Source organism: Dipodomys spectabilis, unplaced genomic scaffold, assembly GCF_019054845.1.
Source record: "Dipodomys spectabilis isolate Male_0828 unplaced genomic scaffold, ASM1905484v1 ptg000042l, whole genome shotgun sequence".
Taxonomy (NCBI): domain Eukaryota; kingdom Metazoa; phylum Chordata; class Mammalia; order Rodentia; family Heteromyidae; genus Dipodomys; species Dipodomys spectabilis.
The window spans coordinates 16,414,188-16,558,366 of NW_024870719.1; the positions used below are offsets into that span (position 1 = coordinate 16,414,188).

At 42.6% G+C, this 144,179-nt stretch overlaps 2 protein-coding genes across 4 annotated transcripts; one reads left to right on the top strand and one right to left on the bottom strand.

Annotated features, from left to right (window-relative positions):
- The first annotated feature begins 231 nt into the window (after positions 1–231).
- On the top strand, positions 232–16,440 carry Rtraf (RNA transcription, translation and transport factor). The gene is made up of 8 exons (XM_042677841.1): positions 232–397; positions 2,063–2,187; positions 5,215–5,314; positions 10,379–10,465; positions 11,308–11,396; positions 12,662–12,730; positions 15,957–16,005; positions 16,109–16,440. The coding sequence occupies exons 1-8, from the start codon at positions 337–339 to the stop codon at positions 16,261–16,263; spliced, it is 735 nt and encodes a 244-aa protein (XP_042533775.1). The 5' UTR covers positions 232–336; the 3' UTR covers positions 16,264–16,440.
- A 126-nt stretch (positions 16,441–16,566) lies between these two features.
- Nid2 (nidogen 2) lies at positions 16,567–86,759 on the bottom strand. Of its 3 annotated transcripts, XR_006147189.1 has the most exons (22): positions 86,489–86,759; positions 85,594–85,902; positions 74,954–75,186; positions 69,731–70,434; positions 57,490–57,639; positions 56,479–56,724; positions 54,653–54,853; positions 53,290–53,520; positions 42,656–42,799; positions 41,218–41,346; positions 40,052–40,189; positions 32,838–32,957; positions 31,668–31,901; positions 27,343–27,564; positions 26,437–26,606; positions 23,554–23,683; positions 22,722–22,893; positions 20,819–20,976; positions 18,448–18,571; positions 17,424–17,536; positions 16,833–17,230; positions 16,567–16,777 (listed from the first exon to the last, which is right to left on the bottom strand). XR_006147189.1 is itself a non-coding variant. In XM_042677840.1 (21 exons), the coding sequence occupies exons 1-21, from the start codon at positions 86,711–86,713 to the stop codon at positions 17,220–17,222; spliced, it is 4,161 nt and encodes a 1,386-aa protein (XP_042533774.1). In that variant the 5' UTR covers positions 86,714–86,759; the 3' UTR covers positions 16,567–17,219. The 3 variants fall into 3 exon arrangements, 2 of the variants coding, with proteins under 2 accessions (XP_042533774.1, XP_042533773.1); XM_042677840.1 differs by having other exon boundaries at positions 16,567–17,230; positions 42,656–42,796; XM_042677839.1 differs by having other exon boundaries at positions 16,567–17,230.
- Between the last annotated feature and the right edge of the window lie 57,420 nt (positions 86,760–144,179).

Sequence of the window (144,179 nt, forward strand, 5' to 3'; positions counted from 1 at the left end):
AATTCTGCACCAAGAAGTGAGAAAAGACCAGTCCAAACTACCTGCCCACAACAGGATTCCTGCCTATTGTACAACTAGGAAGCTGACAATAAAGTTTATTTGAGCGTCGACGTGCGGCGACGTGACCCCGCCTTCCCAGAAGGAGCTGTGATTGGTGAATATTTACCGAGGGCCAACAACTTTGCGATACGATTGGCGCAGGCTCCTGTCACTCCGAAGCGTCTCCGGCGCCAGCCCGCCCTCTCGCCGCGTCGCCGGTGCCTGAGCCGCTCGCTCCACCTCGCTTCTCCTCTCCCGGCGGAGGCCCGGGGGGACCCCCAGCGAGAAGCGGGGACCATGTTCCGACGTAAGCTGACAGCTCTTGATTACCACAACCCCGCCGGCTTCAACTGCAAAGGTGAGTCGGTGGCCCGGGCCGGCCGCGTGGCCCTGACCCGAGCGGCGGTCCCCCTCCCTTCGCGCCCGCCCCACCACACCTCCCCGCCCGGACCCCAGCGGCCTTATTCTCTCCGCGGGACTGCGGCCCTCCGGGGGGCCATCGCCCCGAGCCCCCTTCACCCCGTCCCGCCCCGGCAGCGCCACTTTCTTCTGCACTTGGCAAACTCCCAGCTCCCATCTCCACCCCCAGGCCCCTCCGCGCCCCGAAAGCCATCGCCCTCCTGCGGGTTGTTCTCTGGGGTCCCCCAGAATGGAGCACCCGCGCCCCCCCCCCAGCCCCCGCGTGCTCTTTGGGGGGGATGGGGCTGAATCACTTGCTGGCTAAGTGCACGACGGGCCCGGAGCCGAAGCCAGCAGGTCTCCAGAGCCAGAGCGTGGACAGCCACGCGTGAAGAAAGCCACCAGAGCCGTGCAAAACAAAACAAAAAACACCCACAAGGTAGAGGGGCTTAAAAAGTTCACAGTAGATGCCCGGGGAGGTGTTTGGCATTGTACTGCGTTAACTTTTTTTTAAGTAATACCCCCCACTACTTAGCGATCACACTCTACTGCTCCTTGCTGCTCTTTCTGTAGTTGTAGACTAGAAAGTTTTGACAGTGCAACTTGATGAGAGTACGCCTACCAGTGTGTAAGACTCACAAATAGAAAACAATCTCAGAGCAGGCTAAATCCGCCCGTAGAAGCATATTTACGTTTTAGCAAAATCTTGTTTTGTCTTGTGCCTTGTCTAAGAACAAAAGCAGGATCCATGGCCTAGAGCTTTAGATTTGAATTGGAATCTTTTGAGTTTCTCTTTCCTGACTTGTAACACGAGGCTATTGTGTATATCCAAAGGGGCCGGGAAGATTAGATAACACACACTTAATATTCAGATAACATTCATGACCACAGTCGTGCCGTCTCCAGTTTTTGTGAGTTTGTATCATATGGTCTTGTACTTAGTTTTTTTTTATTGTTTTATTTAGTTCATTATTACTTGGTGTACCTATGAACTTGCCCAGACTCCCTCAAAAAAAATAACTGGAATGTTAATAACACTTAGATAGCGAAACTACATGCCATGTACTGTTTAGGCATTTTTCACGTACCACTGGAAACTGAGAAAAGGCCTGGTATTATCCTCTTAATGCCCCAGAAATACCTGAAACACAGAAAATGTGAGTAAGTTCATGTTTACACAACTAGTGTCAATATCCAGAATTTAATTCATTCATGATTTGAATAGACTAAATCTCTGCCTCTGGGGGGGGCTGTACCTTCAATTCCTAATTCTGTTGGCTGTGGTTGGAGGGAGTCCTTGTTTTGTAGGGTTTTTTTTGTGTGTGTGGTTTTTGTGCCTGTACTGGGGCTTGAACTTGAGGCCTCACACTTGTGTGACTCAAGGCTGGTGCTCTACCACTTGACCCACACCTCCACTTCCAGCTCTGGCAAATTGGAGATGAGAGTCTTATGTACTTTCCTGCTCTGGCTTGGCTCAGCCTTCTGAGTACTTGGGATTATGGGTGTGAGCCACTGGTGATAGGCTCAGTTAGAGGTTAAGAAAATTTCACAAGACCATCTGTGGAAAAAGAAGTATTTCATTGTAATACTTGTAGTGATTTTTTTTTTTATGTTTTTGTTGCAGATGAAGCTGAATTTAGAAACTTTATTGTCTGGCTTGAAGATCAGAAAATAAGGCACTACAAGATTGAAGACAGAGGAAATTTAAGAAACATCCACAGCAGTGACTGGCCCAAATTCTTTGAAAAGGTAATGCATTAGAAAGTAAAAATAAGCACAGAGAGCTTTTCTAAAAACTACTTGAAGGTGAGTTTAAAATTCCTTTTATTGTTACTGTTAATAAAGCTGATTTGAGGCATTAGGATTTTTAGAGAAAATTACTCTGTCTGCCAGCCTTTCAGTATTTAGGTAGAAATGGTCTCCTTTAAAAACATTGTGAAGTTTCTTAAATAGTGGTATACTATAAATGGAAAATAGTTTTTGTTCAGCTAGCAGCCCAAATCAGAAATCTTACATTGGACAAGAAAATGCTGCAATAATTCATTTTAGTATTATCTTTTATATTGAAAGATATTACTGATATGCTTGAGTTTTTTTTAACTTTTCATGTTGTTTTTTGTCGGTTTTGGGGTTTGAACTCAGGGCCTAGGTGCTATCCCTGAGCTTTTTCAGTCAAGGGACTCTACTCCTTTGAGCCACAGCACCACTTCCTGTGCTTGAAAATGAAGTCGTTTGCCATATTTAATGCACACAGGTGTCCACATTTATGATAGTGCTAAAACAGCCTGCGTGTACTATTTTTGTGACTAGAATAAGTTTTCCATAGGTTTAATTTTAGTAATAAAAATTTACAGAAAGAATCGTCTTCAGCTTAGCCAGTGGCTCACACCTATAATCCCAGCTACTCAGCATGCTGAGATCCAAAGATCATGGTTCAAAGTCAGACTTAGCAGGAAAGCCCATGAGACTCTTACCTCCAATTTATCACAGAAAAAGCTGGAAGTAGCACATTGGCTCAAGTGGTAGAGTGCTAGCCTAGAGCCAAAGGACCTCAGGGACAGCACCCAGGCCCACAGTTCAAATCCCAGGACTGGCAAAAAAAAAAAAAAAAGACTACCCCTACACATTTTCTTCATATTCCTCCGAGGGGTAAAAGCAAAGCAATTCTGAGCCTAACTTTCTCTTTAAAGTTGGTGATTTTTATGTTTCAAGTTGTTCTGTGGTTAAACAGAACAGTTGACCCTGGGCAACTTGATGAGCCTTTCTGTCTCCATTATCTCAATAAATAGGTGTAGCTGTGGTACTCATAGAAGTGACTTTGTTAATGAGTGATATACCATTGCTTACAGAAGTTACCCGCCCACAGCAGGTTTTACTTGCTTATGATTGCCACTGTTTCTGCTTCTTTCTTTTTGCCCTTAAAAATATTTCTGAAATATGCCAGGCGCCAGTGGCTCACACCTGTAATCCTAGCTACTCAGGAGGCTGGATTCTGAGGATCAGGGTTCAAAGCCAGCCTGGGCAAGAAAGTCCTTGAGACTCCTATCTCCAGTAAACTACCAGAAAACCAGAAGTAGCGCTGTGGCTCAAATGGTAGAGCGCTTGCCTTGACCTGAAAAGCACAGGGACAGTGCCCAAGCCCACAATTCAAGCGCCATGACTGACAAAAAAATAATAATAATTCTGAAATGTTGAGTGTCCTTAAGACTTTGAAGTATATTATATTGAGATTTTGTAACCACTCGTGTGTAAGGTAATACACATGCATTAGGATATTTGAAAAATATAAAAATGAAGTTTCATATGTAGAAGGCAGTTTGAAGAATATTAAAATTTGGGGGACTGGTGATGTAGCCAGTAGAGGGTTTGCCTACTATGTGTGAGATCCTGGATTCATTCCCAGCACCACAAAAATAAAAACAAATAACTTTAAAAATTGTTTTCTGACATAAAACACCCACAGGTAACTATAAAGTAAAATAACTTAGCAAAGAGGTATTATCAATTTGCTCTGTCTTGAATGGTAGTCCCATTGCTTAAAGCATGTTTGAAAACATCTCTTGTAATTCCTGTTAGAACATGAGTTACATCTTTAAAAACGAAGGGTACCACTTTCTTGGAAACAGCTTCGAGTACTTATAGGCTATATTTGTTACATGGGTTACTCTATTTAGTGACATGTGCAAAATATGAAAGTAGACATTTATTTATATTATATGACTTATTTATATGTCTTTTTCTAAAAACTGACTTTTGTGTTGATTGGTGCTGTGTGTATTGAGACCTGGAATCAAGGTTTAGATTCTAAATTTTATGTAATATAACCACTGGCAAGTATTAAATCTCTCCATGCTCAGTTTTCTCATCTGTAAAATGGGATAATTTTAGATCCCAGATGTTCTGATACAGAAGTTAAGAAAAAAAAAATTAAGCATGATACATTCCAGCACTGGTGGCTCACAATTGTAATTCTAGCTTCTTGAGAGGCTGAAAGCAGTAAGATTGTGCCAGCCTGTGTAGAAAAGTTCATGGGAGACCCCTTATGACCCTGTAAACTGGATTTGGGGCACACATTTGTAATCCTAGCAAGGAACGGAGGCCTAAAAGTAATCAAGGTTGTGCCTTGTGTGCTTGTGGGCAGGAAGTGAGACCCTATCCTAAAAATAACCAGTGAATTCAGGACTAGAAACATGCTTTATTTGTAGTATGACACCAGAGTACTAAGCATGAGGCCCTGGGTTCAAATCCCACTACTGCTGAACAAAAGAAAGAAAAAAAAGCATGATGGAAGTATTTTGCTTATTAAGAGGTTACGCTGAAGTATTTCCTTTTAATAGTTGCATCAACAATTTAGTAACAGAACTGTGAAAGGAAGAGTCACTGATAGCAGCTCAATCATAGCAGCACCTCTAGAGGCTGAGATCCAGAGGATCTAGGTTCTAAGCCAGCCCAGGCAGGAAAGTCTATTAGAATCATTTCCCACTAACTTACCAAAAGGTTGGGTATAGCTCAACTGGTAGAGTACCAGCTGAGTAAGCTCAAAGCCCTGACTTTATACCTCTGTACTGAATTCTTGCTTTGCTTCCTTCCTTCCTTCCTTCCTTTCTTTCTTTTTTTCTTTCTTTCTTTCTTTCTTTTCTCTCTGTCTCTCTCTCTCTCTCCCTCTGTCTCACTCTCTCAGAGATCTCTGTAAGGTCTCTTAAGTTCTCTAAGGTACCATTCATTTATTTGTTGTAATGAAATTAAGTTGTGCTTTGCTTTTTTTTCTTTTCACAGTATCTCAGAGATGTTAACTGTCCTTTCAAGATTCAGGATCGACAAGAAGCAATTGACTGGCTTCTTGGGTTAGCTGTTCGGCTTGAATATGGAGATAATGGTATGTTTTGTGGGAATGTGTTATTTTGAAGAGAGCAAAGGTAGGAAAGCAGTGTGAAAATGTAAATTGTTTCTTTGTCCTACAGTGTTTAACCTTTGGCTCATTTTTATCACAAGAAATAAAAACACTTTATTGTCTTTCATTGACATTTATATTTTTCTTTTAGAATTTGGAAATGATGTTTTATGGAGATGGCTAATTGACTACCTTCTCAACAAAGTAACATTGTGTTCCTAAATTTGCTTCTTTCTCAGGCTGAACCTTAACCTCTTTAGTTCCATGATTGCTATTGTCCTGAGTTGACAGGGTTTTGGAAATTAGGTTGTAGCAGTTATTGGAAAGGAGAGTGCAGTGTGGCAGATGCCAGTGTGTAGTTTCATGTTTGTCTCACCACACATTCTTTTGTCATTGGGAGCTTTTGAATACTAGTCCTTGTAGAAAGGATAAGTTTTCAGTAAATGCGTTTCCTCTCATTAGACTTTCAGTTTTGAAAGGCCTGCCCACATCTAAGGTTAAGATTGGATCATATTATATCTATCCTTTTGGGGCTGTGTTTTTCACTTTTATGGTATCATCATCTAGTCCTTCAGTCATTAGCTTTGAAACCTCTTTGGCTTCTCTTTCTCTCCCCTCCTGCCACCATTGGCCTTTCTTTATGCCTAATGTATCTTCTCTGATCTCATTGCAGTCTCAAGCTGATTCTGCTATCTTCCAGTCTATTGCTGGAGTCACCCTCTGTGCTCATCAGCAGAGCCCACTAACTGACTTGCTGAAATGGGAGTCTGTGTCAGACCACGATTGGGTGTTTTTAGAGAGGGATAGCCATGGACACGAATCTGTTTTAGAATGTTACTTCTTGTTTCCAAAGAACAGCTTCAGTTACATATTTAAAAGCAAAAGGAACCTTAAGCTCTTTAGCCTGGTATTTCAGTCTACCTAGACAACTAAATTTTATATCCAGCTTTTAAAGATACAGCTCAAATGCTGCCTTAGCAACAGTAATAGTTCCCTCTGAGCTGTCAGTGTTTAATTCTATGCCTACAAAGTCATTTTCCACTTTCCATTTTGTTTCTGTGTCTGAGGTTCCCCAGGAAATTTTGTAAGCCTTTGTTTCTTGCATGCAATCTTAGTTATAAATGACTACAAACTCAGTGACTTAAATCCTAATTTACTATCTTTTTTTGGAATCTGAATACCAACATCTGTCTCGCTAGGCTCAAGGCAACTTGGTCAGCAGAGCTGATTTCTTTTGGAGGCCATAAGCCTTATACTGTAGGGAAAATCTTTTTATGTGGGGTTTTTTTGTTGGTTTTTTAGTAAGTTTTGTGAAAATATCGTACAGAGGGGTTACAATTACATGAGCAAGGTAATGAATACGTTTCTTACCAAGCATTGTTGCCTCCTCCTTTGTTTTTTCCCCTCTCATCCTCCCATCTCCATGCCTACTCTGCCCCCCGCCCCCCCAACCCAGCTAGAGTTGTACAGTTCGTTTTTCAACATAGCATCTTGTACATCTCATTGTTGTAATGGGTCCACCTGTATCCCTGTTTAAACAATTTGTTTTTTCCCTTCCCCTCCACAAATTATACCAACATTAAATACAGTGAAAACAGGGGTTATACCATGGGGGAGATATGTGTTTTCCAACTTCTTGGGCCTCTCTGCCTTGACTCCAGCCCCTTCTTCCATCTTCAAATGTAGCAGCATAGCATCTTCCAGGTGTTCTCTGCCTTTCTCAATGGTCCTTTTTTTTTTTCTTACGATACTCTTTTTATTAACATTTTTCATTGTAAAGATACTCTAGAGAGGGTTACAGTTACATGAGTAATGAGTACATTTCCTATCGAGTACTGTTACCCTCACCTTTGTTTTTCCCCTACCATTCCTTCCCTTCCCACTTCCCCAACGCCCCCCCCCCCCCATTGTCCCACCCCCAAGTTGTAAAGTTCGTTTTCAACATAGTGTCTGGTACATCTCATTGATACAGTGGGTCAACCTGTGTCCTTATTTCAGCATTTTGTTATTTCCCTTCCCCTCCCCAAATTAGAAAAAAGTATATACAAGATATAGGGCACCAGAATCAAGTACAGTGAAAACAGGGGTTATATAATGGGGGTAGAACATACAAAAGAAACAAAAAAATCACATAGCACATTATAAGTACATTAAAAACAACAGCAAGGAGGTGGTGCTGTGACTCAAGTGGTAGAGCATTAGCCTTGAGTTGAAGAGCTCAGGGACAGCGCCCAGACCCAGAGTTCAAGCCCCATGACTGACAAAAAATAAAAACAGCAGCAAGAAAGATAAAAACTCCTGTACTCAACAGTCCTTTTCTCTGACTGGTTCCTCTGCCTCCCTCCTATAAGGATAGATGAGAATGGGCCTTCCTAGATGATCTTTCTGTCTTAGGATCCTTCTTTTATCAAATGTACAAGTCCTTTTTGGTAAGTAAGGTAACAGAAACAGGTTCCAGGTGTTGAGGTAGACATGGTTGGGGCAGGGAACAGACAGACTTCTTGATTGCCCACTGTCCTGATGTAGTGTCTTGTATATAATGGTTCCTGATCAACTTCAGCAATTTCAAGAAAAACTAATTGGGAGGGTGTTTTCTTTCAGTTTGAGTTTACAAAGAAGATACCTGTGTTTTCTGTTCCAGCAAAAAATAAATACAAGCCTGTGGTCTAGGTAGCGTTACTTGGTGCTTAGGACCTTTAAAAAGGTATTTTTAACCTATCCTGCTATGGATTGATTAAAAACTATCTGTGAGTTAATTTGCAATAAAGTATTCTCTACCAGATTTTTCATCTATTCCCAAATAAATTTGTAGTCACTTGTTGGTATATTTGTTTTTCATTTGTTCATTCATTTGCTCCACTTTTATAATTCCTCAACCTTCTGTGGTTGGTGCCATCTGGTTGTGTGCCCAAAAACTACACAAACATTTATTTCTCAGTAATAGCACCATCTTTTTAGTGAATTAAAGAATCATGTATGTAAAATAGAGTAATTGTTTTAGATTGAAAAAGGAAATCAGTATATAGTTAAAGGGCAAATGGTATCAAAAGTGAATTTAAAAGCTAAAGGAGAAAGCAAGTTTTAAAAACAGATTTCAAGACTTGGAAATGATTTAAAGTTGTAATGCTGTTTCTTATCAGTAGGAGGCACTAGTGTTCTTTTAAAGCTTTACATTGATGCTGCTATCTTCTTACAGTTCCTTAAATTTGCTGCAACTATTGTGAATTTTTATTGTGTCCTGTCATTATTTAAAGCTTTTTTCTAGTTTGTCCATTAATATAATTAGACTCTGAAGTTTCTCTCACTTTAATTTATAGGAAAATTATACTATAAAGAACTTTCATTTTCCCAAATTCTGCAACTTTAGCATGTTATTTCCTTTACTTTTTTTTCCTTTCTGTATACATATACAAATATATAGATAGGCTTTTCTGAACTGTTGGATAGTAAATTAAAAATAATTCCCTTTGACCCTTATGTATTTCAACATGTAATACCTAAAAATGACTTTGTCACACAGTATAATGATTGGGAAATTAACTCTGATAAAATGCAGCATTTTCACTAATTGTCCTAATAATGTTGTTTGTAAACACCCTTCCCTACATCTCTCAATATTTCTTTTTTTTACAAAAAAAAAATGTAATGCAATATTGTATGATGTATTGCATTCAGTTTGTCTTTGGTTTCTAATCTGGAACATTTCCCCAGTGTTGACTTAGGCTTCATGACACTGAAATTTATTTTGAGAATGTCCATGTTGGGTTTGTGTGATACTTTCTCATGATTAGACTCAAGGTTTATGCTTTATTTAGAAGTAACACAGAGGTGATGTGTTCTTTGAAGTGCAGGAGGATTATGATATTACTAGTCATCTTAACTTTTGATCACTTGATTATCTGTGAGAGATAACTTTAAGACGGTTGGAGTTGCTTTTGCTCCTCAAACTTCTCCTATTTTATAACTCATTCAGTGATTATTGCCTGAATTTGTTAGGATAGTTCCTAGAAGGTGTTTTCCCAGAACCATCATTCCTTCAACATTTATTTGTTGGCTTTCTACCCTGAGGAGCTTTCTCTACTTCCATTTATTTAAATCAGTTGTAGATACAGATTTTTATTTTACTTAGTAGTTGTGATCCTTTTCTGTGACCATCTGTCCTAATTTTATACCATTCCAGATTGGGCCCCTGTAGCCTAATGCTTGTGTGACTTAAATTTTAAAACTACGTTTTCATTGTTTCATCAGCAAATCATAAACAGCCAAAGATGCGCCAGTTTTGTCATTAACTTTATTTCTAAATATTTTTCAAATGATAGTGACCTACCTTTTAAATTTTGAGTTTCCATGAAACAAGTTTTAGATTTATATATAATACTACATTTGATAACTTTTTTTTATAAGCCAAGATTTTAGGTTCCCTATATAGTATTCGGAAGATTTTTTGGGGGAAAACTTACATAAAACATCTGTAACCTGTGCTTTCCCTCTTTCATTCTTCTGACTCAAGTTATAGTGAGAACTGTAAAACAGGGTTTTTTTTTCCCTCCTACAGTGTAGATGCTTGCACGTGGAGGTGTGGTTCAGGTGTCAATCTGGAGCAAAGAAGAAGAACTAAGCAAGAGTGTGAAGCTCTGAGTTCAAGCCCCAGTACTGGCATGTGTCAACACTAAAATGAGATATTTAATTTCTCTTTTTTTTTTGGCAAGTCCTGGGGCTTGAACCTCGGCATGGGCACTGTCCCTGAGCTCTTTTTGTTCAAAGCTAGCGCTCTACCACTTGAACCACAGCGCCCCCTCTGGCCTTTTCTGTTTATGTGGTACTGAGGAATCGAACTCAGGGCCTCATGAATTTTAGGCAGACACTTAATTACAAAACTACAATCACGTCTTCTGTAAGGGTTAAAAAGTTTTAACTGAAAAAGTAATTTTGACTAGATGAGATATCTTACACTTATAATTATTAGTTTAGCTTAATTAAATTCTATGAGCACTCTGTTTTTGCCTTAAGTTACAGGTCTACAAATTGTCTTTTTGCTTGTGTTTTTAGCTGAAAAGTACAAGGACTTAGTAGCTGATAATGCAAAAAATACTGACAATGCAACTAAAAATGCAGAGCCATTAGCCAATTTGGATGGTGAGTATATAAATGTATAAAACAGATTGCCTTTGCTTTAACTTGATAAGAGTGAAGTCCAAGTTTAAGTTGGCTCTTGTAAGTTAAGAATGCTTCCTGTAGACAGCAGTGATGTTTATTTACATTTTATTCTCCATAATGTTGTAGTATCAGATACAGAGTGCTTCTCATCTTCCAATTGAATACTTGTTAGTGTGCTCTTTGATATGCTTCAAGTAATTTGGGGTTTGATTTATATCTAATCATGCGAGTCATTGTTTGTCTTCCTGGGTGTATAAATTCTTTTTAATCCCTTGACAGTATGAGACAAGTGAAAAAATTACTCATTATTCTAAATCCCATGTCTTTTAGTAATTTTTCCTTTTTAAACCAAGAAGATTCTAATTATATGGATTATGATATGTTAAATATGCTTTTACTGGCTAATTCATTAAGACCTATAATTTATGAGTTATCTTTATAAATGAGTACGCTTCTAGGGCAATCCAGAGCCACTGCTTAGAGAAAAGGTTTGGGGAAAACTGTCCGCTAAAGGGATCTATGTATGAAAATTAATAGCTTTGGGAAGAGATGTTAATTAAAAGGGCCATGTAAATGGATTTTTTTTTCCTAGACAGTTACAGGACAATGCTTATGTGAGTTAAATTTAAATTAATCCTTCACCAAGTTCCTCAACTTTAGCTGATGAAAGTGTTTTAACAGGGAAACCATTTGTCTTACCTAATCACTGAACTTGTAACTAGAAATTTTAAAAATGTTTTCTGTAAGTTCTTAGTTTCACAAATATGCAGTTATATTTTTGCAGAAGTTCAGTTTTTTTGTTTATTTTTCATCTTTCCCAGTAAATAATCCTGATTTTAAGGCTGGTGTGATGGCTTTGGCTAACCTTCTTCAGATTCAGCGTCATGATGATTACCTGGTAATGCTTAAGGTGAGCTTCATATTTTTGAGTCTTAACAAAAACTGTATATAGAGAAAAATCTTTAAAATATTGATGTTTAAAATTAGACTATTAACTATATGCCTACCATTTGTGTTGAATCATTTCAAAGGTAATCTCCAACCATTCCAGTAAGCATAGATGGAAGTAATAATGTCTAAAAAAAAAAAAAAAGATGGGCTGGGAAGGTGGTTCAGTGGTAGAGCGCTTGCCTTGCATGCATGAGGCCCTGGGTTCGATTCCTCAGCACCACATAAGCCAAAAAGAATAAAAAAGCCGGAAGTGGCGCTGTGGCTCAAGTGGTAGAGCACTAGCCTTGAGCTGAAGAGCTGAGGGACAGTGCCCAGGCCCAGAGTTCAGGCCCCACGACCGGACCAAAAAAAAAAAAACCGAAAAGCATATGAAGATACTGAGACTTTAGAAGAGGGGATGCAGGAAATGAATCTAGGTACTCTGACCTTACAGTCTGTCTTATTTTGTACATTACCTTACCTCAATTTCATCAATCCTCACTAACACACACCTAAATCTCTTTAGGAAATGAATGCTTCTGCCTTTAGTACCCCTTCCTAAATGCATTACTTGACTTTGGGAAAGCTCTCTTAGTTCTGGAAGATAGAAAAATAGAAAGAAAAATAGGAATAAGAAAAGGTATTCCTAATATTTCTCCAAGTACAGTGGTAGAGCAAGATGGGGAATACTTAAGAACTAGCTTGGAAGTTATCCTAGAAATTATTGATTTTATAAGAGAGTAAAGCTTTTGTCTAGACCTTTGCATGAAAATTATTGTAAACTATTTCACAATGAATTAGCTACAATTTCACTCTATCCAGAAGAGAGTAAAGTATAACTTATGCTACATTTTAGAATTCTCTGTGTTAAATGGCAGTTCTAACAAGGGAAATACTGTTCTATTCTTGGCTCATTACAATTCTCTATACTGAATCTGAATGTTAACTTGGATCTTCTCAGCCCAGATTGGATGCCAAAAGACAAAAAGTTGTTTTTATTTGAAATACTGCTATTTCAGAGACTTGTTCTTTATTCAAATAAGTATGTAAATTTCCTTGGAATAGTTATACAATGGTCCTGTTAGATTAGTCATAAACTAAATGAGAGGAGGAACAAATGCATAGCATATTTGGAATGCTTTTCTTAGACTTCAAAAAACGAGTAGGAAAAAGTGTCAGCTCTAACAAAAAGCTTTATAACATTCTAATGCTAGATACAATTTTGTCCCCTTTTGGGTTCCTTAGGCAATTCGCATTTTGGTTCAGGAGCGCCTAACACAGGATGCAGTTGCTAAAGCAAATCAAACAAAAGAGGTATGTATGTTATAAATGCATTACTTCAATGAAGTGACCTCTGGTGTTGCCATGATTTTAAACTTCATGAGAATCTGCCTAAGAACCGCCTGTTCAAACAGCCCAGTTATCATGATAACTTACTTAATCAGATCTGGGTAAGCAAGTTGACTGTCCAGTCAGCAGGGAGAGGTCATTTGAATATACATGAACTTCGTGTTTATCCCATGGTGTCCTATGGAAGCTACCAACAGCTCACTCATAGTGTACAAACAGAGTTGAAATTTATTATATAAAGAATTTACTCTTGTAAAATTTGGACTATTCTCACAGTGAAAATGGACACACCTAGTTACTAATTTTTTTAAATCTAAATCCTGCCCTTACTCATTTGATTTTTAAGAGAAAATCATCTCATTTTGTTCAGGACACCTTGATCCACCTTTCCTTTAAGTAAAGACTAGTGGGGCTGGGAAGGTGGCTCAGTGGTAGAGCGCTTGCCTTGCATGCTTGAGGCCCTGGGTTTGATTCCTCAGCACCACATAAGCAAAAAGAAAAAGAAAAAAAAACCAGAAATGGCACTGTGGCTCAAGTGGTAGAGCGCTAGCCTTGAGCTGAAGAGCTGAGGGACAGCGCCCAGGCCCAGAGTTCAGGCCCCACAACCAACCTCCCCCTCCTTCCCCCAAATAAAGACTAGTGGAATATTTTGATTTGATTGAAGGACTGGGCTGTGGCTGAACTGGTAGAGCACCTGCCTAACAAGCACAAGGGCCCGAGTTCAAACCCTAGTACTGCTAAAAATAAAGAATTCAAATATCCCTAAAGCCTCATTGACATAAGAATACAGTGTCGGGGCTGGGAAGGTGGCTCAGTGGTAGAGCGCTTGCCTTGCATGCCTGAGGCCCTGGGTTCGATTCCCCAGCACCACATAAGCAAAAAGAAAAAAAAAAGCTGGAAGTGGAGCTATGGCTCAAGTGGTAGAGCGCTAGCCTTGAGCTGAAGAGCTAGGGACAGCGCCCAGGCCCAGAGTTCAGGCCCCACGACCGGACCCCAAAAAAAAAAAAAAAAATACAGTGTCAACAGGGATTAGAGCAAGCAGTTGCTGCAGGTATCTAATAATGACCCCTTTTCTGGGTAGATGTATCAGTGAATGCCTTCTGCACAATTGCCATTCTTGATTATTTTTGTTCCCTTTCCCTCAGGTCCTCCAGTGTCTTTTGCCCTGTGACCTCTTTAAATGAGTACAGCAGTGTTACAAGGTTACTAATGCCACACGGTGTAGTCCCCTCTGACAGTCACCCAATTTTCTTCTGAAGGTTCTTAATTATGTATGAATCAGCCCTGGAAAATGAAATAAAGAGCAGCCTAATTCACTCACAGTATAGAACAGATGGTAGATTGTTCTGGCATAATAAACTGATGTGGTTCTTTCAGCAAAATTATGTCTTAGTTTGAAATGCAATACAAAAAGAGGCATAGCCAAATCCCTTTGCTCTTGTTTGCTGTTATTTCCAGTGCTCTAAATCTTCATTTCAGTGCCATCTTTAAAACATACCAGCCTATAATAATGTAGTGACGAAATTCTTACCTTAGTGTTCTTTGTAAGCATGTGTGTGTGTGCACGTGTACACGCGCCAGTTCTGGGACTGAGCTCTAGCCTGAGTGCTGTTCCTGAGGGTTTTTTTTTTTTTTAATATTCTTATTAGAGGAGTTACCATTTCACAATTCAGGAAATATGTACATTTTTCTCTTGGACAATGTAACCTAGTCCTAGAGCTTTTTTTGCTCAACGCTAGTGTTCTCCCACTTGAGCCACACTCCAGGCTTTTTTGTTACTTATTAGGGATTAGAGTCATACAGACTTTGCTGCCCAGGCTGGCTTCAAACTGCAATCCTCAGATCTCAGTCTCCTGAGTAGCTAGGATTAAAGATGTGCACCACTGGATGTAACTAGTATTTGAAGCATGCAATTTTCAGGGGTAGTTCCTTAGTGGTCTGTTGGTCTCCAGTTGACATGGAGCCACTCAGTACAAATCCATCTTTATTTTGTCCACTGTATTTTCATATCCTTTGCTTTCTTAAACACTATTTAGATTAGGTGAAAACTGAGTAGTGACAAAAGCATTTGTATAGTGACAGTCTATAACACTGAAAGCATAAGGGTCTTTTTTTTTCCATTTGGTTTTTTGGTGTGTTTTGGAGGGATGGGGGGTGTTTTTTGTTTTTTTTGCTGGTTATGGGGCTTGAGTTCAGGCCTGATGCTACTTCTGAGTTTTGCTTATGGCTAGCACTCTTTCACTTCTGAGTTTTTGGTGGTTAATTGGAGCTGTCCATGCTGGGCACGATCTTCTATCTTGGCCTCCTGGTGTGAGCCACGGGCATCTAGCTGGTTGGTTTTGATTAGTGTATTTTACACAGTATAATCAGTCTGTGTCCATAGGCTGACATCATTTTTACTTGATAGTCATTGAAAAGTTAGTTTGGTGCTACCCTTGAGGTATATCTGGACATAGGTACTAACTAGCTAAATGGTTTAATTTCTCCTTACTTCCCCAAACTATTTTCAAATTAATATCTGTAGATAATCTGGTAAACAAGCTTAGTTGAACAAAATAGCTGTGTATATTTTAGATAGGTTTGTATATTTTTTAAACCTGTGTTCATAGATAACCTCTGCTCAGCTCTTTCCATAGCAGTAGTGACAGAGTACTGCTGGATTACATGCATAGGTTGTCTAGGATTTAAGTTATTGGCCTGACTAAAGGACTAGGTGGCCTACAGAGCTTCTAAGTATATTTAAAGGCCACTCTCTCCTAGCTTCTTGTCATAAGAAAAACAGGCAAATTTAAATTCAAAAAATCTTGGGCTGGGAAGGTGGCTCAGTGGTACAGCGCTTGCCTTGCATGCATGAGGCCCTGGGTTCGATTCCTCAGCACCACAAAAGCAAAAAGAAAAAAGCCGGAAGTGGCGTTGTGGCTCAAGTGGTAAAGCGCTAGCCTTGAGCTGAAGAGCTGAGGGACAGCGCCCAGGCCCAGAGTTCAGGCCCCATGACCGGACCTCCCCCCCCCCCCCCCCAAAAAAATAAAAATAAAATAAAAAATCTTAAGTCCCCAACCAATGTAGCTAAAAGTTAACAAAAAACTAAGTTTGGGTTTTGTTTTTTTGGGGGAGGGAAGGGAGGGGGTTAGTTTTCAGATAACAAAAAGTTATTATGAACTAGTCTCATTTTGTACCCATTTTTTTTAAGGGACTGCCTGTTGCTTTAGACAAACATATTCTTGGTTTTGACACAGGAGGTAAGTGATTTAAACTCTCTTGAGAGGCTTGAGAAATTGTTGATATGAGTAGATGGTCTTAAATGTAAAAACCATATATTAACACAGTGTTCTTATGAAACAGATGCAGTTCTTAATGAAGCTGCTCAGATTCTGCGACTGCTGCATATAGAAGAACTCAGAGAGCTACAGACAAAAATTAATGAAGCCATAGTAGCTGTTCAGGCAATTATTGCTGATCCAAAGACAGACCACAGACTAGGGAAAGTGGGAAGATGAACACTTCAAGATTTCAGCTTCTTAACCTTCTTAGTACAATTGGGAACCATGTATACTTCTGGCATGCATTTGGAAATCAGATGTCACATTTCCGAGGGAGGATCCTGGAAAATTGACTGTGTTATGTAGAGATTCACCACCATTGCTTTGTTTCTTTTAATAAAGTTTGGGAAAGTATTATCCTTTTTTCTTTTTTTTTTAAAGTATGCCTTTACATGTTTATGTAACTATGTGTTTCCTCCTTTGTAGTTATGGTACATGACTATACCCAGCTTTGTCCTAAAAATAATATAAATCCTTAGATCACAGGAAAACTTAAAATATTTTATTGTAGTATCTAGGTAATTTGAGAATTGCTACATCTTTGGTATTTATAAATGTAGTACTTCTAGTAGGTACTTTTGTAGAGGCACTTATGGGATGAGAAAATAAAAATGATTAATTGTAGCACCTTTTAATATAAATAGAAATGCACTGATGCAGAGGTAAAAAAGTCATAACTTTGGCTGGGAATCTATAAATAAGTTGGTTCTTTCCCATCAGTTCTGCATAATCTCTAACTACATTACATCATTGGTGATGTGCTTTACTTTCTTGGCCAGAAAAAGAATCCATACTAAAATTCAGATTTAGAGTCCAAAACTAACTGGATCTTAAATGAATTTGAACTTTAAAATATGATATGTTTATAAAAAGTTGCTTTAATAAGCAACTATTAAAATTCATTACGTTTTTGTAAGCTTGCAAATAACCTTTGTTTAAAAAATACAGTAGTAAAGATTGAGGTATAAACTTTCACAAAATATACTTAGTCTTGTTGCACTAAAAAATGTTCATCTTGTATATCTAGTAATTTCTAATGGCTAATTCCTTTTTCACTTTCTCTTCTTTTATAGTAATTTTCTTAGGGTCAGGATGCTGATTGTAAACTTCAAGTCTTCCTTTAGGTTTCATAGTCATTTTCTTCCTGTGAGAGGAGAGGGCAGTGGTGAATTTTTGTAGCCAAGATGCAATACCAAGTCTTCATTTTGTCTATAAGCTAGGCGGACTTTAGGTAGCATGGCCATGGCAGCAATGCTGGTGGCAGCATAGAATTGGTCACGGTAGACAGCTCTTCCCTCCCCTGCTGGTCCACAGACCCGCCCGACACATTCTTTTACCTGTTGGGCAGTAGGGATAAACTACAGTTATTCCGTAGAGGTGAGATCGCTGCTCTGGAAGGTACTCATCTGTGAATTCGCCACTGTGTCTATTCACTGAGATCACACCATCCCTGGAAGCAGAAAGAAGAGTGAATCCAGAGAGTCAGTTTTTAAATCAGTTTAACCAGAGGGGTTTTGATTTATGACTTATCTTAATTCTAGTCTTTCATACCCATAGTCATATTACCCAGGAACTTTAGGAAATGGTTGTTCTTGTTCCCCTCAGATCTGTTGAGTCAAAAACTTGGGATTGGACCCAGTAGTGTACATTGTAACAAGTCATCTGGGTAATGTTGGTGTCACAGGGAAGTTTGAGAGCCATTGGTCTAAATCAATTGTTCTCAGTCCTAGCTGCATTTGGAACTACACAAACTGTACTAAAGATAGACCACAAGGTGTCTGGGTCTTCTGGCACATCAATTAAACCAAAGTTGTAGAGAATGAGGCCAAAGGACTTAGATTATTTTTTTTTTAGGTCCAAGACTGGGACCTGAACTCAGTACCTCATGCTTTCATTGGATAGTGCTCTACCAACTGAGCCATGTCTCCAACCCCTGACATTTTTTTTTTTTTTTTGTTAAAATATTTCACTTTTTCACTTGAGGGTTAAGTATTTTTGGCCTCAAAGGTATGTAGAAAGTCCATAGTGTTCTTGCGGGGGGCGGGAAGGGGGCGGGGTTAACTATCCAATAACTACCTTATGGTACCACTTAAGGTAGTCCTTCTGAAGAGCAGATTCTGATAAATATGCTTCCTTATATAGTTTATTACCAAATAGCTTTGCCAGTTTTAAAGCTCCCTGTGGGCAGTAACACCTTATTTCTGGGTGAAGTGAAAGGATGATTTCAACAGCAGTAAAACATGTAGAATGGTATCCATGAATGAGGAGCGATGAAACAATCCTCAGGACTTACTAAAGTTACTTATTGGCTTCGGTACAAGAAGTGTGCATACCAAAGCCACTGGTCAGGTACCAGCTCACCTTCTCCAGTCGGTGTGGTAAAAGTGATCTGCGTAGCTGATGATACTGAAGGGATAGTTGAGGTTGTTCTGGATTACACGCCTCCCAGTGCCATCATGTAGTGTACACTCCAGTTTCTTGGTTCCTTTTAAAGCATACAAGGGGGAAATAGGAACTTTTCATGCCATAAGGGAAATAAAAACTGCTTTGCCAGAAATGACAGTGGCAGAATTTCTTTCTCAAGATATCAAAGGCAGAATACGAAATGGGGCATTTTATTCCCCTTGCAGTCATAAAAACCAGCAACCCAATAATGTCCTGTTCTATTACTAGTCACTAGGCTTGCACATTCTCATTTTTTTTAATAGAAATTCAAACAATTATTTTAAGAAGAGATTACCTCTGCTAGAGTCTGGCTAAGTTTCTTCCAGAGATAAGCATTATAATTTGAAACCCTATCTCACAAATTGTTGAAAACAACAGTAAATAACTGCCCCAGATCTACAAGTATTCTTGTCTTAGTTACAGGAATAAACACAACTAAAAGGTTAACAATGCTATTTTCCAGTGTTAAGAAAGCAGTCTTGAAAATGTTGAAATGGCTAATGAATTCAAGGATTTCTAAGTTTCAAAATGCCTTATGAGGAAATTTCAATTTCAGATAATTTTTATTGCAGGGTGTCTTGGAGCTTGAACTCAGGCCTATTCCTGAGTTTGCGCTGAAGGCTAGTGCTCTACCACCTGAGCCACAGCTGTACTTTCATCATTTTTCTGGTTAATTGGAGAAAAGAGTCTCACAGATTCTACTGCCTGGGCTGGCTTTGAACCTTCTATCCTCAGATCTCAGCCTTTTGAGTAGCTAGGGTTACAGACATGGGTTACCTATGTCTGGCAATTTCAGATGCTTTTAAAAACTAAATGAGCCAGGCACCAGTGGCTAACACCTGTAACCTTAGTTACTCAGGAGGCTGAGATCTGAGGATTAAAGTTCAAAGCCAGCCCAGGCAGGAAAGTCAGGGAGACTTACATCCAATTAACCACCAGAAAGCCAGAAGTAGAGCTGTGGCTCAAAGTAGTACAGTGCTTGCTATCCTTAAGCACAAGAGCTCAGAGCACCCAAGCCCTGAGTTTAGGCCCCACAATCAACATCACCACCAAAAAAAGTAATGATAGCTGAGCTGCTGGTGGCTCACACCTCTAATCCTAGCTACTCAAGAAGCTGAGATCTGAGGATCACAGGTCAAAGCCACCCAGGGCAAGAAAGTCTATGAGACTTTCAACTAACTCCAATTAGCTACAAAAAAAAGGCAGAAACAGAGATGTGGCTCTAGCATTGAGCACAAAAGCCCAGGGACAGCACCCAATCCCTGGTCTCAGGACCAGCACACACACACACAATATCCCTGGTCAGGACCAGCACATACACACACACATACACACACAATCCCTGGTCTCAGGACCAACACACACACACACACACACACACACACACACACACACACACACACACACACACTAATGCTTGGACAACAGGGTTGTGAAACTGGCCCATCTACATTAAAAACCTTTTTAATTAGATTCTAAGTTCCAAAACAGCCTTTCATACAGTTCATTTCAGTTCAAAACTGTAATTATGTAGCACCTTTCAGTTATTCTCATAATGAAAAGCATAGAAGAGAAATAGTCTCAGTATTAACTTGTATTCTGAAGGTACTGCAAAAAGAAGCCAACCTGCCACACCAAAGAATACCCTCAGCACCAGCAAGTATGGGTGGAAAGTTCTCATTTTGACTCCACAAAGAACAACCTGTTTGTTTACATTTGTCAAGTCAATGCTATTTTTTACTTTCTGATTTTTTTGTTTGTTTCCTTGAAGTGAGTCTGTCTAGCCCAATCTGATCTCAAACTCATGATCTTCCTGCCAATGTTTTGTTTAAAAGGTTTACCAAGTATGTTGGTCTGTTAAGCAATAAAAACTTAATACCAAGCCAGGCACCAGTGGCTCATGCCTATAATCCTAGCTACTCAGGACGCTGAGATCTGAGAATAGTGATTCAAAGACAACCCAGGCAGGAAAGGGCAAGAAAGTTCCTCAGACTCTTATCTCCAATTAACCACCAGAAAACAGGAAGTGGCACTGTGGCTCAAGTGGTAGAGTACTTGCCTTGAGCTGAAGAGCTCAGGGACAGTGCCCAGGACTAGGTCCAGAGTTCAAGCCCCATGACTGACAAACAAAACAACAACAACTTCATACCAAATTCAGCCATCCCTGCCCCTATCCAACCCACACCAAAAAGAAAATTCATTGTAACTATTAAATGTTCTTCAAATGTTTAGAGATAGCACAGACTGTGTGATACTGTGATCTGGTTACATATTCTATTAGTGTTACCTGCATCTGCCCAGCAGAGGAGTTTGGAGAAAGGGTCAAAGGTTAATCCATTGGGTAATCCAATGTCTTTATTGACCAAGATTCTTCGGTTTTCTCCATCTAAAGAAGATGTTTCAATTTTAGGAGCTTCTCTGTTCCAGTCTGTCCAGTATAAGTTGCTGTAGATAAAATTTTTAAAAGATTGTAAAAGAATAGTTGTGTAGGAACTAAGGCTGTAGCTGAATTGGAGAGCTTCTGCCTAACAGTACAAAGCCCCTGGATTCAATCCCAAACATCATTAAGGGGAAAAAAAATAGCTGTGCAACTTGTAGTAGGCAGCATCCAAGATAGCCACTGTTAATTACCTTCTGGTACTCAGAGCCTGAAGCAATCCCCCGGAGTTGGGCTAGATTTAGTGTCATGCTTACAGTGAATACCAGAATGGAAGAAGTGAGAGAATACCACTTCCAATGTTAGATTTCAAAAACTGCCTTCTGTCTTGAGTGCCATCTTAGGCTCCCTCTGAGGGAAGGTAGATGCCATGCCGTAAGCTGCCCTGTACAGAAACCCCCTGCCCAATGGCCAGTAAGAACTGGGGGCCACCAAAAGCACATAGGAAGCTGGGAGCCTGTAGTCCTAGCTACTCAGGAGCTGAGATCTGAGGATCACAGTTTGAAGGCTGAGGAGGAAAGCCCATGAGACTCACTGCCAATGAACCACCACAAAAAACTGGAAGTGGCCCTGTAGCTCAAAGTGGTAGAGCACTAGCATTGAGCAGAAAAGCTCAAGGACAACTCTCAAGGCCTTGAGTTCAATCCCCATGACTGATTCCCCAACCCCCTCAAAAAAAAAAAAAAAAAAGCTCACAGGAGTATGCTTAGCAGTGGTCCTATCAGTTAAGCCTTAAGATCACTGAAGCTTCATCAATATCTTTGTTGCAGACTTTTGAGACACTGCCAGAGACACTCAGTTAAGTCTCACCCAGATTCCTGACTCACAGACACTGCTACAATAAATGTTGTCTTAAGCTGCAGTGTTTGTGGGCAATTAGTTACACACCATAGGCAACTAGTACACAGCCATGTGCTGCTTTTGTCTGCATCCTAAATTTTTCTGACAATTACAATTCTGTAGAAGTCACTAACACTCTAACATCCTTACCAAATGAAACTGTCCTAGAAACTCTTAATTTGCTGATTTGACTGGACTGGATCTTGAGCCTAGGGCCCAAAGAAATATAATACTTGTTAGGAATTGTTAAGCAATAGAAACTACAGAGCCTATAGCAATTTAAACCAGGGATTACTGTGTGGAACTTTCTAGAGGAAAATCTCAGTTAACTGATAGCTGGCTCCCAGCTAAAGACACTGAGACATTGTACACGGCACCTTGTGTTGCCTTGTTAAATATACAAAGTAGTTAATGGGTGACGTCTAAAAAACAATTATCTTGTTAATTGGAAATACTCTTTTTTTTTTTTTTGGTCGGTCATGGGGCTTGAACTCTGGGCTTGGGCATTGTCTCTGTGCTTTTTAGCTCCGGCAAGTGCTCTACTGCTTAAGCCACAGCACCACTTCTGGTTTTTTAGTGGTTTATTAGAGATAAGAGTTTCATGGACTTTCCTGCCCAGGCTGGCTTTGAATCATGATCCTCAGATCTCAGCCTCCTTAGTAGCTAGGATTACAGGCGTGAGCCACCAGCGCCCAGCCCAAATTTTCTTATCTGTTGTATTTCCTTACAAATACAATGAGAAATAGACTTTGCCATTGCCTACAACAGTGCCTGATACTTAGGACATCCTCAGTAAATATTTGTTAATGAGTGCATTTGAGTTTTTTCTCTCCTAACCCTCTCCAGAGTCTATTAAAAACTGAAGCTTTCAATGAGGATCTGTAAGTATCAGAATTAGGGAAGCCCAGCTGACCCTCGGATTGGATCCACAGTGATGGCACGGGGGTTCACAAGATCTGTGTGGAAGAGGACCTTGCGCTGGGAGCCATCCAGCTGGGCCCTCTCTATCTTATCCAGGCCACTGTCCGTCCAGTACATTGTCCTACGGAAATGATCAATGGCAAGTCCTTCAGGGCTAATCAGACCTGCAAAAACAAAAGCAAAGGCAGGATTGGAACATTTGTGAAGCATGAGGGACGTGAAAACCTGCTGTATTTGAAAAGCTTACACTTACATGCACAAAACATGAGAGTTTCTAAAATCCCAAAGCCAAGTCAGTTTAAGAAGTGATCCTTTTGTCACTTTCTCCATCATCTCTAGCTGTGTGTGTGTGTGTGTGTGTGTGTGTGTGTGTGTGTGTGTGTGTGTGTGTGTGTGTCGTACCCTGCCACCAAGTCACACCTCCACATCCAGCATTTTTGTGGGAACTATAGATAAGAATGTCACAGATTTCTCTGTTCAGACTGGCTTTGAGCCTTGATCCTCAGATCTCAGCCTCCTGAGTAGCTAGGATTACAAGCATCAGGTACCAGTGCCACATACAGTTTCTTGTATACTATCCTGATAGTACCTGACATCCATAGTGCTGGTGGCAGGTTGCATAAACTGTCACTCCCTGATACTTCCTGTGAGCTATATTGTTTGGGAAGGGATCATCTCCTGAGTGTCACCTCTTATCAACTCATGACACATGAAGGCATTTGCTAATGGCCCAGAACTTAACCTCCCATTTCATGAAAACAAAGAAGAGACATACAACAGTAAGTGACTTAGTACCATGAAGTGAAATGAGTGAAGTTGCTGACCTGAATTAACAATAGTCTCAGGCTCTGCTCCCGGTTCCAAGCTCACACGGCTGATGGTCCGTCCAGCGACATCTGTCCAGTAGACCATCCTCTCCCGGCAGTCATAGTCAAGTCCCACAACTATGGACCCCTTCATGGGCCAAATCATAAGATTAGAAGAATTAAAATGCTTGAACTCTTATCCCCAAGTTCATGTTTATGCATGGCTACAGTAAGCAACCCTGCATGGAGATCTTGCAAGCAAGAGAGCAGACTAGTTGGACATGTGGGCAGTGGAGACCTCCCTAGGGTCATTGCAGTGCTTAGCCACTTAGTAACTCTATGACTCTACCATCAACGTGTGTGCCAACAAGTCCTCCCATCCTACCTACTTCATGTGGCTGCTACAAGAATTAATACTGGGCCAAGCACTGATGGCTCATACCTGTCATCCTAGCTACTCAGGAAGCTAAAGTCTGAGGATTGTAGTTCAAAACCAACCCAGGCAGACAAACCTAAAAGACTCTTATCTCCAATGAACTAGTGAAAAGCCAGAAGTGGAGCTGTTACTCAAAATATTAAAGAGCCAGCCTTAAGTGAAAAAGCTTAGGGAATAGTGCTCAGGCCGTGAGTTCAAGTCATAGGACCAGCAAAAAAATAAAAATCAATGTCATCAGTGCTTACCAAATGTCCTACTCAGTAATTGCTATACAGTGAGCCCCTCAAGTGCCATTATCCTTGGAAGTATAAACAATAATTTCATAAAAGAACTCAGCCCCCCCCCCCTCAGGGATGAGAGGAATCTCAGTCCTTAATATTGAATTAAAACTAAATCCTTTCAAATGTTACCGGCATTTTTTTGAAAGAGCCTTTCTAAAATCTGCCGACATATGCCAACAAAATCTCTTCTCCCCTCCCCAGTAAACAAGCTGAGATCCTTTTCCCACTTGAGGTGTAGTTATTTATTCCTAATTCCATATAAAGCAAATCATTCAGCTGTACTCTATTAAAAGAAAGTGTAGTTTAATGGGTTAAGGAACTGGGAAATTGCAGTCACCAAACCTTTGGCTAGTGGGTTGTCCTCTCCTCATTAGTACTAAATGACAGTCTTTTTTCAAAATGCCAAATCGGTGACATTCCTGATCTCCACACAGGACTTGCTTCATAAAGTTCCTAACCCAGATTCCTGTTCCAAGACAACCAGAAGATGTACAAAGCCAACGTCTAGAGGCCATCTGGCTGTCCCTGAGGTCAATTCAGTTCGCTCTTGCTTAACAAGCCTCCTGGGGCTTGGGTTGACTTAGCCTTTGAGACAGCACAAGAGACTTACTAACTCCGTTTGGTTCCTGCAGAAAAGCTAGCAGTTTACACGGGGATACCTAAGGTGAACGATACTTTTACTTTAAAATTAAAAGGCCATTTGGGCTGGGCATGGTGGCTCATGCCTGAAATCCCAGCTACACAGAGAGCAGAGGGAGGAAAGCTGAGATGGGAGAATCAAGGTTCAAGGCCAGCCAGGCAAGGTTAGCCAGATCTTCTCTCTAAAGTCAAGCCAGGTTTGGTGGTGCACAGATCTTAGCAATCTCAGCTAATCAAGAGGAGAAGTAGGAGAATCAAGATCTGAATCTGATACCAAGCAGAAACAAAAGTTCGTACCTGAAAAATTAACTAAGAAAAATAAAGTAAAGCTTGGAGACAGGCTCAAATAGTAGAGTATCTGCTAGCAAGCATGAGGCTCTGAGTTCAAATTCAATGATGAGAGAGAGAAACAGAGAAAAGGGGAAGGAAGGGAAGGAGAAATAGGAGGGGAAGGAAGAAAAATGAAAGAAAGAGCTGTCTTGGGCAAAAGTACACATTTATAAAGGCTTCTATGAACCCAAGGAATCATGGAACCCAGTTTGCTGGGTGGCAGGAGCCATGAATCTTAAAGGAAGAAAAAAAAACCTATCTTTCTCTGAACATTGGCTGCTTTTAAACTTTTTTGGAACCAAATAAATAGCACTAGAGTAAATACGAACAAGAACACTGGTCCTTTTCTCTCTCATGGATGACAAACTATCCCAAGTGTCAAGTTTAGAAATAGAATCATGGCTAAGGGGCATTCCTAGTCAAGCCTGAGGCCCTGAGTTCAAACTCCAATACTGCCAAAAAAGTAAAACAGGATCAGATGTTTTCTACTGTATGTAGCAATGCCTTTGGGGGGAAAAGGAGGGGGTCTCTCTTTCTTTTTGTTCTCACTTTAAAGTAAAAGAAAAAGAAAAAAAAAAACTCCCAAATAGGGATGCTTTGGTCAGAGCTTGGAAAGTGGCAAGTATGTCCTTTCCCAGGAGTGAGTATACTCTCTCCAATTCTTCCTTATGAAGGAGTCAGGAAGTTTAAGAAAGAGGGGTGAGGAGGGGTGTCAAGAGTCATATGACCAAACTAGGAGGGCAGACATGCAACAGAGAGGAGGTTTCAGGTTTTATCTTTCCCTCGAGCTTCCCAATAGATCACAGAAACCACGTTATAGCCACCACCTCTTAGCTGTGACTCCAGAATGCCTGGGACCTAGAAAAAAACCTTGAAGACTTGGGCAAGAGCCTGTCAATATTCCCTAGAATCACCAAACAGCCTTCACGTCCCATCAACTCTACATTCCCTTTCCTCATATCTGAATCACCTTGAGCCCACAGGACAGAGCACCTGGGATGGGTCAGACATGGCCCCCAGCAATGGACAGCCCCCACATCAGTAGTGGTAGCTCCAGGCCAGTGGAGACAGATTGCAGCCCATAAGCACTACAGGAATTCCTGACTCCACATCCCTCTTTGCCCAGTGGCACAATCTACACTAGGCCCCACCCTGCACCAGCCCACTGTGCCAAGCCCCGCCCCACATCCCGCCCCTCAAGGAACTCCACTTTACATGCAGAGACAGCAGGGTCTTGGCTGCATCCTTCTGAAGCTGGGTGCCATTGAGGGGCAAGTGGCCGATCTGCTGGCCCTGAGCATAAAGCAGGAAGGTGCCCACAGATGGAGGGGTCACATCAGGCCGTGGTGTGGGCCGGACAATAGGGGGAGCAACGGTGGGTATACCTGCCATGGAAAGAAGGAGGTATGGGGAAGGAGGGAAGAAGAAACAAGGGGAGGGTGGGGACAAAGAAGTTACTTTCTCACATGCCAAAGCCTTCAAAACTATCAAAAGTTCTGTGCTGTAAACAGATGTGCCCCAGATGTTCTTCAAAGGAAATTCTCATTTCTGGGGCTTCAAGAAACCTTTATGTAAATCACTATCCATTACAATACAACACTTCCCTCACAGAAAAGCCGAGTCTTTTCTTGTCCTTGTTTTTGAGGGGATAAAATTTCTTTGGGGGGGCTGGGAAGAGTGCTTGCCTTGAAGGCCTGAGTTTGATTCCTTAGTACCACATAAGCAGAAAAAGCCAGAAGTGGCACTGTGGCTCAAGCGGTAGAGCGCTAGCCTTGAGCTGAAGAGCTGAAGGACAGCGCCCAGGCCCAGCGTTCAGGCCCCACAACCAACAAAAAAAAATTCTTTGGGACCCCAGGGTGACACAAGGATTGGCACAAGAAGGAAAAAGTATGCAACATTAAAGTAAGTTCTAGGTGTTCTCATTTCAGAAATAGCTGAGTGACCAATTCAACACAAATCCGAATGGGCATCTTGGAATCTGGAGAACCAGATTATCAATGGACAAAGCATGTTGATGAAGTGACTTCTGTCTTTAGACCGGGTGACTCACAACTCCCCAAGCAATCTCTACACAGATGCCTAGGTGCCACTGAGGTGAGTTTGGGCTATACCTGTACTTACATGCAGGGGTGGTGCCTGGCTGAGAGCGTGTGCCCTGAACCTCTCTGCCATCTTTGTCCACACACCAGCAGAAGTCACTCTTCCCATGACACTGCAAGGGGATGAAGTGACCCAGGTCATCACACTGGGGCACGTACTGGTCATCCCTGGGTGTGCCACCATAGTGCTCCAGCAGGTTTTCCCTCCAGCGCTCGCAGACCGTCCGAGGCCTCTGGGTAGGCTCTAAGCAGATGAGGAAACAAAGCCTTTGATTGGCAGCTAAAACAGAACGCAGCATAAAGTTCAAGATTCCCACACCTGACCCTCTGCCCGTCCTTCTACTAGTGTCCAGTAATGGGTTGAGAACCCTGGATACTCGCTGGTCCAGGGAGGCAAATGAGTTCTTCAAATGTTTTCTGTGAGACTCTGGAGAAGAGATCCGCTTAATGTCCCCCTGACTCAGGAAGAGGTGCCACCAAGGTCTGACCACATCAGACTGAGCCACAGCACACAGCTTGCAGAGACAGACATCTTACTCAGGTCAGCAGAGGCCCACAGTAACACTGGCCTGTGGCCAGTGCACTCTGCAGAGAGAGAGTGCTTGTGCAGACTCTCTTTGGGGACTCAGTGGCCTATGTCATACTTTAAATGAATGGTTATTCTTTGCTACTTGTTTCAAGCTCCAAGACTCTGTGTTGAGAGGGTCAGCTTGAGTTTGGGTCAGCTTGAGTTTGGCCAGAGTGTTATAGAAAGCACTGCTGGAGGTTGAGAGCAATGATGCCCACCTGCCACCCTTAAGACATGGGAAGGCACAAGTAGGAGGTTCAGGCTGATCCTGGAGAGAGTCTACTTTGGAAATAATCAGTGGAAAATGGGCTGGAGATGTGGCAGAAGTGGTAGCACACATGCCTAACAAGTGTGAGGCTATGAATTCAACCTTCAGTATTGCAAAAAGAAGAAAAAGAAAAATTGCTGAAAGCCAGTCTGTTATTTGGCCCCCGGTATCTATTCTGTTAGAAAACTACATAGGATAAAAGCAAATTCTGGGTACCAGTGGCTCATGACTGTAATCCTGGCTATTCAGGAAGCTAAGACCTGGAGGACTACCATTCAACGGGAGATCTTATCTTCAACTAACTAGCAAAAAGCGAGGCTGGAGGCATGGATCAAATGGTAGAGCTCCTGCTAAGCCAACAAGCCAAGCAAGCACAGGCCCTGTGTTAAAATCATGGTACTAGTCCAAACAAACAAAAGTGAAACAATGTAATTAATGTGCAGGGCATATAGTAGCATGCAACTTAAAATGCTTGGACAACCCAATTTCTAGAAGTTGTTTAGCCATCCTTCCCCTGTGACTTCTCAAGGCAAAACCTTTCTCTGTAGTCTCTAGACTTCTGCTACCCTGGTGTCTCCTCTCTTCTTCAGCATCCACTCTTCCGGTTATCTCCCTCAGTTTCAAGTCCTGCTGACTTGTGTTACAGAGCCATTCCATCCCCACATATCACTCTGGGACCATTAAAACTCTGTCCTAAATGTAGATGGCTGTGTGAAAAGACTGTTAAAATAAGTTGTCCATTTATGATTGGATAAACTAAAGGGCTGTAAATAAATATAGAAGGTAATTCTGCTTCCTTCTTAATTCTACAGCTCAAAAGTTATAGCCTGTAGGACTACACAGCCAAATATCTGCTTTCATGCATAACAGAAATCTCAGCATAAAACTAGAAAGCTGGGGGGCTGGGAAGGTGGCTCAGTGGTAGAGCGCTTGCCTTGCATGCATGAGTCCCTGTGTTCCATTCCTCAGCACCACATAAGCAGAAAAAGCCAGAAGTGGCGCTATGGCTCAAGTGGTAGAGTGCTAGCCTTGAGCTGAAGAGCTGAGGGACAGTGCCCAGGCCCAGAGTTCAGGCCCCATGACCGACAAAAAACAAACAAACTAGAAAGCTGGGGCCCCTGCCTTCTCCCATCAGATTTGCTCCTCTCTTAATCTTTTCACTATCAGGAAATAGCACCTCCATTTTCCCATTGCTCAGACACAACCATCCTTAACTCTTCCACATCATATATGTCAAAAAATTCTTGTCAGTTCTACTTTCAAAAGCATTGGGGATATCTTCACTTCTCTCCACTTTTACTTGTCATCTTGTGCTGCAACCACTTTTCCATTGGTCTTCCTGCTCTTGTCCTCCTGGGCCCTACACCTCCCTCTCTCTACACCAGTGTACACTCAACCAGAAGCCAGAGCTTCTGTACATTGAAAATACAAAGGCATTTGTGTTCCTTCCACTCCATTGTTCAAACCCCCTACAGCAACTGCCAGAAACAGCTGGAAACATTGCAATAGGGCTTCAGCAGGCTAGATCCTCTGGGAAGAGAGTGAACCCGATCCTTATAGTACTGATGCCATTTCTGGAGCTTGAACTCAGGGCTTTGAGCTCTCACTTGATGTTTTTACTCAAGGCTGGCGTCTACCACTTATGTCACACCTCCACTTCCAGCTTTTTGCTAGCTAACTGGAGGTAAGAGTCTCATTATTTCTTTTTTTTTTCCTGCTTGGCTGGCTTTGAACTGTTATCCTTAGATCTTAGTCCTGAGTTGCTAAGACTACAGATGGGAACCACCTGCCTCTGGCTAAGACTCCCCAGCTTTGGGGAAAAAGGTGTCCTTCAGCTTGTACTGTAGCTCTGAGTCTTCATAGAAAAAGGTAGGATTCAGATTTCCTTATCCAAGGACCGGAAGTGAGGAATGCTACTTTCTCAAACACTGTCATTCACACCTCAAAGCAGGATGTCCTACAGAGGCTCCCAACACCACCTCACCCCACATTCTGAATTCCAAAGATTCATTCTTGGTTCAAGGAAGCTCCTGGCAAGGCACATTTCTTCGTGTAGAATGCAGATAGCCAGCTGAGTGAAGTTCTGGGAAATGAGTCTCCAGTCTCTATGTGGACACACTCCTCTTCCCTGCTATTGAAAGCTACTTCTCCATCCAACCATGGGCTTCTTTCTCTTCTGCTTCTAATGGGCAGGGGCTTAAATATCCTGACATCTTGGGCACATGCCCGCTCCAGCTGACCCCATTATACAGATGAGACTAGTCAGAAATGGCAGATCAAGCCAAGCGGGTGCCAAGGGAGAAGTCAAAGCCCTGGGAAAGGCTACACAAAACAATGTGTCCCTATTTTACTCATTAACTTCTCAGGCTGAATCATTGTCCTTAACACATGTTTGTCTTAATAAATTTAATAGAATTCTGAACTATTCCCTAAGGGATCTCCCAACCATCTGTTGTTGTTTTTTTTTCTTTTTCTTTTTTCAAATCTCAGCTGGAGGAGACCTTGAGTTTTGAAAAGAGAAGCCAAGAGTGAAACAGGACTCTCTGTAAAAAATCTACTCCTAAAAACAGAAACACAGAGGGACTAGACATGTTGCTATGGACCCTGCCATTACCAATTTTTACCTCTATGAAGCTTAGAATCACTAAAGTCCTGGTGGGAACAATTAAGATTGTTAGAGAATTCAAACCATTGGAAATTCTCTAGCTCTGATTCCTCACATACATTAAAAACCAAGATAGTATGTTTGAAACTTTCTCAGTAATAAGAATGGATTTTTTGTTTTGAGTAGCCAGTTCCCAGATACAGGAAACATTTAGGCAAAAGCAGCCTCAAACTAACCCTTTGTTCTTCAGAATATAGTTCTTCCAGAATAAGAATGAAGAAGAAAGTTCTACCCCATCTCTGACTAATTCCCCAAGGAGTAGAAAGCTGTCCCGGGTACCTACTGTTGTCATTAACTGTGAGCATTTAGTAACCAGGTTTCACATTAACAGAGGGAGCACAGATGATAAAGGACACATTTGTCATGAGCATCTCAGATCTAAGATCATACAAACACTGCTGAGGCAATGAGGTTCCTCATTGCTATATTGACTAGAGAGGAGTGGAGTTATCAGGTTAAAGAAAATTCATAGTTCTATGCTACTGACAGGCTTCATTCATACTGCTTCCTGCATCTGAATTAAATGAGAGGGCTATATAGGAAGAGACAGTTTTGCTCTGGACAAAATGCTGGTCTGGTCCCATCTTCCAGCTCTCTGAAACCACTCACAATGGCCTCAGTTAGCTAGGGAACTCAGTCTTGTCTGGTACTTGACAAGGATCTAAGCAGCTGCAGTCCCAAGTCATCCAAGTGTTCTCCCAAGGACAGAGGGCAAAGGATGGTAACCAGCCAGCTCTGAGTCCACATACACTACGCTAGGTGATAAATCTCCTACGCCATCAGTGCCATTCTGCCTCTTGCAGCTGCACCCAAGCTGGTATGTGGTTTCTTTCCTAAGAGACTCACCTGGTGGTGGGCCACAGTGAGGTGGGGTAGAGCCAGGTGGAGTCTGGGTGCCAGGGACTTCGTGGCCATTAGAGTCCACACACCAGCAGAAGCCAGTGCTGCCGTGGCATTGCAGTGGCAGGAAGTTGCCCTGGTCATCGCACTGGGGGATGTGGAGTCGAGACCCAGGGTAGGCGTGCTGTGCCTGAGCATAGCGCTGCTGCTGTTCACAGGGCTTCAGGCCTGAGGTAGAGTCTTCCAGAACCAGAGCAGAGGAGACAAAAAGGAGAACGAGAACGTGACTGTAACATGTTTACTCTAATTTGCCACCAGGAAAGTCTCTTGTGCTAAGGAATGTTTTCTACCATGGGAAAACACTATAACATGGTGGTGGGGGTGGGGGGAGTTGGGAGGAGGTTTTCACAGTCCTGAATTCTTATTTTAGATTTGCCCCTGTCTAGTTAGTTTGTGTCCTTAAGTCTCTTTAAATCTCTAGATAAATGAAACTGTAAGGGCAGTTCCCTCCTCGGCCCTTAGGGGCCTACTACTGCCTAGATAAAATAAGCAGCAACCTGTGGAAATCTGCCCAACATCCCATGAGATTTCAGATAGAAGAAGTCAAACTCCATTTGTCCCCTGAAACTTGGAGGTAAGCTCTAAGAAGGACCAGGTCAACGTCAGCCATACCGCTCGGTGCTAATCTAGTCCTCTGCAATGGGTGTCTACTATTGATGTCCTAGTATGCTATTAACTGAGAAGCTAATTAGATTCTCCTCACTGTTTTATCCAAAGACTATTCACTGAAGCGGAGCAGATCATTCATGCAGTAAACCAACCAGAACTGCCTTTAAGTAGGAAGAGAGATGGGTCCCTCTCTAGGTTTTCAAGAATGTTCACTACCAGTCATGTAGTAATAAAGTAGGCAGCAGGAGTAACGAAGGGGAAAATCTAAACCTCAAAGATCTACCCAATAAAGCCTCAGACCAGGCTAACTGAAAAGCAAGCAGCAAGAGGAAAAAAAAATACCACTGAATAGGGCACTAGCCTTGAGCTGAAGAGCTGAGGGACAGCACCCAGGCCCAGAGTTCAGGCCCCACGACCGGACCCAAAAAAATAAAAGCCTTATTAAAAAAAAATACCACGGAAGGAACTGGGTGATTCATGTGCCTAATTTGGTTCTCCCAGCCTTACCAGGTGAGCACTGAAATCCATCTCCGTGATATCCAGGTTGGCAACGGCAGGAGAAAGACCCAGGGGTATTGTAGCAGGTGGCAGCAGAGTGACATCTGTTTTCTGCACATTCATCAACATCTGCAGAGGTCAGCAACAAGGCCAGGGAATGGGGGTGGGGAGAGCATGACTTCACAGCACAGAACCTGTAAGACTACAGTCTACAGATACAACCTGTTTGATTGACTACAGTCTCTGTGCATGGGGACCAACAAGCTATCAACTACAGAAGGTCTCTGATGAGCACAGAAATGCTAAAACCTAGAAGTATGCTTATACCAGGAAAAACCAAATCTAGGAACATATGAGTTAATATATGAGACTCAGAACGTTCAGTGGAGAAATCAAACATGTGGTCACTCACAGATAAAAATATCCTGCAGAATATTTCTACAGGAGCTTTCATCTACAGTGAATTCCAGGATGTTATTACCTTTGAACTAACCTTTAGACTATAAATCATTAATTTCCTTTTGGGACGACAACAATAAAGATAAATATAGGCAACAATAGTTTTTATTCCCTGTACTGTTGGCGCTGTTTCCCTATACCATTCATGTAGAGATGCCAAGGGCCCACATGCAGCCCCAAATACTTTTTCAACTAAGTTGAAGCACACTCAGTCTTGCCTAGTAAATCAGGAAACTGTGAGACTCATCTCCAGTTGACTACCAAAAATCTAGACGTGAAGCTGTGGCTCAAGTAGCAGAGCATCAACCTTGAGGGAAAAGACCAAGTGAAAATGCGAGGTTTCCTGAGAGCCCCAGAACCAGCGCGCTCACGCTCACACACACACACACACACACACACACACACACACACACACACACACACAGAACAAGCCTAAATTTGTCAGGCATATTAAACAATTGTAACCTCTGTACTCTCTACAATACAACGTAAGGATTTGCATTACCCTATTTCTCAAAACTACAAATCCTCACACTTCAAACAAAAAGCACATGCATATCCATTTTTATGTTATTTATTGCAATTGGCCCATGCTGCCAAAGGAAATCACTCACCTCACTCCCTCACCTAAAAAAAGAAACTCTGGGAGTGGGATTGTTAAAACTCCCCACAGATGTGATAAGCTGCCTAACTAGAGGAAGCCTTCCAGAGTTTTTAAAAAAGAAAAGATAAACAAATGGTCCAATTCTGATCTAGACTTGACAAAGCAACACAAAGCATGAGTCACATCTACAATAACTAGAATTTTTCTTTCGGGGTGGGAGGATTGGTCATGGGGCTTAAACTTGGGGCCTGGGAGCTGACCCTGAGCTTTTTTGCTCAAGGCTAGTGCTCTACCACTTTGAGCCACAGCTCCACTTTTGGTTTTCTAGTGGTTAACTGAAGAAAAGAGTTTCATAGACTTTCCTGCCTGGGCTAGCTTTGAACTATGACACTCAGATCTCAGCCTCCTGCATAGTTTAGGAATATAGGCATGAGCCATGAATACCCGATTTAGAATTTTTTTTAATAGAAAAAATATGTAAAAAATAAAAATAGAAAAAAGTATGATGAGATAACCAGTAAGAAACCTAGAAATAGGAGTTGTGTCTAATATGGTAGCACCTAGCACAATACCTCAGCGTGGGAAGCTAGAGGTTTACCACTAGAATAGATCAGGTGTAAATGGGCCTAGAACTGGGATGGCTCCTTACCCAGCCTCTTTTGGTCTAGATGAAGTTCATCTAGGGTTATTTCCCTCCTTCCCATTCCTGGCTCTGGCCACACCCCCATGGAGCCACTCTCTAAGGTGCTTTCTTAGGTACCACCTAATAGACAAGTAGCACACTACACAGGCATTCTCTTCCTTGACTTTGCAATTAGCAAATTAGCATGCTGCTTATCTTCTGCCTCTGGAAATCAGGGGACATGTATATCAGCTCTTTTGTGTTCAAAAGAATCCTTAAATGCTCCACATAACTAAGCCTAATTCCATCCAGAGAAGCTCTTCCAGGGTGAGCAATTGGCTTTCCTGATCATCTACATCTCACCTAGCAAGACAGAAAGAGGTGATACCTTATCTGCAAAGTCAGAAACAAGCAAGGCATTCTGGTTAGCTCCTTGATGACACAAAAATCAACCAGTATTGGCAACCAGTATTTTGACTGGCTGCTTCTTCAGCAGAACAGCTGAAATGCCCAGGTGGACAAAGCCGATGACAATCCTGTTCCTTGGGCCTAGAAGAGGCTATAAAAATGAGTTGTAAAACCAAAGCTGTAAAAATTACCATGCAGCCAAATGCAGGAAATTAAAGCTATTGACAAAACATATGCTTGCTAAAAGTACTTCTCACAGTAACAGGAACCCCAAGCAATGGCAGGAAGGAGGGGTTCCTGAGAGGTTTATTTCTGAGCCCAGGGAACAGTTTCTGATGATTATTTTTAAAACAAGGGAAAGGGGATTCCCCAAAGCTAAGGCTTAGATGTCAGCAAAGCCCAGGGCCTAGAGATGCAGACCCAATCTCTAAGACCAGCCAATCTCCCCGGAGGAGTTCAGAGGTGCTACTACCATCAGGGCAGACACAAAGGTCATATAGATAAAAGAGACTGTTAGAAGTAACCAGAAAGACAAGAACCTGCCTGGAGAGATGAAGGTATCACCCCTGCAAAATCTCTGACCCCTACAGCTTGAGAACTACAGCCATCACCTCATCCTTGAAGGACCTCAGGTCATGATAGAAAATTCCAGTTCAGTTAGGAGCTCGAGGGCTTAAGCTCAGAGCCATTGGTGGTATCTCCTCAGAGGCACAAACACTGGGGGGTGGGGCTTGGAGGAAGCCAGGGTGTCAACTTAAAGGAAAAAAAGGTTTCCCTATTTCACAGATGTGGAAGGACTTTCAGGCCCTTGACAAAGAAGCTTTCTTGCAGGGCACCAGTGGCTCTTGCCAGTTATCCTAGCTACCCAGGAGGCTGAGATCTGAAGACTAAGGTTTCCAAGCCAGCCCAGGCTGGACAGACTGTGAGACTCAGAGCTCCAAATAATTGTCCAAAATTTAAAAAAAAAAAAAGGGACTGGAAAGGTGGCTCAGCAGTAGAGCACCTGCCTCACATACATGAGGCCCTGGTTTTGATTCCTCAGCACCACATAAACAGAAAAGGCCAGAAGTGGTACTGTGGCTCAAGTGGTAGAGCGCTAGCCTTGAGCTGAAGAGCTGAGGGACAGTGCCCAGGCCTAGAGTTCAAACCCCACGACGACCAAAAAACAAAAACAAAAACGCAGAAGTGATGGCTCAAGTGGTAGAGTGCTAGGCCTTGAGCAAAAAAAACCTCAGCGACAGCACCCAGACCCTAAGTTCAAGCTCTAGGACTGGTGCACACGCACACACACACACACACACACACACACACACACACACACAAACTATAAAAAAAAAACTTTCTTTGTTGTGGGGGAGGGTGGGGAGGGGGAAAAACTCCAACTATACTTGGTCAGTGTCTGGGAGACAGATATCAATTCAAGGGCATTAGAGGAACCGCAGTGCCCAACATAATTCTCCAGGCTCCAACATAATTCTCTCCTCTCTATCACCTATTAAGCTCCTAAAGAACCTGTTTGGAAAATGTGAGCTCCAAGTGGAGCTCATGCTTTGATGCTATGATAGCCTTTCCTGCCTTCCCTCTGAATAGAGCCATCTGGACACACTTAGAAACAGCCATTGAACTCTAGCCCTCTCCCCCGCCACCACCCATTTGCTTTTCAGCCCAATGTAATTGCCTGTGGCCAATTAATCTTGATCTCCCCCATGGAACCACAGGTCCTTGCTCTCTCTCTCTCTGTACTCTGTCTAGTCACGCACCCTGCTGGTTGTGTTCCTGTGGCATGTGGAGTACTCCCCAGGACCTGTAAGCACTCAGCATGCCTTACCCAACATCTACAGTAGGAGAATGAGAATCTGAGAGCAGAATGTGAGTGGCTCCGCTCCTTCCACTCCCGGGCAATGACTGCTCTGGGTAACAGGCCATCTGTACCCCAGTTTCCTCAACTCATACTTGCTCCTCCCTGTGAGTGTTCCAACACGAGACAATCTGCTTTTGCACCAGAAGGACAAATGTGCCTGAGAACTAGCCAGGCTTGAAACCTCTCCAGATGGAGGGAAGCTGGAGAAGATTTAAGTCTATTTGGATAAAAGCCTCCGGCTAGTGACTCAAACTGGACTGAGAACCCAAATCCAAACGTAGATTTTTCAGGAAGTCATAGCATAGCTATGGCTGGAGAAATGCCCACAACTCCTCTTATGAAGTCAAAACGTGTATGTGCTTCAAGAAGGTACACATCCCACCAAACAGGGCTCCCTCAAAGATGCCTGGCTCACTAAGACACACACTATGAAATCACACACACACACACACACACACACACACACACACCTATATAATAATACGTGTATAGATATTACTTCCAGGTATAAATATCTTGGAAGGAGCCTGATGCTGGTGGCTCACGTTTGTAATCCTAGCTACTACGGAGGCTGAGATCAGAGGATCACTGCTCAAACCCAGCTTGGGCAGGAAATTCTGTGAGACTCTTATCTCCAATTAGCCACCAGAAAACCAGAAGTGGAGCTGTGGTTCAAGGTGGTAGAGCACTAGCCTTGAGCACAAAAAAACTCAAGGACAGTGCCCAGACCCTGAGTTCTAGCCCCATGGCTAACAAAAAATAATAAAATAAAATAAAAATAAAAACTAAATCCTGGAAGGTACTTTCATGATTAGCCAGATATATCAGGGTCTTTATGAAAACAACTATTCCATCTTGACTGCCCCACAATCTAAAACGCTACCTGATCCCTAACACATGACATGTGCATGGTCTCATCTAATCCCCTTCCCTTTGTAGCTTGTTTATAACCCACGCAAGAAAGCCACACACTAAGGGTTGCCACGTTTGAGATGATGACTTCATCTTGCTGGCAGGTTTGTCTCGCTGGCTTTAATAAAGCAAGCTGTCGTGTTAAGAGAGTGCCTTGTGGCAAGGAATGGGAGGCTGGCAACAGCCAACAAAGGAACTGAGAGGCTCTCCATTCAGTAGTGCAGATGCCCATCGATTCCCATCGATGCCCAGGAAAGGAGCCTTCACCATGAAGCTGTCAGGGAAGTCCATCTGCCAGACGCCTTGCTACAGAGCTCAGGCTATGCCACACCCAGGCCCCTGACGCACAGGTAACCTGTGTGTCTTATTTCAAGTTACTACATTTCCAGGTCATCTGCAGCCACAACTGTTAACTGGGAAAGCCAATGATGCGGTTAGCATGTTTGTGGGTTCCAGAGGAAATCCAAAAAGTAGAAGACCCAGAGATAAAAGAGGGACCACTGCAAGTGAATGAAATGAGAGAACAATAACCCCCAATAGCAATAACCTAAAACTCGAAACACGCAAAATTTCAGGGTTTTAACATGATCGCAGAAGGGAACCAAAGTCTTGCAGGACAAACGGAAAGAGAAAATGATTTTAGAAGAGATTAAAGAAACACCTAACCTAAACTAGGGTGTGGTTACTGATACTCACTACAGATAGGCTGCAATTAATTTCTAGTAGTCAAAAAATGGATAGTTAAGAAACTAAATATCTTAAAAGTATCTTTTTTGCTTTTTTTGGCCAGTACTAGGGGTTTGGAGTTCAGTCCCTGGGCACTATCCTTTAGCTTTTTCACTCAAAGCTGGCACTCTACCACTTGAGCCATAACTCCACTTCTGACTTCTTACTGGTTAACTGGAGATAAAAGACTCATGGACTTTCCTGCCTGGGTTGGCTTGAAACCTTGATCCTCAGATCTCAGCCACCTGAGTAGCTAAGATAGCAGGTGTGAACTACTGGTGCCTAGCTAAAAGTAGCATGTTCACAAGCTACCAGATGTTTATTATGCAACCTCATTATGGAAAAGAGTTTTGCTCTCCAGGAATTCTGCATTCTTACAGCTGAGAGTGGATAAAATCAGACTGAATAAGGGCACAAGAGTATAAAAGGCATTATTCCCATATTATTCTCTTCCTGACCCTCACACATATACAAGGTATCCCTCACCTATAATAAATATAGCCATTCCAGATGGTGGGAGGGGGGACTAGGTGCACTAGAGATATAATGTGTACCTTAAGTTTCAACACCTCCTCTCTGAAATTTCTTCCAGACTTCACACAATGAAGTTTAGCAGATAAAAGCACTAAACTAGAATGCAGAAATATGTCAGAAATAGTGTGAGGCTGTTGGGACTAGACATAACTCCTTCTGTATAAATGTTCATGAAACTAGACCAGTAGTGCCTTAATAGAGAGGCTATTCAGTAGAGCAACATGAACACGAGTGGATAATCAGAAGGAAACTCAGCTTCATGTCAGTGACACATGAACACTAGTGGATAATCAGAAGGAAACTCAGCTTCATGTTAGTGACACACAGTTATGGTGAAATGAGGAGGGAGAGTGAGAAAGCAGTGAAGATGGGAAAGGAGAACAAAAACCTAAAAGGCAAAAATCCCCCCTTTCTTAGAATTGCTGTTTCCATCTGCCACCATTCACAGGGGCCTACTCAGCTCACGTGCTCACTCTTGGGAGCTTTAAAAAAATTATAGTTATACAAAGGGGTTTCGATTCAATAAGCCATAATATGAGCACAAAGTATCTTGATCACTGTCTCCCCTTCCATCACTCTCCCTCATCTCTCCCTCTCTATATCCTCAAATTCCACAGTTCCACTTTTACATAAGGTACTTTGACTATATCATGGCTGCTTTGCCCCCTACTTCTCTCTCCATTTGTGTGCCCCTCCTCCTTACTCTCCCTGTCCCCCAACAAAACAGGTTCATCTTCCTGGCTCCCAGGAGCTACTTAGCAGATCAAGATAGCATGGCCCCCTCCTCCTCACCAGATGTTTAATGGACAGGCCTACCTAGAACAGACAGTGAGTCCCACCAGCCTACCCTAGCTCCAAGGAACAGAAGGCCACAAGCTGGCAGTGGTCACCCACACCAGGAATCTCTTCTCCCAAGATGACCACATGCACTGGCTGATCCAGGCCCACAGAAATCACCCTGGGCCTCCCTCCCTTCTGATTCTACAGAGCTCTTTTCTCTTTTGCCAATTCCAAGGCTACCTGAGGCAAAGAAGAGAGATGGTTCCTGGGAGCAAGATGACAGTCCATCCTGCTCAAGTCTGACCACAGGTACTTACCAGAACACTGGTGCCCGCTGCCAGTATAACCTGGCAGGCAGTCACAGCTGAAAGTGCTCCCCCCATGGTGAATGCACCGGGCCTGTCCAGCACAGGTGTGACTGCCATCCTCGCAAGGGTTGGGAGGTGGGGCAATCACTGCGAAAAGAAAGACAGCCAAGAGATCAGGCCTGAGAGTCGGCGAGGCTTACTCCTCACAGCACCAGCAGCTGACCTGAGACGCTCAAGAATGCAGGTTCTAAGGGCCACCAAGGGCAGAATCTCAACTGAGCAAGAGTCCTCCTACACCATTCACATGCATAGCAGAGCTAGAGAGGTGCTGGTGTCCATTTAAAACACTAGGCATGAAAATCAGTCATCCAAGCAAACTTACAACAACCCAGAGTATGCGTGCATGAACACACACAAGAGGAGTTTCTACTGTCTCCAATGTTTTGTTATACCACTGGATTAAACCATGTAATTTCTCTATTTTATCTAGCTCCATCAGCCAGATGAACTGAAGATGTCTAGAGTTCTTTTGGATCCATTCTTAAGTCTGAAGTGTGTTTTGGAACACCCTAGAAAGGGCATATTTACTATGGATGGGGCTTTTTGTCTCATGACATGGGAGTGCATCATTTTTTTTTAAAGATAGTCTATATTACATAGCCCAGTTTGGCCTCAAACTCAATCCTCCTACCTTAGTCCCCCAAATGCTGGGACTACAGGTATGTACTATTATGTTAGTCTGGGACAAGCTCCTCATTCTAAACTGAGGACTATATAGTCCTGTTCGGTACCAGGGAGTGAACTGTGGAACTAAAGCGGGGGGAGGGGTGGGCCCTGCGGGGAGGGGAGAATGACGGAAGGGGTGACAATGATCAAGATATGAGATGGTCTCTCACATACTGGATTGTTGTCAATCTTGTGTTACATCATGAAGCTAAGAATCCCAACTGAGGAGAGCTACCTCCAGTAACTCAACACCATAAATATTTAGTGGGAGGAAAACCATGATGTTAAACCAATTTATAGGGCCAAGCTGAAGAGAAACCTTGAGTTCTATCCATTTATAATGAGTTTTCACATGGCTGAGCTTCTGCACAGCACAAGTGGAAAGGAAAATGAAGAAAAGAGCAGGATACATCACCATTTTGGCTGAAGACAAATGAGCTGGTACTCACAGATGCAAGAGCGCTGGTCACCAGCGAGCTCATAGCCACTACGGCATTCACACCTGTAGCTTCCCAGCAAGTTGATACATACAGAATTGGGGCCACAGTGATGGAAGCCAGTTGCACATTCATTTACATCTAAGAAAAAATGAGAACAGGAAAGTGCTCAAGCATTCCAGAAGATGAAAGTCTCAAGACACAGTTTTCTCAGCATGGTAAGGCCTCAGTGGGACTAAAACAGGAGTTAAAACAGGATTTCCTTTTCTTTATTGGCAGTATTGGGTTTTGAACACAAAGCTTTGCTCTTGCTAGAAAGGTGTTCCACCACTGGAGTCATACCTCCAGCCCTTTTTGCTTTCATTATTTTTCACACAGGGTCTCACACTTTTTGTCAAGGCTGGCCTTGAACCATGATATTCCTGATCTTAGTCTTCTGATGGCTAGGATTACAGATGTGAGCCACAGTGCCCCACTTTTAACAGGATTTTTAAGTATCAGGTATGAATGCAAGCTGCAGATCATTAGCTGTAATAAAATTTATTTCAAGATTTTCCAGGGTCACAGGGAGGTAATTTTTCAATAATCAGTCTAAGAATTCTTTACATATTAAAATATAGGTATTTAGAAGAAAAATACTAGCCAGGTATCAGTAGCTCTTAGCTACTCATAAGGCTGAGACCTGAGGACTACAGTTCAAAGCAAACCCAGGCTGGAAGACCTGTGACTCTTATCTCCAATTAACCCCATAAAGATGAAAGTGGAGCTGTGGTTCAAGTAGTAGAGTGCCCAGGCCCTGAGTTCAAATGCCAATACCAGAAAAGAAGGAAACAGAGGGGAGGGGGAGAGGAGGGGAGGGGAGGGGAGGGGAGGGGAGGGGAGGGGAGGGGAGGGGAGGGGAGGAGAGAGGAGAGGAGAGAGGAGAGGAGGGGAGGGGAGGGGAGGGGAGGGGAGGGGAGGGGAGGGGAGGGGAGGGGAGGGGAGGGGAGGGGAGGGGAGGGGAGGGAGGGAGGGAGGGAGGGAAAGAAAAAAGGAAAGAAGGAAAGAAAGAGAAAAAGAAAGGAAGAAAGAAAGAAAGAAAGAAAGATTTTTTTTTCAAATATGAAGAAATATGTACTGCAGCTTTTGGAGACATAATAGGTTAAAGAAAGACAATGCCTAACATTTAAGAAAAACCAAAAAACAGTCTAAGAGCTACTTAATATATACTCTAACAAAAACTTTAAAAGATCTAAGAATTACAAAAGATGGTTTCTTTTCATAGTCCCAACCCCAAATATCAAACTCCAATTAACATTTCAAACCTAAACCAGGCCATGCTTTAGTTTTTATACAATGACATCCAGATGATAGAATCACAGATCCATAGAGACCATAAAGATGTATAGAGATAACTTTGAGAGCAAAGTGAAAACCAGGGTCATGTGACAGAAGCACAGCAGTCTCTTACCTACACAACTCCGTCCATCTCCCTGGTACCCAGGTGCACACTCACAGGTGTAGTCTGTACCTGCCCCTGCATGGCACTGTGCTGTCGAGTCACAGACATGGCTTCCATCATGGCAAGGATTCACTGGAGCAGGGCCTGAGTCTGCTGCAGGGGCAGAAAGGAAACAATAGAGCTGCTGTAGAGAGAATGGTAGGGAGGGAAGGAGACAGGCATCCTTGCAAAATTGACTAAATGATCACCTGTGTGGGATGGCCATGTGCAGACCATATTAAATTATTAAGTATCAAACCTGCATCTCAAGTTTCATTTCCAGAATAGATCCTCTGGCTGATTCTCTAAAAAGTTTTCTTATTTCTAGTAGTTTTATATTCAGGGAATAAAAATGTCCAGCACCGACTCTTCTTTAAAAATACTATGTGTGTGCACACATACCCACATATGCAGGCTGATACCAGGGCATGAATTCAGGGCCTAGGCGCTGTCCTTCAGCTTTTTTGCTCGTTTGGTGCTCTATCACTTGAGCCACAGCTTCAATGCCAGATTTTTGCTAGTTAATTGGAAAGGGATAAGCAAGCTGGGCTGTCATCTCTATTGTGATTAGATTCAGAGATAAGTGAGTGACATAGGAAAAATTCCCTAAGCTCACAGTCATGAAGTGAGTCATCAAGGAAGGACTCAAATCTCCAGCTTTCTGGCTGTAAATCTGACACTTTCTCATTAAAATTCACTACTTCCAAAATCTTACTTTTGAAACAATTCTGAACACTAAATAAACACAAATGACTTTGCTTTCTTCCTCTGCAGTATTGACCCCATGGTATGTATATATATATATATATATATATATATATATAATCTGTCCATGAGACAGTGGATGAATGACTGCTGACACGTGAAATCTTCCCTTCAGAAAGTTCTAAGTAGCATGCAATAGTTAATGCCAGGCAGGATTTGTATTGTATACCACTTCATTAAACCCTCACAATTATGTAGCTCATGGCTCCAAAGGTTCCATTAATATATTTTCAATTTTATTAGTTTTGTTTTATTTTTGTCAGTAGTGGGGCTTGAACTCAGGGCTTCATGCTTTCTAAGCCACACTTCCAGTTCCACATCTCTGTAGCACAGACAGGCCAAGTAACCTGGTCACTGTTACACACACAGTTAGGAGAAATCAATAGAGCTGGGATAAGGTAAAAATCTAAGCCCACCACAACCCATTCTACTGGAAAATGTGTGGTCTGGGACAGAGGGAGCTCCAGGACCTAGATAATCAGGCCATTAGCTTTGGCACAGGTTTATTTCTGGTTCCTCAGGTGTTAAGAATAAAAATGTTATGACATATCCTGTATTTAAAGAACCCCATAGATTCCACTCCAAAACTTTGGCAAAGTAGCAGGGTATAAAATGAACCCACAAAAATCAGTAGCTTTTCTGTATGCCAACAATGAGGAGAGGCTGTAATCAGGATAGCAACTTCATTTGTAATAGACTAAAAAAAAAAAAAAAAAGCAAGAATTAACCAAAGATGTAAAAGACTTCTATAATGAAACTTTAAAAACCTGGAAAAGGAAAGTAAAGCAGATTTAAGGAACTGGAAAAACCTTTCATGTTCCTAGATTGGAAGGAATAATATTGAGAAAACGGCAATACTGTCCAAAGCTATCTACAAATTCAATGCAGTACCCATCAAAATCCCAACAGCATTCTTTAACAATTTAGAGGAAGCAATCCAAAAATTCATATGGAAAACAGAAGACCCCAAATAGCAAAATAAACAATCCTTTGCAGGAAGAACAGTGCTGAAGGAATATCAATACCAAACTGGAAACTATCCAAAGCCATAATAATAAAAATGGCTTGGTAGTGGCACAGAATAGACCTGAGGACCAACGGAATAGAATAGAAGTCACAGAAATGAACCCACAGACCTATAGTCACCTAATATTTGATAAGGGAGCCAAAAACACAGGATGGAAAAAAGACAGCCTCTTCAACAAATTGTGCTGGTGGAATTGGCTAACCATGTGCAGAAAACTGAATCTAGTACCTTGTATATTATCCTGCACCAGAATCATGCCCAAAGCCCTCAATGTAAGGACAGATACCACAAAAATATTACAGGAAGGGATAGGGGAAACACAAGGGCTCCTAGGCATGGGTCAAAACTTCCTAAATAAAGATCCAGAATCACAACAAATCAAAGAAAGGCTGGATAAATGGGATTGCATCAAACTGAAGAGTTTCTGCATGGCAAAGGACATAGCTAGCAATATAAATAGAAAGCCCACCAACTGGGAGAAGATCTATGTATCAGACAAGGGCCTCATCTCTAAATATATACTTAAAGGTAAAAAATTAACCCCCCCCTCAAAACAAATCCTCAAAGAAACAACAATCCAATTAATAAATGGGTTAAAAACTTAGAGGGGCTGGGAAGTTGGCTCAGTGGTAGAGCACTTGCCTTGCATGCATGAGGCCCTGGGTTTGATTCCTCAGCACCACATAAGCAGAAGGAAAAAAAAGCCAGAAGTGGCGCTGTGGCTCAAGTGGTAGAGCGCTAGCCTTGAGCTGAAGAGCTGAGGGACAGCACCCAGGCCCAGAGTTCAGGCCCCACGACTGGACCAAAAAAAAAAAAAAAACACTTAGAGAATTCTCAGAAGTAAGAATGGCCAATAGGCATATGAAGAGATATTCAGCATCTCTGGCCCTAAAAGAAACACAAAACAAGACAACGTTGAGATTCCACCTCAATCCAGTTAGAATGGCCATTATCAAGAAAACTAACAATAACAGATGCTGGTGGGGATGTGAACATAAGGGAAAACTATTGCATTGTTCATGGAAATGTAAACTTGTTCAATCACTTTGGAAAGCAATTTGGAGGTTCCTCAAAAAGACTAAACATAGAGCTTCCCTATGACCCAGCAATCCCAGTCCTGGGCATTTATCAAATTGACCACAAACAAGACCACACTAAAGGCACCAGCACAATCATGTTCACTGCAGTCTTGTTTACCATAGCTAAGATATGGAATCAACCCAGATGCCCCTCAGTGAACAGATGGATCAAGAAAATGTGGTATTTATACACCATGGAACTCTATGTTTCCATCAGAAAGAATGACCTTTCCCCGTTCATAAGAAAACAGAAAAACTTGAAAACTTTAATTAAGTAAATTAAGCCAGATCCAAAGAAACATAGGTTGCATTTGTAATAATTAGAATATTCCTATAAGTCTACAAGTAAACCCAATGGATGGTTAAAGATAACAAATTACACTTGGATATGATAAACTAAACTAGACTCTATAAACATTCACACAGTGAGGACAAAGGAGGATATTAGGAGAAGAACACAAGCGTTCAATAGCTATGTGCACATGATCATATAAAATGCTTATTGAAATGAACTCCAAGAAACAGAAAGAGGGTTTTTTTTTTTTTAATTGTACTGTTTGCAGAGTTTTTGTTTTGTTTTGTTTTTCCCTTTTGCTGCTGTTTTTTATTTCTGCACCCTTTGTCTTGTATGTAAGTTTATCTGATTTGGAGAGTGAATGGCGGGACAAAGAGCAAACTAATTCAGCAGAGATACTCTCTAGATACTATGTCAGAAATGAACTATACAACTTGTGGAGGAGGTGGTCAATAGGGGACAAACTGGGAGAAAATGAAGGAAGGGGTAACCCTGTTCAAAAAGAAACGTACTCATTACTTGACCCCTCTGCACTTCACCTTCACAATCAAAGTTAAAAAAATAAAAATGTTTAGATGTAACAACTTAAAAAAAAATCAACTCCAGATGGAGTCCAGGAACTATGTTAGTTCTTCCTCCTCACTTTATCCCCACTTCAGCTTCCAATCTGAGGCTCCAAAGACTTTAAGAGCTCCAACTACGGTAGCCACAATAGTTACCTCTACACCCCCAGTCACCTCTGCTACCATGACGGCTGCATTTAGGTCATGATAACTTAGGTTTTCTTCCTTGTACTTCTGTGCCTGAATTCCTGACTATGACACAGGCAGCTCAGCATCCTCCACGTCTGGACCCCACCCTCCCCACACCTCTTGCTACCCCTGAAATCAGCATCATGGCATCTATGGATACATTTTGGTCGGATCACATGCCATAATCTCTTGGTATCACACTCTGATGAGCCATTTCCTTTTCACCTATGTCTCCCCTTCCCTTTAACTCATGGGGCTGAAATTTGTCCCGCCCCCTGCAACTACTTGCTGCCATAGTGTGTTCATAGTCTTGTCTTCCTCCCAGTCCTTCAAGGCACCCACCACTCCAAGTGCCTGCCTCTCCCCCAATGTCCAGGCTACCGCTCCTCCAACTCCTGTATCACACTATAGTCAGTTGAGATGGAGTCACTGACAGGCCCTCACTTTTTGAAAAACTCCAACAATCTACTTTTAAGAAACACCACTGATGTTTCTACAGCTATCATCTCCCATTAGTGATTGGAAAAGAAGGGATACGGGTTTGTCCTCAGTTCACCTCAATGACATTGGCTGGAGTAACAGAATTTTTGTCAAGACAAAATACCAGCAAGTGGCCCAACATTGTTTAAAGCCAACAAACTTCAGTCCACAGAAGTCTAGCTCCCCCAGATCATACAGACAGCCTTATAAGTTCATCACTGCGGCCCTCTTGGCAGAAAGGAAGCAAGGAAGGCCAGCATTGGGGCTGTGGTTGTTGAGTTATCCAAGTCAATCACTGGCCTGTGTTTTTTAGGCTGAAAACAACAGGCCGTGTCCTCCCCTAGGGACCCCATGTTAAAGACAAGAAACCTGACTCTCCTCTCCCAGTTCTTTCTCCATTTTAGGAGAGGGTTCTGTACAAAAATGCTTGGCATACCTTGCCAGAGGGAAAAGTCATCTTCAAAATGTTTTAATTTATAAATACAATTGCTGAACTTTTCTTATTCAGAAATTCACAGCATCAAACATTTCACTCTGGTACATTCCAGCAAAGATTAGTGAGTTCCCACAGACGTTCACAGCTTACCTCTGCCAGGCATGAAAAGAAAAAGAAAAAATGTAGAGGCAACCCAAAAATGACTTAGAAATTTGGACAGAAGGCACTATTACACTTAAAACTACAGAGAAAACATCTGGAAGTATATGACTCTGATTTAAAATGCAATTCGCTCATAGGAACAGTTATATCACCCTATAGAGCCCATTGAAAAACAAAAATACAGAGTCCCTTGTTAGAAAAACAAGATTTTTTTTTAATTTAAAAATTAAGACTGTTATGCTGTGCACTGGTGATTCAAGCCTGCAAGCCTAGCTACTCTGGAGACTGACATCTGAGGATTGCAGTTTGAAGCCAGACAGACAAATCCCAAGAGACGCTTATCTCCAAAATGTTGAACGAGAGTATGGCTCAAGTGGTGGAGCACCATCCTTGGGTAAAAAGCCAACTGAGAGAGAGGAACCTTGAGTTCAAGCCTCAGAGCCAGGACATAAATCAATTAATTAACTCAGTGCTAGCAGACCATTAAACCAAACATGAGAACCTTTCAGAGCTCAGAGCTCTCCCTACTCATGGAATGTGGCTTCTAATAATCTAATCATATTCCTAAAACCATTTCACTATTCTCCACCACAGCTTGCTGGCTATTCTCCTGTTCCAGCAAATAAACACAGCAGTATTGTTCTTGAGCCATTTCATATTTACCCTCACCCCCTCATACAACTGCTCAACTTTGAAAGGATCTGGAACTAATTTACTCATTTAATCAATCGGGAAAGAGTTTCCTTAAAGGAACAATCCATTCAGCATCACTGCAGTGCTCTGCCCTGGCTCCAGAAGCATCCCTGGGTCCTGTCCTTCACACTGACATTTGAAGTTCAAACAATTGTAGGGCAGGGAGGGAATGGAATAGTTGTAGAATGGACAGCCAGGCTGCAGGTCCTGCAAACTCAGGGGGAGGACCCAATCATACATCCATGACAGTCCCACTCAGTGTGACAGTTGTATTGTTGTACATGCTTTCCAGCCAGATGCTAGGTCTAGCTGGAGTGAAAGACCTAAGACATTGCTGTGCATGGAGAAGGAAAGGAACAAGAAACAGTTTATGTTTGGTGCTTTTTTCTGGTCTCAACTTTTCCCATTTTTTTTTTCCTCCTATTCAGGTAGAATGAATATATTGTTCTCTGTAGATGACGTGAAGTTGACACAAAGGGTTTAGAAACACACACATTGTCTCTTTTCAAACTAGGTATAAATGACAAGGCTTTTAGGAGGCCAACACAGCACAGAGTGTGGGCTCTGCATTCTGTCTGGGCGGAAGTCCTAGCTCCCCACTCAAGGGCTGGTACTTCCAATTGCTTCATTGCTTTATCACTTTCCCATCTATAAAGTAGAAAAAAATATGATAGTTCCTTGGGAAGAAATAAGTTGTTAGAGTGGAGAGTAGATTAAGTATGGAAATGCTCATAAAGTACTAAGAACAGAGTTGCTGCTTATTAATTATTCTTATTATTTGACTTGGGTGGAAATGGATAATCTAAAACTTAGGACTAACCTCAGCAGCTTGGTAGATGCTAGTCTTTGTTATTCCCACTTGGATTGTCATTAAGAAAAATAGGGTCAGCACTGGTGGCTCATGCCTGTAATCCTAGCAGCTCAGGAGGCTAAGATCTGAGGCTCATGGCTCAAAGCCCAGAAGATTGTTATCTCCAATTAACCAGCAGAAAGCCAGAAGCGGGGGTGTGGTTCAAGTGGTAAAGTATTAGACTTAAGCAAAACAGGCAAGTAAGAGCATAAGGCCCTGTGTTCAAGGTCCAGTACTAGCAAAAAGAATGGGGGCAGGGGAGGGAAACAGGAAGTATTCTATTTCCTAAATGACTAGAATCTCAATGGACTCTGTACCTAGGAGACTCTTCCACTAATGGCTCTTTTAGCAGATCCTAGGTTTGTACCAGCTGAGGGCAAAACTGATCACCTAAAGGAGAAAGATGTTTTTCAATCTCTTCTTGAGAAATCTGAACTCTTTTCCTTCATGAGTTACATGTTCTTCTAAAATCAACTGTCAGTTTGTACATTATTCACTACCTTAGAATCCTATCTCTGGACACATAGACACATGTCTATGGCTCCAACCCAGTATCCTATAAACAAAAAAACATGGGATTCTACTATCAAGTCTCCTTCCCCCTTTCCATTATGTTGTCTTCATGCAGTCAAGGTATTTTATCCTCTTCACCACTCCATTTCCCTTCCTTTGCTCTTCCATCTTCATTCCCACTGATCCCCTCCTAGACAGTTCCCACAAGCCACACTAACACTACTATCACCAGCATGTTAGGCTTATAGTCCACAAATAAAGAACATGTAATATTTCACTTTCTGAGCTTGGCTTATTTCACTTAACACGAGCCTCTTCAGTTCTATCCATTTCCCTTCCAATTATATAGTTTTATTTTAAATTGTATTGTCAAGGTGATGTACAGAGGGGTTACATATGTAAGGTAGTGAGTACATTATTTGTCAAACTTGTTACCCCCCTCCATTTTCTCCCACTTTCCCTCCCCACCATATCGGTTTATTATTTTATAGCTCAGTAGAATTCTGTGGTATAAGTGTACATGTTATGTGTGTCTACTCACAAGATAGATATATTTTCTTGATTCACTCATCAGTTGCTAGGTACCCTGCTAATCCCACAATCTGATTAACATGAACACATGGCTGCAATGAACATGCATGTGCAGGTATTTTTCCAGTATATTGATTTACTCTCCTTTGACTATATGCCCAAGTGGTATGGTGGAGACATAAGATAGGTCTATTTTTAATGTTCTGAGAACCCCCCCATGCTGATTTCTATAGTTGCAGATCTACTTTACATTTTCACCAACAGTTCCTTATTCCCCTGCATCCTCACACCGGCATTTGTTGTTTATTTGCTTGATGACTGCCATTCTGACCAGAGTAAGATGGACTTTTGATTTTCACTTCCTTTATGGCTAAGGAACAATCTTTCATTAGCCACTCGTGTTTCTTCTTGAGAACAGTTTGTTCAAGCTGTTGTCTACTGATTGTTGTCTTTTCTCCAGTGGATGCTTTTGGCTCCTTCGGTGGCCCACTTTTTAATTAGATTTCTTTTTATTATTGAATTATAACAGAATGTCATATTTTCTGCAAGTCTCTTATTAAATATAATTTAGAGTATTTTCTCACATTCCATGGATTGCATTTTCACTTTGCTCTGATATCCCTTGGAAGCTCAAGTTCTTTTCTTTGAACTCTGATGATACCCAATTATTTTTTTCTTTCATTTTTTTATACTTTTGCTGTCCTAAGAAATCACTGCCAAATTCACAATGACAAAAATGTACCCCTTTCTGTTCTTTGAAAAGTTTTTAATTCTGCTGGTCGCCGGTGGCTCACACCTGTAATCCTAGTTATGCAGGAGGCTGAGATCTGAGGATCGCCGTTCAAAGCCAGCCTGGGCAGGAAAGGCCATGAGACTCTCATCTCCAATAAACCACCAGAAAACCGGAAGTGGCTCTGTGGTTCAAGTGGTAGAGCACTAGCCTTGAGCTGAAGAGCACAGGGGTAGCACCCAAACCATAATTCAAGCCCCACAACCAAGAAAAAAAAAGTTTTAAACTCTTACATTCAGGCCAGTGAGTCATTTGAATTCATTATTGTATATGCTGTGAGCAGGATTCCTGCTCAATCTTTTGCATGCATATGACCAGGTGTCTCTGCGCCACCTGCTAAAAATGGCTTAATTCCTCATTGAATTACTCTGTCAGCCTTATTGAGAGAGAGAGAGAAAAAAAAGCAACTGACCACAAATGTGAGCATTTCCTTCTGATTCTCATGTCCACTGACCTGCACGTCATCTACCCATATACCTAGACCACTCTGTCCAAATTACTTCAGGTTTCAAAATGGAGGTATTTGAGTACTCCAATATAATTTTTTCTTGCAGATTATTTTGACTATTCTGGGTTCTGCAAAGAAGCCAGCTGATGATATTTTGATAGGGACTAAGTTATATCGATAGAATAATCTGGGAAGTACTACCATATTAACAAACCTATGTCTCCTAATTAATAACCTGGAAAAATATTCCCTTTTTTTTTCCAAAAAAGTTGTTTGTCTTTTTCTTTTTGGGGGGGGTTGTTGGCAACACTTAAACCATATACCCCAGTTCTATTTGTTTTTGTTATTTTTACAGTTCGGTCTTTTTTTCCCCTTTTGTGCCAGTGCTGGGACTTGAACTCAAGGACCTGAGCACTGTCCTTGAGCTTTTGTGCTCAAGGCTAGTACTGCTCTGCCACTTGTCTCACAGCTCCACTTCTAGCTTTTTGCTCATTAACTGGAAATATGAGTCTCACAGACTTTCCTGCCCTGGCTGGCTTTGAATCATGATCCTAAGATCTCAATCTCCTGAGTAGCTAGGATTATAAGCATGAACCACAAGTACCCAACATTTTCCTCCTACCTCTACTTCCTGAATAGCTGGGATTACAGATGTGTGTTGCTGAATATAGTTTTTAAAAAAGGCAGCTGTTTCTATAGACAAGCATTCACTTCTGTTAAAATGTTTTATTAACAGCCAGCCACCTGTGGCTCACACCTGTAATCCTATCTACTCAGGAGACTGAGATCTGAGGACTCCCGTTCAAAGCCAGTTTGGGCAGGAAAGTCCAGGAGACTCTCATCTCCAAGTAACCAGCAAAAAGCTGGAAGTGGAGTTGTAACTCAAGTGGTAGAGGACTAGCCTTAAGCAAAATGCTCAGAAATAGCATGCAGGCCTTGAGTTCAAACCCCAGAACTGGTACCAAAAAATAAAATTAAAAAAAGGTACTCCCATACATTTTTAACTCTTTTAAAGTTAAAGTTCTGAATTTCATTTTTACTTACTGTTGATTATAAATACAATGTTTATATATTGATCTTGTATTCTGCAACATTATTGAATTTATTCTAATAGATTTTTAGTAAATTTCTTGGACTTTCTGCACAAAAGCTCATGTCATCTGAGAGTACATAAGTTTACTTCTTCCTTTCCAGTTTAGACACCTTCTATTTTGTCTCCTTATCTACTTACTGCCACAATAACTAGCTCCAACTTCCAGTACTGACCAAATAGAAGTAGCAAGCACAAAGCATCCAGTCTCATGTTCAAGTGAAGTTTCCAAACATAGAAGTCTGATTTTATTTTTCCAGGCACCACCAGCTTTTTGTTCCACCAGAATTTAGTGAGAACTCCATTCTTTAAGCTTTAACTAAAATGTCACTTGGGGGGAGGGTGGGGAGGGGGTGGGGGTGGGGCACCTTCCCTGCACCTCCAATCCAGACGCACTTGTCATAACTGCAACAAGGCATGTCAATACCTCCCTCCCTCTTACTTGGTCCAACCTTGCTCAGAGCTGTGAACACATCACTCGCTCTTGCTCCACGCCAGCTTCAATTGCTATGCTGTTTCCTGACCTTTGGTAGGGACACTCTTCTACAAATTCTATTTCTCTTCCTCTACTTTACTCAACCTTATATGCAGCACCTTACAATCTGGTACTCATGAACCCTTACTAGCCTCTGCATTGTTTGGATGCTTCCTAAAAGGAATGTAAGTTTTGCCCAACAACAGAAGATATCTTACCTTCAACAGGGCCAATCTGATTGGTCACAGCAAATCTCAGCACACCTTCATCTTCATTGTACAAGGCAAAGATCCGGTCCACTGTCAGCTGCTGGGTGGCAGGCATAGCCCGGTGTCTAGGGGCATGCCTACACACCTGGTAAGTGACATTCTGGTGTAGCCGGTATGACCATGTTTGGTTGATGTCACCCAAAGTAAGAGAGTAGTCTCTGGAACTAGTGGAGGTCACAGCTGTAACATTTTACAGGCCAATTGGTAAATATTTCTAAATATTAATTAAATTTTCATGTGGGGTGGGTTTTTCTACAGTTATTGTTGGTTGATATTATTGTTGTTCTGATACTGGGGCTTGACCTCAAGGCCTGGGCGCTGTCTCCTACCTTTTTAGGCTGACTTCGAACTGCAATCCTCAGATCTCAGCCTTCGGAGTAGCTACGATTACATGTGTGAGCTATAGGCTTTCCTGCGCATTTTAAAGGGCAAGACCAAGAGGTCAAGTCTCATCTGCCAACTCCAAATGTCACATTTGCTTCATATCATTTGCAAGGATTCTAAGACTTTTTAGAGCAGGCTGAAATCATCAGAACAAGGTTACAGGATAAATTCTAATAATCAATATTTCAGCTGGGCATGGTAGCTCATGCCTGTAATCCTAACTACTAAGGAGGCAGGAAAGGCTGTGAGACTCTTATCTCCAATAAACCACTTAGAAAACTGGAAGTGGTGCTGGGGCTCAAGTGGTAGAGGACTAGCCTTGAGCTGAAGAGCTGAGGGACAGCGCCCAGGCCCAGAGTTCAAGCCCGCGACCGATAATTTTTTTTTTTTTTACTTCATACCCAAGGGTAAACAGCATGGTCAGGAACTATATTTTATCATCACTACCTCTCCCCAACAATTTTTTAATTGATTGATTATATTATTACTTTTTGAAAGGACCCATTCTGTGTACAGGAGCCGACCCTCTGCTCACTCACACCATCCATTTCACAATAAAATAAAAAATGAGCCGGGCACTGATAGATCATGCCTGTAATCCTAGCTACTCAGGAAGCTGAGATCTGAGGATTACAGTTCAAAAACAGCCTGGGCAGGAAAGTCCGTTAGACGCTTATCTCCAATTAACCACCAGAAAACCAGAAGTGGAGTTGTGGCTCAAGTGGTAGAGGACTAGCCTTGAGCTGAAGAGCTCAGGGACAGCGCCCAGGCCCAGAGTTCAAGGCCCACAAAAACAAAAGACCGACAAAAACAAAAACAAAAAAACATGATTCTGAACTCATTTGGTATGCCACATATTGTTGTAGAACATTCTATATGAGACAAGTAAAATGCTCATTTTAGAGATGTAGAAGCTGGTTACACATACCTGAGTCTGAGTAATGGTAAAGCTCTTTGTAGGGAGCCATGTGGGCTGTAAAATTTGCTGGGATGTAGGGCACCTGGCCTTGGATATCGGTCCTCATGCTCAGATAGTTCTCTGGGTCGAGTCCCTCAGCAGTTTGAGTGATGCGAAGCCTCTCCCCTCCTGGGTAGAAAATAACTTCCATGTCATGAGTAAAGGTGGCCCCTGCAGAGGACAAAAATTCAGACAGGGGTCCAAAGAAGCTCCACTTACATGATTACCAGTACTGGCTGAGCACAGTTCTTACCTAGTATGCCTGAGGCTGTGGGTTTGATCCCCAGTACTGCAAAGTCGAAATAAGTGCTTTTCAGTCTGTACTTCCTCCTCCCAGTTTCTACTGCTATTGGAGGTAGTACCAGAGGTGATTAGCTGATATCCAAACTAAGTCCTATCAGCTGTGGATGCCCTAAATCCCCCACATTTGATATTAGAGTCTCATTTCCTCCCTTACTTCATACTCTTTCTCTTTATACGAGCTTGTATTCTGTAAGAAATACGTTCTTGGGAACATCCTGGACTTTGTTCTGAGGTTTCCAGAATTAGCAAAAATAAACCAGCAAAAACAAGACATGAAAAAAAAAAACATAAACCAGGATATCCAGATATCTTAAATTTGCATTTCAGATAAACATGGATATATTTTTCTTATATACTTCATGACTACTTAGGGAATGTTTATACTTTGAAAAATTATGTATCTTAAATTCTAACTGAATGTTGTGTGCTATGTTTTATCTACTTTTGACCCAAGATTTTATTTAAATCTTGATTAAAGGTAAGATCTTATAAACAGCTATTAAAATCTGCAGTTTCTCTCATTTTGTGTTCAAGAAAAAAGAAATAAGCCCTTGTAGATACATAAAAAGCCAAAAAGTTTCCTTCATGCTATCAAAGGAGGTCCTTGGCCTGGTATGATGGCACATGCCTGCAGTCTTTGCTACTCAGAAGGTAGAAGTAGGAGGATCCTAGTCCAAAGCCAGCCCAGACAAAAATATGATACCCTATCCTAATAAGCTAAAAGCAAAAAGACCAGAAGTCCTGAGCTCAAGCCCCTTTACTAGAATAGGAAGGAAGGAAGGAAGGAAGGAAGGAAGGGAGGGAGGAGAGAGAAGAGAGGAGAGGAAGAAGGGAGGGAGAGAGGAAAGGAAGGAATGATCCTTCAATTAGCAACTTTAGCATCTTCTGAAAGCTTATTAAAAAAGCACAAGACTGGGAAAGTGGCTTAGTGGTAGAGTGTTTTGCCTATATGCATGAAGACCTGTGATTCCTAGTATCACATAAACAGAAAAAGCCAGATGTGGCATTGTGGCTGAACTGGTAGACTGCTAGCCTTGAGCAAAAGAAGCTCAGGAACAGTGCCCAGGCCCTGAGTTCAAGCCCCAGGATTGGAAAAAATAAAATAATAAATAAATAAATAAGCAGACTCACAACCCACCCACCCACCCAGAAATTTATGCCCTCTTAAGCCATGCAGGTGGCTTGTATGCAGGTTAAAGTATGACAAGCACTGGCACATGCAGGTACAAGAAGTAAAATCTTCTCTGGGTGCCCAAAGGTACCGTTTGGCATCCCTATTTGCCTGTATGAAATGGCTCAAAAGGTGACAAATACAGCTGGGAGAACATTTAGAAGCAATGGTAGTCTTTGAAAGAATCAGTTGTGTGAGTCCAAACCAGTCCCAATGAACGGTGCACAGAACTCCACAAATCTAGGGTGCAAGAACAGGCAGATCCTCCTTCACCTCAAGAAGCAAAACAGCAAAGCAGAGCTACTTGGGGGTCCTTACTCACCAGTGAGGCTGAAGCCGTTTTCAGAGCCTGGCTTTTCCAAAGCAAAGAGCCAACCAAACAGGCCTCCGATTGGCGTGAGGGGGAGAAGGGCTTGGGCCGCTGGCTGCGGGATGTGGCTGATGGCTGTGTAGGCTCTGCCATCATTGCCCACGATGTAAGCATGCAGGTCCACGTCAGTAAAGTGCACGGGCGTGAGGCCCACACGGAGGTGACCACTCACTTTTCCATTGACCCGGTGAGGTGCCCCTGAGAGTCAGAAAATCCAGTTAGCCTTAGCCCTGGCCATGGCCCATGGAGTAGGCACCCACACAAAATAATTCCCCTCACAACTCTTCAAACTCCCCCCGCCCTTCCCTCCTCCCCCCCCCCCCCCCCCGCCCCGGCCGTGGGACTTGAACTCTGGGCCTGGGAGCTGGCCCTGAGCTCTTCAGCTCAAGGCAAGCACTCTACCACCTAAGCCACAGCACCACTTCCCTTTTTGGTTTGTTTGGTTTTGTTTTTTTTTTTTTTTTTTTGGGGGGGGGGGGTCTTCCAAACTCACTCTTAAATAAATCTTTGTCAGTCATAAGGCTTAAACTCTGGGTCTGAGTGCTGTCCCTCAGCTCTTCAGCTCAAGGCTAGCGCTCTACCGCTTGAGTCACAGCACCACTTCCAGTTCTCTGGTAGTTAGTTGGAGAGAAGAGTCTCATGGCCTTTCCTGCCCAGACTGGCTTTGAACCGAGATCCTCAGATCTCAGCCTCGTGCACTGCTAGGATTACAGGCATGAGCCACCAGCACCTGGCTCTACAAATCATCTTAATGAAGCCCAAGAGATCTCTTTCTCCCTCTCTTCTTTCTCTCTCTTCCCCAAAGGCTTGGGGTAGGGGGAGAGACTTCTGATGAATCATCAAAGTAGGAAATGGCCTCAACCTGTTGTTAACACTAGATTCAGGGAGAGAAGTAAGGTCCACAGAGCCAAGCTCACACTTCAGACAGACAGACAGAAAGGGCACCCCCAGGCCATCAGTCACCTTCTGGTAAACAGTGTTTCCCATTTCCGTAGAACCTAGATTGGCAGTGGCAGCAAAAGCCGGTGGCATAGTCGGTGCAGAAGGCATGCCGAGAGCATTGATCATGGCTGTGTTCGCAGGTCTCCTGGCGGCCAGCATTGTAGGTGAAGACTGAAAAACAAAACCAACAGCCATCAGAAGCTGCCGAGCTTTTACCATGGAGATGGCATCTGAGCCACAAAATCTGTTGGGATGATAATAAACCAAGAGGGTTTTGAGGCTTAGGAGAGGGGAATTTGCTTGCTTTGTTTTGGCAAGAAGTGAGGCTTTCTGTGGCCTTGTGGGACTCACTGTGATGCTGCTAAGCGATGACCTCGCTGTACCCCTGGGGTCTGAGGACTGCACAGTGAGCAAGCCAGTTAGTACATGCTGAGAGGAACTTCAGGCGTTTGCCTTTTTGTGGGCCAAAAATGTCCAGAGCCTAGCCAATTCCTCATGGGTCACCCCACGAGTAATGAGCTGCTAGGAGAAGAAAAAGGAAGGGAGCTAATAATTGAGATAATGTCCAATCATTCTTCTTGTAACTCTGGACTTTAAGCTAATAAGCTACAGCTAGTCTCACTACCCAGACTTTTATTTTCTGAAAAAGAAGGGCCTTGAAGAGTGTACATACACCTATTATAAAGAAGAATGAGGTGTCAGGCACCAGTGGCTCAAGCCTGTTTTCCTAGCTACTCGGGAGACTGAGATCTAAGGATCGTGGCTAGAAGTCAGCCCAGGCAAGAAAGTCCATGAGGCTCTCATCTCCAATTAGTCACCAAAAGGCTGGAAGTAGAGCTGTGGCTCAAGTGGTAAAATGCCAGCCTTGAGTGAAAAAGCTAAGGACAGTGCCTAGGTCCTGAGTTCAAGCCTGGTACAAGAACAAGAAAAAGGAGGAGGAAGAGGAGGAGGAGAAGGAAAAGGATGAAGAAGAGGAAGAGGTGGTAACAGAGGAGAAGAAGCAGGAAGGGCTGAAGGAGAGAGAAAGGAAGAGAGAATCAAGGAGTGAAAATGTTCTGACCCTTGCAGGCCCAGCACAAGCATGATTTTTATGCAAGAGAAAGCGTTGGAGTGATAGTCACAGACTTTCTAGAAAGCCATAGTAAACTAGGATGAGCTTTTAGTCCAGGCTCTGTTGCTCCTGTCGGGAGCAACATTTGGCTCATTAAAAAATTTAAAAGGGGGGGGAGAATGGGGGGGGGGGGAACAGGAGATGGGAAGGATGGAAAGGGGAAACAAAGGAGGAGGCAACAATGCTTGATAAGAAATGCACTCATTACCTTGCTCGTGTAATTTTAACCCCTCTGTACAGTATTTTCACAATAAAAAAAAAGAAAAAAAATTTAAAAAGAGGGTTATTTGTGCTACAGGGGGAAAAAAGAGCAAAGTCCACTGTCTATAAAGGAAATGTCCAAGGTGACAGGGTGTGGAGGGATTCATAGTGGGCACAAGGCTGCCAGGACACTGATGAAAATGTCAAGTCCAGCCATGGCCAGCAGGAGGCCAAGAGACATCCTGCAGCTTGCAGCATCATAAGCATAGAGAAGAAATGACAGGGAAGTCTGATGGACACTAGTGGTCCTGTCACCAAAGACACCCTACCAGGAAAATCTAGATCATAGCTGCATTCCAGGTCTGAGTCCAAAATGAGAAATCAGGAGGGGAAGGAAGATATCAAAAGATCATCAATATTCCAAGACAGGAAACCAATGGGGAAAGTACAGAACCATATATGTAACAACTGTAGACTTGTATCTCCAATTAAAATGAGCATAAACTTCTATCCTCAAGAAAATGTTACATGTAACAACGTTAACATTAATGTTTCATATATACAAAATACTCTGTCCCAAAATATAAGTTGAAATCTTTTCATTTTACACAAAAACCCTGGGAAGCAGGAACTGTTTTTAATCTTTGTTGTTTACAGATAAAGAAATTGTTCAGCCAGGCACCAATGGCTCACACCTGTAATCCTAGCTACTCAGGAGGCTGAAAGTTTGAAATCAGCTCAAGCAGGAAAGTCTGTGAGATTCATCTCCATTTAACCACCACAAAGCCAGAAATGGAGCTGTGGCTTAAGTGGTAGAGCACCAGCCTTTAATGAAACAGCTAAGGACAGCACCCAGGCCTGAGTTCAAGCTCCGGCACTGGCACACACAAAGGAAGGAAGGAAGGAAGGAAGGAAGGAAGGAAGGAAGGAAGGGAGGGAGGGAGGGAGGGAAAGGAAAGGGAGGGAGGGAGGGAAGGAAAGGAAAGGAAAGGAAAGGAAAGGAAAGGAAAGGAAAGGAGGGAGGAAGGAAGGAGAGGAAAAAGTCAAAGTGACTCATGTGAAGTCACCCAGGCAGTGCTTGACAAAGGTGAATCTCAACCCAGAATTTTTTTTGAGGTCACTTTGACCTTTTGTTATTATTATTATTATTATTGTCAAGGCAATGTACAGAGGGGTTATAGTTACATAAGTAAGGTTCAACCCAGAATCTTGACCACTACTCTCCCCTACCCTCAGTGGGATCCAAGTTCTTACCAGAGGAACACTATAGCTTAAAGATATATCAGGTAGGTATTAGTCATTAATCAGCACTGGCTCTAGCAAGCCAGATGGGATACAGATGAGGCTAAAGAGAGGACAGAGCAGAGATGGCCCATGGAGAGCCCAGAATGTGAGAAGAACACAGGTAAGAGTGGAATAGCACGGCCATTCACTTTTGGAGAGCACCAACCAGCTGAAGAGTGCCAGGTGGAGCAGAGAAGCCCGCCTTGAATGGAAAACCTGACAGGAGTGCAGGAAGAATGAGGTCAGTGCCTTGTCAAGATTTGTCCTAGAGCCTTGATGATGTGGCTGAGAAACTCCAGCTTCAATACAAACAGAAAATTAGGCATAACTTAACTTTTGAATAGGAAAGTGACAGGCAGAACTCAAATTGCTCTGAAACAGGAAAATGACAAAATTCAAAGCATTAAAAAAAACAGGCGGATCATGATAAATTATTAGAGGTTTCTATAAAGAAAACCATCACTGTATCACTGGCTTAGAACACAGGTGTTTTCTTTTTATTTACTTAATATGTTTGGTCCTGGAGAAGGAACTGGGACCTCACACATACAAAGTATATACTCCACTGTGCTACAACCCCAGCCCTCCAAAAACCATGCTGAGTAAACAAAAATGAATGTAACTTGGGTGTGTCAAAGTCTCAGGTTTCTTCAGCTAAGAAAATCACAAGTAAGTGTGAGCTGCAGTTACTTGAGAAGCTTGAACAGTGTGTCCTATAGAGGTGTGTGTGTATGTGTGTGTGTGTGTGTGTGTGTAAGATCCCAAATGCTCAGACTCCAGCTCTGCTTGAGTGCTGTATATAGTAAAAACTAGAGGGTGTGTGTGTGTGTGTGTGTAAGATCCCAAATGCTCAGACTCCAGCTCTGCTTGAGTGCTGTATATAGTAAAAACTAGAGTGTGTGTGTGTGTGTGTGTGCGCTATAGAGGGGTGTGTGTTTGTGTGTGTGTGTGTGTGGGTGTGTGTGTGTGTATAAGATCCCTCAGACTCTAGCTCTGCTTGAGTGCTGTATATAGTAAAAACTAGAGTGTGTGTGTGTGTGTGTGTGCGCTATAGAGGGGTGTGTGTTTGTGTGTGTGTGTGTGTGTGTGTATAAGATCCCAAATGCTCAGACTCCAGCTCTGCTTGAGTGCTGTATATAGTAAAAACTAGAGGGTGTGTGTGTGTGTGTGTAAGATCCCAAATGCTCAGACTCCAGCTCTGCTTGAGTGCTGTATATAGTAAAAACTACTGGTTCCATAAAACCAGAGCACACAGTGTCAGCTCTCTCACCTCAGGGAGATCAGTGAAGGCATAGATCAGTTGGGACCCAGGAACTCCAGAATGGCATGTTGGCCAAGCAAGCCAAAATCAAATGCAAAAGACATATTATTGCAAAATATCTTGCTTTTGCCCCTCCCTAGCTCCTTCTAGTTTTGACATCTTTCCCATGATCCTGGAAAAGGATTTGTACAAAGGACCTGATTAGGAATTAACAACCAATCAGAATGGTGTAGGACTCTGACAAATAAAAAGTCACCTTCGAAAAGTACTTAGTTTTATAATAGGGGCAACCAATCAGAACAAAGCCCAGGGTATCAAAACCTCTAGGCTCAGAGCTACCTACACAGACACACAGAGGAAAGGCTTCTCACCAAGATACTGGTCTTTGTAAACTTCATGCTTCCTACAACAGTGGCGGGCATTGTCTGTATCTGAGCTGCAACACCAAGCAGGTGTTGTCTAGTACAGAACTACAACCCTAAGGGTCTCTGTATGTGGACTCTGCCCACCACAAACAGCGAAAGAAATCCACATTATCAGGATGACACTTCTTCCTCACACCTTCATTGCCAGAAACCAGTTTTCTTCCCACACCTCTAAGACCAGGTGAAAAGGCAGTCTGATTCAGGTCTAAAGCTGTCATTTTCAAAAAATTCAGGCAAATGTAAAGCTAACTTTGACACATTGTTCTGTCTACAAAAATAAGGAAATGATAGATTTGTACTGTAGTCCCTCAAACTGTTTTGATCTTGTGAAGGCTTATTCTTTGGCCTAGTTCTCTCAAGTCTGAATTACCAAACAGGGAAATGGAAAGGGGATGGAAGAGAAACTACAGATCCAGGGTCAAGCTAATTTAACTGTAAAACTAGGGTGATTGCTGCTTTTGTAGGGATAAAAGGAGAGAGGTACAGCAACTTACACATGCAACCATGCAAAAGGCTGTAAATTAATTGGAAACCAAGATGGTATTTTGCTACCAAAATAAATAAGTAATAATACTAATAATTAGGCTCTTATCGAGGGATATTCTGAGAGTCAAACTATAACAGGTCGAATAGAAAGCTAACCTAAAGGATCTTCTCTGACAATTTTCTTTTCTGTCGGTTGTAAGACTTGAACTCAGTGCCTGGGCGCTGTCCCTGAGCTTTTGTGCTCAGGGGTAGCACTCTACCATTTTGAGCCACACCTCCACTTCAAGTTTTCTGGGCTGGGAAGGTGGTTCAGTGGTAAGAATGCTTGCCTTGCATGCATGAGGCCCTGGGTTCGATTCCTCAGCACCACATAAGCAAAAAGAAAAAAGCTGGAAGTGGTGCTGTGGCTCAAGTGGTAGAGTGCTAGCTTTGAGCTGAAGAGCTGAGGGACAGCACCCAGGCCCAGAGTTCAGGCCCCACGACCAGACTCCCCCCCCCCCACAAAAAAAAAGTTTCACAGATTTTCCTGCCCAGGCTGTCTTTGAACCATAATCCTCAAATCCCAGCCTCCTGAGTAACTAGGACTACAGGATTACAGGTGTGTGAGCCACCAGCACCGGGCCCTCTGATAATTTTTAATGTAAATTTTTATTTTCAAGCCAGAATTTGCTAAACCAAGCACACAACTTACCTTTCAGTCACATGATTGTCACAATAGGTTCACTTTCCTGATTAAATGCATCTTCTACACCTGCCTCTGCACCAGGTGCACAATTAGATTTGGTCACTTCACACTTAAAATGGCAAAGGTAAAGGTAAAAGAGCCTCTTGCAATTTTCTTTGATTTAACAACTATGTAAATATCTAGAAATTGAGGACAGAGCTGGATTAAGAGAGACAAGAGTTGCTGTTCTGAAGTTTGCATTCTACTGGGCAAAGCCAGTAAATCAATATTAAAAGTATGGTGGATGTGTTTTAAGAGCTGTGTGGAGCAACCAGGTACCAGTGGCTCATACCTGTAATCCTAGCTATTGAGGAAGCTCAGATCTGAGGATCATGGTTCAAAGCCATCCCAGGCAGGAAAGTCCATGAGATGTTTATTTCCTATTAACCACCAAAGGCCAGAAGTACAGCTGTGGCCTCAAGTGGTACAGCACGCCAGCTCCAAGCAAGAAAGAGTGTGCAAGGACTGAGATCAAGCCCCAGTACCAGCACATGCACATACACATACACACACACACACACACACACACATGCAACTCCTGAAGCTCACTTAGCCCAATTCCAGCTGTATGGATGGATGCCAGAATCTGCACTCTGGCCAAATATAATGGCAATTAATGGGAGACAAGATATTCACAAGCCTCCTACTTCTGAGCTAGGCATTGCTCATTACTGTATTGAAATGAGTTTAATCTGACCAATGAATAGTTAGTGGGGTAGACAGAATATCAGAGAAGGTCCTTACATTCATTCATGGCCAACTACCTGGCCTACCAGTAACGGCAGCTCATACTAGAGCTAGTGGAAATGCCAGTAAGGCGTCCATCCTCAAGCATGCAACAGGAAGCTGGGCGCCGGTGGCTCATGCCTGTAATCCTAGCTACTCAGGAGGCTGCAATCTAAAGATCACAGTTCATAGCCAGTCTGGGCAGGAAAGTCCATGAGACTCTCATGTCCTATAAACCACCAGAAAACCCGAAGTGGCACTGTGGCTCAAATGGTAGAGCACTCGCCTTGAGCTGAAGAGCTGAGGGACAGTGCCCAGGCCCAGAGTTCAGGCCCCATGACAGAGAAAAAAAAAAAAAAAAGAATGCAACAGGAAGACCCATTGGGAAAGGTGACTCAGCACAGAGCCCAGGCTCTCCCTGATGAGAAGACAACTCCAGTAACAATCATGTTCCCACACAGGTAGTCATCAAAGCAAGAGAAAACAGGCTTATACCCAATGAAGGTTTGGAAGCAGGGGATGAGACATGAAATCAGCAATCCAAACACAATGTGGTTACTTGCCTTCAGTGGCCATTGGTACCTCTCTTTCCACCAACTTTTGTGTGCATTTTCACACCTTCTTTCTGATTCTGGTGAGGAGAATATTTTCTCATTTTACAGATGTGAAAACTGAAGCCCTAGAAGATTACACAATCCGGCCCTAAATCCTACCTTCTCTCTAACACACTGCTCTATTCAAATCCAATGGACCTAGGAATCACCCTGGTACCTAGCTTAAAATATGCAAACTGAGTCTGGTACTGGACTCAGGGACTCATGCCTGTAAACCTATAGGGCTACTTAGAAGGCTGAGATCTGAAGACTATGGTTCAAAGCCAGCAGAACAATCTGTGAGACTGATCTCCAACTAACCACCAAAAAGAAGCTCAAGGACAACACCTAGGTCCTGAGTTCAAGACCCAGGACCAGCAGCAAAAATAAATAAATAAATAAATAAATAAAAGCAGGGCTGGGAAGGTGGTTCAGTGGTAGAATGCTTGCCTTGCGTGCATGAGGCCCTGGGTTCAATTTCTTAGCACAACATAAGCAGAAAAAGCTAGAAGTGGCACTATGGCTCAAGTGGTAGAATACTCGCCTTGAGCTAAAGAGCTGAGGGACAGTGCCCAGGCCCAGAGTTCAAGCCCCACGACTAACAAAAAAAAAAAAAAAAGCATATTGTACATATATATTTTGTTGTTGACCTGGCCATATTGGGGTCTGAACTTGGAGAAGGGAAAGAATATGTGCTTGCTAGGCACATACTCCACCACTTGAAGCACACCCTTAGTCCTTCTTGCTTTTAGTTACTTTTCAGGTAGAGTCTTGCGATGTTTACCCAGACCTAGACAAGGATGTGATCATCCAATCTACTAGCTATCGTTTCCCGAATAGCTGAGATTACAGACGTGCACTATCATGCCCAGCTGAAAAAATCAGTGTTTTCAACCAGTTGCCAGTGAGTTAAGTGAGGTAAATGAGAGAGTGTGCTTAAAGAAATGCATTCACCGTCTGGGCCCTATGCTTTGCCAGAAAGCATCTACCACTAGAGTCGAAGTGGCCCAGAGCTGAGTCTGTTGGGATCTTGAGGCACACAGTGGTCAGGCAGAAGCTGCCAGGTTTAAATGAGCTCAATTTGTCACAGATTTGTCAGCCAAGGTTTGATCATTGCTAAAGGAATCTCAACATGGTTTGGTTTTCTTTGAATCTCACTTTTTCCATATCTTTTAATAGAAAGACACAGGGGGTGAGGGTAATTGGAGGAAAGGCAGGGGCACTGCCAAAAGGACTCGAGATTTGTCCTAGTTGGGAGGTTTTAACAAAAATGGAAAATTCTCCTCTACACTTGTTCCGACCCCTCCTTTGACCTTTATTTTTCTAGAAACACTTAAGCACGTGCCTTGGCCTGCCTGCCAGCCTGCCCTCCTCACTGAGCCTCAGAAAGACATGGGTGTAGGTCAGACTTCTTGGCCTAGGAGGCGGCAGGACTTCATGCAGGCTGCTCATGGCAGCTGAAGACTCAATTTAAGCAACTCTTATGTCAAGCTCTTAGAATGACATCCTAAATAGAAATGACTTGCTGAATAGAAAACCCATACCCCACTTCATAAGAAAAGAAAGTGACCGGGCTGGGAAGGTGGCTCAGTGGTAGAGCGCTTGCCTTGCATGCATGAGGCCCTGGGTTCGATTCCTCAGCACCACATAAGCAGAAAAAGCCGGAAATGGCTCTGTGGCTCAAGTGGTAGAGCGCTAGCCTTGAGGTGAAGAGCTGAGGGACAGCGCCCAGGCCCCACAACCGGACCCAAAAAAATAAAATAAATGTACTCATAAAGAAAGTGACCTCTTTTTTCCCCTTGCTTTCCGTGGTTTTTGTCCTTGTTTTGAGCAGTTCTAAGTTTTGTTTTGTTTTGTTTTTTTTCATTCAGAGCCTTGAGTGCTCTACCACTTGAGCCACACCCTTGGTCCTTCTTTTGCTTTTTAATTTATTTTCAGGTAAGGTCTCACTCAGACCACAACCTACCCACCCACTTGTCTCCTGAGTAGCTGAAATCATAGGTGAATTTCCCCTCTTCCCCCACCCTCTCCCAGCCCTCCCTCAGCTTGTTGATAGATGCATCTTGTTTTTGTTTTGTTTTGTTTTTTAACCCAGGCTGGCCTGAAACTTTGATCCTCTCAATATCAACTTCCCAGTATCAACTATAACTGTGAGCCGCTGCACCCAGCCAGTTGTTTAATTTTGATGGATGTGTATGGAGCGTTAGTGATGCTGGCAGCAAAGCGATCAGGACCTGAGGTAAAAGTTTCTACCAGCTGTCCTGACACTAAAAGGCTCGCTCTGTAGTGCTGGAGTCTATCTTCTCCCTCTCTCCCCCTTCCCATTTCCACCTCTGGATCTCTACTCCTGTCATCCTGCTGTCTAGAATGTATTCTTCACACTTTTCCCCCTCTCTTACCTCACACTGTACCCCAAGGCCTGACTTAACACCCCACTCTTACCCCAAGGCTTTCCCTACTGTGGCCACATATGCAGATGCTCCCTGTCATGGGGGGGGGGGGGGGGAGGGGGACGGGTAACAGTTTTGTCTGTCTACCCTGGCCTTGTTGCAGTCCTCACTAGTTACAAGTCACTCCATTTTTCCATCCTTCCATTTGCATATGAGCAGATGGGAAGGAGACGAGGAGAAGGCGACTCTGAGGACTAAGATAGTATAACTAAAGCCAAGTTCCTACTGGAGAGCCAGCAGGATCTCTAAGCCACCCAATAAATCTCTAGACACCTTCCACCTACTGTCTCCCTAAGGCCTCCCACTACTCACAACGCAGGCAGCTCAGTGCCTGGTTTAGGGGAAGAACACACAGGTGCTTGGCTAATGTTTGAGTGTGATAACAAATTACTTCAGAGATGGAGTACTCATTATGTTGGTGGCATCGCTGCTTCCAAGATCTATGACAATGGAAGCAATTGTTGGTCACCAGTGGTGCATGCTTGTGATCCTAGCAGGAGGTTGAGATGTAAAAGTCCTAATTCGAAGCCAGCCCAGGCAGACAAATCCACACAACTGTTTATCACCAAATGAGCAACAAAAGGCCAGAAGTAGAGATGTGGTTCAAGTGGTAAGAGTGCCAGCCTTGAGCAAAGAAAACTGAGAGCAGAGTTGATGCGGATATAAAACAAACAAAAAAAGAACATCGAATTGATTAAATAAATATTTTAAACAGGTATTTGAAAAATCTTATCTGAAAAGAGTCTACATTTCTGAATTGTTTTGCCAGTACTGGCCTTAAGCTCTTTCAGCTTACTTGCTCAGCTGGTGTTGTACCACCTGATAAGCTCTTTCAGCTTACTTGCTCAGCTGGTGTTGTACCACCTGAGCCACACCTCCAGCCCTACTTTTTGCTAGTAAACTGGAAATGGAGTCTTATGAAGTTCAAACTTTTCTGCCTGAGCTAACTTGAAAACCACAATCCTCCAGGTCTCAGCTTCCACAGCACCATGAGCCACGATTGCCCAGCTTTATTTTTTTTTTAAGTCTAAAGAAGCCCCCAAGGAAAAAATAATTCAAAAGAGGAGAGAGATTTTCTGGGTCTTTAGTAATACATCCCTTGGTTTAGCAAAATGACTATTAGAAGTTGAGAAGAGAAGGTAAATTTTATTGGTGTAGTTTTTAAGATCTGTGTTATCTACACTCAAGAGCTGAGGGAAACAGGGTCATCCCCAGTCAGTGCCTGCCCCAAAACACCTCGCATGCACTTTCTACCCCATTAGTGGAAAAGCCCAGGCAGACTCTGCCACTCTGGTCTCCGTCACCCCCTTTGCTTCCCAGAGTGGAACACATATTTGCCTGAAGCATCCTTGGGACTCCCCAGTGTTTTTTGTGGTTGTTGGTTTTGTGCTGCTAATGGAGCTTGAGCTCAGGGCCTGGGCACTGTCCCTTGGCTTTGTTGCTTAATGCTGGCACTCTACCACTTGAGCCATAGCTCCATTTCCAGCTTTTAGGTGGCTAATGGGAGATAAGACACTCACAGACTTTCTCACTCAGGCTGGCTTCAAACCTAGATCCTCAGAATTCAGCCTCCTGAGTTGCTAGAATAGCAGATGTGAGCCACTGGTGTCCAGCTGAGACTTGCTTTAGAGAACTCATGATGAAAATTCTGGAGCCTGTTAGAGGATCTGAAGGTTCTAAAGCCTTCTAATAAAATCCACATCTTCAACTTTACAAAGATATAGCCCCTTAGACACAAATTATGGCAAAACTCTCAAGTATTTTCTTCACCTGTCCTCCTCCCCAATCTCAGTGTTTTCTAAAATGAAAAACTGCAGGTACCATTTTTTAAAGAGACAATTAATAGAGACACTAAGCACTTCCATATATCATTTCATTTAACCCTGACAAGGAAATGTGTGAGAAATAAGCAGCTCGGGAGCTGCCTGACTTTCCTCCAGCAGCCAGGATTCCCAGTGAACTCTGACACCAAAGCTTTTCCTGCGATCATTACACAATGCCACATTAGTCACAAAATATTGGGTTTTTTTTTCCCCCTTGCAAAGTAAGTGTGTCTTCAAACAAAATGCTGTGCTCAATATCATAGCAGAACCCAGACGGCCCTTGTTTGCTAGGTCAGTATGATTCCTTCACAACAGGGATAGAACACACATACTTAAAAAAAAAAAAAGGTGGTAACAAAATGAGGATTCCAAAGATAACTTCACCTTTGACCTCTTCCTTCCCTCCTCCCCGCTCCCCAGCCCTCAGGCCATCGGAGCAGGCTTGGGAACAACCAAAATGAACCTGTCTGTGGTCAGTTTCCCAGTCTGAGTTGGTGAAGCACTACTACCTCACCTCCAGCTCCAGCCAGTGAGTCATGAGATGAGGCCAGGGCTCCAGGGAGCAGTATCCCACAGCTGCGCAGCCGAGAACCAGAATGACAGCAGCCACAGGTGTGTGTCATCTACCTCCCCCATGGGCTCTCCCCCTGGGCCCACATAACCCATGCGCATCTCTAACCAAGGGGAACACACAGCTTGTCTGCTCAGCAGTATGAACCTGGCTTGATCATCTGCGCCCACACAACTCACTACTCGGGAGGAAAATAATGAGTCTACCCTCCAAGCCCTGAAATGTGCAGGAGAGTGGGAGGGGGGCCTCAAAACTTTGCTGAACTTTCAAACTGAAATATTTCATTGCACTTGGGAGTGTAGCTAGTAGTACAAGCAGCCAAGTTCCAACCCCACTCTCATCATGAGGCCTATGGTTTGTTGGGGTTTTTGTTTTTTTTTTTCTGAAAGCACATTATTAATGGTCAAGAGTTCCAAACAGATCCTGCTGGCCAAGATTTGTCTGGCAAAGGAAACTATCTTCTGCAACATGGGGAAGTAAAGCTCAATTCCAATCTTCTTGCGAAACTTTTCACCTACTCAGGGCTTGAGAGAAAAAAAATCACAACTGCAACACAATCAGCATTCCCTAAAGAAATCTCAGCTTCCCAGCGGTGGGATGCACTTACCCTCAGCATTGGGACTGATGTCCTCCATTCCTACCACATACCTCCCTTGACTCAGGGGCGGTGTGTGGTCTGGCACTGGGTGACCAGGAAGGATGATTTCCCCTTCTGGAGGGGCTGCAGGAACATCCGGTTCTGAAGGTACCGCCCCTTCGCTGTGCCCAGGGTAGGGTGGTGGGCCTTCCAGTGGGGGAGCCAGTGACCCTCTATTGGCCTCTGGTGGAGATGGGCTTCTAGTCCCTGTCTGGTCCAAAGGTTCTGCTTGGCCTTTTAAATCCAGGGTCTCTACCTCCTCCAGGGAGGCACCCTCTTTGGTCTGAGGGTCCAGAGTGGTCAGTTCTGCTTCTGGGTAGATTGGCCATTCACTGGGTGCTGGGTGTGGTAAGGGGGCAGCTGGATCAACTCCAAAAGGGCCTGCATCAGTTTTCCTGTGGAAGGACACATCAGTTCTGCTGTGGCCATTTGGTGCCTCCTCTGGCAAACCTGGGGGGTATTCAACTTCCTCCTCATTCTCATCGTAATAATCCAAATTGTCCTCAGTATAGTCACCTTCCAGGGCTGCAGCGTGGCTAAAAGAATGTTGCAGAGGAGCTGAAGAGTGAGCTGTGGAAAGGTCTCCTCCAACTGTGGCTGGCCTCACGTTGTCCAGAGGGAATCTGCTGCCAATATGAAATGCCCACACCCCAGGAATCCCCAGGTTGCTTCGTCTAAATAGAAAAGAAACAGTAGAGGGTATCAAAAAACATGTCTACTCACTCTCCTTCCCACAAAACTAAGTCTATTATTTTAAAACCGAAAGCCTTTAAAAGGCTTATACTGGAGTTTCAACGTCAACTACCTTTCCTTTAATGTTAAGTTTCAAATGCCAGATCATGTTATAAATCAAAATGTTTTGTCTAAAACAAGGCTACGTGAGCTGGGCACCAGTGGCTCACACTTATAATCCTAGCTACTCAGGAGGCTGCGATCTGAGGATCCTGGTTCAAAGCCAGCCCAGGCAGACAAAACCCAAGAGACTCTTAGTTCCAATTAACTGACAAAAGGCCAGAAGTAGAGATGTGGCTCAATTGGTAAAGTGCCAGCCTTGAGCAAAAAAGCCAAGGAAGAACATGAAGTCCTGAGTTTAGGCCCTATGCCAGCACAAATAAATACATGCATGCATACCTATACACATACAGATGTATCAGGCTACATATACATACAGATGTATCAGGCTATATATACATACAGCTGTATCAGGCTATTTGAAAACAGAATTGTGAAAATGTTTTATTCTCCTTTTATTTGTCTGAAAATGTATAACACTCAAGGAAAAAAAATGCTTAAAATCTGTCTCCAAACACTTAAGGGATAAGAACTACTGTATGCTTTGATCACCTGCCAGCCTCTGTGCTGAGAGTTTGACATTTTTCACTCAAGATATGTATGGTGTTTGTGTACAATTTTACTGAGGAAAAACTAGGCTTAGAGAGGCTAATGTTTTTATGTTTTTGGGTCCGGTTGTGAGGCTTGAACTCTGGGCCTGGGCGCTGTCCCTCAGCTCTTCAGCTCAAGGCTAGCGCTCTACCACTTGAGCCACAACACCACTTCCGGCTTTTTTCTTTTTGCTTATGTGGTGCTGAGGAATCAAACCCAGGACCTCAGGCATGCAAGGTTAGCGCTCTACCACTGAGCCACCTTCCCAGCCCGAGACTAATGTTTTTAAGGTCACACAATTCGTAACTGGCAGAGCCAAGACCTGAATTCAGTGTTTATACCAAAGTCCATAATCTAAACATGTTATGTCAGAAAGACTGCACAATACAGTCAGTATCTGCGTGATCATCATGTGATGGAGAGCTAAGGACATTTCACTGTTACTCGTAGAATTAATCTACTAATAAATCTGAGAATAATAGAAAAAAATTCAAAAACATATAAATGTCCCAGGATTAAAAATTTTTGGGCCATGGGCTGGGAAGGTGGCTCAGTGGTAGAGCGCTTGCCTTGCATGCTCAAGGCCCTGGGTTCGATTCCTCAGCACCACATAAGCAAAAAGAAAAAAGCTGGAAGTGGCGCTGTGGCTCAAGTGGTAGTGCACTAGCCTTGGGCTGAAGAGCTGAGGGACGAGTTCAGGCCCCACGACCAGACCCCCCCCAAAAAAAAAAAAAAAAAAAAAAAAAATTTTTGCGCCAGAAGCTGGTGATGTACACCTGTAATCCTAGCTACTCAGGAGGCTGAGATCTGTGGACTGTGCTTCAGAGACAGCTTGGATGGGAAAGTCCATGAGACTCTTATCTCCAATTAACCACTAACAAGCTGAAAGTGAAGCTGTGGCTTAAGTGGTAAAGCACAATCTTGAGCAAAATAAGCTCAGGGATAGCACCCAGACCCTGAACTCAAGCCTCAGGACCTGCACAAAAATAAATACCTATCATTAAGCTTTCTAGAAAATGCAGAACAAAGTGAAGGAGAAAAATAAGAATGTAACTTAATCAGAATGTAAGGGGTGGTCATAGGTGAGATGTGTCTGGAAAATCTGAAAAAAATCATTTTTTTCCACAGAGAGCATGGACTCCACCCAGTCTTCAAAATATTCAAATAATCCATTACTTTAGAGTCAATGATACATTCTCAAGAGAACTACTACACACAAGATTTCTAAAAATAACAGAAAATCTTAAGCTAGCAAAGATCTTGTTACCTTGAACATACCACTATGTATTCTGTTGTTTATACAAAATACTATGCTCAAATTCTACTCTATGGAATTTAATCAAAAGTCAACAATGAAGAATGAGAATGAATAACTAATAAGCTAACTTTTTAAAAGCTCACTAAATAAGCTGGGTGCCAGTGGCTCACTCCTGTAATCCTAGCTACTCAGAAAGCTGAGATCTGAGGATTGCAGTTTGAAGCCAGCCTGGGCAGAAAAGTCTGTAAAAGAGACTCTCATCTCCAATTAATCACACACACACACACAAAAAGAGCTCAGGGACAGCACTCAAACCCAGAATTCAAGCCCCAGGACCAGCAAAAAAAATAAATAAATAAAAATCATTCAGTAGTTTAAAAAGAGACTTTTACTCTTTTGAGTAGGAATCCATGTTTATTTAGATTTCACTATCAGCATTTTCAATACAATTTGAGATTTTCTTTTCTCTCTTCCTCTCTCCTGTTTGCTCCACCTCTGTGTGTGTGTGTGTGTGTGTGTGTGTGTGTGTGTATTTGTGACTTTTTGTATATTTTATTACTGCTGTTCTAGTTAATATAGGGATAAGAAACGCTGAAAGAGGAAAACTGCCATTATATGTGCAGTGTGTCAGATACACTGGATATATTCCATAAGAATTCAGACTAGTGTTGTTTTTCAGCAAGCAAAAGGAGGGAAAGTAAAAGATAAAAGAAACTCCTAGACGTTTGAGGAGATATATTATCACATTAGAGGTGTTGCAGCTGTGAAACTTCTGCAACTTAGAGATGGAAAACTAGAAAAGCTTCAGAAAGTAAGAAAATACAAATTACAGTAAATAGAGGCTAAATAAAATAGGCTCTAATGAAATATAAATCACTATCTTGGCTTTTGTACATGATGGAAAAGTCACCAATCTAAGTTGACTCTAAACTCCAAGGTCATTTGGAAACCTTAGTAATTGAACTGTACTATATCCCTGCACAATGAGAAGGGATACTTTCCTGTCTGGGTTGTTTAAAAGATTCAATAAGGAAAAACACAAGAAATGCACAGCACAAGCTCTGTGCATAATACCTACATAATAACTATTGTCTTCCCTTTTATAAGATAGAAAATATAGCCAGGCACCAATAGCTCATACCTATAATCCTAGCTACTCAGGAGGCCAAGGATCATGGTTCGAAGCCAATCTGAGCAGCAAAGGCACAGAGACTCTTATTTCCAACTAACCACCAAAAAGCCAGAAGTGGAGCTGGGCTCAAGTACAACACTAGCCATGAGCAAAAAAGCTAAAAGACAGCATGTAGGCCCTGAGTTCAAGCTTCTGTACCAACACACGCGCGCACACACACACACACACACACACACACACACACACACACACTAATTAACAAATTAAATTTTAAAAAATAAAGGGAGAGATGGCAAGGACCTCAGCTTGTAGCAGGCCACATGAAGATGACTGATGTGGGCCATGGAATGGAAAAGAAGAGCTAAGTATAAAATAGAACAAAGTGCTCCATGCTCCAGAACTGAGCTTAGACTGTGTCTAAGGCCAATTAACCCTAAGGGTACAGGCATCTCACTTAACTTCACTACACTGACTTGTAAAATTGAGAAAATAGTAGCACTTGCCTCCTACAATTTGGGTGAGTTTTAATGGCTTTTCCTCACCATCCCTTGTTAATTCAGCGTATAGACCTTTTAATGTAAGATCACATCTGGAAAGTGTTTTTCACAGTGCTTAGTAAATGATAAGCTCCCGTTGAAGGACAGCTCAGAGAGTCTCTGGCTATAGTGCCCACTCTGGAAGCCAAGCAGAGCAAATGTAAAAGTAGAAGGTGTTTCTCTAACCCAAGAATGAATTAATGAAAATGAAAAGAAAAAGTAACCAATGTGTTCTGGACCAGTATTTAGGGAAGAATTAAGGCAAAGACTAAAAAGCACAGCAAAACAAAACCCACTGGGGTTCATAAAGCTCATATTAGCTCAAGAACCTCTCATTCCATTAGCAGAGGAAGCCATTGGTGAGACTAAGGAATATCTTCACTTCTGGGGACTCCATCAGAATGAGTTCAGGTTATGAAGCCACAGAAAAATGCTTAAATTTCTAAAAATCTACCACCGATTTAATTTTTCCTCATACGACATTACTCTTAATTGTTAACAGTATCTGTCTGAAATATTAAATTACAATGTCTCCTTTTGTGAAATGTTTAACCTCAAAAAATTTCCACCAAGGCAGTTTATATTACTGGGTTAATTTTATGTGGTTTTAAGAGCAATGTTTTTCATAGCAAGTCTCAGCAGCTCTACACACCCATAAACACACACACACACACACACACACACACACACACAGCTGTTTCTGGTATCTATACTGCAGAGGGCAGGAAAAATAAAGGACCTTTTATATCCTGGACAACCTGATTTTCCCAGGGTTCAGTCTGATTCCTGGCTTTCTTCGAAACCACCGAGCTATTGTCTTGTGTCCTATGGCCACTTAAAAGTCATTACACTGAGACAGTCCAGGATACTCCCTTGTTACTTACTGGTAGAGGTTTTTCACAGACTGTTCATTGCTAGTCAAGCTGAAATATGATCCTTCTCTCTTCAGGTCCTCAGACTCGCCTCGGCAAAAGCCCACCCGAGCTGGAAGCTGGAGCTGGACATTATAGGATTCTTTGGGGCGGGTTCCAAAGAATTGAAGACCACTGATGGGATATAGAAAGAGAGCGTAGGTATCCGACTCATCAGATGCCAGAACTGCCTGGAAAGTGTTCAGCTGTGGAATAGAAGGAATTGGAAACATCCTTAATGAAACAAACAAACAAAGGAAAATTAAATAGATGGGCAAGCCACCAGAGTATAAAGGAGAGTTGCCCTTCTTACAATTTCTCCAAGTTAGTTTTCAATGTAATTTCCTTTCGAATGTCCTCTTCAAATTACCAGTATAATCTTATATTATTTATTACTAGAAGCATCTTCTATTAATTTAGATGAGTAGTCAAAATACGCATAGGTAAAACATAGGTTAGTTTGTACATTTTTTATTTTAAGGTGGCGAATTTCTCTCATCCAAAACCCTTTCTCAGATTTAAAAGCAAGAAGCAAAATGAACTTGTGCATTCCCACAGGCCCTTGTTTATGACCCTAGGCACTCAGCCTCTCTCATTGGATCATTCATTCATTTAGTAGTTCATCTATTAATTAAATACCCATTAAGAGCAAGCATTGTGTCAGGCATTGGCAGATCCAAAGGTCTCCTCCCTTGCTGGTCCAGCCTCACTCTCTTTTCTTTCCCATGTCTCCTTTCACATTAACGCCAGATTGACCTAGAGGGTCAGATAGCAAGCCACTGGAACTACTCCTTAGCATGCCACTCAAGGGTACTGGTGGCAGGCTCAGTTCCACTACATTTTCGTCAGAAGACTTAACAGTCCCCATCTGTAACTTGTGCGTTGATGCTCCTACTCTTTGTCTTATTTCTCTAAACAAACAAACAAAAAATTCCTCTTAATCTTCTGACCCTTGAAAGGGTACTATGACTTCCTGTAGAATCATTTCTCCTATCTGACCTGCAATAACACCTTTGTAGATGTTTCTATTTATCATTCACCTCATTTTGCTTGGTTAGCTGTTCTTAAACGCCATTAATTTATCCATCTGTACATTTAATTCAAACGGCTGAGTGCCTACTAAGTATCAGACATTGTGCTTCATGCTCACAGACTGTGCCCAGGAGAGCCCCACAGTTTAAAAGACATAATCACAGATGCAATTGTAAAAGAGTGATCTGGGACTGGGAAGGTGGCTCAGTAGTAGAGTAAGCTTGCCTTGCATGCATGAGGCCCTGGGTTCAATTCCTCACCACCACGTAAGCAGAAAAAGCTGGAAGTGGCGCTGTGTCTCAAGTGGTAGAGCGCTAGCCTTGAGCTGAAGAGCTGAGAGACAGCACCCAGGCCCAGAGTTCAGGCCCCACAACCAGCAAAAAAATAATAAATTTTAAAAAATAAAAGAGTGATTTGACAGGTGGAAAAGGCCATAGCGGAAGGGATGGGGGTGGGGCAGCCCCACAGAGGCCTGTGATTGTTGCTTAAACACTGCAGAAGACTCGAGAGACCAGGAGCCTGAATTAGCTCCACACTCAACACTCAATGTGACTGTAGAATGGCTCTGATTATCTTAAAAAGATGCTATATTTAGGACTGTCAGTCTGCCTCACACTCATTTTATAATTTAGTAGGGAACTGGGGAGGAATGTTTTTTAAATCCTACTTACTTTATAAATAACATGACTCTTTGGGATGTCACTTACTGGTAAGTATTCTCACGTCCCATTTTGCTAGACGCAGGAAGGAAGGAGCCCTTGCTTTTGATCTGTCCTGAGTCCTTGGCTCTATTGTCCTATGTTAATTTTTGTAATGTTAATTTTTTCAAATGTTAATTTTTCCTTTTGCTGCCTAATTTCAAAATACAGTTTTTTGAGATTCTGCCAACAGAGAATAAAGAAATAAGGTGTCCAACATATTTTTTAAAAAAAACAACAACAAAAAAACTGGGCTGGGAAGGTAGCTCAGTGGTTGAGTGCTTGTCTTGCACGCATGAGGCCCTGGGTTGATTCCTCATAATCACATAAGAAAAAGCTGGAAGTGGTGCTGTGGCTCATGTGTTAGAGCACTAGTCTTGAGCTGAAGAGTTGAGGGACAGTGCCCAGGCCCAGAGTTCAGGCCTCACGACCCGCAAAAAAAAAAAAAAAACTACACAACTTTGAGTTCTGTAACACAATTACATCTTGCTTTGCCTTTTTTTCTTTCTTTCTTTCAATTCCCAAGATAAGACACAGGAGACCCACTGTGTCTGTTATTGTTTTAGTTGTTGACTGTCTCATTCAGCAACACTGGACTTTTCTCCCAAACAAGGGACCAGGAGAGTTCTCTAGAATCTCACAAAAGGCAGGGAGCCTCAACCTCTCCCAAGTAGAAACAAAGATTGACCCTCCTCATGTCTCTACCTATTACATACTTCATCAATTAATATGATGAGTTCAATCAATTAATATAAGTCACTTCAGTTTTATTTCAATCTGAATAAATTATATTCAACCAGGGAAAGAAAAGTCATATAGGAAAGAGAAAGAATCTTATCTGAAAAAGCTAAGCTTTAAAAGCTGCTGCTAGCATAGACTGCCATAATCAACTCAAGATAGGAGAAATCCTGTTTCTAAGTTTAGAGGACTTCTGTATGATAAGGTGGTTATATAGATTGGGAAGAATTGAAGGCTGGGAGGGATGAGAATAAGTAAACAGAACTAGGAAGGGGACAATCTGGCTTTTTAAAAATATAATTTTATCACTACTAAGGTGTTGGACACAGGGTTACCACTTCCTAAGTCAGGTAATTCGGGCATGGTTTTTGGACAATATCACCTGAGAATCTGGCTTTTTACTGTGTGTATCTGGGTTTTTTGTTTTTGGTTTGGTTTTTTTTTTTTTTTTAGTACTTTATCTTATTCTGTCAATCAGTTAGCTATATTCATTTCAATTAAAATGTATTCCTGGCTACTCACGAACTGAGATCTAAGAATTAAGATTCAAAGCCAGCCTAGGCAGACAAATCCAAAAGACTCTTATTTCTAATTAACCAGCAAAAAAAAAATCTGGAAGTAAAGGTGTGGCTCAAGAAGTAGAGTGCCAGTCTTGAGCAGAAAAAGCCAAGCAAGAAAGCAGAGCCCTGAGTTCAAGCCTCTGTACTGGCACCACACAAACAAACAAAACAAAAAACTTCAATGTCTTTTATATGTTCATCTGAGACCAGTACTCATAAAGGTGGCCAGAGTGTCATTTGCATGTTTCCACAGAAATAGGCAAATATCAGAACCAGAAAACACTTCCTTCTAATAAAATCTATGATTCCCAAAGCACAATTTAAAAAAAAAAAAAAAAAAGTTTGAGTCTTTCAAATCCACCCACACACCAAAAGAACATTTGTAAAGTTCTTAGTCAGATCTACAAATTCTACATGGAACTGCGAACACAGCCACTTCACACCATCCTGAAGGGTTCTCTCCCAGGCACTACTTGACTTACTTCCAAACCGGAAAGGTCCTCACATTCCTACACACAAGGGCCCCACATGCTCCCCAGCAATCTGAAGGGAAACCCTCAGAAGGGCTGCCAAAGCCTACACAGGGGTCACCAGTTCCCAACTTCCCCAGGATCCCAGAGTGCAGAGAGGGGCCTCCTTTGGGGAGAGAGGAGCAGGACAGAGCGAGTAAGGCTTGGGCTGCAGGGCAGGAGGCTCCTGTCATCTTGTTATCGGAGAGAAAAGCCAGAAGCCTGGGCAAAAACCAGGCAAGAGGCTGCTTCTCCGCTTCAGGTTCAGGACATTGCTGTTGATCTGACACTTGGCAGAATTAGGTTGGTAGAAATAAGTATGTTCCTCTAAGGCTTTCTAATTTTTGCAATTTGTTCAATAATAATAATAAGAGCCATCTGACAACACACAAAAAAAATCGTAACAGTGCCATCCTTCTCTCTAAATGATCTGTACACAGACTCAGCCAAGGGAAAATTGAGAAGTAAGGTGACTCCTCCAGAGGTCACATGGGTCTCCTTCGTGTCTTTCTGGGGACTGGTGATAAGTAGAGTTGTGCGACTGGTGTTAGGTATGTAAATAACACCCGCCCCCCCACCTTGTAATTCTTCATCTCCCATTTACTCAAGGATAGTCTCCCATGCCTGGTTTTTATCCTTCCAGGAATAAGCTTCCTAAATCCTACAGCTCTTGTCAGAAAGTTTCAAATAAATACTCAGTCCTGAGACATCCCCGATGTTCTATCCTTCCCAAAACTTGTCTTCAGCAGTTCTGAAACTAATTTCCACGTGCACCTCTATTGTGCCTTTACAGCTATCTCCCAGACTAAGGGCAAACAAACTCTCAGATAAACTACAGACATCAATCTCTCTTCTGGAAACCCAACTCCAGAAGTCAAAAAAGCTAAACCAGGTGCGGAGGTTCACACCTGTAATCCCAGCACCCGGGAGACTAAGGCTGGGATTGTGAGTTTAAGGCCATTCAGTGCTAAGCAGTGAGACTCCATCTCAAAAAAGAAAAGAAAGCCAGGCGCTGGTGGCTCAGGCCTATAATCCTAGCTACTCAGGAGGCTGAGATCTGAGGATCATGGTTCAAAGCCAGCCTGGGCAGGAAAGCCCATGAGACTCTTATCTCAAATAAAACCACCAGAAAACCAGAAGTGGTGTTGTGGCTTAAGTGGTAAAGTGCTCGCCTTGAGCTGAAGAGCTCAGGACAGCATCCAAGCCCAGAGTTCAAGCCCCCTGAATGACAAAGAAAAAGAGAGAGGGGGGAGGGAAAGGGGAAGGAGAGGGAGAGGGAGGGAGGGAGGGAGGGAGGGAGGAAGGAAGGAAGGAAGGAAGGAAGGAAGGAAGGAAGGAAGGAAGGAAGGAAATTGTTACAACATTCAGTAGCTTTGTTGGTGGATGATGATGATCCTTTGCACCAAGTCAAAATGCCCCATTCAGCCGGGCACTCATGCCTGGTGGCTCACGCCTGTAATCCTAGCTACTCAGGAGGCTGAGATCTGGGGATCACAGTTCAAAGCTAGCCCCAGTAGGAAAGTCTGTGAGACTCTTATCTCCAATAAACCACCAGAAAAATGGTGGAGCTGTGGTTCAAGTGGTAGAGCGCCCTCACCTTAAGCTCAAGAGCTGAGGGACAGGGCCCTAGCCCAAAGTTCAAGCCCCATGACCAAATCAACAACGACAAAAATGCCCCATTCTCCACGTTAAGGCTTCCATTGGGCAACTTTCCACCCATCCCTTCTATCACTGCCCTACTACCATCCACCTCACCAGTGCACTCAGACTTGTCCCAGAGAATGTTCTAACGCAGAACCATGTCTTCTGCCACCTCATTCTCAGGATCTATTCTTTCAGTCTTTGTAACCCAACTGAAATTCCAGGTCAACAAAAAAAACATTCCACGCATCACAGAGACCAGTGTAACCCAGTTCTCTGTATCCCCACCTAAAGTGATAATGCCTTCCTTCTCCCCTGAAAACAAATAAAAACACAGAGGAAAAACAACAAAACAGAGCCAAAGTCCACACTAGTCCTCCTGCCTTACAGCAATAACTTCTTTGACGATCAGCACCGTGACATCTTTGCTCTGTGAACTGCCTAACACGGTTTAAGAAATCTCAGATTAATTGAACTGATAAACAGAATTTTTTTTATGTGGTTACACCATTGACATTCCTGCAATAGCAGGTACAACATCCTATCATAGCCAGGGTGAATATCCTTGGAGAAAAGAGACACAAACAGAAACTGTTTTAAGTGCCAATCCTCTGATACCTTCAAGTTTCCAGTAATTTTGTAATATAAAGTCAATTCGCCAAAGTTGAAAACAATTCATGTAGAACTCACGATCCTCCAAGCAGAAGAAATTTGTCATTGCCAAAAAATCCATCTCCAGCAAACTAGTAAAACAAGAACTTAAGTCCCAGCACTCTCTCAAATGATCAGAAGAACTTTCAATGTGGGTAACTTAAAAAAAAAAAAATCCACTATACAAACTGAATCTTTAGCTCCCTTCTAAATAAAACAAATTCTGAAGTGAGTTCAGCATATGGAAATGTCAGAATGATGGTTTTAATTAGAAAAGTTAAAGAGAGATAGAACCTACAAATCATTTACTATCTTAACTCCCATCCCCTTCACCACCACCAAAAAAAAAAAAAACACAGAAAAAAGTTGTAACTCAGAATACACTCCCATTCAAAGAGTGCTTATGCAAAGGACTTCTATCACATAATCCTAACAGACCTGGAAAGAAAAGAACCACAATCTGGTCTTATCAAGCCAACGTGTGAGATACGGATTGGCTGAGCCAACTTGAGTATCTATGGAAATCAAAAACTATCCCTGGGTCAATTCCGGCAACAATGGTGTATAGTAGACATTGCTACTACTCCATGTTCCAGGCTAGCAAACTAAGGCTGAGGATGGATCTGAAATCACTGGATAAGCTTTCAAAGCTATATTTTGCAAAAAGGATTTATCTTGTCCTTGTCTTCACAACCAACCTTGAAATTTGGTAAGAGAAGCATTTTTTTTATTGGGCTCAGTGACAGAGCACTTTCATTATGAGGTCCTGGGTATAGTCCCGAACAATGCGAAAAAAGAAAGAAGAAAAAAGAGCCGGGTGCCGGTGGCTCATGTCTATAATCCTAGCTACTCAGGAGGCTGAGATCTGAGGTTCACAGTTCAAAGCCAGCGGGCAAGAAAAGCCCGTAAGACTCTTATCTCCAATAAACCACCAGAAAACTGGAAGTGGTGCTGTGGCTCAAGTGGTAGAGGGCTAATCCTTGAGCTGAAGAGCTGAGGAACAGCGCCCAGCCTCAGAGTTCAAGCCCCACGACCGACGAGGGGGTGGGGGGGTGGAAGAAGCATCTACCCAGATTGCTAATGAAAATGAAGAAAACAGCAGTCATCTCATGGGTATCATAACTTCACTTCAAATAAGTCCTGATAAAACTGCAATCCCAAAACTCTCCCGTGATCTCATAAATGATCCCAGAGCTTCTGTGCAAACATTCTCTCTCCCATACCTCTCATTCAACTTTGCCTTTCTTTTCTCTTCAAAAAAGTAAAATGCATACAGCTGAAGTCTCTTCAGAGAACTGGAATGCTAATTTAGAAGTGATACAAGATCAAAGCTGGGCGCTGGTGGCTCATGCCTGTAATCCTAGCTACTTAGGAGGCTGAGATCTGAGGATCGAGGTTCAAAACCAGCCCGGGCAGGAGAGACCGTGAGACTCCTATCTCCAATAAACCACCAGAAAACCGGAAGTGGCGCTGTAGCTCAAGTGGTAGAGAGCTTGCCTTGAGCTGAAGAGCTGAGGGACAGCGCCCAGGCCCAGAGTTCAAGCCCCACGACCGACAAAAAAAAAAAAAAGAAGTGATACAAGATCAAAAAATGCTCATAGCAAATTTTATTCCAAGTACATACTTCCTTTGAATGAAATATAACTTGAAGAATTCCCTTAGTACTAAAATCACATCAAGCTAGCTAATAAAATTAAATTGTATTTACAGGAAAGCTTTAGAAAAAGGCACAGATGTTGTTCTATCTACCTCTTATACCAAGATAATGGGTCTTGCATAATAAGTCTGGGATTAAAGGAAAAAAAAAACTAAAATTCTAGTGAGGCATTAGTGGCTCATGTCTGTAATCCTAGTACTCAGGAGGCTGAGCTATTGAGGATCCAAGTTGGAAGCCAGCCTGAGCAGACAAATCAAGGCAGACAAATATGAGAGACTCTTCTCTCCACTCAAAAAGCTCTTCAGTAAAAAGCTTAAAATGGAAGAAGAATGGTTCAACTGGTAGAGCACCAGCTATGCATGAAAAGGTAGAGCAAGAGTAAGTGACCCTGAATTCAAGCCCCAATACCAACACACACACAGCCTTTAAAATCAGTATTCCAAACCTGCCTTTGTCTCACCGAGAGCCCAATTCTAGAAACCATTTTACTCTATTCGCCATTATCTGAAATGGAAACAGTAGCTAAGAAAACACTATCTAGCCATGGTACATCCCACAAAATTAAGAGTGAGGGAAGGGGTGGTAAAGGAGGGATAGATGAGAACGTTGAAATGAAAATATATCTTGAAAATATACTTTATATATTTTATTCATAAACTGCTTTGTTAAATAGAAACTCCTTTGTACAACTACAGAGATAATTTTAAAAAAAAAAACTTAACCTTAAAAAAAAATACATTGGTGCTGGGAAGGTGGCTCAGTAGTAGAGTGTTTGCCTTGCATGCTTGAGGCCCTGGGTTCGATTCCTCAGCACCACATAAGCAGAAGAAAAAAAAGCCAGAAGTGGCGCTGTGGCTCAAGTGGTAGAGTGCTAACCTTGTGCTGAAGAGCTGAGGGACAGCGCCCAGGCCCAGAGTTCAGGCCCCATGACCAGACCCCCAAAAAATATAAATAAAAAATAATAAAGGTAGACTTTAAAAAAATACATTGTCTGGTAGGATTGATGGGAAGGTGATATGCTAAAATATTTTGGCAAGAATGTAACAAGATAGATTGAAAAAAATAGTCTAATTACAAATTGTTTAAATAGGGATTCAGGTGGACCCACTGCAACAATGAGATGTACAAGACCTTATGTCAAAAAACGAACTTTACAACTTTGGGGGGTGGAGGACAGGGGAGAGGGGAAGGGATGGGAAGGGGAAACAAAGGAGGAGGCAACAATGCTTGATAAGAAATATACTCATTACCTTGCCCATGTAATTGTAACCCCTCTGTAGGGTATTTTCACAATTTAAAAAAAATGATGCTTATCAAAATGAACTCCAAGAAATGGAAATAAATAAATAAGTACCCCTGACAGCCCCCTCCCAAAAATAGTATATTTCATAACTACCTAAATAGTCTGCCCTTTGGGCCATTGCTTTCTCAAAACCATAAAGAAGACCTCTTTCCAAAGCAAAACCATATCGATCATCTATTTAAAATTCTTTCAAATTTGCCACTATGAAAGGGCCAAATCCACAGCTCAGAGCATGACTTTCCCCCATCCCAGAGCTCTTCTAGCCTCCTATCTTGCTACCCATCCTCTTCAACAAGCTCCACTCAGGAGGACACTCAATAGCATCTGGGCCACATGCTATCCCTTCCATCTCAAATGTCCTACTCAACCCAGGCTCCTAGTTCCTTTTCTGCTAAAAGGTTCCCAGAGTGAGTCCCCTAAGGAAGAAAGATTAAGGCCAGGGTCCTTAGATCAAATGATTACTATTCTTATCATAATGAGAAATCAATACCCTGCCAAACATGAGGCCCTTCAAATATGAGGGTAAAAGTAGGTTCTTCTAAGTCCAGTACTGACTTATAATTTGTAATTGTTTGAAAATCTAATTCTTTTTTTTTTTTCTGTCGGTCGTGGGGCTTGAACTCTGGGCTTGGGCGCTGTCCTTGTGCTCTTTAGCTCAAGGCAAGCGTTCTACCACTTGCGCCACTGCACCACTTCTGGCTTTCTAGTGGTTTATTGGAGGTAAGAGTCTCACGGACTTTCCTGCCCCAGCTGGCTTTGAACCATGATCCTCAGATCTCAGTCTCCTGAGTAGCTAGGATTACAGGCGTGAGCCACCGGCACCCACCTTAAAATATAATTCTTTAAATTATAAACAAAAATGAGCCAGGTGCCACTGGTGGTTCACACCTGTACTCCTGGCTAACTACTTGGTAAGCTGAGAATGAGAAGACTGTGGTTTCAGGTCTGTCCAGAAAGAAAAGTTCACAAGATCCTTTCTCCATCCATGGCAGAGTATAGTGGCATGTGCCTACTATCCCAAACCATGAGGGAAACTGAGATTAGAAAGAGCTTGGTGTCATCCTAGCCCAGGCAGAAAAGTCCATGAGACCCCCCCCCATCTCTATGAAAAGGAAGCTGCATATGGCGCATGCCTGTGGTCTCCACCAATAACAGAAACTTGAAAGCAGGTGGATCTCGGCCTAAGTGCAAATCCCGAAAGGAAGCAAATAATCAGTAAATAAAATAACCAGTAAACTAAAAATCCAAAAGGAGCTGACAGAATAGCTCAGCAGTATCATGTCAGATTAGAAAAATGGTGTTGAAGAAATATACTGGCATCAAGGCATTCAGAATATACTATTCAGTGAATCAAGCACATAACCATATGTGCAGTGTGAACTCATTAATAAAGAGCAATGATATCCATTTTTTAAAACCAATGTGAAAGATGTATATACAAAAATGTTTAACGGGGATAGGAAAATAAGTAATCGGGCTTTTAAATTGTTCCCAGATTTTTTTTTCTCCTTCCATAAACATATCATTAGAAATACTTAGAAGTGACTCTAAAAGAGTCATCTGCCTTATGCTCACTCCCAGAGTCTTTAGCATCTCCACTGGGGTCATTTCCCTAAGAGTTTCTTTCCCAGAGTAATATCCCACCTGTCTGGAACCTCACCATAAGCCGACCTTCTACACTTCCAAGCCACTTCAATTCTGGCGCCACCAAAGGGAACACAGGGATCAGCACGCGATCGGACTCTGATCCGGACTAAGCCAGTGCCTGGGGTCCCGCACAGAATTAAGCCCAGCCCTCCACGTCCACCCCGCCAGGTCACTCACCTCGCCCGAGGGCGGAGCCCCCCGCCGGACCTCCTCGTAGGCGCCCACGTGCTCCCAGGTGGCCAGGAAGGCGTGGGTCGGGGCGAAGGCGGCCGCCGAGCGCGGGAAGCCTCGGCGCACGTAGCGGGCAGCCAGGCTCAGCACGGCCGGGGAGGTGTCCTGGCGGTACAGGACGCGGCCCCGGCCGTGGCTGGTGTCGATGTCAGCCAGGAAGGGGGCGATGGCCGGAAAGTCCGTAGGGAAATCGTCGTCCACGTATTGGGTCTCCCTGGGGAAGTCCTGGGTGGAGATGATGCCATTGGTGCCCACCTGGGAGACGAGAAGGGCGGAAACGGTGTGGCCCTTCGAGGGCTGCTCGGATCGTGCGCCCACCACCCCGTCCCCCAACCCATCACCTTGTCCCGCACCCCGCGGTCCCCGCACCACCCGGTCCCCCACCACCCCAGCCCGCAGGGAGGGGAAGGGAACCGCTCGGCACTCCCGTCGGCAAGGAGTCAGATTCAGGACAACCTCCAGGAGGGTCCACCACCAGCCGGGTGCCATCAGTCGGAGCAGACCGTCTATCCGGTGGCTCCTAGCCCCACCCCGCAGTCCACGTCTCCGGGGAGAGCGCCTGTGGATGGCGGGGCAGCCCGGCCTCCGCACGACCCCTCTCCTTCTTTCCTGTCTGAGATGCCCGCGCAGCCGAGCTCGGCGCCCGGAGTCCTCTCCCCACACACACCCCAGCCCAGCCGGGGTCCCGCCGCCGACCCGCCCCGCAGCCGCGCTCCCGGGAAGGCCGGGGCAGGACCCTCCGGCGCGGGGCGCGGGGCGCACGCGTAGACGCCAGCCCCGGGGGGAAGCGGCGGCGGCGGCACCCGCGCGGAGGGATGCCCGCGAAGGGCGCTGCACTCACGTAGAGGTGGCCGAACCGGGCGTCGTAGAAGCGCAGGGGCGCGGCCAGCCTCACCGCCGCGGAGCTTTCGTCGTCGCCTTCCTGCAGCAGCTGGTCTCCCCGAGACTCCCCGTAGGGGAAGAGCTCTTCAGGGTGCAGCGCCCAGCCCCGCGACAGCAGCGAGAACAGCAGCAGCAGCGACGGCCACAGCAGCGATGGCTGCCCTACCCTCCGGTCCCCCCACATGCTCGCTCGGCCCGCGGCGGTCCCGCTGCAGAGCGCACTCCCAGCCCGGCCCCGCCAGCCCCTCTAAGCCTCCAAGCCTTCCAACCTGGGTCTCCGCGGGTGCCCAGGCCGGGGCTGGGGGGGGGGGGGAGGGGGGCGGGACGGTGGGCCCGCCCTGCGCGCTGATTGGCTGCAGCCCTCGACCAGAGACCAATCAGAGGCTCTGAGAAAGTTCGCCAGCGGCCACCGCATCTGGTTCTAGTTAAATGCTCCTAGCAGCGGTGGGGGCTTGGCCTGGGTAAAAAAAAAAAAAAAACCTGGTTGAGTCTCCTCTCCCCCCCCCCCCACCCCGGGACAGTCCCGCCCCTGGGACCTAATGTCCTGCGGAGACTGGGGGCAAAAACCTGGTTGAGTCTCCTCTCCCCCCCCCCCACCCCGGGACAGTCCCGCCCCTGGGACCTAATGTCCTGCGGAGACTGGGGGCGGCCGCACTGCCGGAGGGACCCCGGGTGCAGCGCGTGCAGCTGCAGGCTGCAGCGGGGCGGGATGGTGAGGTTGCACCCGGAGGTTTGGGGTCACGGACGCCCCTCTTCCTTGAGGACAGGCCCTAGGGGAGAGAATCGCTGGGGCCTGGCGGCTGCTTCACCGCACTCGTTGACCCCCTGCGGAGGAGCTCAGCCCTGGGGGCCTGACTGCCCTCTGGCCTGGCGGGACGCCGAGGACGGGCGGGTCCCCCTGGATCAGACCGAGCTGTCCACACTCTCCCCTGGAACGACCGCGGAGCCGACTGCGGGGATTTGCTCGGTGTGGGCACACCAGGCTGAAATGGACCAGGCATGGGGTGGGGGAACTAATGCCTGCAGCCCCAGAAGCTACCCTCGCAGGCGACCGCCAGTTGGTAATCTGAGCTGCTCAGTAGGGCTGCACTGGAAACCGCCCAGCCCAGAAAGCGTCTGAGCGGGTGTGGGGGAACCCCTTGGCACCATAAACATCCCCTCTGCAAAGCCTCAGGAGCCCAACGAGGTTTTATTACTGTTTTACTATCAAATACTTGAAATTACCCACAGTCTGTTTTCCCCTCTTACCCTACCCCACCCCCCCATGGAATCCTTAGAAACAAAAGTATTTTTAAAGAAAGAAAGAAGCAACACCTTGGAAATGCCCTAAGGGACTCTCTCAAAAGACAGATTTCTCTTCAAGGGTATTTATTTGAGCTAACTCATCCCTGACTACACGTTTACAGGCGCAGATACTTAAAGACCTTAAAGAAATCAGACTGTGCGACAGAGTCAACACAAAAGTGGTTTGTAAAATTTGTCCCAAGCAGTTTGCTTCCTAGGATTATAGAGTTGTGTATTATATATATATATATATATATACATATATATATACATATATATGTATATATATATATATATATATGCTTGCTTGCACACATTTTTCTCATTTTCCCCCCTGGGGCTAGGTATTTTCAGTTTAATGAGGATGAAATGAAGATACTGGTGACTTGTCCAAGGTCACCTTCAATTATTCCAAGATCTAAATTCCTTCACTGACTCAAAGTTTTTCCTAATCTCTCAATCAGCCTAGTAATCATAGCTAACCGTGATTGGTGGTACGGAGCTATAAATTAGTAAGACAAATGGACTCCTCGTTGGTCTCCACACCTCTTACGCTAGTTTGTATTAGCCCTGCCCCAAGAGTGTGGCAATAGTAAGAGGAGCTCATTTCAACGAAGTGGTCCTGTAAGATTGTGCCTTCAGCAACTAGCTTTTAGTTTACCGAAATACCAGGAGGCTGAAACACGTGGAGGGGTGGGGGGTGCCGGAGAGGGGAGCATTTAAGGAGGAAAAGAAGATGAGAGACAGGAGCGATAGTACAAGAGAATTGATGGGTAAATATAGTCATCATTGAAAGGATCCTTCACTTCCACCCCAGGGGACTACCCGAATTCAAGCAGGCACAGGAGAAGGATTATTATAAGGTTTGTTAGAGGAGCCCTATTCGCCTAAAGAGGGAGCACATGGCATCCATCCCTATCCAGGTAGCAGGAGGGGGGGAGGGGAGGAAGTGAGGTAGGGGTGTGCTCAGGTGGGCTGCGTGGAGAAAGGGAGTGGCCAGCTGTAAGGGGGAAAACTCCATGGCCTGGAGGAGCTCAGATATGGGTGGAGCAGAGGGCCAAAGGTAGGCATAATGCTAACAATCATATTCAATGTCAATATGTGAAAATGGAACCAGGTAACTTGAGGGAATGGAGAGGTTAGGAGAAATGGGGGAGAGTGATGGAAACGCTGAGGTTGATCAACATGCATTGTACTCACTAATTGACATGCTAAATTGAAACCTCTTTGTATAACTACCTAAAGATAACTTAAAAATTAGTATAAACTTAAAAAAAAAAAAAAAAAGATTGTGCCTTCAGTCTTGCTCTCCTTGACTTTGATGAAGCTAGCTATTACAAAGAATGGAGGGCAGCCTCTGGCCAACAGCCAACAAGGAACCGAGTTCTGCCAACAGTGCTGTAAGTGAGCTTGGCAGCAGATCCTTCCCTAACAGAGTCTAGAGGACACCAGAGCTCTGGCTGACTCTGATCTAAGCCTCGTGAGAGAGCCTGAAGCAGAGGACCCAAATAAGCTAGGTCCAGATTCCTGGCCCACAAACTGTGAGAATTAATAAATGCATGTTGTTTTAAGCCATTATGTTTGGGAATAATTTGTCATGCAGCAATAGATAAGTGAAACAGCTTGGCATTGTGGTAAGGAAACTAAAGCTTGGAGAGGTGTTTTGTTGGCTTTTTTTAATCAGTTACTGTCACATGGCTGGTGTTGCAGAGCTGAGATTCCATTGCTGCAGGGCTACTTTATTTTGCAAATAGCTATAGCCTAAACTCTCTAGCTTCTGTCTTGCCGTGACTACCCTCAGCTGAGACTTCAATGGAAATGGAAATGAACTGTGGCTCAAGTGGTAGAACACTAGCCTTGAGTGAAAAAGCCAAGGTGAGTGCATAAAGCCCAGAGTTTGAGTCCCTGTGCTGTTACACCCACAAAAAATATATAAGGCATCAATTGGACATCCTAACTTACACACTAGTCCTTTTACCTACAATGAAAAGCCCAAGTAAGATCCAGGCACTGGTGGCTCATGCCTGTAAGCCTAGCTACTCAGATGGATGAGATCTGAGGATTGCAGTCTGAAGCCAGTACCAACAGGAAAGTTCAAGAAACTCATCTCCAATTAACCATCCAAAAAAAAAAAAAAAGCTGAAGCTCAAGTAGCAGAGCACTAGCTTTAAACAAAAAACCTTCAGAAACAGCACCCAGACCCTTTAGTTCAAGCCCAGGACTGGCACCAAAAAAAAAAAAAAAAGAATTAGAACTCAAGGCCCTGAGTTGAAGCCCTAGTACTAGCACATAAATACATACATACATATATACATACATTTAAGAAATGTATGTTGAATGAATGAAGGCAAGCCAGTCTGAGATAAGGACCCACATTTGCTGGCTCAAAATCTACCTTTCTTTCCCTTAAAACTTCTTTTCATCTAACCTGACCTGACTCTTGTAGTACTTTTTGCCAGATTCCTTAGCAACTCATCTATGACTGCTGCCCGATTTTCATGGTTGTCCTTTTCGTTCCTCCATCCATACATTCAAACAGCTATTTCCTGCAAATTTACCATGAAAAGCACAACTCTGCAAGAAACGAAGGAGGGCAAGACCCGGCCTTTGACCATAATCTCATGATCTGGTTGGGGAAACAAAACATAAACATGAAAAAAAAAAAAAAAGAAGAAGGCAGGCCACAATATAGCATGCCTTTAACAGCAAAACAGGCAAAAGTGTCCTTTGAACCAAAAGGATGACGCTAGTTTTGAATCAGATACTAACAATCTGAGTACAATGAAGTGGGTCCAGTAGAGAAGAACTTCAAATGAGAGATCTTGTTTCCCTGCATAAAGTGGCTGAATTCTTCTTGAAATATGAGGCTTTGGACAGCTGTGCTTAAGCAGACATTCCTTTGGGCTTTTATTCTAATATTATTTTTAAATGACTCCATGGACCTAGAAGAGTGGTTTGGCCTTTAGAATGTCACTTTGTGTCTTGAGGAAAAGAAAAAAAAATCTGTCAAAGCTATTTCACTGGTCAAAGTAAATACTGAAGAAATACTTCTCTTGTATCCACAGCTCCCTTTGCAAGAGCAGAATTTCCATAATCTTCTAGACTGACTGAAGTGGCAACAGCCACAGGACTTCTGTAGAAGATTTTAGCCCTCTTGGGTTGTATCTTCACAGTAGACTGAACATTGCTTGAGAAGCACAATTATTTTGTTCAAGATTTTCCATCCCAAGCCAGGGATGGTACCAGATGCCTTGCCAATTGGTCTCAAAAAGAGTCTCTACGAGTTCTATTTTTTGTGATTGTATTTTTTTTCTGTAAATACCAAGACCTCAAGAATGATAATACTTCCTGTTATTTTAATCAAGAGAATGAAGGCACATTTGCCCCACAGCATGGCAAATAGAGGTAGGTATTCAAGAACAAGTTCTATGTATAGCTCTGACTGGTGTATGTACATGTTTGTGTTGGAGGTGGGCTTAGCAGAAAACATCCTGGTTCTTAGTGCACACAAGGATTCTTTGCATAACTTTATTATCCATTAAATTCCAGGATGGGTGTGCCAGCATGTGGAAAAAATAGAGTTGGGAAAAATTAGCATGTCTTCCCAGACTCAAGTTTAAAGGAAGTTAACTTAGGGCTAAGCAATACTATGGAGAAAGTATTTGAGCTGAAATGCACAATACGCAATGAGTTAAGCTTACAGGTTATTGGATATGACTCACTGAAGATGCCACTTTGCCATATTTTCTGGTATGGAGAGTATGGATGCTTTCTTCTTGATTTCAGAAAACTCATATTGTTCAGGTACAGTGTTCAGGTAAAGAGAGAAGGCAGGCTTCTCTCTCAATGCTAGCAGATGAACTAACATTGGTTAAAACCAATGGTGAGCCAGGCACCGGTAGCTCACGCCTGTAATCCTAACTATTCAGGAGGCTGAGATCTGAGGATCACGATTCAAAGCCAGTCCAGGCAGGAAAGTCCGTGAGACTCATCTCCAATAAACCACTAGAAAAACAGAAGTGGCCCTGTGGCTCAAGTGGTAGAGTGCTAGCCTTGAGCTGAAGAGCTGAGGGACAGTGCCCAAGCTCAGAGTTCAAGTCCCACAACCGATTAAAAAAAAATGGTAATTACAATAAGCTCCCCTTATCTCAGACGCTTGAACCTGAGTCATATGGAACCCTATTTATAATATGATTTTCATATTTGTGTGTCCATTTACAAATTTACCATAGTAAAAAATTTAACAAAACACAACAATGATAACAAAATGCTTTAATAAGAGTAATTTAAAACCAGGCTAGGAAAGTGGCTGAGGGTAGAGCGCTTGCCTTGCATGCATGAGGCCCTGGGTTTGATTCCTCAGCACCACATAAGCAGAAAAAGCCAGAAGTGGCGCTGTGGCTCAAGTGGTAGAGTGCTAGCCTTGAGCTGAAGAGCTGAGGGACAGCGCCCAGGCCCAGAGTTCAGGACCCATAACCGACCAAAAAGAAAAAAAAAGAGTAATTTAAAACCTACAAATTATTTATTTCTGGAATTACCTATTTAATAATTTTGGACTGCAGTTGACCATAGGTAACAGAAACTGTGGCTAGGGAGAGACTATGTACGCCTTTCCTCTTTCCTGTACCTTCAGCTCTTCTTTCTCTATTGGCCATTTTCCCTCTGCTTCTAAATACTATTGAGTCCTGCCCCCTTAAAAAAAAAAAAAGGAGGTGGGCAGAGTAGTTCATTTTTGTAATCCCAGATACTCAAGAGGCAGAGAAGAAGTGGAGCCATAGCTCAAGTGGTAGAATACTAGCCTTGAGAAAAAAAAGCTAAGCAAGAGTAAGAAACCTGGAGTTCAAGCCCTAATATTGGCACCAAAAAGAAAAAAAGGCAAAAATCTAGAGGATTGCCATTCCAAATCAGTCTGAACAAAAATTTTTGTCTGAGAGACTCTCACCTCAACCAATAAAAATACTGGGTGTGGTGGAATTGCCTGTCATTCAGCTACACAAAAAGTATAAAGGGAAGATTGTAGTCCAGGCTGGCCCAGACATAAACTTGAGACTCTATATCAAAAATAAGTAAAAATAAGTGAGCCGGTGGCTCATACCTGTAATCCTAGCTACTCAGGAGGCTGAGTTACAATTCCAAGCTTGCTTGGGCAAGAAAGCCTGTGAGACTCTTATTTCCAATTAACTACCACCCCACCCCACTCCACAAAAAGGAAAAGGAAAGAAAAAAAAGCTGCAAGTGGAGTTGTGGCTCAAATAGTAGAGCTCTATCCTTGAGCAAAATAAATCAGACACAGCACCCAGGCCCTGAGTTCAAGGCCCAGCACTGGCACAAAAGAAAGAGGTGAGAATTTGGTAGAGCCCGGCCTGGCAAATTCTAGGTTTTACTTCAAATCTCAATACCACCAAACCAAAACAAATTTAAAAAAGAAAAAGATCTCTGCTTCCTTTTTGTCTAGTTTAATTTCTCTTGCTTCTAAAAAACTCCACGGAAGAGGAATTCATGTTTGTTGCCTGCCCTCCTTCATCGTGCCTCAAAAAGGCCAAAGTGGTCTGTGGAATCATATGACTAAACACTATAGGCACACTTTTTTGTCTTTATGTTTTTAGAGCTTTATGGTATTGCCTCCATTTCTAGGAACTTTCTACTCCCTCCACTTCTCTGGCCGTTTCTTTATAATGGATTCATTCCCTGGCCACCATTGTCTAAACAAAATGGTGTGACCATGGTCAAAAGAGGGAAAAGCATTACTTTTCTCTCTCCATACATATCTGAATGTGTTGACTTTTTCAGTGGCTTTTCATTCACCAACATTCAATGACCCTCAAATATATCCCCAGCCCTGAGCCTTCTCATGAAGGCCCATTTGTGGGGCACCCCTGAGATTACATCTGACACCCCATCTAGGAGAGCTACATTTACTACTCAGAATTTCCCAGTTTTCAGCATCTGAAAACAGCCACTCTTACTTTGTTACCATTAGCCTGCCCCAGTCTTCATCCTCTCTCCCTAGAGAGCTGTTGTGGCAGAAATAATTGCTGAGTACATCCAATGCTTATTCCAACCTCTTCTTTGGGCTATACCTATTTTAAAATTGCTGCCTGGTAAGTCCTGAAGTCACAGGTGGCTGTCTGCTGTAATCCAGAATGTCTATTGGTTTCTGAAAGGCCTTTTACATTGGTGATAAAAATAACAGTCTCGCTGGGAAGGTGGCTCCGTGGTAGAGTGCTTGCTTCACATAGCACAAGGCTGTGGGTTCAATTCCTCAGTACCACATAAGCAGAAAAAGCCAGAAGGGCACTGTGGCTCAAGTGATAGAGCACTAGCTTTGAGCTGAAGAGCTGAGGGACAGTGCCCAGGCCCAGAGTTCGGCCCCATGACTGACAAAAAACAAAACAAAACTAACAACAACAACAACAAAAAGTCTATTGCCTTAAACATAGACTCCTTATGTGGAGCTAATGTAGCTGTCTTCTGACTGTGAAATGTTCATCAAGAATACAAAAGTGTAGCAAACAAAACAACAGAAGAATTAATTCAGTCAGTAACTGCCTGTCACTGAACCTTTTGTTATGGGAGAAAGCAAACCCCTACTTTGCACCAGTTTCCAACCCTACCCAGTATTATCTTTTCCTAAATCCTTTCTCTACATCTAAAAAATAAAATCTGACCATGCCTGGCACTCATGACTCATACCTATAATCCTAGCTACTCAGGAAGCTGAGATCTGCCAATCATGGTTGGAAGCCAGCTCAGGCAAGAAAAGTCTGTGAGAGTCTTTACTCCAATTAAAAAAAAAAAAAAATCCAGAAATGGAGCTGTGACTCAAACGGTAGAGTGCTAGCTTTGAGCCAAAATGCTCAATGACTGTGTCCTGGGCTTGAGCTCAAGCCCCAGAACTGGCACAAAACGCATCTGACCACCATACCACATCCCTGCCTTTACCATTCCTGATTCCCCACCCCCTACCTTTGGAGAAAGCTAACTGTCCTTCAGGAACACCCTCTACGGTTTGGCTTAGGTCTGTTATCTCCTGTTCTCTCCTGCCTTACATCCTCAGAAATGTTGAACTGTTTCTAGTTCCCCATCCACAGGAACAGCTGGGGTGGGGTGTGCCTCTGTGGAAGCTGCTCCTGGCCTGGTTCATACTTCCTATTTTCTAATGATCACTCATTCCTTCTAGCATTCCATCCGGAAATCAAATCACACAAGCAGTCTCTCTCTGCACTGGCTTCTGGAGAGAGCTTGTGGTCTGTACAAACCGAGTATTCAGGCACACCCTGCCTGAACTCGTCCCCCAAAATACTGAAAAGGTCTCTAGTTATGTCTGTCACTTCTACGAGTTAACAGGGCCTATAGGATAGGTTTCATATGATGGTACACCCAAGGCTGTCCCTTAGCTTTTTTTCACGCAAGACTGGCACTCTGTCACTTGAGCCACAGCTCCACTTTTGGCTCTTTGGTGGTTAATTAGAGATAAAGGATCTCATAGGTTTTCCTGCCTGGGCTGGCTTCCAACCACAATCCTCAAATCTCTGCCTCCTGGGTAGCAAGTATTACAGGCCTAAGCCACCAGCACCTGACTGTCTTGTTTGAAAGGATCCATCACATCCATCCCAGGGGACCATGCAGAGGCAGGCACACACAGGAGAAAGATTAGTACAAGATTTATTAGAGGAGTCATATTTCCCCCAGAGAGGGAGTGCAGGGCACCCTCCACTATCTAGATAACAGCAGGATCTGGGAGTAGGAAGTGAGGTTAGATGGGAGCTCATAGGTCTGGGTGGAGAGAAGGAGGGGCCAGCTGTATGTCGGGAACTCCAGGGCTGGGAGGAGCTCAGGTCTGGGTGGAGATGAGGACCTAAGGTGGACATAATGCTTACATTATTATTTTTCTTATACCTTCATACCTACTCAGTATCTCCAATTCAGTTTCTTATCACAAGCCTAAGAAACAGGGAAAGGCCATGGAGATGTATTCTTTGATGGTCCACATAGCCCCTGGAATGTGAACTAGTCACTGGGGATAAGACTCTAACTCTGTCATGTGGACCAAGCATAGTACTTGGTACAGAGAGCTAATCAGTAAGCCCTTGTTGAATTAAATTTAAAAAAAGAATGCTATAAAAACCCTTTGTAACTCCCACATATTTTCCTAAATAATCCACTCCCTGATTCTCTACATATTTGTTACATTCTGGATTGATAGTGAAAATGTGATATTAAAGGGCATGGCTTTTCTGTTAGCAGATGAGATCCTTTTACTGTTAATGATTTTGAAGATGTTACTACTCAAGGCATAATTAGAATAGTACAAGCCAGTAGCTTGTACAAGTACCAGTAGCTCTCATCCATAGTCCTAGCTACTCAGGAGACTGAGATCTGAAGATCATAGTTCAAAACCAACCAGAGCAGAAAGGTCCATGAGACTCTTACTTCCAATTAACCTACAGAAGCTGGAAGTGGAGCTATGACTCAACTGGTAGAGCACCAGCCTTGAGCAGAAAAAGCCAACCAAGAACATAAGGTCTGATTTCAAGCCTCAGGACTAACACACACACACAATAAGACTAGGGCAGAAAAGCCAGTGTGGCTTGCTCCCCTCTTATAACTCATTCTACAACAAAACAGGTTCCAGCCAGAGTTTTACCAAGACTTCTCTCCCCACCCAGACTCTAGGTTCCTCAAAGTTGTACTTTGTACTTCCTCTAAGACTTCTACTGCTACCTAATAACAATGCCGAGTAAATAAGGGCTAGTCAACTTCTAATGCATGGGGTGATTGCCAGAGAGTGACCTTAGCGCATGCTGTCCGATTGGGTCACGAGAGAGGCCATGTTTCCAGTGGCTGTTGTCCTTGGCTTTGCCTGTAATTCTTTCTCAGACATACCATGCTTCTTACCAAATCAAATCACCTCATTTCTATTGCATGGGACCTGCTGGCTACTGTCACTTCCTTTAGACATCGGTGCATGAGTCAGAATAATTCTCATAGAGCCAATCATAATAATAACAACCTTTACTCACACATTTAAAATGTGCTGAACTCTGGCGAAGGATCATCTTATTTTATCCATGCAATGAACACATGTAGTTTTCAGATTAAGAATTTGAGTGGAAGATGGGCACTAGTGGCTGACACTTATAATCCTAGCTACTCAGGAGGCTGAGATCTGAGGATCTCCATTCAAAGCCAGCCCAGGCAGGAAAGTGCTGAGACTCTTATCTCTAATTAACCCCCAGAAAACCAGAAGTGACACTGTAGCTTAAAGTATTAGAGTGCTAGCCTTGAGCACAAAAGCTCAGGAACAGTATGACTGAGGGGGAAAAAAGCTAGAAGGAAAGCTGTGGCTCAGTAGCTTTGAGCCAAAGAAGCTCAGGGAAAGTACATAGGCCCAGAGAAGAAAAAGGAGGAGAAGGAGGAGGAGGAGGAGGAGGAGGAGGAGGAGGAGGAGGAGGAGGAGGAGGAGGAGGAGCAGGAGGAGGAGGAGGAGAAGAAGAAGAAGAGGAGGAGGAGGAGGAGGAGGAGGAGCAGGAGGAGGAGGAGGAGGAGGTGGTAGAGGAGGTGGTGGTGGAGGAGGAGGAAGAGGAGGAGGAGGAGGAGGAGAAGGAGGAGGAGGAGGAGGAGGAGGAGGAAGCTGCTGTAAGGTATGAACAGGGACACCTCCCTCCCTCTTGCTAAGTTGACGCCCAGTATCTGTTACCTAGGTAACTGGCAGACCTGGAAGCAGTCACCTTCCCCTCCTGCTAGGTCACATCCTGGGCCACCTCTGGTCACATGGCTCCCATTTAACCTTAGGAGGGTCCGTCCAGAACCTGAGGTCACATCCAGATCCAGTGTGGCCACACTTTTCCCCCACCTGGCCACACCTCTTCCTGTCCCTGGTCTAGATAAGTCCTGACCCAGGAGTGGGTAGCCCCCCCCCCCTTCCTTTTTCAGCCATGCCTCTCCACCATGCATGGTGGGGCAGCAGTTTGGTAAATAAACTTTTTTTTCCTGCCTGAATAGCACATGGTGTTCTCTTCATTGCCTACCTAATGAAACCTACCTATTTAATATACCTTACAGCTGCCAAATGCAGTGGCTTATGCTTGTAACCCTAGTTAAGCTGGGAAGCTGAGAACAGGTGAATTGCTCTTTAAGGTCAGCTTATACAAAGAGTTCTTGAGACCCTCAACCAAGTTTAAAAAAACAAACAAACAAACATCTGGGTGAAGAATAAATAGGAAGATCACAAGAAAAGAAAATGAGACCCCGCATATCAAAATTAACCAAAACAACTGAAGAAATTATGAATAGAAGGGACATACCTGAACATAATAAAGGCAATCTATGACAAACCTACAGCCAATACACATAGGAAAAAACTGAACTATTTCTCCTCTATATTCACTTTCCCTATACTTATTCAATACAGTACAAGAATCCCTATCCAGAGCAGTAAGACAGGGGAAAGAAAAAAACATGGATTCAAATAGGAAAAGAAGAAATCATATTATCTCTATTTATAGATGATAGGGTTCATACTTAACAAACTCCATCCAAAAAAATCTTCTAGTATTGATAAATATCATTGGAAAGATAGCAGAATACAAAAGCAATACTCAAAAATCTGTCACTTTTCTATGTACCAACAACGAACAGACCAAGAAAGCTATCAGGAGAACACTCTCATTCACAATAGCCTCAGAAACAAAATATCTAAATATTAACTTAACCAAGGAAATGAGAACCCTTCACAATGAAAATTAGAAAACGTTGAAGAAACTGGAGAAGACATCAAAAGATGGAAAGACCTTCTATGTAATGGATTGCCAGAATTAATATCACGAAAATGGCCATACTGCCAAAGTAATGTACAACTTCAGTGCAATACCCACCAATATCCCAGTGCCATTCTTCACAGAAGTCAATCCAAGAGTTTGTATATAGGCATAGAAGACCACAACTATCAAAAGCAATTTAAGTAAAATGAGTACTATCGGAGGTATGACAATATTAGTCTTCAAATTGTACTATCCAGCCATAGTAACAAACACAGTTTGGTACTCACACAAAATCAGACATGAAGACCTATGGAACAATATAGGAAATGCAAGGGTAAAACTACACACCTATAGCCAAATAATTTTTGACAAAGGAGCCAAGAACATACAATAGAGAAAATTCAGCTTCTTCAACAAACAATGCTGGGAAAACGGGGTATCTACTGGCTAAAGACTGAAACTGGACCTCTATCTCTCACCTTATACAAAAAACAAAAACAAAAAACCAAAAAAACCAACTCCAGTTGGCTCAAAGAGCTCAACATAAGGTCTGAAACTTAAAATCTACTATAGGAAAACTTTAGATGCAGGTACATTTTTTTTCTGACTAAAACTCCAGATACCAGAGGAAGGGAGCAAGAATAAATAAATAATGCCTATATCAAATTAAAGAGTTTCTACACAAAAGAAACAGTTACAAGTTACCAAGACACACTCATGGAATGGAAAAAAAAAAAACTTTGCTAGCTATTCAACAGGTAAATCATTAATATCCAGAATATGCAAATCACTTTTTTTTAATTTATTTTTAATTTTTATTTATTTATTTTGGCCAGTCTTGGGCTTGAACTCTGGGCCTGGGCACTGTCCCTCAGCTCTTCACCTCAAGGCTAGTGCTCTACCACTTGAGCCACAGAGCCATTTCCGGCTTTTTCTGCTTATGTGGTGCTGAAGGATCGAACCCAGGGCCTCAGGCATGCAAGGCAAGCGCTCTACCACTGAGCCACCTTCCCAGCCCACAAATCACTTTTTAAAATGAACTAAATAAATGAATAACAAGAATACAGATAATTCACTAATAAATGAGTACAGGAACTGAACAGGCAGTTCTCCCAAGAAATACAAAGGTCTAATAAATACATGAAAGAATGTCCAACATCCTTAGCCACAAAGAAAATGCAAATCAAAACCACACTAAAGCTGGGCTCTGGTGGCTCATGCCTGTAATCCTAGCTACTCAGAAGGCTGAGATCTGAGGATCATGGTTCAAAGCCAGCCCAGGCAGAAAAGTCCATGAGATTCTTTTTTTTTTTTTTTGGGTCAGTCGTGAGGCTTGAACTCTGGCCTGGGCTCTGTTTCTGCGCTCTTCAGCTCAAGGCAAGCTCTCTACCACTTGAGCCACAGCGCCACTTCCGGTTTTCTAGTGGTTTATTGGAGATAAGAGTCTCATGGACTTTCCTGCCCAGGCTGGCTTTGATCTGAGATCATCAGATCTCAGCCTCTTGAGTAGCTAGGATTACAGGCGTGAGCCACAGGTGCCCAGCTCCATGAGATTCTTATCTCCAATTAACCACCAGAAACCTGGAAGTGGCACAATGGCTCAAGTGATAGAGCGCTGGCTTTGAGCTGAAGAGCAAAGGGACAGCACCTAGGCTCAGAGTTCAAGCCCCATGATGGACAAAAACTAAAACAAAACCATACTAAGATTCCGTCTCACCTCAGTTAGAATGGCAGCCAACAAGAAAACAAACAACAACAAAGGCTTGTGAGCATATGGGGGTAAAGAACCCTCCCACATTGTCTGTGGGATGTAAGTTAGTCCAACCACTATGGAAGCCAATATGGAGGTTCCTCTAAAGACTGAAAATCGACCCTCCCTTTAACTCCACCATACCACTATTGGGCATATATCCAAAGGAGAGTTAATTAATGCACAAGAAAGACAGCTGTATATCTATGTTTATTGCGGCACAGTCCATAGTAGCCAAATGATGGAACTAGCCAAGGTGCCCAAAATCAGATTAATGCATAAAGATGATGTGGTAGCACTACCACAAAAAAAGAAAAAAAAATTAGTGGAGTGGGAAGGTAGCTCAGTGGTAGAGTGCCTGCCTTGCATGCATGAGGCCCTGAATTCGATTCCTCAGCACCACATAAGCAAACAGAAAAAAAGCCGGAAGTGGCACTATGGCTCAAGTGGTAGAGCGCTAGCCTTGAGCTGAAGAGCTAAGGGACAGCGTCCAGGCCCAGAGTTCAGGCCCCATGACCAGACCCAAAAAAACCAAAACAAAACAAAAACTTAGTGGAGAAAGTAACTTGATCAAGAAGGTAGAAGGCCAGCCAAAGAATGTAGAAATTTGAACTCAACCCCAGGAAGTCTGACTCTAGCATCCAACCTTTAACCACCTAATTCTGGAGCTTGCTCATTATCATGGTTATAGTTACTTTACCTTGCTCATTATCATGGTTATAGCCTGCACCTCTCATTCTGCCATCCTGATCAAAGAATTGGTGCTACTATTCCTAATTGTTTACAAGGCTGGAATTGTATTATTTTTATTCAACACCATCTCCTGAATGCTTAGAGAATTACAAATGCCTAAACCTTGTTTCCTCTACAGAAAACATAACACCACACTGTTAAAAGCTTTGCAACCTAGATTTGATAACTATGACTTATTGATTATTTATTATTCAATAGACCCAGAAATACATTTGAAATCTTTACCACAACCTACAAAATAAGAAAAATGAGAGTCTAAGAGCTTAAGAGGCTTACTAAGTCTACTAGAGCTGGTAGTAGCTGAATTAGGAGCTGACAGGCCCCAAGGAGCCATGTTGCACACAAAAAACAGATGCGTTTTACTAAGCTTGTTTAGGAACCTGCTTCATAACCCATCTCGAATGATGGTGAAGTCCAGAATGGAAAACTCCCCCAAGAACGAAAATCAGACATTAGAGCAAAAATTAACAACAAATGAGAGAGAGAGAGAGAGAGAGACAGATAGACAGACAGAGACAGAGAGACAGAGAGACAGAGAACTGTGAACCATATCCAATTTCCCCATCTTTAATTACAAGTCCTCCAAAGTGCAATGTCCTCATGAGATACTCAAGCTCCATGCTTCTCCTTCCTCAAATATTATTGCCAAGACTAGCCTGGAGAGAGCAAGATCTCACCTTCATGTTGGAAGGGGACCATGTCCCAAAGCTATTCTTTTTTACTACCATGGAAATTCTACCAGAGAAAGATGCCCTGTTTGTCTCAGAGGATGCATTCCTACCTCCAAAGTCAAATGGGAAGAACTCCTCCATCCTCCATGCTGGTTGCAAGGGTTTTATCACTAAAACACCACAGCAGACCTCAGAAACAGCTGTGTTCTCAAAAGTAACTGTGCTCCAGCATTGCTATAGCAGGCTCACCTGTGAAATTTTTAAAATCCGAAGTCCAGACCATACCCCAAACCAATTAAATCAGAATCTCTGGATTCAGACTCTAATGTCAGGAGATTTTAAAATTCTGCAGATGGTTCAAAGTGTAGTGAAAGCAAACTAGCAATGTCCTATAGATACCTGGAGACACCATAACACCACACACATCACTTGGTGGCAGGCGTAAAAGCCAACAGTTTAAGCCAGAGTTCATTTCATTTTGCAGAAATACTTCAATCAGATGTCAGTTCTTAAGTCATTTCTCTGAACATCAAACTTGTGATTTATGAACATTGCTGTCTATTACAGGATTATCCCACCAAATATGCAAGTTGGACATGGTTATTTGACTTTGCATTTTCCTTCTCATTATTGTTCATACTTGACAAACACCACAGATCATAAATTCATGGAGATTAAGACTGTGTGTGTGTGTGCACACGCACCAGTAGTGGACCTTGAACTCAGGCCTAGGTGCAATCCCTGAGGTTTTGTTTTTGTTTTTGTTTTTGTTGGTGATAGGGCTTGAACTCTGGGCCTGGGTGCTGTCCCTGAGCTCATCAGCTCAAGGCTAGCATTCTATCATTTGAGCCACAGTGCCACTTTCACTTTTCTGATGGTTTATTGGAGATAAGAGTTTCATGGCCTTTCCTTCCCAGGCTGGCTTTGAACCATGATCCTCAGATCTCAGCCTCCTGAGTAGCTAGGATTACAGGAATGAGCCACGGGCCCCTGGCTCCCTAAGTTTTTTCACCCAAAGTTGCATTCTCTCACTTGAGCCACAGCCCCACTTCTGGTTTTATGGTGTTTAATTAGAGATAAGAGTCTCATGGACTTTCTGCCCAGGTTGGCTTTGAATCTTGATCTTCAGATCTCAGTGTGAGCCATCAATGCATGGTTAATATCAAGATTTTACTTACTGTTCTTACCAGTCCCTGGGTGATACCTGACACATGATACATGTTGAATACATTCAATCGAATGAATGAAGTTCATAGACTTGCTTCCTACTGTCTCTTGGCTGCTTCTCATTCTCACTTTCATTCAGGATGAGTTGTGACCATCTCTCTCTCCCATCACCATAACACATCACTGTCCTTTGCTAGACCAATCCATCCCTTCCTTAGATTCACATGCTCCGGTCTAGCCAAGTTAGACTCCAACAGCATCTAAATCTGCTGCTAATTAAGCACTGTACTATGCCTCAGTACACCCCTTCCTTGCTCAAGAGCATCCCTTGACCTAGCATTCAGGATGAGTGCATGAGATCATTCTATGTCTGCTTCTAATAACTGCACAGCACGAGAGATGAGGGCTCAGAGGCCAAATTACGAAGAAAGAATGAAGGACAGGGTCAGTACAGGGACAAATGGCCTGCACAACTCTCAAGTTGTAGAATCAAAGGAGACTGTATGAGAAAGCCAGATAAAATGGTAAAGCATGGCAGATGGGGGACATGTTATTTGTCAGTAATGGATGTTCATGAAGATAACCCAGAGCCATTAAAACAGGCAAAGCATTTCAGCGTGTCAGAAAACAGCTGTTTCATATTAGAAAGACTTCTGTTGAAGATACTGCCTCATAAAAACCCTCACACTTGTAGAAGACTTTGTGGTTTACAACACATGGTTTTATATGCATTATCTCATGTATCTCGTGTGTGTGTGTGTGTGTGTGTGTGTGTGTGTGTGTGCCAGCACTGGGGCTTGAACTCAGGTCCTGGATACTATCCTTACCTTTTTTGCTCAAGGCTGGTCTTCTGTCACTTCAACCACAGCTCCTCTTCTGACTTTTTGGTAGTTAATCAGAGATAATCTCACAGACTTCTCTACCCAGGAAGGCTTCAAATCACCATCCTCAGATCTCAGCCTCCTGAGTAGCTAAGATTACAAGTGTGAGCCACTAATAGCCTGGCTATCATTCCAATATTTTTCAGAGATAAGTGTTAGTATCTCCATGGAAAGTTTTGGTGACATGCTTAAAGTCACCCAGCTGGTGACAGTACTTGATATAATTTGCAGCGGGGGAATTTTGTTTGTTTGTGGACACTCCTGTTATCTTGAATTAAAATCTGGATTTGATTAGTCATTCTACAATGGCTGCCCTCTTCTCTCCACCACCATCCAGGGCCCTCTCTGTCTAGTTCTGAAATGATCAGAAATAGTAGAACATTTTTATCCCCTTTTATATCTATGGACTGAGGCTCAGAGAGGGAACTTGCCTAGATTAAGTGCTAAGTGTTGAGGGCTAGATTTGAACCTGGGAAGTTTTAACTCAAAGCCAGGGTATTAAATATCATTATGCCATCCATCCATCCTTTCTAAGTTGTCTTTTAAGACAGTGGTATCTTTGTCTCCCCTTGCCACTTATTCAACTTTTATTCTGTGTGTTGAATGAAACCATCGTCTTGACGAATGGCAAAGGATGTTGAACAATTCCTTGAGCTCCCTTATGGAATTGGTCTAATTAGGATTCATATTTTCCCTCTTTCTCTTAGATTTGTAGCCTTTTAGAACGGAAAGAAGGCTGTGAATTTTGTGATCTAACCTTTCATTTTAGAGTAACAAAACTGACCCAGAAAGTCAGTCACTCATTCAAGCATCATGGCCTTATTGTGAGACAACTGCAGAGATTAACTTTACACAAACAAGAAGGAACTGAAGCATGTTCTACCGTTTCCACACCAGTGATCAGGAAACCAAACTCACAGTCGTTTCTGCTTGACGTTAAGCCAGGGATTACCAGAGATGAGAAGGAAGAAGAGCTACCTGCTGTTGGTAAGCATGGGAAGTGAGGCACACAGGCTCTCACAGCAGAGCAAAGGCTCAGGCTCAGCTTTCTGCATATGATCTCTCTTCAAGAACAGAGGAAGGACTATGTAGAATCCTTGTCACATGACCTGGCGGTGGGAGCACTAACTTGATGGTTGGGGTTGAACAGATTTTTCTCCAAGCCCTGTGGTAGCTAGAGTAACAGTAACAGAGCCTGGGCACTGGTGGCTCATACCTGTAATCCTAGCTACCCTGGAGGCTTCAGAACCAAGGATTGTAGTTCAAAGCCTGCCCAAGCAGAAAAGTCCATGAGACTCTTATTTCCAGCTTACTACCAAAAAGCTGAAAGTAAAAGCACAGTTCAACTGGTAGAGCGCCAGCTTTGAGTGAAAAAGATAAAGGACACCACCCAGGCCCTGAGTTCATGCCCATCCTTGTGTGTGCTGTTCTATATGAAGTGATCTTTGAATTGAGAACATCTATTGCACCCTAACCATTTCTTAGATAATGCTATTTTATTTTGTTTATTTATTGTTTGTTTATTTGGCCAGATCTGGTGCTTGAACTCAGGGCCTGGGCACTGTCCCTGAGTTGCTTTTGTTCAAAGCTAGCACTTTACCACTTGAGCCACAGTGCCACTTCTGGCTTTTTTTGTTTATATGGTACCGAGGAATTTGAACGCAGGTCTTCATACATGCTAAGCAAAGCACTCTACCACTAAACCACATCCCCAGCCCCAATAATGCTAAAGATGTATTTACACAGAGCAATCTCTTTCTGCCCCTTCTCTTTATAAACCCAAATTTGTCAGGCCTGAATCATTATTAAGCCATGTGAATAATACAAGCCTCTTATGTTAGGGTTGATCTGGCAAATTGACATGACAATAAAAATTCAACTTTCTAGCCTCAGGCTTAGCAGATTCAGTTGTGTCTTTGGCTTTTTTGTTTGTTTGTTTTTTTCCTCCTTTTCTGCTCTTAGTTTTGTTTTCTTTCTAATGTCCTTCCATACTGGACAAACTTGAAAGAAAAACAGAACTGGAAACACTGCTTTTATTTGACCCAATACTACTATGCTAACTGCTAATGAGATTATCTTGGCTACCCAACTGAAAATTACATTTGTGTTTGGGATCCTAAGCAGATATGCACACACAGTGAAGTCCAGACAATAGTCAGGGTAGACAGAACTTGTTCTAGCCTTGTGCCTTTTTATTCAAAAGTTTTTCTTTTATGGGTTGTTGGTGTTTGAACTCAGAACTTTGCATTTGCTAGATAGGCGCTCTGCCCTTTGAGCCGCATATCTAGTCTTTTTCACTGGTTATTTTGACATAGAACCTCAATTTTTGCCCAGGATCGGATCCTATACCTGGATCTTCCTATTTTATACTTTCTGCCATAGCTGAGATATTAGGTGCATACCACCACACTCAACTGTTGGCTAAGAGGGGGTCTTGCAAAAGCCTGGGTTAGCCTCAAACTATGTTCCTGCCAACCACTATAGCTAGCTTCATCAGTCTTAATAGCAGGAAGGAGACAGAAGAATTTTAAACAAATACAATTAAGCATTTGGATTACTATGTGACTAATTGATGGGTAAGACAAGTAGTCTTGAGTAAGAAAGAGGAGCTCTCTGGTGGCAAGGCTCAGATGGGCCTCAGCCACAATTTGCAGTGCACTCAAGAATGCCTGAAGGTTACTCTTCCCTTCATCCACTTCATCTCTAAACTCTTGCTGCCCCAACTTTGTTCTTCTACCCTGCAGGCATACCTTTTCCAGAATATTACACAGTTCAGACCATTCAGCCTGTGAGTCTAGTTTCTTTCACTCAGAATCTTTTTTTTTGTACCAGTCCTGGGGCTTGAACTCAGGGTTGGACACTGAACTTTTTTTTTTTTTCCTCAAGGCTAGGGCTCTACCACTCGAGCCATGCTCCATTCTCAGCCTTTTTCTGGTTCATTGGAAATAAGAGTCTCACTACTTTCCTGTCCAGATAGCTTAGTACTGTGTTCCTTAGATCTTAGTCTCCTGAGTAGCTAGGATTACAGACATGAGCCATGGGCTCTGTGGTCCCATGGTTGATCTTTGTATTAGCTGAAGGACACTAAGCTATTTCTAAGTGTTGATCGTTGTGAAATAAATCAGCTATGTTCATGTACAGATTTTTGTGTGGAAATAAGTTTTCCTTTTCCTAGGAGCAGAATTTCTGCGTCATATACTAACTGTATGCTTAAAATAAAGAATCTTCCAAACTAAGATGGCATAGCTCGCTCATACTTGGATCCTAGCTACTTGAGAGGCTGAGATAGGGAGGACTGAGGTTTCAGGCCAGCCTGGGAAAGAAAAGTGTGTGAGACCCTTTCTCAACCAATAGCTGGATGCAATGGCACATACCTGACATCCTAACTAGTTGGGAGATTGAGATCTGAAGGAGGGTGGTTCCAGGACAGCCTAGAAACTAGGCATAGTGGCGTGTGCCTGACATCCTACCTACCAACAGGAAGCCTAAAATATGCAGGTTTCTGTCCAGCCATGTTCCTAGGCAGAAATCAAGACCTTGCTTTAAAAATAATACACCTGCCAGGCACTGATGGTTCACACCTGTAATCCTAGCTACTCAGGAAGCTGAGATCTGAGGATCCAGGTTCAAAGCCAGCCTGGGCAGGAAAGGCCGTGAGATCTTATCTCCAATTAATCACCAGAAAACCAGAAGTGGTGCCTGTGGCTCAAGTGGTAGAGTGCTTGCCTTGAGCTGAAGAGCTCAGGGACAGCACCCAGGCCCAGAGTTCAAGCCTTATGACTGACAAATAAATAAATGAATAAATAAATAAATAACACACCTAAAGAAATGGAAGTGGCTCAATAGTAGAGTGCCTGCCTAGCAGTTAGAAGACCTGTGTTTAAATCTCAGTGCTGGCCCCCAAATACAAATAAAGTCCTGCCAGGCTATTTTTCTTTTTCTTTTCCTTTGTTTTCTTTTGTTTTCCTTTCCTTTCCTTTCCTTCCTTCCTTCTTCTCTCTCTCTCTCTCTCTCTCTCTCTCTCTCACACACACACACACACACACACACACACACACACACACACTTCCTTTCTCCCTCCCTCTCTCCTTCCTTCCTTCCTTCCTTTCTTCATTCCTTCCTTCCTTCCTTCCTTTTTTCCTTGATCCTGGGGCTTGACTCAGGGCTTGGGTGCTGTCCCTGATCTCTTCCTCCCCCTCAACCCCCCACCCCCACCTAAACAGTCTTCCTTTATTTATATTTGCAATACGAATCACTGATCTCTTTTGCTCAAGGCTAGTACTCTATCACTTTGAGACACAGTACCACTTCTTGCTTTTTGGTGGCTAATTGGAGATAGGGCTCTCATAGACTTTTCTGCCTGGGCTGGCTTTGAACTGTGATCCTCAGTTCTCAGCCTCCTGAGTAACTAGGATTAGAAGCTGCTTTGTGTGGGAGGGGGGGAGGAGTATAACAGGGCCTCCCACTCCCACTCATTCGGCTTGCTTGCTCACATCCAGAGCAACTCTCCGATTTCAGCCTCCTGAGTACCTAGAATTAAATGCATGAGCTACCAGTGTTTGGAATAGCTTAGTAAGATATTCCAGTTTCCCAGCAACATTTGCTAAAGAGAGTTCTTTCTCCAATGTGCATGCTGTGGGGCACTTCTGTTGAGAATCCAGTTACTGTAGCTGCAGGGACTGAGTGCTCAGTCTATTCTATTCCATTGGTCTGTGTGTCTATTGTTGTTTCAGGACCATGTTATTTTTGTTACAGTGATCCACAGTACAATTAGAAGTCAGGTATTGTGATTCTTCTAGTGTTGTTCTTTTTGCTCTGGATTGCTCTGGCTATTCAGGCAGGGTCTTTTGGGATTTCATATGAGTTTTAGAATTTTTTTTTCAATGTCTAGGAAGCATGTCACTGGAATTTGGATGGGGATTGCATTGATTCTTTAGATCACCAGATAGTTGGGCCATTTTTACAAGAAGTAATCTGCCAATCCATGAACACAGGAGGTCTTTCCATCTTCTAGTGTCTTCTTCAATTTCTTCCTTCAGCATCTTACAATTTTCTTTCTTTCTTTTTTTTTTTTTTGCCGGTCATGGGGCTTGAACTCTGGACCTGGGCACTGTCCCTCAGCTCTTCAGCTCAAGGCTAGCACTCTATCACTTAAGTACAGCGCCACTTGGCATTTTCTGCGTATATGGTGCTAGGAATCAAACCCAGGGCCTCATGCATGCAAGACAAACACTCTACCACTGAGCCACTTTCCCAGCCCAGCATCTTTACAGGTTTCTTTCTAGAGGTCATTCACTTCATTGTTTAGGTTTATTTCTAAGTATCATTTTAGATGATTAGGAATGGACTGGTTTTAGCTTATTTTCTTTCTTAGCATGTTTGCCAAATTATTTTTATGCATGTCTGTACCCCTTGTTCTTATCAGCAATGGATAAGTGATCTGCTTGCTCTCTGTCCTCACCAGCATTTGATGTTAGTCACTATTTTTCACTCAGCCATATGATAGAGGTGTAGTAGCATCACATTGTGATTTTAACTTGCATTTCTCAAATTTAGTTCATCATTAATTAATATTGGGAATCTTTTCACATAATTATTAATTATCTCTACAACCAGATGCTTAGAGAAACATTATTTTGCTTCAAGCAAGAACAATACTTGGTATTTTAAATAATATATTATGGAAATGTATAATATAAAAAAATAAGGCTCCCATCATAATTTTATTTTCTAGTTGTAGCTCTCATTAACCCATTAGTTTATAGACCTCATATTTTATATGCTAACATATATTGTTTCTATAAGTATGTTTTTGTAAAAATGGTATCTTATACAAATATATATTTTACACAAAAATATATTTGAAAAGATATTTTTATTATTATACAGTAATCCCATATAGCTTAGTATTATATTTTCTAGTAGAACATAAGTTTAGTGTTTACAGGTCAAAGTTATATCTTAGTTGGGCACTGAAGGCTCACACCTGTAATCCTAGCAACTAAGGATGGTGAGATCTAAGGATCTTGGTTTGAAGCTACTCCCGACAGGGAAGTCCATGAGACTCTTATCTCCAATGAACTATCAAAAACCTGGAAGTGTTTCAAGTGGTAGAGCACTAGACTTGAGCACAAAAGCCAGGGACAGGGTTCAGATCAGGAGTTAAGTCCCAGGACTGCACGTGCAAGCACACACTAAGTTACATATTGGCAATTCCATGTTTCAAATTAATAGCCATTGTGTTCTACTTAGTACAATCTAGCAGAAAATTGAGGTTATATAAACTTCATGATGAAATTATACATTGAACATTTGCCAGCTTGGAACTAAAAATGATATTGTAGCAATAAGGACTAGTTCAGAAAGATACGACTCATTGAGTTATGTAGAAATATGAAACAAAGTCCAACTAACTTCATGTTAAATTCTTGAGAAACTTGGACGATGGGGTTGCAGTAGGATAAGGCAGAGCAAGCCTACCAAGAAAGTGCTACACTCATTACAGCTCCCCAGAGTTTCCCACATTAAGGTGCTCTTTCCATTCCACTTACAGCCAATCCCAGACTGCCTTCCTCGCTCTCATAGCGCTCATGCGGTTCTCATGGGAAGTAAAGTTCCATCAGCATCCTCTTTTTGATTTATTTAATTTATGTCTAGTGACCTAACCTTGGAGCCCTGTGTTTGCTTAATTTTAGAGAGATATGTTAGTTCTCAAGAAATCTCTTTTTTTAAGCCATAGATAGCCATATTTAATCCTAGAAGGCTATACAAAAGTAGGAAAGAAAAAAGGAAATATCTGAGGTCTTAGTAAATATTTCCTCTCCCTCTCTCCTTCTTTCTCTCTCTCTCCCTCTTCCCTATCTCTCTCCCTCCTCCTCCCTATTTCTCTCCCCCTCTGTCTTTCCCTCCCCCTTCCCTCTCTCTCCTCCTTTCTCTTTCTTCCCATCTCTCCCCTCCCCCTCCTTCCTCCACTCTCTCCCTCTCCTCTCCTAAGAGTATTTAATCTTTTGGTTTTCTAAGCAAGTCTCCTGCAGCTGCTCAGTTCTCTGTTCATGCCAAAAGCCCTTTGTTGATACTAACTGCACCCAGAGAATTCTTACACTAGTTGTACTACTTAAGCTCTTTTGCAAGTCTCAGACTTTATCAGATCCATGGGGAAACAACAACTATACTTTTCTTTCTCAAGCATTCCTTCTGGGCAAATGAGAATGTGGAGGATTGAATTCTTTAAACATTAAGTCTTATCCTAATAGGACTTGTAATTTCCATGAATCATGTATGAGAAAACTTCCTAAACTTGTGGCTAGTTGCACCTTATACTTCCATGCAAGTGAATTTAAGTGACAACCCTAGGAAGGTTAAGAAGCCCCAACAACATTTAATCCATCCTGAATCAGATTGTCTTTCACAGCCTTCACATTAGCAGAAACAAAATGACCAAGAAACAGAAAAAAGCAACTAGATAGTTCTCCCAAGAAGACGGGTACCAGATAGTCATCCATAAGTTCACAATTTCTCCATTCCACCAAAAATAATTACTTGGGTTATATATGTGTACACACATGGACACACTCATAACACACAAACATACACACGTATACACATATACATGCATGTATGCACATACACATATGTATTGTGTATACCATATATGTATGTGTATGTATGTATCTGTGTGTGTGCCAGTACCAGGGCTTTAACTCAGGGTCTGGTCCCCGTCCCTAAGCTCTTCTGCTCAAGGCTAGTGCTCTACCACTTCCAATATTTTGTGGTTAATTGGAGATAAGAGTCTCACAGACTTTTCCTGCCAGGGCTACCTTCAAACTGGGATTCTCAGATCTCAGCCTCCTGAGTAGAATTACCAGAATGAGCCACCAGTAGCACCTGACTATTTTGGGGTATATTCTTAAAGCCTTTGACGATTTTATTTTATTTTTTTTGTCGGTCGTGGGGCTTGAACTCTGGGCCTGGGCGCTGTCCCTCAGCTCTTCAGCTCAAGGCGAGCGCTCTACCACTTGAGCTACAGCGCCACTTCCGGTTTTCTGGTGGTTTTATTGGAGATAGGAGTCTCACGGTCTCTCTTGCCCGGGCTGGCTTTGAACCGCGATCCTCAGATCTCAGCCTCCTGAGTAGCTAGGATTACAGGCGTGAGCCACCAGCGCCCAGCTTGACGATTTTATTTAAAAATTGGATATCATCTTTTTAAACCATCAAACCTCAAGTTACAGAGCAAGGCACATTTTAGAGATAAAACACTGACAGTCTGGAGGGTTCTTGAGTATATTGTTGATCTAGCATTGGGGTGGACTCAAATCCAGACCCTCTATGTCTCCATCTTCCTTCCACTGTACCAGGCTTGTTTACCCAGAATGTCCAGGTTTTAAAACTATTTAGTGTGGCACTCTGGCTTGAATTTAGGATCTGGGTGCTTTCCCTTAGCTTTTATTACTCAAGGCTGTCACTCTACCACACTCCATTTCTGGCTTTTTAATGTTTCATTTGGAGATAAGAGTGTCATGGCCTTTCCTGCCTGGGCTGGTTTCGAACCATGATCCTCAGATCTCAGACTCCTGAGTTTAGCTAGGATGACAGGTGTGAGCTACCAGCTCCCCACCACACAAAAGGTATTTGGTGATAATATAATACACAAGGTAAATTCTTGTGTACTAAAGGTGACTGAAATAAATGAGTCTATTTTATGCATTTCTTCCCAGCTCTGTTCACTGAAGTCAAGTCAGTAGCTCAAGACCAACCATGGTAGTGATATTTATACCACTAAAAGCCAGTTAACCCTATAAAGCAGGCCTCACCTACCTGACCAGGGACATGAACATTAAACATTTGCCAGAAAACCACTGATAGAAACCAGACTTGAAGTCAAACAAATCTAAATTTGCCCTCCCAGCTCTGACACTTACCAGTACACCCTGGACAGTCTTCTGCCAGCTAAGCCTTTAGTTTCTTGATTGCAACATAGGGACACTTATGTTTAAGTTAAAGGGCTATTAAAATTTGGGTGTGGTAGTACATATCTGTAATCCCAGTACCCCAGGTGCTCAGGCAGAAAGATTGCCAGTTTGAGGCCAGCCTAGGATATATAAAAATTAAAAAAAAAAAAAAAACTATTGAAAAGATTAAGAGAAGGTTCTGGGTGCTAGTGGCTCACATTTGTCATCCTAGCTATTCAAGCTGAGATCCAAGTATTGCATACAGTTTGAAGCCAGCCTGGACAGAAAAAATTGTGAGATTTTTTTTTTTTGGTCAGTTGTGGGGCTTGAACTCTGGACCTGGGCACTGTCTCTGAACTCTTAAGCTTAAGCACTCTACCTCTTAAGCCTCAGTGCCAGTTCCAGTTCCAGTTCCAGTTTTCTGGTGGCTAATTGGAGATAAGAGTCTCACAGACTTTGCTGCCCAACCTGGCTTTGAACTGCAAACCTCAGATCTCAGCTTCCTGAGTAGCTAGGATTACAGGTATGAGCCACCAGCATCTGGCTGTAGAATTGTCAGACTCTTACCTTCCGTTAAAAGTCAGAAGTGGAGCCATGGCTCCAGGGAAGAGAACCAGTCTGGAATGATGAAGCCAAGTAAGGGTACAAGCCCTGAGTTCAAACCCTGATACCAGCACTCCCCAAAAAATTAAGAGAAAGTACGTGAAACACTTAGAATGATACCTACCAACTAGTTAAATCAAATACAATGATAGTAATTATTTCTGTTGGTATTAAAAACCTAGAGGTTGTAAATTTCAATTATAACTGATGGGTTTCACCTTTTTTTGAGTAAAAATAAAAAGATGAGTGCTATTAGAATTGGTCACTGGAAGTTTGGAAAGAATTTGTTTTGTGGGGGAAAAGTTCTATTCACGTTCTTTTATTGTTTCTTTTAGAGAAAATATTTAAATACATTTGAACATCTAAACAAAGACAGTTTTAAGCCCCAAACCCAAGTGTTCTGGGTCTCCTCTGAGCATTGTTCAACAATGTTGGGCCTGTAGCCAGACTATGTTACAAATGGTTTGAACCTACTCCACCCTGTCTCATCAACGATCCTCCTCCAGAGCAAAGAATTTGAAAGCAGGCCAACAAGAGGATCTTCCTCTTGAGACTATCTTAAGGCTTCCATCCGTTTTTGTTTAAAAATAAAAATGGCTAAAACCTTGCAATATAATACGTCTCAAAATACCCAAGTTCCCAGAACCCATAGAAAGGAATACTCAGATCAGATATCTATAGGTTTTTGTTTTTTGTTTTAAATTTTTGTGCCAGTACTGGGGCTTGAACTAAGGAGTTAGGCACCATCTCCTAGCTTTTTCAATCAATTGTAGCACTCTACCACTTAAGCCACAGCTCTACTTCTGGGCTTCTTTTTTGGGGGCGGGTGTTAATTGGAGGAAGATAAGTCTCACAGATTTTCTTGACCCCACCCCCACCCCCCACATATAGGCTCCAAATCTTGATCCAGTATCTCAGCCTCCTGAGTAGTTTGGTTTACAAGCCTGAGCCTCTGATGCCTTGTGGAAATCTGTAGTTCCAAGGGACTCAGGGGAAGGTTCAGTTCTGAGGTCCCCCCGCCACCTGGCAGGAAGTGCTTTGACAACCCAAGCTTGATTCCTTGTCCAGCCAGTCCTAAGCTTACCTTTCGGTCCTCAGACCAAGCAGGGAGTAGCTCCCCCTAGGGAGCCCTGGTGCTATGCTTAAAGCAATCTAACTGGGCCTTTGGTGGAACGGCCATTAGTCACTAACAGTCAGGACAAGTAAAGGGTGTGGCAGGAAAACCAGCACCGAGAAAGACTTGAAGGCACCCCGGTGGAGCTCCAGAAGCCACACCCGAAGGGTAGAGAGGACACTGGAAGCCCCTCTCCCCCACTCCACCCCCAGTAACTGGGGAAGTTTTAGCAAGTCCTCTTTGTCTCTGCCATCTACCTCCTCCTTTTGCTGGAGGGGCGGCAGATGCACATCACCCCCTCACCCCCATCAAATAGAAGACTCCCTGTATTCAGCTGCCTCTTTTTTTCTGACATAGAGTGCCCCTGCATGCCCATATCATGAGTTATACGATCATCGCCCCATCCCTGTGAAAACTAAAAGACAAAGGAGACCTTAGAAAGTCACTTTGGTCCACTCCATAAGGTTTGTGTGTATAGGTGTATGTGCAAGTCCTAGGGCTTGAACTCAAGTCTAGGCACTGTTTAAACAGTGAGCCTTTGTGCCCAAGGCTACCACTTTGAGTCTTGGCACCATTTCTGGCACCTTTTGATAGTTAATTGGAGGTAAGAATCTCATGGACTTTTCTGCCCAGGCTGGCTTTGAACCACGATCCTCAGATCTCAGCCTCCTGAGTAGCTAGGATTACAGGCATGATGCACCAATGCCTAGTTAATTTTTTTTTTTTTTTTTTTGCCAGTCCTGGGGCTTGAACTCAGGGCCTGGACACTGTCCCTGAGCTGCTTTTACTCAAGGTTAGCACTCTACCACTTGAGCCACAGTGGAACTTCTGGCTTTTTCTGTTTACGTAGTACAGAGGAATCGAACCCAGAGCTTCATGAATGCTAGGCAAACACTGTACCACTAAGCCACATTCCTAGCTCCTAGATTTTTTTTTTCCCTTTTAACTCCCTTACGAGTGCTATTTTCCCCAGTCTTTACAATGACTGAGAATTTTCCACCTCCAAGTTCTTAAGCTTCAAATCTCCTTTTCTGACTTTGTGGATTTTACATCTTCAGGCTAACCTTGAACCCCACTGGCACACAGCAACACCCTTCCTTTCTGTTTTTCATCAATACCAGCCTCATCTGTGAAGAACTGAAATATTCTTTGTGCAAAGAATAAGGTTTTACTGCAATGTACTAGGAGTGGTCTCTATAAACTATCACTTCTGCTCATAAATTCGTATAAGAAAGAATGGCTTAAGATTGAATCTTAAGGAAAATCATCATGTTCTCAACAATTAGATAAGGTTATATCTACAATTCTGCACAACAATCTGTGATTACTCATTTCCTTTGTTAGCTGAATCTGCATGTTGTGTCAGTAGCTACCTCTCCCCTCCAGCTCAGTATGAGGTTTAAAGTGATGACTTCATGCTGATTCTATTCACCTTGCTAGTAGTTCCAACTGAGCATGGACATCTTACACCTATCCACTGGATAATATGAAGAAGAGGCATTTGAGAGGATTTGGGTAAAGATTATGCCTGAACTTAAAAAGGTTAATAAGAACTGGGTGCCAGTGGCTCACTCACATCATCCTAGCTACTAAGGGGGCTGAGATCTGAAGATGGAGGTTATAAGCCAGCCTAGGCAAGTCCCATAGACTTTCCTGTCTGGGCTGGCTTTGAACAACAATCCTCAGATCTCAGCTTCCCAAGTGGCTGGGATGACAGGCCTAAGCCACCAGTGCCTCACAGGTTGTGAAGAATTTTTTGGGGGGGTTTCAGTTGTGGGGCCTGAGCTCTGGACCTAGGCGCTGTCCCTCAGCTCTTCAGCTCAGGGCTAGTGCTCTATCACTTGAGCCACAGCACCACTTCCGGATTTTTTCTTTTTGCTTATGTGGTGCTGAGGAATTGAACCCAGGGCCTCATGCATGCAAGGCAAGTGCTCTACCACTGAGCCACCTTCCCAGCCTCCAGATTTTTTTAAATATATATTTTTATTGTAAAGATACTGTATAGAGGGGTTACAATTATATGAGTAAGGTAATGAGCATTGTTACCCCCTTCTTTCTTTGTCCCCTACCAGCCCTTCATTCCCCACTTCCTTAACTTCTCCCTCCCTCCCTCCCCAAAGCTGTAAAGTTCGTTTTCAACATAGTGTCTTGAATATCTCATTGATACAATGGGTCAACCTGTATCCCTATTTCAGCATTTTGTTATTTCCCTTCCCCTCCCCAAATTAGAAAAATGTATATACAAGATGCAGGGCACAGGAATCAAGTGCAGTGAAAACGTGGGTTATATAACGGGGGAGGAAGATAAAAAAGAAACAAAAAAATCACATGGTACACTATAAGTACATTAAAAACAACAGCAACAAAGATAAAACCTCTTGTGTCCCTATCTTGGGGTTCATTTTGCTTAGCATCAGCTTATATGGTCATTTGCACATAGCTTTTGACCTTTTCTGCTTGTCCTAGACATATACTAGTTATTGCAAATAAGGGAAACCATGGGACCTATGTTTCTTTGGGCCTGGCTTACTTCACTTAATATAAGTTTTTCCAAGTCTTTGCATTTCCTAACAAGTGGGGCAGTGTCATTCTTTCTGATGGAGGCATAGAATTCCATTATGTGTGTGTGTGTGTGTGTGTGTGTGTGTGTGTGTAACATTTTCTTGATCCATTTATCTACTGAGAGCCTTTGGGTTGGTTCCATATCTTAGTTATGGTGAATAATGCTGCAATAAACATAGCTGTGCTGGTAGCTTTAGTATGGCCTTGTTTATGATCCTTTGGGTAAATGTGTTTCTGGGTCTTTATTAAGAAAATTTTAGCCTGTGCCAAGGAGCATTAGAGTTTCTCCTATTCTTTCCTGTAATGTTTTCAGGGTGTCTGCTTTGACTTCGAGGTCTTAGATCTATTTGGGGTTGCAGGGTTATAAAGAAGGATCTAGCTTTAGTTTTTTTACAGGTGTTTAACCAATTTTGTCAGCACCATATACTGAAGATGCTGTCTTTCTTCCATTCTATTTTTTTAGCTCCCTTATAGAAGATTACGTGGCTATAGGTCTGTAGGTTCATTTCTGGGTCTTCAGTTCTATTCCATTGGTCCTCAGGTTTGTACTTGTGCCAGTACCAACCTCTTTTGATTAGTATGGCTTTGTAGTAAAGTTTGAAGTTTGGTATTGATATTCCTCCAGCACTGTTCTTTTTGCTAAGGATTGTTTTTGCTTTTTGGGGTATTTTATTGTTCCATATGAGCTTTTGGATTGCTTCTTCTATTTCATTGAAGAATGAGATTGGGGTATCACACTGATTTTTTTTTTTTTTTTGTCATGGGGCTTGAATGCTAGGCCTGGGCACTGTCTCTGAGCTCTTCATCTCAAGTCTAGCGCTCTACCACTTGAGCCATAGCGCCACTTCCGGCCTTTTCTGTTTATGTGGTGCTGAGGAATAGAACTCAGGGACTCATGCATGTGAAACAAGCACTCTACCGCTGAGCCAACTTCCCAGCCCCCACATTTGGCAGTACTGCCATTTTCATGATGTTAATACTCCCAATCCAGGAGCACGGGAGGTTTTTCTACTTCCTTAGTTCTGCTTTAATTTCCTTTTTCAGGTTTTTAAAGTTTTCATCATAGAGGTCCTTCACTAAAGAAGTTAACTCCTAGGTATTTTATTTTTTGTGGGGCTATTACAAAAGGAGTTGCTTTCCTGATTTCAGCCACGTTATTGGCATATAGAAAAGCCATTGGTTTTTGAGGATTAATTTCGTACCCTGCTACTTTGCCAAAGTTTTGAATCAGCTTGAGTAATTTGGGAGTGGAGTCCATGGGATTCTTTAAATACAAGATCATGTCATCTGCAAATAGGGAGAGTTTTACTTCATCTTTCCCTATTTGGATCCCCTTTATGTTTGCAACTTGTCTTATTGCTGTAGCTAGGCATTCTGATACTAAATTGAAGAGGAGTAGAGAGAGTGTGGACATCTTGTCTTGTTCCTGAATTTCAAGGAAGTGGTTTTAGCTTTTTGCCATTAAGTATAATGTTGGCTATAGGTTTGTCATACACAGCCTTTGTTAGTTGTGCAATTTTGATTGCTTACATCTTTGTGCAGTAGAGTGGACCCAGAGATGATTGTTGGAGTGTATTCAGTGTGATACAATGGTTTGGATTCTGCTGGGCAAAAGAGGGTACTGAGACACTGTCTTGGTCAGTACAGATATCCTGATCTTCATTTCAGAAAGAGCACCCTATTCGTATCCTCAGCCCCAACGATTGCCAAAGCATTTAAATCTGATTTGAATTAAACATCTCCAGTCCAAGTTTTTGCTAAACATTACAGCTTTCATCTGTCTCTACTACACATCTTATCAAAAGTTCAGCTGCAAGAATAGAGCTGGCCAAAAGTCATGTCATCCATCATTCAACCAGAGAAGACACACTACCCTTGGCTTCAGTAAACTGTCTGGCAACCATGGTCCCAGTGCTGTGCTGCCTTGCCCACCTAAGCTACCCTTCACAACTGTAACATTTGACAGTGAGGCTGTATTTTCAATTAAAACAAATGTTCAAGAAACAGCCACTGGAATCCTGTTCCATAAGATAGTCCAGTGTGTAAATGGCCAGAGTTTAAAAGAAGTCCTGGCTAAAGAAACATAGTTGGGCTGGGAAGATGGCTCAGTGATAGAGTGCTTGCCTTGCATGCATGAGGCCCTGGGTTCTATTCCTCAATACCACATAAGCAGAAAAATCTGGAAGTGGAGCTGTGGCTAAAGTGGTAGCCACAGAGTGGTAGAGTGGTAGCTCTTCAGCCTGAGCTGAAGAGCTCAGAGACAGCGCCCAGGCCCAGAGTTCAGGAACTCATTACTGGCAGAAATAAAAGAAAAGAAAAGAAGAAAGGAAGGAAGGAAGGAAGGAAGGAAGGAAGGAAGGAAGGAAAGAAGGAAGGAAAGAAGGAAGGAAGAAACATAGTCATTTCCAAATAGTGCAAAGTCTTAACCTGTATTTCTTAAAGATAATGAAATGAAATGAGAGGAATAACACTTTACAGAAGTATCTCTTTCTTATTCTTCCATTTATTTATTCAGTGAGTTATTGTGGGGGATCTTCTGGGGACTAAAGCCCATGCTAAGCACATGCTAGTAATATTTCTTAAAAGCTCACCTGTAAGTTCAGTGATAGTTTCATAGTTGTCTACATATGTCAAAATGCATCAACAATATACTTTAAGTATATATTATTATATGTCAGTTATTTATTCTCAATAAGATTGTAAAAGTAATAAATGAAATTACAAGAAAAATGTGTTCCATCACTACCTCCACCATTCCCATAGTCTCTTAACTCCTAAACTTTCAGAGAAAAATTCTGACTTATCTGAGCCTACCTACTTATTGTCCATTACCACCTGTATTGGCAGGGCTTGTTCTAGAAACAGTAGGCTATATGTATTTAGAGATATTATATAGATGTATGTATATATGTATATATACACATGTATGTGTGTATATAGTGAGAATAGAAACACATAATTATAGATGCAGAGAAAATGCCTATCTCTTGTCTAAAAAACAGGAGAACTAGGAAAGCCAGTGGTATTGATTCAATTCAAGTCTAAAGGCCCAAGAAACAGGAGACCTGCTGTCAAAGGGCAAGAAGACAAATGTTCCAGCTCAAACAAAGGGAGCACATTTATCCTACCTCTGCTTTTTTGTTCTGTCCAGGTCTTGAGGATGACACCTGCTCACACTAATCAGGACAGCTTTTCTACTTAGTCTATTGACTCAAATGCCAATTTCTTCTGGAAGCATCTTCACAGACACACTAGAAATAATGCTTGACTTCTCAGAGCATTCTTTTGTCAAGATCCAGTCAGGTTGACACAGGAAAATAACCATACTTACACACATTCTCTCTTCTACAATTGTTCATCATGAACCTTCATATGAACTAGTCCACCAACTATAGAACCGTGCTTTGACTACATGGGTGGAAGAAAAACTCATCAGCCAAAGACAAACAAATCTTCTTTGAGAAGAAGAACAGAGGAAGTTAGGAACTTTTTTTCCCCTTAAAGAGTATAGATCTAGCCTATCTAGATAGGCTATCTAGGATATCTTTTAAGAAAGTGTTTATTCACACACACACACACACACACACACACGGAAATGGTATTAGTTTTCCTGTTACTATCATGTAATACCCAAGGAAATTAATATAGAAAAGGATTATTTAGGCTCATAATTATGGATGTTCATCAGGCACCAGTGGCTCATGCCTGTCATCCTAGCTACTTAAGAGGCTGAGATCTGAGGATCACAGTTTAAAGCTAGCCACCAGAAAACCGGAAGTGGCACTGTGGCTCAAAATGGTAGTGTACTAGCCTTGAGTAAAAGAGCTCAGGGACAGTGCCCAGGCCCTGAGTTCAAGCCCCCTGCCCACCACCACCAACAAAACCCCAGATATTCTAGTTCCTGATCCTATGACTGAGTGGCCTCATTCTTTGGGCCCTGCTGAGGCTGCTTATGGCAGGAATACATGATGGAGCAACCTACTTACCTCAGCCAGTAAGCAAAACCAAAGAAAAGAGGAAGAAAGAAGAGAAGAGAAGAGAGGAGAGGATAGGAAGAAGGGAGAGGGGAGGGAAAGTGAGAGGAGGGGAGAGGAAAGGAAGGGAAAGGAAGAGAAGGAAAGGGAGGGGAGAGGAGGGGAGGGGAAAAGAAAAGGGAGAGGCGGATCCAGGACTCCACAATCACCTTTAAGGGCACCCCCTCAATGGATTCTGTTCCAAAGTTTCAAGCCCACCTGTTCTCTTGGCCTAACAATTTGTGGGGAGTTGTGCTTCTGCTCAAGTCTGCAGTTGTGACTGACCTCTATCAGACCACTAGCATGAGATGCTATGGGCCCACTCTACCACCCAGCAGCCCTCTTACCTCACCAAAACAATCGTACTATATCCTGGAGTCTCAGGATGGTGTATCTTCATCCAAGTGGGGGGAAAAAAAACAACAACCAGCTAAGATTGCAAAATAAAGCAATCCCAGACTACTATGTATGAACCAAACACTATGAAGGAGTTACTCAATCAACAGCAGTTTGTTAAAGCCATTTTGATTTCCCAGGACAGTACTTTTTTCATGCCTCGTGGCCCCTCTCCGAACCTTAGTTCACACATATCTTGGCTTCTCATCCTTATTCCCTTTTCTCCCAATTAGTCATCAACAAAATCCAGAAGGAGATTGGGGTGTGGAGGGGGGTGGGACAGGGAGTCTGCAAGGGCAGATGTGGCTTCAAATGGTGCTGAAGGAAAAGAAATTGAGTGAGCAAGGCCAAAAATCTTTTAAGGAGTGGGAGGGAGGGAACGGCTGGTGACATTCATTCAGTAACACATTTATTCCATCACAAATCCCTACAGAGATGAGACGGGAGCATTTATCATCTGTTATACCTCATATCCTCTTCCGAAGACACAGGAAAGTATAACAAGTCTCAGGATGGTCAATGCTGTGCTTCTACTAGTGGTAGGCTTGCTTTTATGAGTCATGGAAACTTCTAGTGTCAACATAGGTCTGTGTGGGTCATCAAGGAGTCCAGAGCCAAATTCACACCATAACTCCAGTAACACATAATATAAAGTCTTAACTATGAAAACCTATATGTTAATATCACATCTGGATTTGATATTTCCTATGCTCATTTTTTTGTCTACTAACTCCCTCATTGGATCCAGATTATATAATTTTATAAATGGTTTCAGAATGAGTTGGTATACTAGAGGAAAGAAAAAAGAAAAGAGGGAAGGAGGGAAAAAAGGCAGGCAGGCAGGAAGGAAGGAAGGAAGGAAGAAAGGAAGGAAGGAAGGAAGGAAGGAAGGAAGGAAGGAAGGAAGGAAGGAAGGAAGGAAGGAAGGAAGGAAAGGAAAAAGAAAGGAAGGAAAGGGCTTCTGTTTTCTCTTTTACAAGATTATTCTTGCCCTCTCCCCTTAATTTTTCCACTTCAGCTCTACTCTACCATACACCCTTATCTCTATCCAGAGTCCCTCTTTCTCTCAGTGATCTGAGACTGCTCATCTTTGGCTTTTCTTGTTCCTTCTCTGTCAGGTCATCATTAAGTCCTGCCAGTCTTCATTTCATTCCCTGTTGTGTCTTTCCTTCCTCTCAGGGTCAACATCAGATTTGTTTTCAAGCCTTTATCATCTCATACCAGACCATGGCAACATTTTCCTAGCTGATATACTTGGATAAAGACTTTCACCATACCAAAGTATCTTACAGATGTTGTATTATTCATAAAGCTCAGTTGGATGCATATAAATTTTTGTCTTTCCTAAATTTATGCTTAAGAATCAATTTTGGGGGGAGGGGGTAAGTTGGGCTTGAACTCAGGGCTTAGGCACTGTTTCTGAACTCTTTTGCTGAGGCTAGCACTCTAAAACTTTGAGCCACAGCTCCACTTCCAGTTTTCCAGTAGTTAATTGGAGATAACAGTCACATGAACAGCTAGGAACCAATGGCTCATGCTGTAATCCTACTACTCAGGAAGCTGAGGTCTGAGTATCATGGTTCAAAACCAACCTGGGCAGGAAAGGCTGTGAGATTTTCATCTCCAATTAATCACCAGAAAACCAGAAGTGGAGCTATGGCTCAAAGTGCTGGAGTGCTACAGCAAAACATGCTCAGGGACAGTGTCCAGGCCCTGAGTTCAAGGCCCACAACTGACAAAAAAAAGCCTCATGGACTTCTGTCCAGGCTGACTTTGAACTGTGATCCTCAGATTTCAGCCTCCTGAGTATCTAGGTACAGGCATAAGCCAAGAGTACCAGCAAAATACATTATTTATTTATTTGTTTATTTATTTGGTCGGTCGTGGGGCTTGAACTCTGGGCCTGGGCACTGTTCCTCAGCTCTTCAGCTCAAGGCTAGCACCACTTCCAGTTTTCTGGTGGTTTATTGGAGATAAGACTCTCAAAGACTTTCCTGCCCAGGGTGGCTTTGTACTGTGACCCTCAGATCTCAGTCTCCTTAGTAGCTAGGATTACACATATGAGCCACCAGAGCACAGCCGAGATACATTATTTTTAAAAGTTAAGATTCTTTTACATCTGTCTTTGAGGCTTTCCAGATGGTCTCCAGGTTAGCAAAAAAGATTTATCTCCTCACTTAATAAAAGGAGAGAACACTGGCGCCGGTGGCTCACGCCTATAATCCTGGCTATTCAGGAGGCTGAGATCTGAGGATCACAGTTCAAAGCCAGTCCAGGCAGGAATGGCTGTGAGACTCTTATCTCCAATAAACCACTCAGGAAACCGGAAGTGGCGCTGTGGCTCAAGTGGTAGAGTGCTAGCCTTGAGCTGAAGAGCTCAGGGACAGTGTCCAGGCCCAGCGTTCAAGCACCATGACTCACAAAATAATAAATAAATAAATACGGAGAGATACAATAAAAAGTGTATTTCATATTCTTCATTAAAAAAAATTAGCTCCCTTCATTATAGAAATAGCTTGAGTTCTACGAGTAGGACATTGCCTGCTCTGGGGATTCAGATATCAAATGAGCTTTTTTCATTTCCTAAACATATATGAGACTGGCCTTTTTCAGTTAAACATTCCCAACTATACTAAACCTCTCTCATCATTTGTGCAGGAAAGAATGCTCCTTATAAAGATGTTTATTAAAAACTAGAAACTTTTTAAGAAATCCGTTTGCTGTTCCTCTTACCCTGCTACTCAAGAAATAGCCACTTCATCAGTGGTGGCCAGCTATCAAGACCAATATGTGTGGACCATTTGGTTGTTACCTGTGGATTTCTGTGTTGTCTGCCTCCTGTACCCTGCTAGGAAGATGAGATACAGAGCACTCCCCTGAAGGCAGGGAATACTCTGAGTACAGTCCATTCTGAGCTAACTGATCTCAAACGAACACGATAGCAATCCTAAGAGAATAGTTGCTGATAGCTCACATCTTATGAATTATATTTTGTGCTATTAATGTAATAGATTCTCAATATTCTGTTCTGAACAGCTCAATTTCCTTAAACAGTGCCAGTACAAGTATGCCACAAAGTAGACAGGTCTAAGCTTGTATTATTCATAATTTTGACAGATAATAAACACAAAAAGGGTGTGTCTAATTTCTTTGGGCAAGAAATTTTGAAAGGAAATCAATGTTTTCATACACATCTAAAAACAATCTCCATGTTTAAGACAAAGACTTGTTCTAAGCAACTTGCATGGGCCAAGTATTATGTAAAACAAAACAGGCCTTCTGGTATGTTTACCATTAAAATAATAATTATTCAATCTAACTCTTTTTTTTTTCAATCTAACTCTTGATGTCTTCTTGAGACCCATCTCTAGATCTTTAACTTAGAGACCAAAAAGTAATTCAAGTGTCAGGGTCAGAATTAAGTTGTTTCAGATTTTACAAAATTATGAATGGGGGAAAAAACTTACTCTGAAGATTCAATATGGTCAAATCTTGTCTTCTCAATAATAATCATAATCCAGGAAAAATGGATGATTTTGGCCAAAAGCGCTTCACTTTACAGTTGAAATATTTAAAGAAATGTTATTAACATATCATTTTGGAGGCTCAAAGAATGTAACATAAGCTAATGAGTTATAATTAAAGTTGTTCCACATGTTTTTTTTATTTATTGTTTTGTTTTGTTTTGTTTTTTTGCCAGTCCCGGGGCTTGAACTATGGGCCTGGGCACTGTCCCTGAGCTTCATTTGCTCAAGGCCAGCACTCTACCACTCGGGCCACTGCTCTAGTTCTAACCTTTTCTGTTTATGTGGTACTGAGGAATTGAACCCTGAGCTTCATGCATGCGAGGCAAGCACTCTATCACTAAGCCACATCTCCAGCCCTCACACATTCTGTCAAAGCGTCCTATAAATCCTCATGGTGAGACTCTTCCTAGGAGGATCTCATCTGGAACATTCTACTCTTATCAGATATGATTCTGTAGGTATGTCATAACTTTCAACAGTAGTGAGCAGCAACTCCAAAAAGTGCATAGCTGAATCTATATAACTTTTTTTTATTATAATTTCTTTTTTTTTTATTGTGAGAATACCATACAGAGGAGTTACAATTACATGGGCAAGATAACGAGTACATTTCTTATCAAGCTAGATAACTTTTTGATGTGTAGTTCCATATGCCTTTTAATATAGACTTAGGAGAGCAAATATATTTAAAGAGAACCCTATGAGAATTTGTCTTTTTTTTTTTCTTTTTTGTTGGCTGTGGGTCTTGAACTCTGGACCTTGGTACTGTTCCTCAGCTCTTCAGCTCAAGGCTGAAGAGCTCTACCACTTGAGCCACAACACCACTTCTGGTCTTCTGATGGTTAATTGGAGGTAAGAGTCACATGGATTTTCCTGCCCAGGCTGGCTTTGAACAGCAATCCTCAGATCTTAGCCTCCTGAGTAGCTAGGATTATGAGCATGAGCCACTGGCGCTAGGCAGGAGTCTGTCTTAAAACTTTGGTGAAAAGGGTCATTTCTGGCACTCTTTTGTGTGTGTGACAAGATCATGTTGTTTAGTCTAGGCTTCCCTGGAACTCAAGATTCTCCTGCCTCAGCCTGGGATTACAAGTGGATGTTACCATGCTCAGCTCCTGTTTCCAGAACTCTTAACCACAAATACTGTTCTCAAGGTTCAAGTTGTGCATTTGCTTACTTACGAACCTCACTCTGGACTCTGCACCATACCTGACCCAAAGTTCAATAAGAAGCTTCCCAATGCAGACAAGATTTCAGAACTTTTCAGCTTCCTTTCCAATTCTCTATGGAAAGAGAACATCAATCATTAGAAGCGTAATTTAGACCAACATTTATGATATGGCCCAAACCTTACAATTGGACTTAATCACTGTTTGTCTCTATTTCCTTTATTTTACATCTATTTCTTTTTGATAATTCCTTAATTGCTTTTTCCATAAAATTCTCTGAATAAGTGTGTCTTTCTTAAAGAATTATGGAGATGGACAATCTTTTTGTATATTAAATTTGATTTGGAGCTTTAATATTCACCAAAACATAGGTTTTGACATTGACATATCTGTATGCCGTAATAGGATCACTGGCCCCTACCAATTAGTTGCCATGACTAGCATTTCTCAGAGTCTTAGAGGAACCCAAGGACATCAAGAAATAAAGGGATAGGCAACTTATTATGCAAATTATAGTCCAATTATTTTCCCATAAACTTATGCAAGAATCTTTGCATGCTTTTTTCTTTAACTAACTCAGGGATTTTGCCCTCCCAAACCAGACCAATTAAGATCAGATTTTTTTCTTTTTAGTGCCTATTCTGAATAAGTGGTACCTCTGTGAATTTCCTTTAATCTATTCATCTTAAAGACACAGATTTCTTGTCCTTACCAAATGAAAATGTAATTTGTTCTTTGGTTATGGTAATCTGGTTTTCCCAAGTATTCAAAGCTAATCTTTCAGCTCTTTACATGTCATGGACAGTTTGACAAGAATGGTCCAATACTGTAATTCTCCTCGGGTTATACAAGGATCTCTACATTATAATGTATAACAAACAATTGATTTTTGACAATGGTCTTGATGTGAACAAGAAAACTCAATTTGCATTGCTCAAGAAGCTAGCATAAATTTATATTTTTTAATAGGGCCTCACCCTTATGCCCAAATTGGCTTGAAATGCTAATCTTCTATTAATTCTTTCTTCCTATTTATGCTTCTTGTGTAGCTGTGATGAGCTGGGGGTCTTATAAAGTTTTTGCCTAGGCTTACCTTGAACTTCAATCTTCCCCATCTCTGCTTGGATAACAGGTGTGATCAACACACCTGGTCTAGGATGTAAATTATTCTTCATGAAGTATTTGAAGCTGGGGTGTAGCCCAATGGTGGAATGCTTGCTTAGTATGTGAGTATGGGTGAAACCCTGGGGTCAAATCTCAACAAGAATAACAACACAAGGTATTGAGTACTCCCATCCATCACTGGACACTATTTCTATTGTGAGCCATTTACTGTCACTGAACAAGCCAGATGATCCTCTATGGCACAGTGGTATATTTTTACCAAGGTCAATACAAAAACATGTATAGTACTCATAAGGAAAGCCAAGACTTCATCTCAGAATTGTGCAGCTGCAGTTTCCACAGGATTTCCTAAAGTAGAGGGAAGATTGCATGCTGGGCTCACCTGTGTTTCATTCAAACCAGTAGCTCACCTGTTTCCTGTGCTCTAGCCCAGGTCAAGCACTTAGAGCACCCTGGCTGCTGAAGCCGACTATTTATTACCTGCCTGCCAACTAGCTTCTCCCTCATATTATATGAACATTTTCCATAGGAAGCACCTTGCTCCTACAGACCAGCCTGAAGAGACTGAAAAACAAAACACTAGGAAGTTCATGTTAAAAGATTTATATACATGGATGTAGCTCGGTGGCAAAGCACTTTCCTAGCAAGTACAATGTGTCGGGTTCGATCCCCAGTACAGAAAGAAAGGAAGGAAGGAAGGAAGGCAGGCAGGCAGGCAAGGAAGGAAGGAAAGAAGGAAGGAAGGAAGGAAGGAAGGAAGGAAGGAAGGAAGGAAGGAAGGAAGGAAGGAAGGAAAAGAAAGAAAGAAGGAAGGAAGGAAGGAAGGATGGAAAGCAAGAAAGAAAGAGAGAGAGAGGGAGAGAGTGGGAGGGAAGGAGAGAAGGAGGGAGGGAAAGAGGGAGGGAGGGAGGGAAGGAAGAAGGAAAGAAGGAAGGAAGGAAGGAAGAAAGGAAGGAAGGAAGAAAGGAAGGAAGGAAGGGAAAAAACAACAACATTCATTTGCCAGACACTGATGGCTCAGGCCTGTAATTCTTGCTACTTAGGTAGCTGAGGTTTGAGGACTGCAGGAATAGCTGTGAGACTCTTATCTCTAATTAACCAGCAGAAAATGGAAGCAGCACTGTGGCTCAAAATGGTGGACTGCTAGCCTTGAGCAAAAGAACTCAGGCCCTGAGTTCAGGCCCCACGACTGACAAAAAAACAAAAACAAAAACAAGGAGTAGACATAGACACAGGACATAGACATTTAGAAAGACTCAAAAAAGTTGACTTCTTCCTGTTGTTTTTTTAATTGTGAAAATACTGTACAGAGGGGTTACAATTACATGGGCAAGATAATGAGTACATTTCTTATCAAGCATTGTAGCCTCCTCCTTTGTTTCCCCTTCCCATCCCTTCCCATCCTCCCCCCCTCCCGCTCCCCACCCAATCCTCCTCCCCCCCTCCTCCCACCAAAGTTGTAAAGTTAGTTTTCAACATAACGATTTGTACATCTCATTGTAGCAATGGGTCCACCTGTATCCCTATTTAAACAATTTGTTTTTTCCCTTCCCCTCCACAAATTATACCAACATCAAATACAGTGAAAGCAGGGGTTATGCTGTGGGGGAGGGACATACAAAGTTCCTGTTTTTTTTTAAATTTACTACTGCCTTCTCATCAGCAATGTAGTTTGATGTTTAATTAATACAAATCTAGTTAAGAAAAAAGATTAATTTTCCTTTCCTGGTGAGTAAAAACAAAATTTGTTTTTTGGTGTCAATAATGGGGCTTGAATTCAGAGCCTCATGCTGTTGCTTACTTTTAAATTTTTTTAAATTTTTTATTGTTATTATAGAGGTGATGTACAGAGGGGTTACAATTACATAAGTCAGGTAAAGAATACATTTCTTTATGGACAATGTCGCCCCTTTCCCTCACTCTCTCCCAGTTTTTCCTGCCTGTCTTCACCCACAACTTGAGCAGTTTGTTTTCAACATAGTGTCTATTGCTACTATTGTTTACTTTTTGCTAAAGGCTGGCACTCTACCACTTGAGCCACACCTCCACTTCAAGCTCTTTGCTGGTTAATTGGAAATAAGAGTCCTTGAGACTCATCTTCCTGCTCAGGCTGGCTTTGAACTGTGACTGTCAGATGTCAGTTTCCTGAGGATTACAGATGTGAGTGGCCTAACCACTTTTCTTTTAAGGGCCTGAGAGTCAATGTTTAAAGTCTTATAGGACAAATGGTCTCTGTTATAGCTATTCAACTCTCCATGTAGCACAAAAGCAGACGTAGGTGACTCATAAGCAAATGTGCATGCATGTATTCCAGTGTAGCCTCATCAAAGGACCCTAAAATTTTAATTTCATATAATTTCCATGGCATGAAATATCACTTTCCTTTTTAATCCCCTTGCTCCCAATACTTTAAACAACTGACAACCATTCTTGGATTAAACGCTATACAGAGAAAAGGTAGGACTGGCTAATTCTGATGCACAGATCTATGCCTGTGGTTAGCATGTGATGCACAAGAAACAGCTAGAACTTTCATCCTGGCCCTCAGGTAGTAAAATCACTAGTTGCAGATCCAACTAGATCTAATGAAACAAATGAATGAAACCAATTCATTCAGAGCTGGAAATGAATGAATGAAATAGATTTCATAGGCAATCTAGAAATAATTCCCTTTAGGTTTGATTCCACCACTACAGTTAAGTGTACTCATGTATTTATATGAGGTTTCAGATTTTCATATTTCTTTTTTTCCCCATCACATTTCAGCTTCTTGAAATAGTCACACACAGAGAGGAAAAAAACAACATGTGAAAAGATTTTTTCACTCTATGTTAATGATAAATAACCATGGGCTATGAGTCCTGGGCGCTCTCTCTGTTACCCTTGGGCCTGGCATCTGACTGGCCATGTTGACTTCTTCTGGCTGTGTTTGATTTTAAGTCAAGCCATGAACTGTCCATCTATGGTGTCCATTGTCCAGGGTAATTACAGTTTTCTGTTGGGTTGAATGAGTGAGTCAGATTCAGGATAGAGGTTTGGGAATTTTTTTAAAGCCGTTTCAAGCTGATGGGATGACTTGGGAAGAAAGATGGTAAAGAAATAGAAAAACTGTGGCAGAAAATTTTAACTGGCCTAAACTCTGGGCCTCAGTAGGACTTTGGACTTGGAACTATTACCTCCAAGAAGATGAAAAAACTCTCTTTGCCATGGATTTAGCAGGCAGGGGCTTTAGCGGTAAGGTCTGCACCTCACCACAGTCTGAACCTTTCTGAGGTTTACCAAGGCTGATTCTGTAGTCTCATCCAGTCCCCAGTTTTCTCTGCTCCTGGCCTCTGCCCCAGTTCCTCCTGAGGGGGCGGGGATTTCTGGGTTTCTGCCTCCAATAGTTGCCACAGGTGTAGTCAGCCTGTTCAAGTTAGGATTTCCTTTTCTCTATGTTCCACTCATTTTAGAGGGCAAAGGCAGGTTCTTGGAGAGGAGAAGAATGGAAACTAAAACTAGAAGATATCACATTTCTGTATCAAATCAGTAATGAATATATACCAGGCATAGTGCTGCATGCCCATAATGTCAGCTACTCCAGAGGTTGAGGTAGGGGGATCAAGGTATGAGACTGGTCAGGAAAAAAGCATAAGATCCTCTCTGGAGTTAATGGAGTGGGGGTCTGAGTCAGTGGTAGAGCCCCTGCAAGTGGGAGGCCCAAGGTTAATCCCCAATACTGCCATGTAGCTTCTTGAATTTCATAGCCCTTTCTAGACATACATCCTAGGAGAAGAACACTTCATATAGACAGAACCCACCTATCCATGACAGAAAAGGGATCACCTGCTTATGGAAAGACAAGCTATCACATGCATACTTAACAAGTAGTGTTTCTATGATACCATGAAGAAGGAGAAAGCTAGATACAAGATTCCTCCTATTTAAAAGACTATTTGCATAAAGGAGAAGTGGATCAAAAATATTCCAAATAAATGATGCGTCTGTTCATGCTTCTGTGCCTCTGCAGTGAGTCTGTGTGTTCTGGTACAATGAAGGAAGAACATGGAATAGTTGATAGCATACAGCTTACAGGAAGCATCTATGCACACCATTACATATACAAATAAGTGCGATCATCATCAATACCCAAAATTCTGTAGGAACCAGACAGGCACTATTAACAAAGAAGAATTGTCACTGGGGCTATGGTAAATGGGTGATCGTGCGCCCCTTCTGAAAGTGGCCACCTTTCCTATTTAAGATTCAATTAAAAATATATTCGTGCTAATAAAGCATGCTAGATTCTTTGCCCCTCCCCCACACCCCACCTCCAAAAAGAAGGGATGCTTGTTTGCACGTTCAGCTCGGTATTACAATGGAGCACTATACACACACAGAGTTGTTAGAGAGAATCAGATCAAATGGAAGCAGCCATCATGGCTAGATGATGGTGGGATACTGGTGACTTTTGCTATCTTCTATGTTATATTCTTTAATATACATTGTATTAAAGTAATATATAAGTCATATTTCTTTAGTTATTTATTGGCAATCCTAGCATTTGAACTCAAAACATAGAACTTGCTTGATGAACTCTAACACATGAGCCACACCTCCCAGTCTTTTTGCTTTAGTTTTCCAGGGCAAGCCTGGATCATGATCCTCTTATTTAGCTGAGATGATAGGTGAGGGCCAGCTACCACACTTAGCTTTTATTGGTTGAGATGAAGGCTCATATGCATTTTGCCCAGGCTGGCTTCAAACTTCAATCCTCTCAGTCCCCACATCCCGAGTAGCTGGAATTACAGCTGTGAGCGACTATGCATAAGTATATTTTAAAATATAATGGAAACACTAAAAAATATTTTTTCACCAAAGTACATAGTATATCTTTCTAAAAGATTTCTCACAATGATGGTCTCAGCATGATTTTCTTATTTCTCTTTTCACAAGATAACTAAATGTTACCTGTGAATTTTTCTTAAGATAGCTGTTCTGCCCACAGCATAGACAGGGCCATACAGAAATATAACACTTGGTGACACCAGCATAAAACAGGACAGTAGACAGTGAGCTAACTGCTCATACCCTGGTGCCTCATCATTCTGCTTTCCCACCCTCTGCCCTGTCCCTGCCCTCCTCCACAGCCAAACTCTGGGAGAGGAAGGATGGTGTCTGCAGGCCGTTTTATCACCAGGGTGCAGCGGAGAGAAGGGAATTAGGTAAGTGTATGGAATTTATGATAATGCAGGAAGGTCTGGTGTCTTGGAAAAAGTGAAAGAGTTTTATATTCTACCAGGAATTATGTTAATAATTCTACTTTGAAAACTGAGCTGTTTCTCCAGCCATTAAAAAAAAGAAGCCATAACAAAAGACCATCTGCAATTCTACTCAAGCCCAAGCAGCAGATGCTGGTGAACAAGGATAAGAGAACTTTGACTTGCTCTTCCATGTGTTCAAGAAAGTGCCATTAAGGGCACTTTTCATTTCCTTTCTATTTCCCTTGTCAGTTCAAAGGGATGGTTCAGGTTTCACGTTGTGGTTAGAGGTGGCAAGGGCTCTGCATAGAAAGAGTCATCTTTTCATTCACTTTTTGCTTCTCTTTGTGATTGGACAGTTTCCAGGCCTGAGTTAGAGCCTCTTGTTTGGGCATACCAAGCCTGTGTTTGGTGTCAGGCTGGGTGACCTTGGCAGAGGCCAGGAGCAAGGCAGCAGGCAGGGGGTAGGAGGCGGGGCTGCTAGTGAACGGGTTTGTTTAACTTGGAATCTCTGCCAGGATTGCTTGAGAGTCTTGGATTTTTTTTTTCTTCCATGAAAAGTTAAATGTTTGCCTTGGAGTTAGTAAGAGTACACTAGTAAAACTGCATCACAAAAATCAGCCAATGCTATACATCAAGGACAAAAGAAAAGTAAATATAGTGGTCCTTGATATCTGAGTTACACTTCCTTGCATACAATGAATGAGATGAAAAATACTTAGAAAAAATTATCCCCTACACAAGATAGTACAACTATTTATACAACATTTGCCTTCTAGTAGATATAATAAGTAATCTAGAGATAATTTAGCATACAGGAGAATATGCTTGGGTGATAGGCAAACATGCCATTTTGTAAAAAGGACTTGAGCATCCTTAGGCTTTTGGTATTTGTGGTACATGTGTGCGTGCACATGTGCATGCATGGGTGCAACCATGTGTGCACCCATGCCTCCTGAAACAATCTCCCAGGAATATTGAAGAATGGTTTGGTAGCTGATGTCAAGCAATCAGGCTACATTCACTGAACACAGAGGCAGACGAGATGTAAACGATTACCTCTTCCAGAAAAACACTACCCACAACAGGTTGTTTTAGTATTTGAATCTCTTCCTGGGCTAGGGGTAGGTAGTACGGTCTTCTCTCATGACGATTATAGCACATAGTCATGAGCACAAGCACTGACACATGCCAGGCTCTGCAGGGCACTGCGTTGCTAAGCTATGTGGTTTCATAGAGTAGGTGTAGTGAATGCATTTTCAACTTGTAACACTGTGGGCTTACTATGAGTGTATGGGGAGGCAACGCCATGCTCAGTGCAGGAACATCTGGACTATATCTCTTCTGCATTTAAGGGCACTTTTAAAAGACATGCAAAATTACAAATTTAAATTAGATCAAAAAGGGTTTGTTTAGAATGGGAAAATAAGCCATAAATGACACATTTCTTTTTTTTACAATTACCAAAAAGCATAGCAAAACCCAGAAAAAAAAAAAAAAGATGTTGGTCATGGGACTTGAACTTTGGGACCTGGGTGCTGTCCCTGAGCTCTTTAGCTCAAGGCTAGTGCTCTACCACTTGAGCCACAGCTTCTGGATTTTTTTTTTTTTTTTTGGAGTAGTTTATTGGAGATAAGAGTCTTGCAGACTTCCTTGTCTAGGCTAGCTCCAAACCACCATCCTCAGAGCTCAGCCTCCTGCCTAGCTGGGATTCCAGGCATGAACCACTGGCACTTGGCTTTTCTGAGTTTTTTGAGACAGGGGTCCTATTATGTATTCAAGGCTGGCCTTCAACACAGGATCCTCCTGCCTGAGCCTCTGGATTACTGGGATTACAGGCACACACCTCCCTACTCAGAGAAAATAGAGTTAGTAAATCCTTTGGTATAGTAGCTTCTGACTGCATATTTCAAACTTGTCCTGCTTCTATAACCCTTACTCTGCTCTGTGTATTGCTGACAATGCACTGCCACCCTCCCCCACCCCCACCTGCAGCCAGGCCCTTACCTTGCAGGAAGGACCTTCTCCCAGCTGTGTCCAGATTCCTGTTTGGGGCTTCCTCCTCAAGCTTTTCTCTTCCTATTTGGATTGGACTCAGGTGTCTTTAAATTCTTCAACTGCCTGGAGCCCCAGCTGCCTCCCAGACTGGAAGAATAGCCCTGCTAAATCCATGAGCTTGAAATTCAGCCATTTGGGGATCACACAATTCCAAACTCCAAAAGCCAAATACAGATACTGTTCCTGACACTGACTATGGCTTATTGACCTTTTCCTAATAACCCCAAAAACCTTTTTCAGATGTGAACATCTAACTACTTTATCAGGTATTAATAAGCACTCAGCTTTAAGAAATAATCCAGGGCTGGGAAGGTAGCTCAGTGGTAAAGTACTTGCCTTGCATGCATGAGGCCTTGGATTCAATTCCTCAGCACCACATAAGCAGAAAAAGCCGGAAGTGGCACTGTGGCTCAAGTGGTAGGGCACTAGCCTTGAGATGAAGAGCTGAGGGACAGCACCCAGGACTGACAAAAAATAAATAAAAAAGAAATGATCCAAATCTTATTAAGTGAAGTAAGTCAGGCTCAGAGAGACAAAGAACACATGATATCTTTCATACTGAGAAGTTAGATCTAAATTATAAATATCTATGTAACTATACACGTGGTCAGTATGCATATACATACCAACTATTAACTAAACTATGGTATATACAGGGAGCATTCCAATGGTGTAACTCCTCTGAACAACTAACTTCAAGTTTAATACAACCAATACTGGGAAGCTGGAACTTGTAAGGTCAGACACTGCTGTCTCGGAGGCCTAGGAAAGCTAGGACTGCAGTTTGAACTCATCTTGCTTACTCAGCTGGCATTCTACCACTTGAACCATGCCTCCAGCTCTGCATTTTCATGGTTATTTTGGAAATGGAGTTTTAGACTTTTTTTTTTTTTGCCTAGGTTGGCCTCAAACTCAGATCCTACAGATCTCAGTCTCCTAAATAGCTAGAATTATAGTTGTGAGCCACTGATGTCTGGCAGGGTCCTATTCTTACCATTCAGCCTGACAGGGCCCTGTTGACTACTGGTGATGTCAGAAATGGAGGGGATGGATGAGTTAAGGTGCAGTTCAAAGGCTGAAGGGATAGAGCTTGGAATTCATTGGCTGGCTCAGTAAAACGTTTTAAGAAAAGAACAAAGGCCCCTCCCCCACAGTATAACCCTTGCTTTCACTATATTTGATGTCAGTATAACTTGTAGAGGAGATGGGGAAAAACAAGTTGCTTAAGGATACAGGTGGACCTGTTGCAACAATGAGAAGTACAAGTTGTCATGTCGAAAATGAGCTTTACAATGTTGGTGGGGGGGAGGGGAAGGCGGGGAGGATTGGGTGGGGGGAGGCTGGGAAGGGATGTGAAGGGTAAACAAAGGAGGAGGGTGCAATGCTTGATAAGAAATGTACCCATTATCCTGCCCATGTAATTGTAACCCCTCTGGACAGTGTGTTCACAAAAAAAAATAAAATAAAAATTAAAAAAAAAAAAAAAGAACAAAGGCTCATCACAGAGCTCTGCAGGTCTGAGTGGATACTGGAAATGTCATTCTCCAAGTCAAAGAAAAGAAGAGGGCATCTCTTTGGGGAGACAGTAAGGCTTATTTGGACTTGAGTTGAAAATATAGTAGACATAAATATCTAGTAGTGTATTAAAGCTGTGGGATTGGAATTTATGTGAAGGTGATATGTTTAAAATTGATAGCTGAGGTCAAGTATCTCTACTAATTTTATTTACTGAGACTGGAAAGGGAAAGAGGGAGAGAAGGAAGAGAAGGTGGATGAAAGAAAAGGGAAAGGAGGGGTGAGAACCTAGAGAAGCAAGGATGAGGAAAGAGGAAAGGGAAAAGGAGGAGAGGAAAGCAAGTGGGTGGAGAGAGAAAAGTCAGTCACGGGAAGAAAAATCACAGCAAAGACAGAAGATGGGAAAATAATTATTGTAGTCATCAGAATCAGTAATATAATAAAAAATAATACTAAAATGAGTAAAAATAAAAGTAAAATGAATGACCAAAGTCAAAGAGAACGGCATGGTCAAAGAAGACATTTGGGCCATCCATGAAACTCCGGCGGGTGGAAAAGGCCAGGGAATGTGCATGATGTCATGTGTTGTACATTCATAGCACACACAAGGCCACATTGAATCTGCTGACCTAGAGGGCAGAGCACAAGGCTCATTTATTCCCCAGCCCTTGCTCATGAAGAGAGGTTGTCTGTACTGGGGGAATGTGAATTCTTCAATCAGCCAGTTGTTCGCTGTGTTGTGAAATGAGTTAGCTTTCAGAAACTGAAAACTGCATTTCTGCTACAGTCAGCATAGTAAGTGGGGACAAAGTTTGGGGGAAACTGCACCTCACCATCACCTCTTTTTTGAGTTTGGGATCAAGTGACAAAGCCAGGAGTCATCAGAAAAGGCTTCAAAGGAATGAGTTAGGCCCTAACCCCACCTGGAAAACACAACTGGGGAGTCCTGCTTCAGTGAGTTCGGTGAATATAAATCTAATATATAACCATATTAAACAAATTGGATAAATACAAATTTGATCATAATAGCCATGGGAAAATTTCATCATGGCTTGAACTGGGTTGATCTTCCTAACAAACAGAAGGAACATTTAAAACACACACACACACACAGAATAAGTGGAATTGTCTGTGAGTTACTATACTCACCTCGCTCATTTGGAAGGGAGGTTCTTGAGTTCCAGAAATTCATAGTAACATGGCAGAGAGAAATGAAAATATAGGAGCTAGTCAATCATTAGATTATTTCCCTCTTTTAAATATTCCTTGGAAATTTCTAGATTTTTTTTTCCTTTGACTATATTTACAGACTGATTTGTTCGGTTTTTTTTTTAAACTGTGTCCATTAATAGATAGTTCAAATTCTAATTATTCATCAAGAACTTATCTGTTAATTTTTAATGATAGACTATTTATTTATTTTCTCTGGTCCTGGGGCTTGAACTCAGGGTTTAGCTTCTTTTACTCAAGGCTAGCACTCTACCACTTGAGCCACAGCACCAGGTCCGGCCTTTTCTGTGTATGTGGTACTGAGGAATCAGTACCACATGTATACTTCATGTTTGCTATGCAAGCACTTTACCACTAAGCCACATTCCCAGCCTCACTTTTTTTTTTTTTGAGACAAGGTTTGCCTGTGTAGCCAAGGCTGGATTTGAACTTGTGATCATCCTCCAATGTCATGAGCAAATGCTGGTTTCATAGATAAAAGATTATAATCCTGAACATATTACCCACTTTCAACAATTTATCAGCAGTTTACCATTAAAAAAATCTATTCTTAGCCAAGCGCCCGTGGCTCTCGCCTATAATCCTAGCTATTCAGGAGGCTGAGATCTGAGGACCATGGTTCAAAGCCAGCCTGGGCAGAAAAGTCCGTGAGACTCTTATCTCCAATAAACCACTAGAAAATCAGAAGTGGCGCTGTGGCTCAAGCAGCAGAGTGCTCGCCTTGAGCTGAGGAGCTCAGGGACAGCGCCCAAGCCCAGAGTTCAATCCCCACGACTGACCAAAAAAAAAAAAAAAAAAAATCTATTCTCCTGGAAATATTTGAAAGCAAATCCTTCACATTGCATTTACTCATTTAATATGTTTTATTAGTAAGAACATGTTTAATGCCATTTGTACAGTAAGTTGTATTATGGTACTACAATAAGTTGTATTAAGTCTGTATTCAAAATTCCCTATTTCAAAGATGCATTTTAAAGAAGGTTTGCTCAATTCAGGCTTAATAGTCCACATATTGTAATTAAACTATTATATCATATGTGTCTTCTATTTGCTAAACCTATCCTTTTTTTTTATTGCTGTTGAGTGTGTGTGTGTGTGTGTGTAGGGGCTTAAATTTGATTGGCTTTTTTCGTTCAAGGCTGGCACTCTACCACCTGAGCCACACCTCCATTTTTGGCTTTGTTTTGTTGCTTAATTGGAGACATAATTCTCTGGGATTTATCTGCTTAGGTTGGCTTAAAATTGAGATCCTCAGATCTTACTAAACTGAGTAGTTGAAATTACTGGTGTGAAATAGGATTGCAGGCCTGAGCCACCGGTGCCTGGCTTTTACATCTTTATTTCACTTTCACATCTTATTTCACTTCATTTTACTTTCCTCTTAATTTAGGAGTAACTACTGTTACTTGTACTACTGCATTTTAGTATCAGTTGTGTTTGAAGCAACTTGCCAAGGTTCCTCAGACATTTGAGAAAGCCTGAAAAGTGAGAACATAAACAAAAAAGGAATGAAAGACAGCTTCAGGGCAACACATTAATATTAGCATCCCTAGCCACGTAAGAGAAGACACTGCCCTTGTAGAATTACTGCAAAGAAATCCTGACCACCTTTCCACAGTCTTATTGTAAAAATATTTTTCCTATTATTTTTAAACCTTAACGTGTTGTAAGCTAAACTTAGTAAGTCATTATGTTCATAGAGAAACAAAGCTTTCCAGAACAGGAAAAACAACATATAAGCACTAAATCAAACAAGTAAGAACTTTGAATTCATACATCTACATGGGAAATGGCAATAGCAACTTGGTTTGTCTCTTTTAAAAATATACACATATTTTCCAAGTCTGTTTACTCGAAAAGAAACCCACAAAACAATGACAATCCAGTAGCAAGGAACACCCCTTGAGCAGAAATGGAGGTCTTTAAATACCAATTCCCAAGGAAAAGGAATGACAGCTCCTTGGAGCATACCACAAAAATGCAATTAAGTTAAGTTTGAAATATGGGAAATTCTGCAGAACCTATGACCTGATTTCTTTTACAATGGTATTAAAAAAAGGGGGGGGGGCAGGAACTTGTGTGTGGTATGTAGCCCTTATTTGCCTCTCAAACAACCTACTTCAAAAGAGACATGTTTGGGGGCTGGAAATGTGGCTCAGTGGTAGAGTGCTTGCCTAGCATGCATGAAACCCTGGGTTCAATTCCTCAGTACTACATACACAGAAAAAGCCAGAAGTGACACTGTAGCTCAAGTGGTTGAGTGCTAGACTTGAGGAAAAAGAAAAAAGGAGCTCAGAGACAGTGCGTAGGCCCTGAGTTCAAGTGTTAGGACTGGCAAAAAGAGAGAGACAGAAAGACAGAGAGACAGAGAGACAGAGAGAGACAGAGAGACAGAGAGAGACATGTTTAAAGTGAGTGTCATTGGCTCATGCCTGTAATCCTAGCTACTCAGGAGACTGAAATTTGATTGCAGTTCAAAGTCAGCCCAGGGAGGAAGGTTCATGAGATTCTTATCTCCAATTAACCATAAAAAAAAAAAAAAAAAACAGAAGTGAAGCAGTGGCTCAAGTGGTAGAGTGTTAATCTTGAGCAAAAAAAGCTCAGGGACAGCACCTAGGCCCTGAGTTCAAGCCCAGGATTGACACAAAAAATAAATAAGCAAGACAGACATGTTTACACAACTAAAGAAAGTGGAGGATTCTCTTGTGTCTTTTGTATGTTCTTCCCCCAAGGTATAACCCCTGTTGTCACTGTATCTGATTCCGGTATCCTGCATCTTGTATATACATTTTTATAATTTGGGGATGGGAAGGGATATAACAAAATGCTTAAATAAGGATACAGGTTGACCCATTGTAGCAATGAGATGTATAAGACACTATGTTGAAAACAACATTTACAATTTCTGGGGGGCAGGGGAGAGAGAGGAGTTGGGGAGGTGGGGAGGAAAGAGATGGTAGGGGAAAAACAAAGAAGGAAGTAACAATGCTCAATAGGAAATGTACTCATTACTCATGTAACTGTAACCCCTCTGTAAAGTATTTTTACAATAAAAAATATATATGGAAAGGAAAGAAAGAAAGAAAGGAAGAAAGTGGAGGCCTGGCACTGATGTCTCACACCTACAATCCTAGCTCAGCCTAGATCTGAGGATCATGGTTTGAAGCTAGCCCAGGCAAAAAATCCATGAAACTGGGCTGGGAAGGTGGCTCAGTGGTAGAGCGCTTGTCTTGCATGCTTGAGGCCCTGGGTTCGATTCCTCAGCACCACGTAAACCAAAAGAAAAAAGCTGGAAGTGGTGTTGTGGCTCAAGTGGTAGAGCACTAGCCTTGAGCTGAAGAGCTGAGGGACAGCACTCAGGCCCAGAGTTCAGGCCCCACAACTGAACCCCCCCCCCAAAAAAAAATCCATGAAACTCTTATCTCCAATTAACTAGCAAAAAGCCAGAAGTGGCTCAAGTGATAGAGTGTCAGCTTTTGGTGAAAAAGCCAAGGGACAGCACCCAAGCTCTGAGTTCAAGCCTCAATACCAACAACAAAACCAATTTTTAAAAAGTGGCCACTGGATGTCTATGATCTGAAAGGTCCTTCCTTTTGTTACATAAGATAGCAACACTATTATGGTAGGAATTCTTATATGATAGCATTATATTGGAAACATTCACAGATGAACTGGTATAGTATTTGGAATTCATTTTACTATACCTAGGGAAAAAAAAGTCAGGATACAAGAACAAATTCAGGCTGCTAGAGGCTCATCAATGTGGCAGCCTGGGTGTGCAGCCCCCTTCAGGAAGCTCATTTGGACCCAGATGGAAGATTGAGTCACATTCTCAACATGTTTATACAGACAATGTTCCAGATACTGAACACTGGGGCTTGAAGCAATGGATGAGGAAATCACTAAAGGCAACTCAGGAAAACCCTCTCTCCGGGACATCACAGGAAGCCAACCGCAAAGTAATGTGTGTGCACATTACTTTGTTGGGGCTTGAATACCCACTGACTGTAGCTGTCCCTTAGCTTTCGTTTTTTTGTTTTTGTGTCAGTCCTGGGGTTTGAAATCAGAGCCCAGGCATTCCCCCTGCTCAAGGTTAGTGCTCTACCACTTGAGCCACAGCTCCACTCCCTGCTTTTTGGTGATTAATTGGAGATAAAGAGTCTCACAAACTTTTCCTGCCCAGGTTGGCTTTGAACCAGGAGCCTCAGATCTCAGCCTCCTGAGTAGCTAGAATTACAGGCGTGAGCCACCAGCGCCTGTCCCCTTTTATTGTTCAAGGCTGGCACTCTACCACTTGAACCATAGCTTCACTTCTGACTTCCAGTTGTTTCATTGGAGATAATATCCTTATAGACTTTCCTTTCCAGGCTGGTTTCAATCCTTTAAACTGGATCCTCAGCTCTTAACCTCCTGAGTCACAAGGATTACAGGCATAAGACACGAGCACTTGCCTGGTGTCTCATTTGATTATTTTTGAAACACAGAGCAAAGAAAGCCCATATACCATCTGGTCTGTTCCTTCACCATTCTTGTGGGCCTTAGGGATGCTGGAGAGTCCCTTTCTCCTACTCAGTCTCCTCTCCAGCTCCTGTGTCACTCATCCACCCCAGGTACAGGACTCTACTCCATTGAGAGAACTCCTGGTGTTTCCTAGAGGTAGTGATGATTCATTTTCACTCCCCTGAATTTTCTCCATGGTTACATCATTGTTTCCCTCTTCCTTCCCATCTCCAGGAAAGAACAAAAGGTGCTCTCCGGCCCATTGGCTGTAGCCTTTGCTGGACCATCACAGCCCACTGTGGGGCTTCAGCGAAGGGTTCCTCCAATACTTGGCCACTGTTTCGCTAAGCATTAGAGATCAGCTAACAGTAGGATGCATTTGTTTCCGGTTTGAAGTGATGTGTTAGATGATTCATCTGTTCCCTGAGATTTCCAGTTATGGTCATGAAATCTGGCCTCTGCCCCTGGTACAAAACCCTTGTGTTTATAAGAAGTAACCCAAGTAACCCGGCACATATTCAGAGCTGGACACATGCTTCCTGTCCCCCGAGTTTGTAAACTCAGCAAGATACATTTTCTCTCTTGAGTCACATTTGGAAAGCGGATGCAGTGGGAAACAGTTGTGCATAAGGCACGTTGGAATTGAGTTCAGAATCAAGGACCCCCATTTTCTCAGTCCAGCCTCAAACCATGGCCAAAGTAACTGGAACTTCAGTTGTGCTTGACGCAACAGATCCAAAGTCATTTTAGCCCATTTGAAGGCTAGAAAGTGGTCTCAGTCAGACGGAGTTAGATTTTTCAGCAGGGAGCAAATTTGAACCTCAGAACTGGACACCAACAGAGGCAGACAGGATGTTCGCTGGGATGGACATCTTCTTTCACAGGAGAGAATGCTAAAAGCCAGAGTCAGGTTTTACAACTTAACTTGTAGAGGTAGTAAATGAACCCAGGTTCAAAAGTAGGCTTAAAGACTGGGCATGGTTGCTGTCATCTGTCATCCTACCTACTCTTGGGAGTCCAAATGGAAGGTTCACCATGCCGGGTCAGCCTGGACAGTTAGTGCAAGACCCAAGTGCAAAAGGAAAAGGATGAGGGAGAATGATGGACAGGAGCATTGATTAAGATATCTTGTGCTCACACACTGACACGTTGAACTGAAACCCCTTTATCCAAATACTTATAAATAGAATTAAAAAAAAATAAAACCAAGGATTGGGGGCTCACACTTGTAATCCTAGCTATTCAAGATCCTGGGCAGAAAGGTCTGCAAGACTCTTATCTCCAATTATAAGCAGCGTGCGCGTGCGCGCGCGCGGGCGTGCGCACACACACGCACACACACACACACACACACACACGCGCGCGCCAGAATTGGAGCTGTGGCTCAAGTGGCAGAGTGATAGCCTTGAGCAATAAAGCTAAGGGACAGCGCCCAGGCTCTGAGTTCAAGCTCTAATACCAGAAACAAGCAGATTAAGACAAATCATAAAGGAAAGAGTCTGAAGGCAACACTCAAACAACAGAGCTCTTGTCTAGTAAGGCCTAGGCCCCAAGTTCAATCCTCAGTACCAATCACCACTCCAACAACCTTAAATGTTTACCACCAAAGAACCAACACCCACCCATCACATCCACTTCGGATGTCTTGGGTCCAGGTCTCCACCCACTAATTCCCGTCTTCATTGCTGCTCTGCCCCACGGCATCCATCTAGTCCCACCAGCTCAGACTCAGAGCTGATGTCCAGCTCCTGCCCTGGGCTCTTCCCAGGGATGTCAGCCGACTCTCACCTAATGCGCCTGCGCCCAGCCCGGTCAACATGGAAGAATAGCTGCTTCTGCGCAAGCTCAGGGCTCACCTTGTCTTTTTCCCCTGTGGTTTTCTCTGCCCAGAAGGTCCCTGCCCAGGCAGGACCCTCCTCCTGCTGTCTGGAGGCTCAGCCCCTACACCACTTCTTCCACCAGCCCTTCATTTATTCTCAAAGCCAAAACTGCCCTGGACTTGGCCCTTCGATGTCTGCAGCCATCACATTCCCCGGCAGAATGCGGTCGTTAGTTATGGAAATACTGCTTCTCCCCCCTGAACTCTGAATTCCTGTAAGTCAGAGACTATATCTTTTTTTTTTTTTTAAATAGCTTCAGCAGAATTATTCACTCAGAGAAAACATCCTTTGTTGTTGTTGTTAAACTAGGCTGCAATTTACTATCTTATGAAACCCAGCAACATTTAGACACACATGTCTTTTCTTTTAATAATTTTTTTTATTGAGATTAAGTGATTACACAAATTCCACCGGGTTGTGGGATAGTGATACTTAAAGTCACAAACACATTTTAACCTTCACAAAGCAAATTGTCATTATCATGGTCTATAAAGTTTGTGAATT

Coding starts and splice junctions, on each gene's coding strand:
- Rtraf (XM_042677841.1), top strand. CDS start 337: ATGTTCCGACGTAAGCTGACAGCTCTTGATTACCACAACCCCGCCGGC. Junction 398..2,062: donor CGCCGGCTTCAACTGCAAAG/GTGAGTCGGTGG, acceptor TTTTTGTTGCAG/ATGAAGCTGAATTTAGAAAC. Junction 11,397..12,661: donor ATTACCTGGTAATGCTTAAG/GTGAGCTTCATA, acceptor TGGGTTCCTTAG/GCAATTCGCATTTTGGTTCA.
- Nid2 (XM_042677839.1), bottom strand. CDS start 86,713: ATGTGGGGGGACCGGAGGGTAGGGCAGCCATCGCTGCTGTGGCCGTCG. Junction 42,800..53,289: donor TCAGATTGGCCCTGTTGAAG/GTAAGATATCTT, acceptor CTGCCCCTGCAG/CAGACTCAGGCCCTGCTCCA. Junction 17,537..18,447: donor TACCACACCGACTGGAGAAG/GTGAGCTGGTAC, acceptor TTCTGCTTCCAG/GGATGGTGTGATCTCAGTGA.